This window comes from Furipterus horrens, unplaced genomic scaffold, assembly GCF_987537825.1.
Source record: "Furipterus horrens unplaced genomic scaffold, mFurHor1.1.pri manual_scaffold_15, whole genome shotgun sequence".
In the NCBI taxonomy this organism is placed as follows: domain Eukaryota; kingdom Metazoa; phylum Chordata; class Mammalia; order Chiroptera; family Furipteridae; genus Furipterus; species Furipterus horrens.
The window spans coordinates 10,212,894-10,344,040 of NW_028327185.1; the positions used below are offsets into that span (position 1 = coordinate 10,212,894).

Consider the following 131,147-nt stretch of genomic DNA (forward strand, 5'->3'; position numbering starts at 1 on the left):
ACCACCCCCGCCGCCGACCCCCACCCACAGGCCCTCACCTGCACCAGAGGACTGATACCCCTGGGGGCCGAGGGAAGCTGGCTTCACCCACCCTTGGGACTGGCTGCCGCTTCCCTGCGCCCTCCTGGAAGCCTCTGAATAGTTTGCTGCCACCCCACAACACCTGGCTACCCATCCAAACCCCAGGTGCTGTGGCCGAGGAGCAGGTGTGACGGCAGCGAAGGCCGAGTAGGAATCGGAGGATGGCATGACCAGGAGCGACCCCAAGGCTGAGGTAGATGAAAAGGACGCTGCTCAGAGATGCGGGGCACACCCATGAGCCAGGCCACATCCGAGAACATGATAGGGCAAGTCTGGCTCTGCGTTTCTTCCTGTCACCTGAGCTGGTGACACCCCCTAACCTCTCTCCACTGCATACTGTTCAGGGGCCGCCTGCCAGACACCAGGACAGGGTCTCCTTCATGGAGCACCCCCAGGGCCTTCCAAGACAGGCTGGGCCAGACAGATGAATTAGAAGGACCCGAGGAATGACAGATGGGGTGCAGTAGCCCCCCTTATCCCTGGGAGATAGGTTCCAAGCCCCCCAGTAGGTGCCTGAAGCCACAGATAATACCAAACCCTATATATACATTTTTCCTATAAATATGTACCTATGCTGAAGTTTCATTTATAAATTAGCACAGAAGATTAATAATGTAATAGAAGAGAGCAATTATGCTGTAAGTTACGAGGATGCACTTTCTCACACTATCCTACTGTACTGAACTCACCCCTCTTCTTGTGATGACGTGGATGACACAGGGCCCACATGACGAGGTGACGGGAGGTGCACACGCTGGACAAAAGGATTCTTCCTGGGAGGTTCGGAGCCGGACAGCGCAGGACCAGGAGAGAGCTCATCCGCCTACTCAGAAAGCATGCAATTTAAGTTACAAATTGTTTACTTCTGGAATTTTCCACTTAATATTTTTGGACTGCAGTTGACCGTGGGTAACTGAAACCAAGGACAGTGAAACCGTGGGTGGCGGGGGGGGGGGGGGTACTTCGGTATGGAGGAAAATTGTACACGATCGTATCAGCTGAGTCAACACTTCCTCTTTGGAATCTGTCCTCGGGCACCAACGACACGTGGCAGGGTGTCTTATGCACACGGTGCCCACTGCGCGCCGGTACAGGGGCTCTGGTCGGTCAGAGCCGTCCCTGCTCACAGTGATTACATCAGGATTACACACAGGGCCCAGGTCAGTTGGAGTACGTGAGGTTTTATTCACCATTCACAGAGGTGAGCCACAGCGGGATGGGGTCCCACAGCCCCTCCAGCGGACAGTAACCCCAGCACCGCTAGGAGTGTCCTTAAAAGTGGGACAGTTCCTATGGAAATTGAGCACAGGCAGAGGCTACGACCCAGCAATTCTGTTCCCGTTAGGCACCAGGAAGAACGCATCCATCTGTTCCCCAGAGACATACCCAGAGAATATTCAGAGGACTAGTCGCCGTAACAGAAACCAGTATGAGAGTGGCCACGCTACCGCTATGCACACCATAGGTGAATCTCACGTGTCATGTTGAGGGGAAGAAGCCAGACACACACAAAGCAACGTGCCACTTCCATAAAGTATAAAAACAGCCAAAAAACATCCAAGGGGTACGAAGTCGGGCAAGTGTTTACCCTGAGGGTGGACAGGGGCTGGAAGGGAACATGAAGGGGTTTTGGGGGTCACACCCATGTCATTTCTGGATCTGGTCACACGCATGTACTTGTGTGTTGTCATCAGCCATGAACGCATATGCACTTACAGATTCTATGTCTTTGACTTCAGTTAAAAGTTGAGAACACCATGGGGTGGGGACTCAAGACCTGAGAGCAGCCCTTTCCTGGGACAATCTGTCCTGGGAGGCGACCACCTGCATCTCACTGGGGCAGGTCAGGCCGCACGGGCGGGTGGGGGGGCCCTGTCTCCGCTGGCTGTGACAGGACCTGCCTGCAGGGTCCCAGCATCCCAGCCTCAGGAGCAGCAGCAGGAGTCACAATTCCAGCTCCAGCTTTTCACGTGAAGTTTTGTTTGGGGTCGGGTGACGATGACTATAAACGTCCAGGAATAACAGGAAACACTACCAGGTGACGCTGAAAGCTTTGAAGAACAGACCTGTTGTGCCCCTGCCTCCCACCAGGAGCGGCTTTAGGAGATTAACATCGGTCCAGTGCCACACGCACCTCAGCCTTTGCTGAGATGGCTGCTGTGGCCAGGGAGAGATGCCAGTGCTTCTTTGCACCCAGTTCACAGAGAAGAGCCTTGAACTTCACCTACATGACCTTGCCCAGATCATGCAGCAGCCAATGAGGTCAAGTGAGGCTGTCTATAGAGTTCTATGATACTGGATGTCACTGTCAGCCTGGCCCATCTGAGGTGGGGACCCTCAGGGGCTGCAGTGGGGTGTCCCTCAGCTCGCAAAACCCACGAAGCTAAAGCTGGAATGACTTCCAAAACCCCAAACACCGTTATTTCCAGCTGAGAACAGCAGCACTGAACACCCGCGCCAGAGCTCAGGGCGCACTCCGCCCAAGCTGCCTCCACTTGCACACAGCACCCAGCGGCCCCAATGGCCAAGGCAGCAGCTCAGATATCAGATCCCACAACAATCAGCTCCACGAGAGGCTCTTGCTTGGAACTGAAGGGTCTGGCAAATCTTCCTATCGTCTATCAGAGAATAACCTCTTGGCTGCAGGTGACGGGACTGAGCCCCAAATGCGCATCAGAGAATACAGGAGGCCGAGGGGAGGGCAAGATTTCAATGGCGAAGTCCACTCTCCCACAGCAACTTTCCTACAACCTTGGGGGCTTCTGAATATTCAAAAAGGGGAGGAGCGGTAAAGAAATTCAGCTTCCCTGTGCAGAAATGAAAGTGGGGCCATGACATGCTTACATCCTAACCAGCAAGCTTCTTACAAACCAGACTCACAGATGTTCCTAGGTGATGGGCACCCAGCTCTAAAGAAACCCACTGAGGCCAGGATGGGGACAAAAAAGGACACAGAGGCTAAGTTACCTGCACCTCCAGGCTTCGAACACACCAATGCTCACGCCATTAAGTGATTTTGCCGGGTTACCTCCCCTGGATCACAAACTAAATGCATTGACACTAAATGGCACAGGGTACGTGGTAGGGCCAGAGGGCAGCGGAGGGTGTGTGCACACTTGTCCCACAGGCTGCTCACCGAGTCTGGCCTTGGCCTTGGATGGCTCCTGCAAAGACAAACTGTTCCACAGATACTTATAGGTGAAGAGCAGCTTTCATGGGATGGACACAGATGACTTGACACCCTCCTCGGTGATGGGTTGAATGCAGAAAAACGCCTGTTCAAAGCTCTTCAAGTTTTCAGAACTAAGCATATTTTAAGGTCAGGATCACAATCACGTATGTGGAACACAACTCGTTTTCATGTCATACCTTTGGTGAATTAAGAGCAACCGATACAATAAAAACAAGTCTCCTTTGAATGAAGTATTTCATCTTTTTATTTCAAAAGAAGAAAGGATACCAAGTAGCAGAAGAAGGAAGCAGTTAAAACCAGCAAAGCTGAAGAGTAGGAAAGAAGTAGAAAGGGAGCCACGGGTCAGATTTCAATGATATGGTTGCTTAATGCAAACACAGGGGTCTAATGCTGCGAACCTAAGTCACATTAGGTCCGATGACTCCAGCAGGCCCGCCGATCCATCAGTGACAGGGCAAGGCCCCCTTTCTGCTGAGCCTTAACTTTACACATTCTGGACATGTCATGCATACAGGTCACACTTCATGGTTACATGGAATTGCATGCAGTTCACACAGATAATCATTTTGAAGGCACTGTTTGTGCAGCACAGGCTGCTACTATCTGGCAAGTCCTTCCTACATTGTCCTGTGTGTCCTCTTTTTATTTATCCCCGTTTGAAACTGGTGCAAACCCCAGGTGCCTCTAATCCTACCCACCCCGCCAAGCATGTTTTTAAAAAGATTTTATTTATTTTTAGAGAGAGGGGAAGGGAGGGAGAGAAAGAAACATCGATGAGAGAGAAAAACATTCATCAGTTGCCTCTCTTTCACGCCCTGACCGGGGAGAGAACCCCGCAACCCAGGCATGTGCCCTGACCAGGAATCGAACCTGCAACCTTTCAGTTTGTCGGATGACACCCAACCAACTGAGCCACCCTGGCCGGGGTCCTGCCAAGCATGTTGGTTTCACGTCTCAGCCTTTCTTCCCCTTCCCCTTCCCCTTCTCAAAGGGAGATGGCAAGCCTAGAAGATAATGTTTCCTGACAACAAGATCCGTTTTTATTTGGATTTACAAATGATCTGGGTCCAGCAGTAATTTACAATTCATTGCTTCAAATAAACGAGTTGCTACCTGTTTCCTTACCTCCTGAAATGCAGCAAGGCCGTAACTCAGGGATTCCGTAAGGTACACGAGGTTCCGTGTGCACGTTACATAATTTCTGACTACAATACAACCTTGTATATATCTACATCAACCTTGACTTTAACTCTGGAAGTGTTACTGCCGACCATGTCGCTTCAAGACTCGTGGCCTGCACACATTTCCGGGTTAAACAAAGGAAAAGCTCTGCACAATCTTTTCAGGACACAAATGCACATTTCTAGTTTTAGAATCTGTGGCCAAGTAAGTAATATTTGAACTGTAAGAAATTCGCCTTTACATTTCATCTGTGGTGCTATTCCACTCTATGCTTTTCCATCCGCTTGGTACGTCTGCAAAGGAAAATGGGTTAACGTTCTCCATCTCATCAAGGACACAGCGCACGCTGCTCCCTCACCTGAAAGGATCCCTCGCTCCTCAAAATACAAAGCCAGCGGCACTGAACAGCTTTCCTGGCATTCACTCACTCTCACACCGACTCCCCAAAGGGTCAGCAGAAAACCCAACAGAACTGCTTTGTGCTCGGGTCAAGGAAAAGGTCTGAAACCTCCTCCCAGAGGCGAGGCCACAGAGCCTCAAACCTGAACTTGCAAGGGGTCGCCCTCTGCCTGCTATGCTCAGAGCACCCACAGGACGGCCCTCACCCACCCCCCTCTCTCCTGGCTAGACCAGAGCCTCGCTGTGTTTCTGTAATTACAGGCTGTGGGAGGCTTCCCCAGCCGTAACAAGCGAATCAAAAAAAGACTTTCTATGAAAATATGTAAATACTATCATTGACTATTACGGAGTATTTTGCATCAACTACAGATGTCTCAAGATAGAATTCTCTTTCTGGCTCATTCGCTTCTGTTAGAAACACTTCCTTTTCTCCGCAGAGGAAAAACCACACACATTATGAAAGGCGTATCTTATTGCTAACAAAAAGAATTCCAAAGCACACTCACCCACCAAGAACTGGAGTGAAAGACACCCACAAAACAGAACTCATCTTTTATCGCCCCCAATGTGCCAGTTGGCCTCTGACTTCGCAACAATTATCTTTGTCTTCTGAGCAAGTCACTACTCAAATGGCACAGAAGAGCCATCTGGTCAAGAAATTGCTGTGACCGTCTTTTGATTAAAATAAAGTACCGGGGAGGAATGACAACTCACACGTAGTAAGTAGGGCAGAGCACGGAGGGTAATACTGCCTTTTTACTCTCAAGGATGGAGTGATAAAATCAACACCATCACGGCAGGTTCAAGGGCAGGAAAACCACTCGAGGGCCTTCCTTCCTCCTCAGAAAAAGACGGGCTGCACTCCATCCAGCTCTGGAGGGTCCACAAACCTACAAAGAGCTCCTGGACCAGAAAGTGTCCCAAGGACTTCCTTGTCAGGGAAGCTCTCAGAACTGGAACACGGGCCTCATGTCTCATGTGCTCATGTCATATTGTCAGTCTTTCTGAATGGCCGAGTGAGCCTCCAGGTTGAAGACCACAGAGAGGGGAGAAGGCAGTGAGCCAGCCCCGTCACCCCGTCCGTGAAAGCTCATGAAAGCTCATAAACGACGTGGAGGAAACTGGCCCCCCTGCACCACACCTTCTCACTCCCTACTGACCTCGGAATCGTCGTTCTGTTGATTTCTCCTTGAATGTGGTTAAGATTTTAAAATCATTAAAATCAGAGAACCAAACTCAGGCCCTTTTCCCTTCTCTTGGGTCAAAAAAGAATAAACCAACCAGTAGTCACATCGAATGAAAGACCCCGAGCTGGGGACAGCTGAAATGCTCTGCTGGTTAAGCCGGGGGGTCCCAGCCCAGTGAGAGGCCCTCAATCCCACTCACCCAAGGGAGGGACGGGACAGCAAAACAGGAGGGACGAAAGGGTGGCCACGTCTAAGGGCGAAGAGCATATTAAACAGAAATCGTTTGACCATCCCTTACTTTCAGAAACAGGCTCTTCTATGTGAAGACAGAAATATTATCCCTCCAAATTCAGTTAGCAATGGAATCGTAAAATGATAACAATGGAAACCACATTGTAAATTCCTGGCGCAGGTCTTGCTAATAATGAATTTTAAAAACGATGCCAGATTGTAATACGGCTTTCTCCTGAGTTATCTCAACAATCCCAGTACTGAACTAGCTGAGGTCTCCGAAAATCCCTCCGATGCGACTCCCTTGCCCGACTGGGCCGCGGTTCGGTTCGGCTGTCAGACGGGGTTTGCAATCCGTTACACGGGGAGTTAGCCCACCAGCAGGAACGACAAATCGCACCAAGTTTGAGGGTCCAGGGGGACTCAGAAACAGTGACTACCTAATGCCACGTAGGCAGGACCCACCAATTTCACACCCAGGCACAACCTGGTGGCGACCGTGAAAATCCGAAGGTGATACTTCTCACCTAAAATGTCAATGAAGTCCACTCAAAAACATTTTTTTTAATGCCTTTGCTCTTTAAAAAGCGGACTTGAGGCCCTGTGGATGTGACCAAGAGAATCACATTTTTAAAATGCCTTCTGTGGCACATTTTTTTTCATGAGGCTACAAAAGCATGTTTTAAATGTAAACCAAAAATCACTGTTTCTGTTTCTATAAATTTGAATGGAAGCTTTTGGACCTGACAGAGTACTGAATACCAATCAATGTAACTTTCTTTTCTTCCAAGAGCCATTTTCTGCACCTTTGAAACCAAATGCACCCTTCTTCTCTAGATATCCAAAGCCTTGGAGGAAGCCAAACCCACTCCTAACATCACTCACTGCCTGTATCAGTGATTTCTTTTTTAACAGTTATTGATTCGCCAAGATCTAAATAAAGCTTCCTACATGACTCATAGAAATGATTTTTTCTTCTTCATGTATTTTAAATATTCTGTTATCTGCTGCTAACAAAATCATTCTTGGAATCAAAGGGGAGTAAGTTAAATCAAATTCATAACATCACAAACCATGAGGTTGTCATTTGTATGTAGACTTAATGAAATTGACGTAAATTTAGTCCTTGAAGGAAATATATAAGCTTTTAAAATAATTTTTATTACAATGAAGAGCTGTATTCTCTCAGAACTTTCTAGATGAGTTTTCTAACTACTAGGGGTTAGTCATAAGCCTGTAAAAAGTGGGGTAAAGGGGAGACAGCTTTCTGGTTCCTCTCAGCTGCCTCCCTCTGGCCCCGATTTCCTCCCTCACTGGGAAGCCCCGAGGTCTGACACCCGAGGCTTCCAGAGGGGCTTCTGCACTCAGTATCTCTGAGTGTTTAACACGCTTCACGAATGTGGGGCACCACCATGGACTCTGATCTTTCGGTTCAAACACTGCACTGAATTTTGAGCTTTGTTTATTATTCTCTATGTTAAATTAATCAGCAGGTACTGAAGGCTCACAACATGCTTTAAAGGATGCTAACATTTCAGTTTAGAACATATGTGCAACGGACAACATCTATAATAACTGAAATTAATTTCATTTTCTCAATTTTCACTACTGATCTCTTTTTCATATTTAACAGAAATAACCAATACATGGGGCAGTAATTCTTTTAACATCCTAAATTATTATGACCAAGTCATTCGCTTACCCTCTCACAAGGATTTTACTTTATTTAAAAAAACAAACTATTTAGATAGATAAATCACAGAGCTCATACTTAGGCAGTTTATCTTCTTACCAAAATGCTCAATTTGCCTCGTATCTGAATCCCCGTTGGTATTCAACAAAGGATTTATGTTCAATGTCACTTACGTTAATGCTGAATAGCCCTAACGATCCTAAAATTAACTGTATTAGCATTTTTATTTTCTAATCAATTTTAGACTTTTCAAATGGAAGGTTTTACTTTTCCAGTATTGTTAACATATATAAAAATCTCAATTCTCAAAAGTTATCTTGAGACAATATGAAGAGAACCAAATCCACAGCCTACCTGGGTGTTGGGGACAATGAAAACATGCATGAGACCCCTCAACGGTACGTGACTCGCAAAAATGGCCTTTCTTGATGGATTACCAACTTTAGGTCTAGTCAAACGTGCTTATACGAAAAAGAAAACTATTCTTCGAAGTAAATGTTCTCCATTATGTCCTCATGTAGCCAAAAGTACTTAAGATTGCTTACACATACTTCAAGTTTTGACTTCAAAAGCATCTAAATATAAATATTAAATGGCTTTTCAGCAGAAAGTCAGAGGTATTAAGCATCACTAATTTCCATATTCTCTTGGGGTACCTTTCACATTCCTTAGAGCTTTCAAGAGAGGTACAGACACAAATTTATTTATTAAAAACAAAAATGGTGCTATCAGGATTAGGTTTGGAGTTCAGAAGTGAATCCTATAACAAATGTCCTTAGAAAAGTGGATTTTTAAATAGCTACATAAAGGAATTAAGAGCTCCTAGAGGATTCTCTCACTCAGCATGCTTGATATGGTGTCATTTTTATGCTTTTAATCGAGAGAATTTAAAGGGTAAGTTATGGTAGCTGCAAAAAGGAATTATAGAGGTCCTGCAGCATATCTGTGTAAACTGTGCTTCAAAGGATGACACTCCTTACAATTTAAAGGCCAGTTCTTCACAATGGCACAGAAAACATGTTCAAATTCAGGAGACACAGAAGTTGTAGCCAGGCAAATTTAAAAGGTTACCACCGGTTACTTAATTCATTCTTGAATGGGGAGTGACTTTTAGTTTGCAGACAAACATTCTATTTCTATATAAAGGAAGCGAGAACCTGAGACAGGAGAGAAAACACAGCTGGTATTTTCAGAGCTGTGGACTGTTCATGGCTACAAACACCAAGGAAAGAGGACACCTGCTCCATGAGATGTGGGAAGGATGAGGGAGGGGAACCTGGGTCTGCTAAAGGAAGAAAGACAAGATGGTTGTACTTCTGATGAAGTCACTGGGCTTGTGAAATGGAACTCAGAACTAATACTGTACAGGAGCGATTTCAAGAAACGGGCATGATGTTTAAACAGACACCATAGATACACAGATTTCACTACATTTAAACTTCAGTACTTGGTAAGGCTCTTGACCACACAGTGTCCTCAGCCCCGCAAACTGTATAAAGGAAAAGTTTAACCGTGTAAATGAGTTTAAGTATCTGACTATGTTGTTGGACAAAATGGAGTAAAATTAAACGTTTCTCATTCTCTTGACTGTAAGAGTAAGAACACCGTGTCAAGCGGGGCCGTGAGAAAATAAGAACAAACAGGGAACAGCCAACAGTTATTTCAAACAAAAAGCAGATATATTACATGTATTCCCTTTGTACACAGTCCTTAGTATTTATGACTTTTATGAAATCTTTAAAGGATAGTGACGTGATATGTAAACTTTAAGTAGTGAAGTCATGGACTCTAAAAAGTGATTTTTCACATTCGATATAACTTCCTTTAGAACCGACAGATTTGTTTAGAAGATGATCTAAGTGTCACAAACAAGCAACATATACATACTGCAATTTTTATTTCAATCGCACGAATGGCGTTAGCGTGTAGGAAATGTAAATGAAACAGTGCGGTCAAAATGGCCAAGAAACAAAAACTCGAAAAAGGAAGTAGAACCTAACACACAAGAAATTTGACATTCATTAGTGTTTCATCTTCAGTTGTGTTTCATCTTCAGTTTTGATTGACACTTGATGCTTGCAAATTTCAAAACAAACTCTGAGATCAGGATGACTATTCCGAAGAGATTTCAGCACCAGCACTAATAAGATTTGTACATTCAGTTGGTTTGCAGTTGACTTGTTAGCCATTTACATAGTGTATAGTACAGGTTTGTCACAGGTCCGGTCACAGTGTTGAGGACAGAAGTACCTTCCTGCAATCAGAAAGGATCCCCGCAACTGCCTAAGACGGCCAATGTAGAAGAGCGTGAAACCGTCATCACAATGGGGTTCCAACACAGTCTGGGTGAAGGAAAGTAACTTAAGCTTCTGTTTCTCGTTTTAATTACTGAAATCTCTAACAGCGACCACTGTCACAGTGGACAGCAGACGTGGACAGTAATTCAATCAAACACTTTGGAAAGAACACATTTTTTTTAGCAATCTGGGGTAATGCAAAATGATGGAAAACATAACATATTCAACACTGGTTCTTTTCTGTCATTTACACAGACATCATGTTAGTATTAGACCAAGGCACAAAACGTTCAGTGCATAAACCAGTTTCTTTTTAAGATCTAGCCTTTTATTGGAGTCTTCTATCTTACTTCGGACCCCTGTAACCAGAGTCCTCTACCCTACTACAGACTATTGAACTTAAACCAACCAAATCAAAAGTTACTTCTGACCAGACTTATAGGGAACACAAACGTTTATATCATGAGTGTTTACATAACCAAAAGGACAATAATAAAGATGGAAACGCCTCCTATTTCTTTTAGAAAACAGTACTTTATAAGCTTGCTGCATCTTTAAATTGCCTTTACTACTACTGTAGGCAACGAATAACTGATAGAAAAAGAACCATAGGCTTGAATTATGAGAGCTTATCCATCACAGATTACTCTACAAATGAAGTTTCTACAGAAACAGTAACTATTGTAACAAGGAAAAAAAAATCCCCTCCTTCAAACCTCTCTGCCGTGATAATGCAGCAAATAGGGAGCATTTAGAAAACTATGCCATCAACAAGCTCTGGCTTATGAATGGAGATGTATGAAATCTAGAAGGCAAATGAAAACTGATTACTTCTTCAAAATTTTAGTAAAACTTCTGATAACCAAAGATTTCAAAGCAAATATGGCACATAACAACTCAAGCATGAATCAAGATGGAGAGCCTGGAGAATTTTGACTTACTAAATATTAAAAAAAAAAAAAAAATCTATCATTGCAACAGACAGGATTTCTCCCCTATATTTTAATCTTACAAACTTCAAAGAAAAGGGAGTGGGTTACATACACACACGTGTGCACACAAACATGTGTGCACACAGTGTTAAGAGTATCTAATTCCTTGTTCCCACCACCCAAGTCTCACTTTATTTATTAAAAGGAAACTATACAGAATGCCTCACTGGTTTCCCCTTACCAAATGATTTCCGTGACCTTAATCGCCGCCATCTTTGTCAGTTCTTGTAACTCAACATAACGAAACTCAAAAGCAGCTTCGCGGCCAGGAGCGTGTCTCTGAACACCTGTAACCTGCAGGGCACCTACGTAACTCTAACTGCCTAATTCAAGGATTGGGCTGTTGAGTGGGGAAGATATACTTCATGTGAAGCTCAGACTCATGTTTCAGACCACTGAAATTACTGAAGTTCAAATACAAATAGCTGAAGACATGATGTAAAAGATTAAATACTTGGTTCTGTTAACATATTTACCAATTAAAGTCACAAAATAGTCCTCGTTATTTTTCATGCAGGTAATTGAGGAAAAAAAGATAGTGCAGAAATTAGCTTTAAATAAAAAATTATTCCTTCCCTCCCTCCCACTTCCCGATATGCTACAAAATGTTTTCCCTGGGACTAGGCCTTGAAAAGACCACTACATATTACTGTGACATGCATTACTGTCTGCAATTAAAAAAGCTACTTTTGTGGTGGTTGTAATTACATTATAAAAATGTCCACATGCATAAATCTAAAAAAGGTTGAAAACCTACAGCAAATCTACCATATATGGTTTTACATTTAACCACTGGTTTGCGTTATGTAGGAGTCATAGATTTGGTAAAGCATTGTAACAATTTAGGAAGGCATCTAAATCTTTAAATTCTGGACGAATTTTATGTTTTAATCTACAAAATTGCATGAAGGCTAACTCGAGAGACTTCCTATCATTCCTAAAATTCCTCAAGCTGGACAAATCATTTTTAGGACGCTTTCTTATAAATATCACCCTTTGAAAGCACGTAACGATCCCATTTGTTCCACATTTGATGATCTTAACCTACACAGGGCTCATCTCAATTTCATGGGATCATATGATAGGAAGACAAACCTGAGAGAAACAGTTACAATACAATCGCATAGCTCGCTGAATCCTTCATCAGCACTCTCTGAAAAAAAACTACTTAAGCCTTTCTTCTCTTTTATTTTAGCAATGTATTGTGGAAAATGTGAGATTTTTATCTTGACATGAAAATATTTCAACGCACGGTGATCTTGCCTCACGGGCTTAGTATTTTCTGCATAATTGTTCCGGGAACTCTTTCTTCCGCGACTCTGCCATCCTGTTGAAAAGGTCAGAACACAGCAGCAAACCAGGAGGGAAGTAGCTGATCACCAGAGTAATAACGTCTGAAGGCTTTCAAAGCATGTGGTGCTTCCCTCCTTCCGACTGTCTCCGTCTCTTACAGCTCACAAAGTGTAGGGGTCTCCACAGCTGTTGTTTGTAGGTGTTTTTTCCTTTCTCCAGAATCAAGTCCTACCCCCTCCTTAGTTTGTTTTCTATGCAGTATTTGACTTGCTCAGTTCCTGCCTGATGGCTGGGTAGGAAAAGGGAAAGGATTCAATAAATTTAATAAAATAAAATAAATGAGTGACTCAATATTAAGAAATTTTAATGACTGTTCAAACTCACAGTAGTAGAAGACACACTGATTTTGCATGTTTCATTGCACAGATCTTTTAATTTTCTTACTATAAAAATGGTACTAATTTCCAGGTGTGCATGTGTATTTATTCTCTCCCTTTTGTACACCAAATGGAAACACTTACGTTGTGGGCTCAAGAACAAGAGGGCCGTGTGGTGGAATGGGCGAGCAGAGGTAACCCGGAGAAAGACTTGTTCACCTCACTTCCCAGCCATTACTCCTCGGCAACTACAACAGGGATCACGTTTATCCCTATTTTTATGTCCATTATATGAAGGAGAGAGGGCTCCTCCGACATGCCAAGGAAAGGGCAGGCATACTAGGGAAAAGTATTTGTTTTATGCCCTCAAGTAATAAACTGGCTATTTCTTTATTTGCCATTTTCTTCATCTTTTTCTTTTATCCTCACCCAGCAGCATGCTACTGATTTTAGAGAGAGGGAGAGAAACATCAATGTGAGAGAGACACATCCATTGGCTGTCTCTTGTACACACCCTGACCTGACCGGGGACGCAACCCGCAGCCTACATATGTACCTATGTGCTGTGACCAGAATAGAACCCACCGCCCTTCGCTTTCTGGGATGACACTCCAACCAACTGACCAACACAAACCAGCGCTATCTGCGTTTTCTTAACATGTGCTATTCTTAAACACTATAGGAGTACCAAATTTGTTTAGACACTTACCATCGATGAGCTCTTCTTTTAGCTTTGTTAATTCTTTTCTCATTTCATCTAAAATGTCCTAAAATATTAGAGAAAAACATGAGAAATACAGGGGAAAAAATTACTACCAAAAAGACTCTTACCCGTATAAAATTTAAAGACTGTATAAAATATGACGTATGGTTTTTGTTTCCAGAGTCATGATGTATGTTTTAGAAGACTAGCCTGGGTCAATTTTAAGTTTTCCTTTCCCAATCTCTGCTTATTCCAGCCTAGCAAGACATGAAACAGATGCTTTCTAAAACTAAAACAATTACTCTGCCACGCAGTGAAAGGTATGATTCAGATCAGCTCCAGAAAAGATAAGAGCTCAGCTTTTAATCTGGTCTCCTGGGAGCAGTCTGAGGCTGACGCACAAAGACACATGAAAGAGGAAGCCAAGGAGCCTGGACGAGGAGCTCCGGGCAAATCTGTCGTCTGGTCTGAAACACAGGGACTCTTGAGGAACTGCCACAGCTGCCAGACTGTTTCCAGGAATCCAGGGTTCCCTGGAGAGCCCTCGGGGGCTGCCCTCGCATGGAGATGAAGGTGGAAGGGACCCTGCTGGACCTGCCCAGTCCCACCATCAGGCAGGCCCCAGACGCACGTAGCTGGTGAGCACTGGAGGTGGCTGGTCTGAAATGAGACGCATTCTAAATGATTTCAAAGGTTGAGTATGAAGAAAATAGTGTATAGTAACTCATTAGTTAATTTTAAAGTATTGTTTACAGATTGAAATACTATTTTGAAATTTTACATCTTTCCCTATACTTATTTAATGTGTCTACTAGACATTTTAAAATTCTTACGTGGCCTGTATTACATGCCCATTTTACAGTGATGCTCTGGACCCTCCTTCCTCCATGAAAACCAGGCCACCTTTATATATTTTGCAAAATTTCTACTTACAAGTTCAATTTGAAATAATGGACACCCCCACCCTCAACCCACTTAAAAAAAAAAAAAGATCAGGAACTCTGTAATGTGAAAGCTACAGACACAATGACAAGGGAACACAATTTTAACAGTGAAAATAACAGCTACCCTCAGGAAGGATTAGTTTTGAATTATGTGACTTTAATATTGCACACACCTCAGGTAAAATTAAATTGTTCTGTGTTTAAGATTCATTTTTTTTAAAGGTTTTCCTGTTTAAAATAAGGTTGAAAACTATCAAGTAATTCCTCCATTTTACCAATGAGAAAACTGAGGCACAGAAATTATTACTGGGACTAACAGATATCCTTATTCAAATTAACCTGAAAATCAGTACTAAAATCACTGTCACTCTTCAGCTAGCCAAGAACTTACCATAAAGTGCGTGCAAGTGCTCTGTTTTAAAACATTTTTCAAGAAAACAAAGGCGTATTTAATACACAGGAAAACAAGAGCTTTATCAATCATCACATGCTTCCTTTTCAAATTATGTAACTCTATTTACCTTTCCAAAAAGTCTGCAGTACAGAAACTAGATTAATCTGAAATTATTGTTAGGATTTCGTGCTTTAACCCCCGTTTAATTCTGAACTCATTACTGCAACGTCATTGCCTCTTTGAGCCCCACTCACACATTTGCTGGCATTTGAAAAAAGGAGTGACAGAAGGGGGAGAAAGCGGGTCTGAAGAAAGACCTGCGTTCTAACGCTAACTCAGCGCTTTCTCGGCTGCAGGACTGAGGACACCGGGCTTCTCTGAACCTTACGTGGGCGGAATTTGAGTATAAACACCACAGGACAGGACTACTATGAGGACTCGGAGATGCGTTATGCTAAGAACCTGGCATATGCCTGGCGCTAGGTCTGCCAGAGAGCGGGTCCCCGCTACTAGAGTGATCATCAGTATCATCATTTTCCGAGGCCACCCTGCAGCGCAGAGCAATAAGACAGAGATGACATTTCTCATCGCAGACCCTAATCTCTACTGAGGTCCGCAAAGCTGACGGTCGCTTTACTGAGAATCACTGCTGGCCATTTTGAATCTTTTTGATGCTACCTATTTTTTTGTTTTATTATTTTATTTCTTCTAGGAATAGTTTAAAGGTCCACACAGTTTCATCATCTACTTACTCCTTCCACTGTTCCCTGAGTACGTACGTATTAAATATAATGTGTATGTATCCAAAATATGGACAATATCTTTTTTTAAATAAAGGTGAGATAACTTCCTATTGTTTGGTTACCTGTGTGTTCCACCTAACTCGGGAATGTGTTCACAAGTCCCTGTTAAACACCCTCTCAATCATGACTCCTTCATAGCTGCAGAGCCCTCCTTCATGTTACACATTTATACACTTCTATGATCATTTCTTAGCATAAACTCTTAGAAGTGATGAGTTCAAAGTGATGGGTTCAAAGCTAAGACATTTATTTTTAAGGCTTCTGATTTATTTTCCCAAACTGTTTCCTAGAAAGCAGAAATATACGAGTGCCTGTTTTCCTCACATTCTCAATAAAACCAGGTTTGCTGGGTCCGTCTGGCCAGTGTTAAGTGAAAAGTGGGGGCCCGCTTCCCCTTTTAAACAAATATACAACAGGCACGTACATTTAAAACTTATACTAGACCATTAAACCATGGCCCACACCCTCCCCCACGGCTGAAACCTTCTGCAAACCCACTGAACCAAACATGAGATGAAAAAACAGTATCCTACTAATGCCACTGTTTAATTTATAGACAAAACTCTTAACCCTACATGCTTTTCAAGTACATTTATGATATGATCTGTCCAATAAATGCGCGCAAGATGTTTCTAGAAGCAGGAGCAAGGGTCGGCTGTCGCGCAGCGTCGCGCACCCACCTGCTTCAGCCGGTCGTAGTCCAGGCCCTCCGTCTGGACCCCGTTGGCACTAGGCTGCGACGAGGGCGCAGATTTTGGTCTGTACAAACAAAATGTCCAGGACAGGTAAACAACACTTGGGAAATTGAAAGAGTTCACAAATAACTGCAAATTACCAACCCAGCAGCAGATTTCAGTACATTACTTAAAACACACTGTGTTGAAAACTGTCAGAGCTGTCGGGCTGGTTCGAACATAACACGGGGAAGTGTTTTAATTTTTTTCAGTTTCCTCAGAATTTTCAGTTATTTGTAAAGAAGTTAGAAAAAGGTGCCAAGATGATGAGACTTCTTCCGGAAAGAGTAGAAGGCAGTGTTCTTTGGGCACAAGGCAGGTCACTGGGTAATGTGTGACATGTTGACCGAGACAGAGACAAAGGCCAGCTGCAGCACCTGAGGCCCAAGTGACACAATCTTGTTTTCTCCTTCTTTTGAAATTGTACATGATCTACCAAATAGCTGACAAACCAGTGGGAGGGAAAAGATAAAAACAAATATTTTGGCCCTGGCTGCCGTGGCTCAATGGATTGAGCGTCGGCCTGCGAGCCAAGTGTCACTGGTTCGATTCCCAGTCAGGGCACATGACTAGGTTGCACGTCAGGACCCCAGTTGGGGGCACGTGAGAGGCAACCACACAGTGATGTTTCTCTCCCTCTCTTTCTCCTTTCCCATCTGTCTAAAAATAAACAAACAAAAAAATAAATAAATAGAAATATTGTACTCTAATATGAATCAATTCTCAATTCCTACACCTTGGTTTGCGGGGTGGGAAAACTTTCAGCCAGCACAATGTCTATGTATATTTTTTATTCCATTTCAAACATTTTAAAAGAAAAAGAAAAAAGTTGGAAAAATGATTACTAAGTTAGAAGTATATTCACAACCAATTGGCTCTGCGGCCATTCCCCGATGAAGCTTCATGGAGACGTCATCTGAACGGTGTGTTCTGGCTAACACCCCCATAAACTCATTTTGCTTTGTTTTGTTTTTTAAAAAGGAAATGCCACACAGAAGCTGATCGTCAATGACTGTACTTCGAAAAGTTTAGCTTCTATTATAATTTTCACATCAAGAAATAAATTTTCAGGATTAGGTATATTTTAAGCAACAGTTTCAATATCAAATAAGTCAGTCATGGCTCCCTCTCCAATTCTGGCAATAAGAGAAAATACTAAGGGGAAAACCCACTGGTTTAGTACTGTAGGGCCACAAACCAACGCAGAGTACCAATGTTAAGCAATCTGAACCAAGACTCAACAGGTATTAATAACTTTTAAAAAGTTATAACCGCATTAATTCCTATAAGGCATCTTACACCTCAAACCCATAGGCATTGTTTGCAAAGATGAAATATTGAGTGAATTTGCTTTAACATCAAACATATGACTGCTTAACAGGTTGTGAAGAAAGTCAGCTATCTGCATATGCTACATGACCCAGGACAATAACTTTCAGAAAATCCCCTTCAATAAGCACGGACGTAGACACTGTGGGGGTGAGAAGATTTATATGGTGTATCTCCTCTCCCCATGTGAGGATACACTTCTTTTTCCTTCGCTGAGACTACTCAGTGCCATCGTCACTTCAGATGTACTGAGGTCCAGAGCACGCCAGTCACGGTGCTCTATGTAGAGTCTGGTCTAATAAAATATCCTGAAGGTCGACACACTGTGCATTTCATTTGCCCACGCTCTCTAGTTCTGCTCTCCAGAAGTAAGTCATCAATTACTGTGCTTTTCTTTTACTTTTCACATTTGAGTGTGACAACCAGCTGAATATTTTCTCCTAAGTTATAGAATGAATACCCTTAAATTTACATGAATAACTACCATCTGCTACTTAACCACGCAGTATGCTATCACTATATCCATATTGACTAAACAATGCAAGAAGTTATTATTGTTATAAAATAAACAATTGTGGAAGCATGCAATTTTTAAAAAACTGAATTCATGCTAACATGCAGTCCATCACCACCACCACCACCACCACCACCACCACCACCACCACCACCACCATCATCACCACCACCACCACCACCACCACCACCACCACCACCACCATGATAATTAACTACAGGGGGGAACTTTTCATACTGAAGGAAAGAAGTAATCACCACTTTTAAAAAAAGGTTTATCAACAACATTGTCCCAGGAGGCACTACCTGTGGAAGCAGCAAGATAACTGAGAAGACTTACAACAGAAAATCTCACTGTTAAATGCTATTTTTCTATCTACTAGCAAATTTCCTAAATAAGTCTTTTGGTCGTAAAAATTAAATCACCTCAATAAAAGGGGGGGCAGAAAAACCTATTTCACTATTGTGATAAAAACATTTTATGCTGATTTACCTGAAAAAAGTAATGTATTAAGTATTTTAATCATCAATGGCATGAAAATAACTTTAGCTAAATAACACTTTGGCCAAAAAGAGTCCAAAAAGAGTCTGATTTCAGAACTCCTTACTCAGGCTGTGAAAACCCCCTCCATATACTGTAATACTTAGTTCATGTTCCCAGGAGACTTGATATAGATTTTTAAAAACAGACATGTATAACTTGGGTAGATCTCAGTTATTTCTAATTTTATGGGTTTTCACCATAATTGATGACAAAATATGAGGTTTTCTCAGAGGTTTTTATTACCTTATAATGAGTGTGTTGCCTCTAGGTAACTGTACTACAATATTTATGTCCCTAGTCTGCCAAATTAATTCTCAATATAGCATAAGCATTTGAGGATTTTTTTTTTTAATTGCCATCTTTTCAATGAAGAAATATACATGGTTCACACCTTAAGTCTTCTTAACTTAAAAAGTGGACTCATCCTAGAAAACAAATAATCTGTTCAGGACCTTAGACAATAGGTTGTTAAAGATACTCAACTTACAACAAAGTATCTAGAAAAGAGATTTCCCTCAAAGAATAACTTGTCCACAACTGCGGTTATAATACTGTCCCATGTCCCAGTATCAAACGGTAGGATCTTGTATTCCACTTGTTAAAAGCCTTGTCCCATACTTCTAAGCTACAAACAGCCTCGATACATGTGGCCTCAGATTCCCATTCTAGTGTTTCTGATATGTTTACCATTTATACTTATCCTAATCCAACTATAAAGCGAGGGTGGGGAAACGAATACCATTAATTTTTCTAATTTAAGTCTCTTAGAATTTTTAAACTGTTCTAGATAAAGCTAAACATGAACGAGTCAATCTTCCTAAATATCTTCCTTGTGGTGATTACCAATCCATGTAGAAAAAGCTCAGCCCGAGCCTGAACATGTTATTAAAAGTCTCAAATCACAAAGTCACATCAGGATGATACCTGGGTAATGAATCATAGGACCTGTTGTCAAAAACAATCTGATTTCTCCTTGGAGAATCCCGTCTATGAAGGGGAAAAGCCATTTAAAGGGGTATACGATAAAACTTTAAAAATATTTCTCATTATGTTATTATTTTATAGGTTTTTTATCTTAGCAAACGAAATAAGAATGAAAGGAGTCCATTATCCTTAAAATAAGTTTTCCAACAAAATAGAAGGTATGTGGAGACTAATTATAATTATGTGAGGATACTATTTACTTAATCACAGAGGATTTTTTTTAATCATTATTTTTATAGATGGTAGACACAGTGAAATCTTCAGCACAAAGATTCAGCAACTGTCAAAACACATAAAAGACATTTCTATTAGCGTGAATATAAAGCTATACACTCTCAACTAAAAGCACAGTGAAAATCACTGTAGCCTGAAGTGTACAAAATTAACTCTTCTCAGGAGGCACACAAAGCACATTTTTTTCCACCCTGAATACAAGAACTGTAAGCTCTTACTAAAAACCAGGGTAAGAAATCACAAACTTTCCAACTTTTATCCCAATCATAGTTTTAAAAGTTTTAACTACAACGGTCTTGCTTTTACTATACTATCTGGCATCTTCCCTTAATAAAGACAGCACAAGGCGCCATCTCCTGTGTATTATTACAGGATATTAACCCAGTCTACCATTAACATAATTACAGCATGGATATTCGGAAGAGAAATGGGTGTTTTCACTACCACACAAGGATAAGGCATACTTAAATAAAAACATAAAATGGCCAATGTACTTGCTTCCAGAGGAACAGGGGAGACAACTTAGGAAGAAAAGAATACAGTTCTTATCCTTTAAACGTATTTTTAAAATCACTTATGGTTTAAAAGTGCTTTCAGTGAAATTTTAAGGCATACATCACACGTATTGGTGGTGGTTGGATCAAATCTATCAAAAAATGTATGAGTGGTCAGGAAATAATCAGACGTTTCAAAATTTCTGTTTTAGGAAAGAAAAGAAAACCATCTACGAGTTGGACCATGATTACAATGCACTACTTGATAATAAGAACCAATATTCCCTTAATCTGTATAAAAATGCCTTTTAAATGGTGGCCTTCAGAACACTTATTAAAATTCCTTTAGAAGTCTGAAAAATCTTTCAAGAAATAGTTTTTCCTTCACTAAACGAACCCAAACACATCAAGGAGCATCATCCATTTGGACAAGCTCTTCCTATCCCTTCTCAGATACTTTTGCCAGGAATTCAGGTGTAGCTGAAGGTTAGCTCACGATGGAATTCCTACCAATGAAGCAGGGATGAAGAGTAGTGGCAAAGAGGAGAAAAGAGTTCTTCCCCACAATTTACACCTCCCATGGACAAACGGTACGTCCTAGTCCTGTTCCCTGACATGTACATGGGTAAACGAGGCGTCCTAATGTGCTGCTGAAGAAAGGCTGTAACAACTCCTAGACACACATTCAAAGACGATGTCAATTAGGCATCGCAGAAACATATAAACAGGCAATTTTGCTACTCTCCTGAAAACATGTGTCCACCAAAAGAAATTCCTGCATTTTCCTCTAAAATCAAATACATTCATCTTTCAGTCACCTTAGGAACTGGAAGCATCTACACATTCAAAAAGGCCTGGTTTCTTTGGGGTGTTGAGATAACAGTGTCCTCAGCAAACCCTGTCTGCCACCAGGACAAGCACACAGAAACAAACGCAACCTTAGGCTCAGGCTGATGTGGGACAGATCTGTGACAATAGGAGGTCCATCCCCTGTACTTTTCTTTATCAGAATTCTGTAAGCAGAGTCAAATGTGCACTTTATGAGGCAAAAATAAGGCAAATGGCTCAGAAAGAAAAGGCAAAAAAACTTCTTTAGTCTCTAGGATAAATAGCTTTTGTTTCTGGGAGTTCTTTAAATTGTCTCATAAGTTTCATCTATGTTCAAAACCTGTGATATAAATTTAGTTATGAAATTAAGTATGCCCAGCTAAGGGATACTTGAATTTCCTTGACCACAGACACATGGCCCACTTGGAGAAACATGGATTAGCTGGTCTTGCCTCTGGGCACCATCTTTGTTGACTTGATTATAATTAGAAGTTTGAACTGAGAGCAAAAATCTTTCTACTTTACAAATTCAAAATTTTATTTTGCTCTCTCGTAAACACTGTAGTCTTTTCCCTCCAGCTGCTTTTCAGTTTAAAACATAAGCTTCTTTCAAAAATTACATTTACAAAAATACAGGATATCATTCAGACTAATGGGAAAACATGACTATATTATGTATTGTAATATTATCGTTCCGTGTTAAATTTCTTGAGAGTGAGAATTCTATTGAGGTTACATAGGAGAATGTCCTGGTTCTTAGGAAGAAACTCAAAAAGTATTCAGGCTAAAGCAACAAATATTCGCAAATTGCCTTCCAACTATTCAGAGGGGGGAAAAAAGTGAGAATGCGTAGGTAAGAGTTCAAGTCAATGTGGCAAAATGTTAATAACTGGTATGTTCAGGTGATGGGTAGATGGGTGTTCACTGTACTATTCTTTCAACTTTGCTGTAATTTTTAATCACTCAAAATAAAAAAACTGGGAGGGATAAAAGCTTCCTAAATTGCAGACAGCCTGGCTGGTAATAAGCACGGGGCACTACTAAAAACTCAAAGCAGCACAGTGCTTGTCTAACTGCAGTAGGAACACAGGTGTCCATTTCTTTTTTAGATAAAAATGTCATATAAAATGTAGAAAAAATATTGATACCTCGAGATAATAGGTGACTTGCTGCCATTCATTGTATTTGTTCTTTCCCAGGGTTTTCTTGTTGGTTCTTTAAAAATAAAGAGCATAAGTTACTAAATATCCTACACGCTCTCAGAGTTATTGTAAAACAAATAATAAAATACGAAATGCCATTATACGGGTTACTGTAGTAATATAGGTAAATAAGAAAAAATTAATTTCAATTCTGAACTTTATTAAAATCCATAAGGGTTCTAATTTGAACAACTTTAGACCTTAAAATGAGAAAAACAGGTAAGGGTGACAAGCTTCCCTGGGATATATTTAGATCGTTAAATCTAAAATACTGTAATTTGATGATCCAAATGATCCTCTAATTTTAAGAGCAAGTAATATACAATAATACATATGTAAAATTTTTAAAAAAGAAAGAAAAGGGAATAAAATAGAATACTGTCATTCTATACACTGGATGGAAAGAAGTTTCTCTAATAAAGGTAGGATAATCAGAATAAGAGTAGGATGTTTTTAAGTAGTTTGAATGAAATAGCATAAATTATTTTAAATTAAGAGAGAGTGTAAGTTTATTAGACTGAAACAGTATAGCTATACTATTTTAAACTATTTTTAATGCTACAAGTAAAATGCAAAGTAAAATCTTTAATGTGTTCATAAACTCTGATATTTAATCTAAAGTCAAAGTCCTCTTAGAAAAAAAATTCATACAACTTAAAATAAATTTCAGAATCATGCAATTCTGCTGTACTTCCTTGATTCTCCAAGTCAAGTTTATTTTGTTAATATTCTAAGTAATATAGCCTGTGCCCAAGAACTCTCAATGTTAAAAATGTCACTAAATTCAAGAATGTTTCCCGAAAGTTTTAAAAATTTTTTCCCTTACAAATCAGAAGCTTTATTTCCTTGATGATCACTATTAGCTCTACGGATGGTTAAAATGAAAACCTTCTTAATCTGAGAATGTTTTGAAAGAGACAATGCGACCTAGCATGCTCAATCTTTACCTTTAAAAATCAATTATTAAAAATACTTCCTTTTCCAGTCAGGGCACATGACTATGTTGCACATCAGGTCCCCAGTTGGGGGCGCAAGTGAGATGCAACCACACATTGATGTTTCTCTCCCTCTCTTTCTCATTCCCCCTCTCTCTAAATATAAAATAAATAAACAAACAAATAAATTATTTAAAAAAAAACAAACTTCCCTTTCATCTGCTGATGTATTTTGCTTGTTTTACTGAATAACTTCAAATCATCATCAATGATACACAGAAAATGTGTAAACATTATGATTTCAAAGAAAGATTCATCAGAGAAAAACGTGGGTGTTAATGAGTCTCCCAATATCAAAAAGAAATAACAGCTGCTTCTGGGATACCAGACAGCAGAGGAAAAAAGTCAATGCTTTCAAGTGGGAACAAAAACTCTTAACATTTATAGGCCAAGCAGTCACTTGATCCAAACATGGGGAAATGGGGAGTATTACTATATAGAGTAAGTTTATAAAAGGTAAAATACATCTCTCGAACTTACCAGGTGTAGCTGTTGAAGAGGCCTTAGAAGTCATGGGCTCTGGATCTTCCTAAATACACAGAAGTAAGTATTAATGATATGACAGATCTATTGTACAATTAGTGTTTATACTTGCATTTCCAATATTCTGCCTGCCGTTGCCCACTGTTTCGTCCAACCATCTTAGACTTCTTCCTTCTCTTACCTTCCCAGCATTCCCCCTCCTGTACCCCACACCTCCTTTCCTCAAGAACTGAGAACTACACTAGCCAATGTTATCAGGCCGGACGTAAGGGACAGGTGTGAGGAATGGCATCACAGAAGGCCCGATGGAGCAGAAAAAATAATCCTACTATTTGTTAAACACCCATCTAGAGAGCAGATAAAACAGAGATCCTAAGAGGGAAAACCAAGACAAAAACCAAAAAAACCTAGTGAAAGGTCATTCACTCATGTAACGATAGACTTAAGTAGAGAATTAAATTCTATAAGCCTGAATTTAGGGCTTTCCCCACAACTCCACATACTCAACCATTTTACGATGAATGTCATTAAAAATTATAAATATATGTGAAGAGTAAAAAAATAAGCAATTATAAATTCAGATTCAGTTCAAACCGATCTTTGACATGGTTTCCTGAGTGAGCTATGCTGGAGCCTCACACTTCCAGGCGTGTAGACCGTCTTCATTAACTTACATTTCTGTCCTCTTTTTGTTCTGTTTCTATTGTTGATCCCTTTTCGGCAATTCTTCTCCTAAAAAGAAGGTAAATCGGATTAAAAACTCATCTAACTCAGTATAAAAACTACTCCAAAGGGAAGAGCTGCGTCTAGTTAAATTATATTTCAGATGAAACTAAGACAAGGCTCTGAACACGCCCACAGACTCTCCCACTTACCTCCTGGCCAGCAGGGCACTCATTTCTTCCATTAAACCACTACCCGCTAAAGGAAGGGGTCCATTTCCACGACCCGTGTCCGTTTTGGATGAGGCCGAGTTCACACCAATGGTGTTGCCCCCGCTTGGGAAAGAGGCATCCTCCATCTTAATGAAACATACATACATAATAAACTCCTATGGCAAACAATACTGTGTTTATTATTATACTACATTCAAAACAGAAGACTGTATCAGCATTAATTTCAATAAAAACCTCTGTTTTAAAACTTCTTAAGCACCAGTGCGGGGAATAGCACTGGCCTCATTATACAGCAATAGAAGTTTCCTCAAAGTCAACATCACCAATAATGGGGAAAACTATATCCCATAGTCTTGTGTGTGATACACTGAAAAGGACACATTACTTTGGTGGTGAAAAATGCATAACCTGCTCCCAAAATGCATAACCTGAATCTTATCCTCAGGAAACACCAGATAAACCAAACTGAAGGATGAGCTACAAAATAATGGTTTTGCAGTCTTCAGAAATGTCAGTATCATGAAAGACTGAGGAATTGTTATAGATAAAAGCACACTGAAGGATACTACAAACTAAATATAATGAGTGATCTTGGACTAGAAAAAATTGCCATAAAAGACATTATTGGACAATAAGTGAAATTTGAATAGATTTATAGATTGTAATATTCTATCAATAACATTTCCTGATTTTGGAAGTTACACTGTGATCATGTAGGTGAATGTCCCTGGTCTTACAAAATACACAATGAAGTATTTCGGAAAATAGGGGCTTGGTTTCTATGACTTACTATTGATTCAGACAAAAGAAAAGTATGTATGTGTTTATGTAGAAGGAAACATACGCAGAGAAAAAAGAATAAAGGAAATACAGTAAAAATATTAACTGGTGAGTCTGCTTGTTGGATTGACAGAAATTATATTATTCTTGTACCTTTTCCCTAAATTTCAATCTTTCATTTTTAAAAAATCTTTTCAATTAAAAAAAAATTTCAATGAAGTTATTAACGTAAGATCCATAAAATTAGAGCGCAATAAATTCAGTACTTTAGATATTAAGAAAGAAATGCATTTACCCGTGACACTTTTCTAAGTTTTGCTCCAGCAATTGCAGCCGCCAGTCCAGTTAAGGGACGATTGTCTTCTGAAACGGATCCCCCAAAAAATCCAGATGCAGGGAGGGGAGGAGCAGGAGGCGGGGGAGGAGGGGGTACCTGGTTAGGAAGAGGGGGTGGAGGAGGGGGAGGGGGAGGCCCTGAGGACGGAAGTGGGGGAGGAGGAGGAGGGGGTCCTGGGGGAGGAGGAAGCACTCCTAGAGCCTGGGCAGGACCTGGTGGAAGTGGAGGAGGGGGTGGAGGTGCCGGTGGTCCCAAGACAACGCCTGAGAGAAAGAAATGTTAAACGAGACCATCAACAACAGAGCAAAATGACCGTCCCTTATGTGGAACTGCAGGTAGAACATCATGCTAAATTTAATGGATGACTGAAACATTTACTACATATTAACGAGTTTGATTTACTATACTGTTGAAAGTCTAGGTCAGTATTAAACATACTAAAATGTAAAACCAAAGTGTACAACTACTTAACTTTAATGTCAGAGCTTCATTAAACAGAACTATGCAACAGACCATTTAATTAGAATTTCTTTTTTGTTTGTGGGGATTTGGTAAATAAACAAAATAAGTGCTCATGAAATTTCGAAGGGAGGTAGTATCCCTGAAAAAACAAACCAGTGTACCTGATGGTAGTTAGTACTACTTGAAATAACAAACCCCCAAAAATCTGTGTAAACCCTAACTGTTGAGAGAATAAATTCTACAATAGTGAAAGCATGCATTTTTTTGCTTTGAGACAGCCAAAGGGGCTGGACCGAGGACATCAAGGACGGTGGGTCCCAGGCATCAACATGTCAAATCATAATACATCGCATTCCAACATGTAGTGAGAATGGGAATGACTGAGCTTAAGGAATCTGCTGGTATGAAGTAAAGCTCCAAATAACTACCCACAACCATTAAATGGCACAGAAGCTGAAGCACAGAGGTGTTTTCAGGCTAGAAGACGGGGTAAGAGGAAAATGGCCCACTCTTCTACAATCGCAAAGAGAGTGAAGAACTTAATATCAGAAAACTCGACTAGTAGGTGCTTCCTTCCTTTAGGCTTAAAAGGGGCATTTTAGGACAAATAAAATTTGCACAGTGGGGGGTACCATCTTTTTGAAACCGCCACCTTTGAGCAGTCACACAAGAAGCGTCTAGAACACAGGGCTGCCAGTCTCCCAGGAGTTGCCAGAGCCCTAGGTTCACAGCAGGCAGGCCGTCTGACCCGATCAGGCTAATCAGTGTGCCTCCCTTGTCCCCATTACAGCCACAGTGATACTGAATTAGGATTCTGGCTCAATGTGTAAGCAAATCTGAGAAGTCAACAAGAAAAAGGTATACATAGCAATAATGAGACTTATCTTGAGCAATGAGATTTTTAAAAAGAGGCGTGTTTAAATCCAGATTATAAATCACTATTTCTTTGTAAGCACCAAAGAGGGTTGCTAAGCATCTTCTTATTTACTTACAGAGCCAGGTCCTTCTCTACTTGCAAATAATCCATACTGAGAAGTACGTTACCATGACAGCAAGGTTGCGGCAACCAGGCAGGACGGGGGGCCTAACTACAGAAGATGCTCTCCCCCCTCTGCTAGCTCTCTGGCCCACTACTTCCTGCCATTCTGGACCTCGGGGCCCTTTGGGGCCGATGACAAGCCCGCCACCCTCTCCACCCCTGCTGCAGAGTCTGGCGGCTCCGCAGGGCTCGGGGAGCCCCACCCTGGACGTCCAATACGGGGCGCTCAGCACAGGAAAGAAAGGCCAGAAGGGAACTGGGGCCAGGCCTGGAACGGCTGCCGAGGAGACTCCACGTGAGACATGGCGTGAGGACAGCTGGCACTAAACCTCTCTCTACAGACCTGAAAGGGAGACGAGCTGCGCGTGTGTTTACGGTGGAGCTCGAGTATGCCAGGCGCTATTTTCTCGGTGAAATTTAAAGGAAATGTACTAAGGAAGCCTTCAAACATGGAAAACGCCTCCAACGGGGACCCCGCCGAAGGTACCAGGACCCAGTGCCCTGCGGAAATGCCTCCTACTGACCCTCCACATGCAGGGAATGCGACAGAAAGGAAAACCGCTCTGACTTGGTGAATCCGAAAAAAACACGGTGCTGTGGCCTACAGACGTCCGAACCACCCTCCCGCTCCTCTGGGCGATCCCGGAGGGCGCACGGGCCGTCTCAGGGGCCGGCTGGGGCGCAGCAGGGAAGCCTTACCCGGTGGGGCTGGAGTCTCGGCCGGCTGAGAGGCTGCCTGCAAGCCCGGCTCAGAAGCAGGGGAGTCTCCCAGCACAGAGTTTAGAGGAGGCTCCGCAGAGGCAGGGGCAGCTGCAGAGGGAGAAGGGAGAACACTAGGCTTGGATGAGGGAGTTGAGGCAACAGGGGCGCTCGGAGGAGGAGAAGCTGGAGGTCCACAGTGTGACAGTGGCACGAGGGGAGGCGGTGGCGGCGGCGGCGGCGGTGGCGGCGGCGGCGCTGGCCCTGAGGTAGGCGGTGGAGACACTGGATACGCGACAGGGTCCCGCAGCCCGTCGGGGGCTGTCGGTGACGGAGGCATTTGGGACACAGGAGAAGAAACACAGACAGGGAGGACAGGCCTCGGGCCGGCCGCTTTGCCGGGGGGGCTGCTAATCATTACAGGAGGGGACGGCGGGAGGGGCGAGAAGCTGGCAGGGGCCCAGGCACAGGGCTTCGCGGCGGGAGGCTGCGGAGAGGGTGTGTTCACGGGAGAAGAAGGCCGAGAGCTTTTGTTCAGAGGGCGAGGCACGGCAGCGCAGTGGGGGAGGACCGGGTGGAAGGCGGACCCTAAGGAGGCTGCGAAACGTGTCGCTGAGTGTCGCAGTGGTGGTGTGGGGGGTGTGGAAGGAGGTGGCAGGGCGGTCACTGCAGCGTAATCGGCAGTGGCCTCTGACACCGGAGCGGAGATGACTTTAGCGTGTGATGGAGGAGGTGCCGCAGCAGGCTGGCCACCGGCGCCCTCGGGCAGTGGAGCGCTATACAGGGAGCTGTCGGAAGGTGGCGCTGGGCAGAGGTGGGAAGCGGCAGCAAAGGACAGGGTGGAAAAGGAGAGAGAAAAAGGGAGCCAGTAAAGCCACAAAACCAGCACTCAGACAAATGTATAAAAGTAGACTACAGTTAGTACAGAGAATCAGGCACGTGTGCAAACAACTGCCTCCTCCCGAGAACCTGTCACTCATAAACACGCATCTCTGAGATCCGGAAGAGGTTGGAGTAAGTTTTCTTTCTCTCTAACCGGGAGATTGATCAATTCAACTGATTGGCTTATCCTTTACAAGAAAAAACACAGTACTTGTAGTCTTAATTTTCCTCACTTAGTCCACCAAAAGTACGTTAAGATGATACGAATCAGGGCCACAAACAGAAGAATAAGTTTAGCTGTTTTTTAAAAAACAACAAAGAGCTAAACTAGCAGAGGTTTATTATAAAGGACTACGAGCCCCCTATTCAATGCTTATTTGTGGAAAAGTTTTGTTTTGTTGGCTATAACCCCCTCCCCCAAATAAGTAGGGAGGTAGTGGCAAAAAATTAACTCAAACAACCAACCAGTCAACCAATGTTTAACCAGCTGACACTGAGACTTTTCATATAGGCCATAAGGAATAAAAACGAATTCTTAAATCTATGATAAATGTTAATTTCAATCAATGTCAAAAGACCTCAAACTTTCAGTCCTATCTTAATTTGTAGGTCTTTCAATAAATTCCATCCTTGAGTGATTTTCACACTACTAAAAAATATATTGAAATAACTAGTCAGTTTTAGGATATCTTTCACCTACTGTTTTTAATACCTCCTTCAAAACTTAGGGATACCATCAGGCAAATAAATGTCCTGCTGAATGGCATTATAATATTACAGTATTCAAAACAATTTAAGCAACCTCAAAAGGGAAATATAGTCAAGTTCGTCCAATATAAAAAATTTCATAAAAACACTGATACTTTAGAGCCAGTTTATAGGGAGTTAGAATTCCAGAATAAAAATTTCCAAGAGCTTTCTTTAAGTCTCCAAGCAATAAAAATACAGAGAGAAATAAAAAGAAAATGTTAATGTAGCAATTGCTGCTTTATGAACTTTTTCCTAATTTCCGATTGTACTGCTTAATCCCAAGGATCTCAAGTGTGAAATATCTAATATATGACTCCACCAAAGACCATCCATCACCCAAGCTCGGATACCAAGACCACGAAATAACACGTACAGTTCTTACCAGTGTTGGGTATTCTCCGCTCTCGCTCCCATTCCAGCTGCTCCCTTTCTAGCTGTTCCTGGCGCTCCCTCTCTTGTCGCTCCCGCTCCAGTCTCTCCAGTCTCTCCCGCTCCAGGCGGTCCTGCCGCTCCCGTTCTTGTCTCTCTCTCTCCAGCTGCTCCTGTTCCAGGCGCTCCCTCTCCAGCCTTTCTCTCTCCTGCCTTTCCCGCTCCAGCTCCTTCTGTCGCTGCTGTTCTTGAAGTTGCCTACAATTTTAAAAAATATATTTTAAAATACGCATCTCTGGCTACTCATCATGACAAAATCTGTTTCTTTCCCAAGAAAACCCATGTGGAGCTCACTGCTGATTCAAATACAAAGCCATGTAGATAGAGCAGGCAATCAACACCTCTCCCCACGTGAAGAAAGGCTACTCTGGGTGGCGTTGACTTACCAGTTTCATATAAACGAAAACAATTTCTCTTACTACTAAGACTGCTGCAGCACATTACACTAATGTCTCTTTAAAAAAAATAAAGGTTAGCCTTTTAAAACAGATTTTATTCATTTATTTTTAGAGAGGGGGAACAGAGGGAGGAAGAGAAGGAGAGAAACATTGATGCATGAGAAACATCCAGTCGGCTGCCTCTCACATGCACCCCAACCGGGGACGGGACCCACAAACCAGGCACAAGCCCTGACTGGAATTTGAACCAGCGTCCTTTTGCTTTGCAGGATAGCGTCCAACCAACTAAGGCACACCAGTCAGGGCACACTGTCTCATTTTATTCGGTACTTTTCATGAATAAAATGTTGCAGATAAATGGATTTTCCAAATAACTGAACACATCACTTTAATGACTAAGGCATTATGTTAATCACTCAATAAAAATTACAAATTTTAATTTACTTCCTAAAACATGACACCAAATCTTCAGTGTACAAGTAATTCATTATCATTTTAGAAAATACAATAGCTGATCACAGGAATAGCTTGAACAAAGTTTCCTAAGTGGAAAAAAAAAAAAATCCACAGTTAAGTAAAAAGAAAAGAAATAAAGTTAAGGCACCTTAAGTCTCATACCCAGAGGGAACTATCATTAACATTCTGGCATTCACACTTGCAGACTTTTCTTTCTGTAAAAGTAGACGTATAAACTTTAAAAACAAATGAGAAAGAACAATATTTAGCTATCATTCTCAAATCTGTTTTCTTCTCTCCCATTTAATATACTATTAAAGGTATTCTAAGGCACTAAGTATAGTTTTGCATCTTTATTTTTCGCAACTGCATAGCATTCTATTATTTACCTGTCCGTGGTTCAAGCAGTCGCTGATAGCCAGATTATCAAGTCTAATATCATTACTACTACTGACTGAATAAACGTTTCACCTTCATTCCCCTTTGAATCCTTTTCTAACTGCATCTCAAGGATCATTACTCACACATTATTTGCTAGGTGAAAAGATGTTAGGTTTCATTTTGTTATGTGGCTTTTAATCTTCATGTAGAAATCTAGCAGTATTCCTTTCTGTGATCTGCCTTGGATACCCTTCTTAGGTGACCCTCTCACATCAACACTTTCTTTTTTTACTTTCATTTTTTTCCAAAGAAATCCGTAGTTCATCTGAAGTTCATCATGGGTGGGAGAAGGGAAGCAGTACTCTACCTCACACACCGTTTCCTGAACAGCTGACAACCCCCATTTAAGATGGTACCCCTCTATATATGTGTGTGCTGACTGCGTCTGAACTTCCAGAATGTTTTGGTTCATAGGTCTGTCTGTCTAGAAGGGCACCACCATCTTGATCCTTTGATATCTGATAGGTTCGTATTTTAATATCTAGTAAAGCGTGTCCATCCTTACTACTCTCCTTACATTAAAAACCTATGGAGGCCTGTTGCATGTGGCTCTGAAACAGTTTGCTTAGTACCTTCCATACACATATGTAAAAGAGCAACAAAATGTCCCCAAGTCCCCATCTGGACCTAAACGATATTCTTGCTTATAAAAGTTAACTCTCCAAAAAATAAAGGATAAAAAGTTATCCTCATCAGCACTGTGAGGAATATTAAGTGAGGTAATGCCTTAAAACCCCTTTAGGAAGTATCTGGAACATAAGACCATTTGATAAATGTGAGCTATAATAATAATGATTGAGAAATTTCAAACTGGGACTTGCCCTGGCCTGGCTAGGAAACTGGCCATGTTTGGCTTACAGGTGGAGCTAAATGATAGAATGGATATGATAACTTTCATTCCTCCCAGCAGTATCAATAAACCAGTAAGCCCTTCCCAGTAATCCCTCCCCTCCATGCTTCCTAAACTGACTCTAAAACCCAAGGAAAAGCCCATTTGACCAGTAAATTAATCCCACTTCTCTCACAAAAACACAAAGCCTCTCTCTGGCCAAGACACCATACTTCACAATAACTGCCAGAGGAAACCTACGGTAGTGCTTATTATAAGCAGCAGTTGTTTAGTATTTTTAGGATCCAGCACTGACTTCATTATGCATTTGGTTAACCACTAGCTACAAGTTTCTGAGGGATGACGGTATCACCGCAAGGCTGAGGGCAAGAAATTAGGTGTACTCAGAAGAATGCTTTTAAAAATAAACCAGACAGAAAAAGTCAGTTATTATTATTTATAATAACCTGCATCTAATGAACAAACTCAGCTAGGTCTTATATTAAAATGAAAACCCCTAACTTGTGTTAAAAAAAATTAGAGCATTTAAAATGTAATACTCTAAGCAATCTAGTGGGTCCAAAAGGCAAATGATACCCACATCTCTCTAACTAGAATATATCTGAATGCAGAAGCTCAGGAAAAGTGCTTCGCTTTAGGTTACTTTAGTAGCTGCACCAAGAAATCAGTAATGACAAGATCCAAGTTACTAGCTCGTCTGACATCTCTGTGCCACCTTTTATGTTTTTGTTTTATTAAAATAATATAAGCACACAGTTTTTAAAGCTTGTAACAAAACCAGTAGTTCATTCCCCCAACCCTCCCACCCATTTTCAACACATCAAAGACAATTACTGTCAACTCTTTGGTTGTTTATGTTTTAACTTTAGACATTATGTACTGACTTTCTAATAAAATATGTCTTTGCCAACTCTCTCACCACACATAAAGTCTTCCCAGCCATCATGGGAGAACATTGATTTCTGCCGATTAAATCAACATTCAGAGGTTGTTGTACATGGGACAATGTAAATACTATTCACAGCTGGGTCACCTAGTATTCTAAGGCTGCATCCCATTTCTTACTCAACTCCTTAGTTTTCTTCCCCCCAAGTTAGTGCCTGCTTCTTTAAGCAATACAATGCTTTTAACACAAAAAAGTTGAAGTCACAGGTAGAAGGAGGACAGGCATGAGTTACTCGCGAATCTGAAATAATTATGCATGATGGCATTTACAACGAAGGGTGTCCTGACTTGAGAAGGCTGTTCCGTAATGTCTTCATAGTCTAGGGTTTTCAGTCTGTAAAGACAGACTGTTTGCTGATGAACAAACACAATGGCAGAGATTTTCAAGTCACTGACAGTCGCTGAGGTATGCAGCTCAGACAGCTGCAGGAGATCCTGCTAATTTAATATTTTCTTGATTCAAGGGTAAGAAAGAAGTGTTGTGAGTCCTAGCTAATTTTTAGCCTGCTCACTAAAAAAGATGCACATCTAACTATATTTCCCACGGCAGTGTTGTCAAACAGAAAATTTCAGGTTTATAAATCTTTGGTAGCTATCCCCCCCCTAAACTGGATGGTATATGAACTTTCTGACTTTCATGTCCTCTGAAGCAAAAATTTGTATAAACTTTTATGGGGCAGTTTACAAAGGTATGAAACCCTGCTTTTTCTTAGAAACATCACTGCCAACTCACAGACTGGAAATGAATGTGATTCCCCATCCTGGAGCTCTGTCTGCAACAGCCTGTCCTCTTCACTCACCAATGCAGCTGTTCGTATGGAAAGTAATGGAACTCCATCCCTGTGTCTGCCCCACCCTGGAGAATCATCTGAAGACTTTCTGGAATACAAGAGCCCTATTTCTGAACTATGGAAAAATTCTGGAAGACTACTTTTTCTTTGAAGTGAGGATATTCATTTAAAAATAATTTAAAATACATATCTTTTCTCAGAAACGATTATAGTGCTAATGACCAAAATTATAGCCAAGAACACTTAAAAAATAGTATCAGAAATAGTTACCCCATCACCAAAACATCTTTCTCCAAAAAGATGAAGAAATGTACAAAGCGCTGGCCAACGAGATTAGTGGCTTCTGCATATACTCAAACACATATTTCGTTTACGCTGACTCAAAGACTGATGTTTGAAAGCAAGCAAAATATAAATAACAACATTTAAAACTCTCTTTCATTCAGCCTTACCTATAATGAAGTGTTAGGGAAATAAAGTGATTTAAATTTTGACATAATGAAAGTAGGAGGGCAGACTCAGAAGGATGTTCTGGGTTGACAACAGTCAATAACACTCTGATATTACTGACGTTTGCCAGAAAATAAAACGGAATAAATATGTTTGGATCATATAACGTGGGCATTTCACATCTCTATTAGTAAACAAATGACGATGGATAAAACTAACAGTATAATTAGGCTTTAACATTAGAGAGCCCCAGAGACAGGGGACAACACTCACAAGAGAAGGCGGCCGACGTCTGGCCCATCCGGCCTCTGCAGGCTAACCTGAGGTCTGTACACCTTCATGGCTGGTTCCCTGCTTCTCCACGGGGTTTGTTACTCCCCTTTTATAACATCCAGGTAGTAGTGGTGATTTGCAAGCTATTTATAGATATTAACTAAATTGAGTTCTATGTTGAGACTAACAGAGGACTGACTCATGTTTCTCAGAATATGTTTTTTCATCACAGTAGGCCAAGGAAGCCAAACATTAATGAGTAGGAATCAAAAACCAATATTAGAAATGATACACATATGACAAAAACTAAACTATATTACCATCATGTGACTAATGTAAAGGTATTAGACTAGTAAGATTTAACATCGAGAGTAAATGTTTAATCAACTCAATCTTACTTTCATTAAAAATAAAAAAGTTAAACTTATAAAATGTTGTATATACGAGGAGAGACCCCTCCCAAAAAAAATCAGAATTATTTTCTGAAAGGCAGACCCCTTGTAGTACAGCCTTCCCCCACTAGGTGAGTGTCCTAGGAACCTGTCTGTAACAGTGTACCAGCTGGTGGTATTGTGAGAGGCTGTGTTCAGCTTCAGTGAATTTTCTGAAGACGTTTTCAACGCGTTTGCCAATTTCATGATGGGTGACTGACAAGCGCACCTGCCCACACCACGCTGTGTGTTCAGCAGTTTTTGACCAAAAGCAGCTTGACCCACTTGCCTCACCCTCCCCATTCACCCGATCTCTCTCCAAGAGACTTTTTTTTGTTTGTTTCCCCGGATGAAATAAGTCCCCAAAGGGAATCATTTTGCCCGTGTGGAAGAGGTGAAACAAAGAACAGCAGAAGCCCTAAAAGGCATCAAAATCCACGAGTTCAAAAACTGTTTTGAGCTGTGGGGAAAAAAATGTCTCAATAGGTGTATCACACCAAATGGCAAGTGCTTTGAAAGTGACTGAAGTTTAAACATATAAAAATAAATATGCAAATTTTTTATAAATAAGTTTTATAAAATTTTATAAGAAGAGACACTAGAGTATGGAAAGGAAGGTAGAAAACTTAAACTAGAAGTGAACAGCATATCCAGCAGGTTTGTGGAGACACAAAGCAAATGGTGAAGAATAGAGATGAAATTAATACTGAAAGAGAAAGAAACTGGTTTGGAGGGTCTACCTAAAAGGAAGAAGAGCCTGCATGACTATGGAAAGAAAATAATTTAACAATCTGTACCAACGTTTCAGAAACTTGGATTTCACGCTTCAAAATGGCTAAGTTAAAGTCTTCCACTAAACAAGTATAAACAGCATCTCCACATTTCAGACCCTTCAGTACCTACTTATAGACAAACAGAAAAACCTCAAGTCTGGATGAGCACTGTTAGGGCTGGCAATTCAACTGGAGAAAAAATATCTAACAATGATGAAGAATTCACTCAATACTCATTTCCAACTATCAGCGGGTGATGCCAGTTCTTGGCCGCCCTCTGTGCAGTGGGTCACCCATCTGTGTGACCCCTAGCAAGCCAGCAGTCCCTCGATGGTCCGTTTCTATCCTGAATTGTCCTGGCCTCTAGCAACTCTGACTCAGATTACTTGTTGCCCACTCCATACTTACCCAAATTATGTGTTATGTTTTGGGTTTTTCCTGGTTCTTCCTAGTTTTCTATAAAGTTGTTAGTCCCAATAATACTGTGATCATTTTTTATTAATTACTTTCCTCTCTGTGTGTGTGTGTGTGTGTGTGTGTGTGTGTGTGTGTGTGTATGATATCATTACAGTTTCTAAGTGGAATTCTGGTATGTTTAAAACTCTCAATATGCAACTGAAATTATTCTTTTAAGCTTTCCTTATTTCTACAGAAACTTTGGTTAAAAAAAAAAAAAAAAGCAGAAAAACCCCATCATTTTGGGAGATCCTGGAGGGCTTTCCTCAAGAGATAAGTAGTTTTACAGCAAAGCAGCAGACACGGAACCATGGCAAGAGATTCCTTTGACTGTTTGTCAGGGAAACACGATACATGCATTAAGACAGCATAGAGAATATGAGGACTGTTTCAAATATAAGCTCCAAATCAAAGGTCACAGGAAGAAATGCTGGCTTGTCATCCAACTAATGCTTCTCAACTGGAAAAGTCCATCTATACAACAGGTATCAATTCTGCAGAACCGGGTGACGTACTAGTGATAGGTCTGAAACATCCCCCCCAAACTTTCATTTGTTTAAAATGGGACGCCTGGTTTGACTGGCTCAATTGTAGTTACCAAATACACCCGAATTTTTGGAAACAATTTTGTTACGAAGTAGCTTATTATGCAGAGGTTCTGCTAATTCAGAAAAATTACCCCTAAATGAGTCCGTATTTTAATTTCAAATATATTTATAAACTGCGCTGGCATAATGAAGATGTTATTGATCTCAGCCAGCAGTCCTGTCATAAACAGAATGGTTTCATATTCCATTACTACACCCAATGGTAATATCTCAAGATCAATGCCTTATACAAAAGGCTAGCACTATTTCAACTTTCTAGTTAAGGTACTCATGTGAAAATCATAACAATCATAGATTAATTTATAACTACAATAAAAACAAGATTCCTTGAAGTACAAAGACATTTTATGCTGTTTAAAATATTTAAATATACATGAGTATGATTTTTACCAAAAAGAAAGCAGACATGAAATTTTATTAACATCTTTTGTCCACCAGAACAACAATCAGCTCATTTATTAATGCTGATTCTAAAACTTAATAAGATAACAACAAAAGTTCTGAATTTCAAATGGCTAACAAGACAATCTACTTTCAATGTTAGGATGTTCATAGTTTGGTCTTCCAACAGTGGAATGAAAAAGAATAAACAATAACTAGTAAATTTACCTTCTTTGAATTTCCAATTCTTCTTGTGATGGGCCATTCTGAACTTGGGCAGGTAGTTGTGAGTTTTGTCTAGGCAATGTTGGCCCTAAAAAGGGAGGAAAACATTACAGATGAACATTATTTCGGTATTTAGCTGGCGAGAGATAAAAAACCATGAGAAAAACATAAAACCATCACATATTTACAGATGTATCTTCTTTTTGTTTAGCAAAATAAAATAGAAGCTTTACATGACACACAGCAAATGAAAGACGGCAACGTAATACTGTCATCATCCCCAAAGGCTTACTTGGAACAAATGGAAACAACAATAAAGGAAAAAATAAACATTTATATATGAAGAACTTGAGTAAAACAAGTGTTCAATAAGCATCCGGAGAGGCACCTAAGCCTGACATTTTCTAAGACAATGAGACATTCTCTTTGGGGCACTTATTCATGGAGTGGGGAGGGAGAACTTAAAATGAAAAATCAGAATTCAAAAACTCACCTAAATAGAACACTGGAAATGAAAAACAGGAGAGAGAGAGAGCATGAGAACCTTATTACTGGACTGATGGATGCTAATACATTTATCAAATTCGCTCAATTTGAGCTGCCATTCTCATTTCATGGCCTGGCACTGTCAGCACTGGTGAGAACAAACTTCTGCTAAACTTAATATATAATTAACCTACTCATCTGAATTTTTAATGTAACAGAGGTAATCTTAACTTTTCATCTGAGGTTTAAAAAAAAAACCTGCATTCAAATCAACATGGTTCTGTCACAAGAAACTAATGACCGTCCATTCCCACACATCATGTACAAGGTAGAGCTATTTTTAGCATCTGATAAAGAATGCCACTAAATTAGGGACATTTTAATGTCACTGTCTATAAAAATTAAATGTGTCACAGATTGAGATAAATACTGGACCTAATTATACAAAGCCTAGGGTTACAATAGAACAGTCGTGAAATCTAATCCAGTGAACAAGAGAATAAAGACACAGTTATCTTCCACGCTTGGAGAGAAATACACATATCTGGGAATTCTAGTATGCTAGCAAATGTCCCAGCACATATCTTAAAAGTGTTTCATAGACCACTAGGATAAAAATTTTAAGAAATAAATGCTTCTAAAGCAAATTCTTGTAATCTATGAAGCAACTACATAAAGTATTTTATACTAGTGGAGTAGACTTTACAACCAGAAGGTGGGGGGTCATTTAAATGTAACACAGAACTGGTTATCCCAAGTGTAGGAAGACAAATTAAGGAACAACTGCAGTGACATATTCCATCGGATTTCCCAAGAGTCTGCTATGTTGAGAACCACAAAATATATTAATCCCATGTAATCAGTAACAAAAAAACTATTGAAATTAAAATTATACACTTAAATGTTTGCATAAATGAAAATATATAACTTGTCTAATGAACAGAATGAAATTCCTTCCTTCTTTAGAAAATTAATATAACAATGTAAAAATACTGTAGTACACTAATGTTTAATACTTTACAGGGAAAAGATGCCTCTTCTTTTTTGGCAGAAGGGGTCCATACAAGGTAGGAGGTTAAATTTGAGGAAATGTAAATTTGGGGGAAATATTGTATATATCCAGAATCATATTTATCCAAAAATATTAAGTGGGCAACTCACAAGGCTATTTTGGTTTAACTGTTTTTATAAAATAATGTTAATGTATGTAAGTGGAAACCTCAGGCTGCTCAGATAATTAAACAGCTGGATGTCGATAGGTTAGACTTTTCTGGTATCCACCTCAAATAAGAAGGCAATCATACCACTATATCTAGGGCAGACATTACATCTCAAGATCATATTAATATAAACTCACCAATTAAAATCTAGCAATATAAGTTTTAACTCAAATATATAAATTCAAGAAAAAGATGTCAAAGTGTCAAGTTAATTCTACTGGTTTTAGTAAACAGGTATTTTTAGAAAAAACTAACAAAAGTTGATATAATTCACAATAGAATCGGAATGAGAGAAAGTCTCTTAGCTACTCACAGAAACTGTTTTAGTGGGTTTTTTTTTTAAGTTAAAAGTTTACTACAATTTATTCATGAAGCTGAGAAGCATAGATCGTTTTAAAATGGGGGTGAGGTGGGGGTATTTGATCCAAAAACAACTCTTAAAATTCTTTCTACACAGCTCTTTGTGACAATGGGCTATTTGTCTTTCCACAGACATTCTTTAAACAGGGGGCAGGGGAGGGGAAGCGTTCCCCTTGGCGTTTTCTCACGTCTATTATATATTTAATCTGGTTGTTGTGTCTGTTTCTTCTTCATCAATACTGTCAAGTCACAATAATGAGCACTCTGAAGTAGTGCACTTAAAAATAATATAAACATACCAGAAGCATTATATAAAAGAGTTCTAGATAAATTATGAACTTCAGGTACACAATTACATCTTTTCTTCTTGGCAAGCATTCTGCTGGGTTAGACAATTGGTAAGTTATACCAGAGGCACCACACACAGCATGAAGCAGCAACTGAGATCGGGCAAGGTTGGCAGCTGCCGCCGTATTTTCTGGAATAGAACTATTACTTCACACAGGCATATTCCTAGATGATTATCTGTGTTCTTTCCTAACCAGTGGGCAAATGACAATAGTTTATGAGCATCATGGGGTGGTTAACAGTTCTCTTTTGGAAAAAAAGAGAACAAACAAGTAAACCTGCTTTCTTCCTACTATCTTATCGTAAAGAACAGCAGCTATCTGAGGATTAGCTTGGTTAGTTTTCTCTGTTTAATTACCACAGCCAAAGACAATGGTTAATCTTAATTGTCCTTGCCAGAATTCATATGGCCAAGTATGTGAATTACAGTTTCTAATAAAGAAAATATGTCCATGTTGCTGAAATGGTACCCTACAAATGACAGAGAGTCAGAACAAAATCTCTCTAAACCAGGAATGAATGGCAATTCGGTCTTGACTTCAATATTGAGTTTTGGCTAAAGCACATTTTACTTACTGTAACATTTTAATTTTCACAAATACAGTTTCATACTTAGCCACAGACTATTTAAAAACACAGGACCAAAAAGACATATAGGTGTTATTATACACAATACAATCAAATTTAAACTCAGCAATGTGGTAATTAAATTGTTTGTACAATTCAAGATAAGAATGGGGGAAATCTGCTTTTTAACACATAATTTTACAACTTAAAAAATTTACTTCTATTAAGGCCAAATCAATCTTCTCTCCTCAATTAGGCCAAGTGTACCTATCATTCTGCAGGTGGAACTCAACATATTCAGTAGCAAGTATAGGGCATCAAGTAGGTTTCCAAAAAGATCTCCAGAGTCCTAACAACACAAATACGAATAATAAATCATGGCTGGTTCAGAAGAAAGACTGGAAGAATCCCCAAGAGGAGGCAGAACATTCAGAATTAAAAGTTACTGATGAAACACTTAATCTGCAATGACTAATTGTGGATTCTGGGGAGGAAGGGGATTTAAGACGAGCCGAACTCTAGGCTCACCGCTACCACTGCGTGACCTGGAGAATCGTTAAAATAAAACAAGTACACTAGAATGTTCATTTTTGAAAATTTATAACACACACTTTTTTGCCTAACCCAGCAAGTACATAAATTTTAAAATAATTTTCTTTATAATAAACAATATCAGTAATACTGAAGAGTCACATCAAAGTGTGAGTCATGTGGATAAAACACAAATACACAGCTGAACTGTTTATATAAAACTTTAGCAGTATATCATTTTATAATTTTATCTCTCATTAAAAAAATATGGCCAGGTATACAGGAACCAAAAAAGGGTATATATATGAGTTATAAAAAAAAAAAAACAACTAAAATGCACTAAGATTTGAAAGTTACTTTCTAAACATGGGTTTTCAAAACAGAAAATTTGAGACTCAAATAAGGACCAGAAAAATTCAGAAATGGTGAGTGCGTGCGTGTGTGTGCGTGCAGATATACCCCTGTATAAGGATGCGGCTATGCATATATCTAACTAACTGGAGTTTGGGGTGGCTAAGTGGCATATTTGGTTTGCCACACAAACAATACATACATGTACACACTTGTGTATATAAGTGTGAAAGAAAACACTCTATAAAGCCTAAATTCACCCCTCAGCCACAGATACATAAACTACTGACAAGAAGAGGCTGGTGATCAGAAATCAACCTTTAAAGCAAGAAATGGCATACATCTGCCCAGCAACATGTACACCTACAAATTAATTCAAGTTAAGCAAAAGCTCCCTTCTAAGAAGGCACATTTACATTCCCCAAATCACAGTGAGATGGATTCTCCCCCTTAAATTCCAAATTAAAAGACTGCTCTCCAACAAAAGTTAAAAACAAAAACGAACAAAAAAAACCTCTTTCATTCGTGTTAAAAGAAGCAAAAGAAAATTATTTTTAAGATGCTAATTCTAACTAAATCCTCAGACGCCAACTCAAAAGCTGACCAAATACCTACATGAACCACAACAAATATCACAACATAAAACAGTAGCTTGCTCTAGATCCCAAGTACCACAAAACCAGACTATGGCCTAAGGAAACAAAAGTTATGGAAATGTGCAAGTAGTATGTACCACAGCTTGAAAAAGGAATGTAAACATAATATTGCTTACCACAGAAAATACATCGCAAATTAGTGCTGTCCTGGGTAGCAGTAACCTTGCTCTGGGCTGCAACAGACACCTTGGTGTTAGAAGCTTCAAAGGACAGTGGGGCCATCTGAAGAACGTCACATAAACTAAAAGGTGCTTTGAACGGTTCACAATGTATTTATACATACTTCCTATCTAAATCCTCCTTCTAGAAGCTCTGTAATTTCATAAAAATGTATCCTCTTTAACATTAGCTTTAAATATTGCTAGGTGTAATCTTATTTGTGGAAAAACCCTGTAAGCCACAGCTCAAATGATGCTCTTACAGCTTATTTCCTGAGTTATACAATCAGAGAGTGCAATCGATTTCTGTATTACAATTATATGCTGAAAAAAGTAAATAATGCTGAGGTACAGGAAGTCAAAATCTATGGCCATTAGAGTTAACTTCTTGATATCTACCCCCTTTTAGTACTGCTCACACAGGAGAATTTGCAGCTGAAAAAAAAATTAGGGGAAATGCTTAGGATTAACTTAACAAGAGAAATACTCATTTCTACTAGTTCAAAAAGACCAAAGCCATTTTAAACCGTCTATAGCAATTAAAGTATTTTATAGTCAATGCTGTAAAATATGAATATCTTCATCAGGTTTTCACGCTGAAAAACAGCAAAACTATTCATTGTTTTACCAAGCCACACTGTCCCTTTTTTCCTCAATATATGTACACATATTTGACAAATTATCTTATTAAAATGTGTGACCACATCAAATAATCATTTAATATTTAGGCTATCTATATTAAAATTTACCTTAGGCATTAATGAAGTGAATTCTTTTTTATGAGACAAAACTCAATGAGAAGAAGTGATAACTTATGAAAAGGAAAGGGCTTTTATAAAATTAGGGTAACATTCAAAATTGGGACAGAAAAAAATTAATTTTTTTGTATTACATTAGTGACATTCAAAATTTTTACATCAATAATTTTCTATAAAAACCTCAAGAAATCCTTTTCAGCACAAGAAATATTTTCTTTTTCCATTGGCATTAACCAGAAATAATGAACAGTTTAGAAATATATCCACTTCCACTTAAAAAGGATTACATAAAGGCAAACAAGACAGTATTTTAGATTTCCTCTACAACTGTATTCTTCAAATAATATGTTATGCTAACTAGTTTGCATAAAATCAGAACCAAACCAATGTATATTTAAAGGATGCACATCTGAAAATGGTAATAAATCTTAAAATTCAAGATTTACTATAGTCCAATAAAGTATAAATCTTGTTTTAAAAGTATTATATTCAGCAGATATTTTTAAACACAAAGATTGGTAAATGGCCTCTTTGCTAAGGACTTCCAACCATCCAATCTATTATTAAAGCTGCATGCACAATATTTACAGTAATGAAATTAAAAAGACCACAGGCATACATATAAAAAGTCTACCAAGCTAATTAGATCATTCCAAAGGAGAAACAATTTAGAAATTTTTTAATAATTATAATTTAGGTTTAAACTTTAAAAAACAGTCTTACCAATGACTGTAAATGACTTTATAAAGCCTTTATTAAATAAACATGCCTAGTCTCCAGGTTTTACCCTTCAGTTCCGTTAATTCAAATGGGGGGGGGGAGCAGAAGGCAAATATAAACACTTACAGGAAAAACCTGAGAAATTATCTCGTCTCTGACAACAAAGAAACGACCACGATCCATTACCAATCATTTTGGCAGAAAGTCACCTGACAATTGTCAGAATGCAGGTAAACCATTATTGCTGCATGAGACAAAACATTTTTAACCAAAAACTCCCAATCTTGTCCCAGTCAGTTGAAAGTATTATGTACCATTCTTACACCTGGTTTCTTTAAGCACCTTCCTTCTACTGACTTTTACTTCTTACCATCATGTAAAAAAAAACAACACCGATCTAAATTCTGATACGGTTGCTTGAATTCTACTGCAGTTTGCATTTCCCAAAGATACTAAATTATTCATTCCGTCATATGCATACAGCTAGCAGCATTTCCTGCTAATACTGATGCTATTAACTCTTTGTTCACTCAGCCAGGGTAGAAGGTAGACAGAATATGGGAAAGAACATTCCTGGTCCAGATTGAATAAATTCAGCAAAGTGCTGGCTACAGCCTAATTATTTTCAGTACAAGCTTCGCTAGTCCCTAGACCTCACACTTTACCTATGAAAGGCTATTTCTCTTTAAGTTAGCCATATTAAAATAGGCTTAGGACCAGAATAAATTAGGATGGGTTCTAAAGAAAAGCATGAAGTGAGGAGGTTATGTATCAAAAAAGCAAAATTTAACATTCATTTAGGCTTAAGGAGAAGAAAAATGGCCACTGCTCTCAGCTCCTCTAACCTTAAAATAGTCTCGTCATGGTGTTCATTTATTTCTAATGGAGTCTGTAAAACGGCTATTCCTCAGGCTTCTCCCCCTGCCTTTTAACATTCTTTACCATTAACTGTTTTCTATGAGCAGGGAAAGGCAGAAACCTTGGGTAACATATTAGTAGCAGGAAGAGAAGGCCATTTAGATTTGATCAGCATTACTATATTTTATTGCTACATATAATTACCATAGTATGCCCTTAGCCTTCATGTTTCAAACATCAGAGGTTTCCACTATTAGCAGTTAGTCCCAAGGCAATTTGTAACACGGACCCATCTCAGCATTTTTTCGGAGGATTAAATGAGGTGATGTTTGCCCAAAGCTGGTTATAATTTGATTTGCACTCTACAGAGCCGGTCTGTTCAGTGAGCAGAGCATCAGCGTCCAAATTAGCAGCGTTCACGCTTTTTAACGGTCAGTAAGGGCCCCCAGGTAGCCCCTCGTGGTTGCATTTAGGAGAGAGAGGAAAGCAAACGTGCTGTGTTTGTTCCAAGGCAGCTGGAGAAAGACACTGCAGTGGGGTGGCTGCCTGCGCCTCAGAAGACAGGCACTAGGGGCAAGTGAATTGGGGCACTCACTCAGGAACACAGCATGGAGGTTCCTCCAAAAAGCAAAATAGGACCCCCACCTGATCTAGCAATCCCGCTTCCGGGTGCATAAGCAAAGGAAATGAAAACAGAATCTCAGAGATACCTGCACCCCCATGTTCACTGCAGCATTATCCACAGTAGTCAAGGCAGTGAAACAACCTAAGCGCCCAGCACCGGATGAACGATACAGGAGACACGGAGGACCCGGGGCGGGTAACCGTACAGGGTTTCTTTTCGGTGTGATGAAATGTCCAAAAATTACCTGTGGTGATAACTGCACAACCCTGTGAATATACGAAAGGCCCCTGAATTGTGCACTTGGAATGTGTGAACTGCGTGGATGTGGAGTAAGGCTCGTGAAGCTGCTAAGGGGGAAAAGGGGCTGTGTTCTTCAGCTCAGCCCTGACTACAACACAGCACTGCAAAATGCCTGAATGCCTGTCACTTCTCCACTACGGAAAATATGGAAGGTAATTACCTCTGGGTGGTGGGATTTTAGGGAACTTTACTGTCTTCATTCTGCTTTTCTGTACTGCTTACATTTTTATAATAAGCACAATCAGAAAAAAGAAAAGCTTATTTTCACTTGAAAAACAAAGTGCTGTGCTGGAAATTAGAGTTCTTGTCAGGCAGCGCCCTCACTGGCTCTAGTTTCTGACAAGAGAACTGAATGTGAACAACGAAGAAAAGTGACTCCACTGATAATACCAACGTGACCCGAGCGCCTGCAAGGGCCGCAGAGCAGAGCGGGGAGCTGGACGCGCTCCCCAAACGCGGGAGCCGGCCCGGGAAGGCGCGCGGCAGGCCCTGCCACCAGGCTGGTTTTTCAGCGGGAATCAGAACCAAAGGCATGGCTTAGGTCATGACTCTGAATACATCTCCATTCAGGACGGTTCATCGAAAACCAGGGCTGTCCTAGTTAAACGGGGACAGCTGTCTGCGTCTCCATGGGAACCCCAGTGCCCTTGCTCTTCTCCTTTCTCTGCACCCTAACTCCTGACACTTCATCGGCTAAACCAAGAAGCAGCTTCTATCTCTAAAACGGCAATGTCCAAATGTACTTCTTACAATTCAAAAGTATATAAAATTTTATAATAAAATGTTTTTTTTTTAATAGTTCTGTTGAAAACATAAAAAATTTAAACTGGGTTTGTTTACTTCACATGGAGTTTATTAAAGTTACATGAAGTCAAGTTATTGGTGTGGGCTGTCAGCAAGAGCATAAAAATAAATCTGTTCTACAAACTAAGCATCGTTAACTTCAGTCTCTGAAATGTAATTATATCCCTAACAATATGTATTTTCTTTTACTACTCTTTAAAAATATATACGTTCTCAGAATTAGTAGGTCGTAATTTTGGCATGCAAATTCAAACACGATGGGATGTTGTTTAGAGGAAACATCAGTATAGTCAGACAAAGAAAATGAAAAAGGCCACCACCTAAGTTGCCAAACATAAGAAACTTTAAATTAGGAATGTCATGTTCCCACTCTTAAGACTCAATAAAGTACACTTCTTTTTCAGGAAATCTATGCATAAAATACTTCTTGCCATATTTGAAAAGATATTTTTAGTATTTTAGTTCAGTCTGTAGGCTTGTATTACTGCACGTTTGTTAGACATTTTCCACGTTAAATCTTGGTCTTTTACTTACTCTCCCTCTAAAAATGAAAGATACAAAGGTAACGGCAATTCACTGTTATATAAAAACAAAGCAAAACAAAACAAAACGGGAGAGGAAAAAGAAAACTTCAATACCAGCAAGAGCCCAGAAGGAAACCCATTATAAAACCCCAATACCAACTGGTAGAGACTCAGGGACTTTCCAATTTATCGTGTGGCTGCTAAATCATTACTTTATATTAATCTATTTAGATCAGCAGTCTGCTTCACTAGACTTCAAGTGAGCATAGAGCTTGGCATATCATAGGCAATGAATACATTTCTTAAAACTAAATTGGAGTTTTACAGAATTAACGCAACTTAGACGGAACTCATTAAAGGTATATCATGTGCTGGCTGTAGACAAAGTAGCTTTACATTTATCAATCCCCCTAAATAATGCAAATGGAGAATAAATATAAGAATGAATGGCTCTGTATAATTTTATAATAAAGGGGCAGAAAAAAAACACAAGGTCAGAAACATTTAAACAGAAGTTAAGAAAATAAAACTGTCCTGCTAAAGAAAACAGCCTTTATGTCGATGGGAAAGTGCAGGTTCCACACAGCCAAATTCAGTGTAATGTCAAGAAATAACCCAGATTACCTATATCTGAAGTTTTTAATGGACTGTGAAGTTGGGATCCCACAAGTTTCCAGGAAAAAAATTAACTCCTAAAAAAAAAGCAAGAAAGAGCTCTGATCCAAAGTCAATTCTCAAGAGTGCAGAAATCCAGGCAAAAGCAAGTTCTTTACCCAAGCCTTCTGACCTAGGGCACCAGAAAGCACAGCACAAGAGCAACATTAAAGCGGGGCAGGGGGTGGGGGTATCTTTAGAGCGGCAATCTGGCTGTATCTCCTCTGGAAACAACATTATACTACGCTTGCTTTTAAGCAAGTCGAGACTCTAAGCCGGCTGCTGGGCTCATATACCATCACTCTTTGCAGAAAAATAAAATGCACAAAAAATACTGGTGGAAAAGTTTTAAATAACACTTGTTTAAATTCATACTTTAATGAATAAAAGGATAAGTTCTGGCAGAGAAATAACTGCTGAGCCTATTGACAATGTGGAAATATCACAGAGTCCTGAAAACCCAGCTGTTGTCTGGGATGTGACACTTGAAACTAAGATTGTACTATCTAAACTGAGGCAAAAGTACCTACTTCAGAGGGAAAAAATGTAATTCAAGCTGATTTACCAAAAGAACCGTATCACTCTGGGGCAGAAAATAGGTATGGCTTCCTAAGAACAAAATTCTAGAAATTCAAACATCTGTTCATGTAAATAATACTATATGTTACTACAGCTGCATTAAACAGACTCAGGGGCTGTTTATATATCACATCTTGGTCCAGTTAATAGGATTGTATGCAACATTCAATATGTGTGTGTGTGTCTTCTGGCCTTCAGCAGAGACACTTTGAATAATTTGATCTTTTTTGAACATAAAATCTGCTAGTGTCACTACATTAGCATTGTCACTAACTCTGGTTCTGCCAAATTCCTTATACAGTCCAGAAATGGATAGTTTAAAGTGTTTTGATAACAGTTCCATAGCGGTGAAAAGAGGAACAAACAGTGCAAGGACCCGGATGCAGGAGAGGGTGTCTACTTAACACAGAGTCAGAAAGGACCAGCTCATGCAGGAGCCAGAAGTCACGTGGAGGAGTCTGTCCTTTATTCTGTGAGCGATAGAAAGCCATTGGGAGATTATCTGATACACACACACACAACAGTAGGTATGCAAAACTCCACCCTGCCACCTGCTAGTATAGGGTCCGTCCCAAAGAGACTAGAGTCCCATTCCCTGGGAATTAATGTCACTCATCTAGTCAGTATCTTCCAATTGGCTTAAGGAAATTTTTAGATCAACGCGCACCAGTGAGTCTTAATCTGTGTTTAGTATAGTATGACCACAGTGAAGATCCAGTCAGTATTTGCCCAGGAAACTCCAAAAGAAAAATGTGTTTCTTCCTATATGAATGGCACTGTCGCTGCCAAATACCCCTGTAAGTTTCCAGGAGCCACTTGCTTCCTAGCATGAGTCACCTCTGATATTGCACAAGTCCACGGAAATAGCAGGTCTACCACAGAAGAATTATTTTTAGTAGCTTTACATGAGTAGTGTGCTATTTCTCCTTATTCCACTTCCTAATTTCCACCTTGTGCCATTTATGGTACTTATACTGTCTATACATTTTTGATGTCTTATTTTCTCTACATAATTAACAGAGCCTTAAGATCAACAATTCCGAATTATTCATCTTTGTTTCTCTCACAGCATGGAAGATAGTACCTTATTAGGAGTACAAATAATTCAGTTCACTGTGGCTTTTCTTCTTTTAGATTATGAGCCCATCTCGCTCTTAGGGATTTTTTAATGGATTTTATAAAACATTGTCACAGCATTCTTTACATATGAAATACTGACATCAAAGATACCACTACTTAATACCATCTTCAAAAGTCTGATGAGAATTTTTGTCTTGCCTAGATCATAAACCAGAAATGCCCAAAGTTAATTCAGGGGCACATGGTCTTTGCTCAATGTACACAGGGACGGCCCATCACACTTAGCCTCGTAGCTGCCTTTTCAAAGCACCACTAGCTTCCTAAGTACGGCTTTGTTCACGTTATTCCACTGGCTCAAAACCTTACACTCTACCTCTGCGGCCCATAGCTCTTTGCTGTATCTGTCTTAGTTCCCCTACAACAGAAGGATCATTCAGGGCAGGACTTCACCCTAATTTCCCCTTGCATAGAGAGGGACTCAAATGATACAGAAATCAATGAATTTTCTTGGGGAAAAAAGAAACATAACTAAATATGTCTTTAATGAGCAGTAAAGACAAAAAAAGAAGTCAGAAAAAAATTTCTCTACCACTTTTTATTTCTCTGCATAAATTAATCCACACAGAATTTTCTGTGTACTTTTAAACATTAACATCCAGAAATAACATTTTATGGGTTGGTAATTCTAATGTCTTTATCACATTTAATTTCCATAATGATATCCTAACATGGGTATTCTTGTGACCACATTTTACACACAAGGAAACAGTTTAGAGAAGGCAACCTGCTTCCAGGGGAGAAACAAGACTGGAGTCTTGACTCCGATTTTAAGTTCTTTCCACTGAATCACAATAAAGACCTTAATTTTACTACAAAACATAAAACAATACTAAGTGGAAGTTTGTCCCTTTCCTACTTTCTCACCCTAAACTGACTTCCCTGAAAAGCCTTCTAAAATACGCTTTGAAGATCTTGAATTGAAAGGCAGAAAAACAGAATAAAACGGCTTGAAGGTCGCAAGACCCAACCCCAGGTGTGCCTTCCTTTCTAGGCAGACCCAGCTTGAAGAAGTCCCATCTCTCCATGTCAGTCTTCCCCACATTACTGGGAAGATGGTGAGTTTATAAATGAGGAAGACAGCGGAAGCGGGACGTATGGGAGTGAAGCACCTGCAAAAAGACGGTCCCACCCCCACCCCAAAACCTGTTTAAAAATGTTACTTCCCCAGGAAGATTAGTTGACTTAGGAAAGCTCAAAGCGCAAGACGCTGTCCAAGGTTACCTTGGGGTTCTTTTGTGATACAATTTCACACGATTTTCTTGTTATGTGTTTTTATGTATTACAAGTATTAACGAAGGGCCGCAAATGTGCTACCTCTAGAATCAAAGGTGTTATGTCTGCCCAGTATTCCCATTCTCTTCCTCTCCACCTCTGGCTAGTGCAACCATCTTCACCAGTGGCCCAAAGTGACACATCTCATCTCCTCCTCCTGGCCTGTCTACCACATCTCCCTGAAATATGGAAAGAGGATGCATTGTACAACTAGATCTGGGTACAAATGCCAGTTATGCCAGCTTCGCTGTGGGCCCTCAGACACATCCTATGACCTTCTGTAAGCCTGAATCACATCTCTAAAACAAAGACAATACCGCCAATAATGTACAGTTGTTATAAAGATCATCGGTAATATATGAGCCCAGTTAGGAACTGGCATGCAGAAGATACTCACACCTCAGAAGTGTTTTAACGACTAAATGAGAAGGCCTAGAGCAACAGCTTGACAGGTATAGTAGGCCCTAAATAAAAGTTTGTCATGTCCTCTTTGCTGTTTTTTTAAAATACATATACTCTATTTGAGGGAAAGGGAAGGAGGAAGGGAGTCAGAGAAACACCTGGGGACCTGGCCCGAAACCCAGGCATGGGCCCTGACCTGGAGCAGGACTGGTGACCTTTCAGTTCACAAGAGGGTGCCCAACCAACTGAGCCACACCAGTCAGGGCCTCTTCACTCTGTTCCTTTCCTCTTACACTGTGTCATTTCAGGCCTCATCTTCCTCACCAATATTATTGCCACGCTGTCCTAAATTGATCTCCATCCTCACCAATCCCATTACAACTGGTCTAAAGCACAAACCTGATTAATTACATCAAGCATTTATTTACCACCCTTCAATGACTGGACCGCTAACCAACGTAACAGGCACGCTGCTCAGCAATAATGCAAGGTCCTGCCCAGCCTGCTCAGCCTTCCCAGCCTTGTTTCTTAGGATTTCTCTCTCCCTGAAAATATTCTCACACCCAAGCCCCTCCATAGTCCCACTGTTGCTTCCCAACTGCTCCACGCTCTCATGCCTCCACGCCTACCCAGAATGTTCTGGAGGCCTACTCATTCTTCAAAACATAGTTCACCTAGCATCTGCTCTGCAGAAATTGCCTTCACCCTAGAATTTTCTTCAGTATTCCAAAGGCCTTTCGGCACCCTCATTCACAACATTTCGTGAACCGTGTTCTAATTCTGCTGACCTTGTTTCTAGTGGCTCCAGCCCAGCTGAGACATCCCGGAAGGCAAAGAACAGGCCACCTCATCATGCTCGTACGACTCCCAGTGCCCAGCACAGCACCCGTGCTCAAAACATGTCTGATGGTTTCTTTGCTGTAACCTTGACATTGCTCTCATGAATACTGGCAATCTGTGACGGACATAAGGTATTTCTAGAAACTTTTCGGGATTTTTAAAAAATCCAACTGACTTCAAAAAGATATCTCAAAAAGATTAAAAAAATGCTGAGATAAAATTTATTCAAATGCTCATATTAGAAGGTATATCAGGCCAAATTATCAGTAAGGAAAAAATGAATGGACTCTCAATATTTATATTTATTTATACAACCTAAAGAAGATTTCAAATATCAGGGTATCTTTGACTATGTTCTCATTTTCAATAGATATTTTTTTTAAATTTAGCAAAAGCGGTTTTACCAATGGCAAAACATTAAGGTTTTCCTCTCACAAAGGCATACTTAATCTTGGTTGAGCAGAACACAGCAGTAGAGCAATCTTACTACCTATGCATATGATTTTCCTTTTTAAAAATACATTTAAAAACTATTTTCTATTTTCAAATGACTTAAACCTTGCTCAAAATTCACCTCCGACAATCATCACAAGGACTGACTTTTAACTATTCTCTACAAGATTGCTATACAAGCACTTGGTAAATAATCCAGAAGTCCAAAATTATCAGTCTGAAGAATGCGTTTTCAATGCACTTGTTTAAAATCCAGTCCATCTCCGTTAGGCAATGGAAAGAGATAAACTGTAGTATTTGGGAAAAAAGGAAGACCACTATTTCAACTCTTTCTCAAAAATGTTACAGCACGTGATTTGTGTTTTTTAAATTCCCAATATAACTCACTGTATTTAACAGCTTCTGTGCTTTCCAGTATATTAGATAATTGCATACCAAGTTAAAACAAAATTAAGGAAAACAGTTTTGCCACCCACCTTTCCCCTAAGAAATGGAAATATTGAACACAGACAGAGCACCTTGTCAGGGTTAGCATGAGGAACTCAAAAGAAAGCTATTTTTTCTCAATTTTAAAACATTGGTTTGAAAATTTAAAAGACTTACGGAGCAAGGGAGACAGGAAGGGAGAATTGTGCAATTATTGGTTTTGGTAAAAAAAATATAGGTTAGTAATTTTCAAATCCTGCCCTGGAGAACCATGTATGTGCCTCAGTAGCTGTGGGGCTCCCGAGTCCCCACATTCATTAGAGAAGCATGTGTGCATGTGTGTGTGTGTGTGTGTGTGTGTGTGTGTGTGTTTATGCATTGTGTTTCTGAAAAAAACACTGTTTAAACAAAGGTGTCCATGACTTTAGAAAGTCTGAAAATCACTAAGGATTCACTGATATTCAACGGATAATACTGATGTTAACACCTAAGAAAATAGTAAACAGAAGCATGATTATGAGAAAATTGTCTTTTAAAGTGGTAAAGCATTAAGTAAGAAAGACTAATGTCTGTAGTTGCTTTACCTTTATGAATACAATTCTTTTGCTTCTGGTCAGAGATTCATTGGGTATGCTGTTTATTTAGGGAGGGGACACACAAGGTAACCTTTTTCAACTTGGTTTTGGCAAAAAAAAACACTGGGTGGTTTTACCAAGAAATTGGCTGTGAACCCAAAAGAAGCAGCTGTGAAATGGAAAGACATGTTCAAGATGAGAGGTGACATTATTGGGCATGTTTGTTTAGGTGGATGGCAGAGGGCCTACAGAATAAGCCCAGGAGAGGGTACCTGCCTATCCTACTTCGGCGGAGATTTACAGAAAAAAATTAAGTCCTTCCCCAAGAACACTTCTGCTTCTTAGCATCTACCTCTTCCCATGACTCCACTTCCAAACCAATGAATAGCATAAAAAATCAGAAATTAGTGAAGCTACAGTAATTTATGAAAAGTCATTTCCTAAATAAATCGGACTATGAAAAACACCAATCACTTTACATGCTTTGTTTTCTCTGATGAAAAGGCTTTAGGCCCAAAAGCCTCTTTGCCATTGACTTCAGCTGTGATGCAAGCAGATGGCAAGGATGGACCGACTTCTTCCCCCTTCTCTCTGTCCGTGGCCTGCGGGATTACAGGCTGAGGTTGTGAGAGAGAAGAGAATAAAGTTTCCGAATCATCTAAGAAGGATCTACTAAACTTCTTTGCCTTTCCAAAATGCTTGGGTCAGTGATGGCCATTTTCTCACTTGCCAAACTTTCTATAATCTAGAAATTAGAGACCATAATTGAGTCTCTCCACATTAGGACTCATTAATATTTCAAAAGATCAAGAGCAGAAAAACAAAACACCATGAATTAGCATTGCATTTTGAAAGCAAACTATGACTATACACTGATAAAAAGCAATGCTTTCCATTTGGTTAAAAAAAATTGATGACAAGATAACAACAATAATTTTAACTTTAAATTAGTAACTTTTAGCTACTAATATTAGTAAATACTCTTTTGAAGATTTAGAAATTAAAATTCTAGTTTGTTCCAAACATGGGGAAGCGATATATGATCGTCATACATACACTGTCTAAACTTTGGTCTTTTAATTATCCTTAAATTAATATGTAGTTGACCCATTTAATAAGATATTAAGAACCATAATTCCAGTTTCTTTCCTACAATAAAACTATGGTGAAATAAAAGCAATTCTATACCTACAACAGAATGCTGATAAGGTCAGTACAGTGACTCAGACAATGTACTTACAAGATTGGACACATGCAGACTTTCCTATGCTATTTTCTGGACTTACTGACAAACCAGGAGTAGTTCCAGTGGTTTATTTTCTCAAAAGAGATAAGATATGAAAGCTATGTGCAAATTATTTATACAGATATTAATTTCCTTAAAGGAGATCTAATGCAAACCACCTTCAGGCATCATATTTAGTTTCCAACAAGATTCCAAAACGTCTTCTTGCTCTGATTCACATTTGAAATAAACTAAAACATGGCGATGTTTCTAACCTTTTTACAATACAGGGAGGAATAAATAAAATTTAATGTATCTGTAATGGGTTCTGAAGTTCTATACCTTCAACAAAATATCAAGTCTTAATCTGACTATTTAAGTCCTTTCTCTTGAAATATATAAATTTTGCTTATAAAACGTTTATATCATATGGACCACTAGTAAATACATGGCAAAGTCAAGAATGATCACATTTGCATTGTTTTATATATAAACTTATTTTCTGATTACAAAAATCTACCTCCCCAAAGAGATAACAATATGTTGGTGTATTTCTTGTTTTTTAAACAAAAATAGAGCTCATCTCTGACATATACACCGTCTTAAATTCTGGGTTAAGTGAAATTATTTCTACATAGCTGTCTAACATGCATGTCGGAGAGACGGAAGTCGCAGCTTATACCACCTGAGGGCATGCCTAAATTTAGTCTTGAAATTACATTTAGAATCAAATTTTTATCTCCTAGGATGAAGGAGACCTACTCCTACTTGAGGTTCAGGCCTCAGTAGTGGCTTACAAAACATGTTTCAGAAACCATGTGTTTCTCACAAAATCTGAGATGAAGACGAATGTGCGTAACTTCCATCCACTGCATATTCTCTGGGCCTCATATCCTTGCAACAAAAGTTGGGGTTCTAGAGCAGGAAGAACAGAACTAAATGGCTTCCAATGAGAGTGTTTAAAAGTTATTAATGAACCAATCTCATACGACTCTCCGGATGCACTACATGTTTACATCAACAAATAAAAGCTCACATTTCTCTAGAGAATAAGAGATATTCAAGAATCACTTTAAATACATAAACGACTTAACAGCTGGTCAGAAAAGATTTTTTTAGCTCATACATGGCACTTCAGTTCAAGAGCACAAGTCAGCCACAGGCACCTTACCTGTCTCCTGTGAATTCAGCACTTCTAACGCGTGCATCATGGCACTTGCAAAGACATTGGCATCCTCTTTGCTGCCAAAGTTGAGACCATACACCTGTCTAGCATCTCGCCATTGGTGGAAGGTCTGTGTAGCTTGATTGTACTTCAACCCTTTAGGAATGGCACAATTTATCACCACCTGAAAGACAATAATTCTTTGTAAAGTCAAGCTAATAACTAACAAAACCAACAAAGTCAACAAACCCTGACTGAACAGATAGTCATTCATTCAAACCTATTCCAGGCACACCTTGGCAAAAAAGTGGTTAAAACAATTGTCCGGGGTAAAATCAGTCCACAGAAATAACAGTCTGATGGAAAATCTATATCCTTCATAAATATGTTTTAACATGTCTATGAAAGTATGATAAAATCACAAAGTGTATAAAACTTAAGCATGTACCCTGGCCAGGTGGCTCAGCTGGGTGGAGCACCATCCCATATATCAAAAGGCCGCGGGTTCCATTCCTGGTCAGGGCACATACCAAGGCTGCAGGTTCAATCCCTGGTCAGGGCACACGCAGGAAGCAACCAATCGAAGTTTCTCTCTCAAATGGCCGTTCCTCTTTCTTCCCCTCCCCTGCCCTGCCCTCTAAAATCAATAAACATATCCTCTTGTAAGAATTGTTTTTTAAAAAACTTTTTTTTAATTATAGGCATGTATCTCAGTGAACATTCCCATGTAGCCAAACTCCTGATCAAGAAATAGGATGTCATTCTTCTATGTGTATTTTAAACCCCATAAAGCACTATCTTTAGTTTTATACACTTAATGACACCGACAATCAATGTGGATACTGTCTCTTGCTTTTTATTCCTTCTATCCTCTTCAAGCTTCTGCTGGGCCCATTTTTAATCTGGACAAATTTCTTCCAACGCAGATCTGGTGATAAATTCTCTCCATTTTTGGCTGTCAGAAAATATCTGAATTTCACCTTCATCTTTTAAGGTATGGAAATTTAAGTGGTTGTTCATTCTCTGGCATCCCTCTAAAGTCCATTGCCACCTAGCTCTGGCTGTTTCTATTAAGACATCAGATGACACCTGCTTGTTCTACTTCAGAGTCGTCTTATTTTCAATGATTGCTCAAAAGTTTTACCTCGGTATTTAGTTTACAGTGGTTTTAACACAATAAATTTATGCAGGGTTTTCTTTGTATTTTTCCCACTCAAGGTTTATAGAATTTCTAAACTGATATTTTCATCACTTTTGAAAATCTTTGTTCATTATCTTTTTAATTATTATTCTGCCCCACTCTCCCCTCTCCTCTGGGACGCTAATTATACACACAGTACACTTTTTTACTCTATTCCCTATGTCTCTTAAGCTCTTTTTATATTACATTTTTCTGTCAAAATATCTTAGCTTCAGTGTGAATATTTTTTTCTGACATACATATGTTCCAGTTTACTAATTCTTTTTAGCTGTTTCTAAATTGTTATAAAACTCATCTCTGAATTGTTAATAGCAGTTACTTCATTTTTTAATTCTTAAATTCCCACATGGTTCTTTTTTTCAAGTATCCAGCTCTCAGCCGAAATTCTCAATCTTGCCGTATATCTCCTTAAATAAATTAAGCAGAGTTATTTTAAAGTCACTTTCTGATCGTTCCATTAACTAGATTCCCAGTGGATCTGTTCTATTGCTATTCCTCTTTTTTCCCCGTATGCCTAGGTATTCGGATTGAGTGCCAGACACTGTGTATGGCCAAACCTGAGGACATTTTGAGACCTATGATGATGTGATATTTTTTGCCAGTGAGAATTCCTATTTGCTTCTGACAAACAGCTAGGAAAATTATCAGTCTTAAATCATCTTAATTCAAAAGCAACTGAAATAAATGAGGCTGGCCTCCAAGAGTGGGATTTCTAGGCCCCAAATCACAGGCTAGGCAATGACCAACCCTCCCTCATTAGCACGGCCTGACTTTCCATTCCGCTCTACTAGTTCCATGACTCTCTCCAAAATCTGCTTCGTTTCTCAGTCTCCTCTTTCAAAAGTGGCACATGCCTCTAATAAACACAGGTCCAAAGCTGGGTTCACGACTGTGGTTCTTTCTTTCAGATCATAACAACTTACTCTTCAGTAGGGCAGCTTCTGTGTTAATACTTTCTATTTATTTTTAGTATTTCCTCCTGCTTCCTTCTGAAGCTCATTTTATGTCATTAAGATCTGTCCATCGAAGGGCAGCTGAGACGGCCCACAGGTTTCTATATATAATAATTTGTCACTCAGTCGAAGTACTGTCTTACTTCCTAAACACTTTCCAATCTTCATAATGATTTCATCCTAGTGTCATGAATCACTTAGAAGTGTTTTCAAATTTCCATACATTTTAAAAACACTCCATTTGTCAAAAGCTGGAAGTCATAGGATAGTTTACTTCTCTTATGAATACAAATTTCAGTGTTTCATTGAGAAATTGCCTTACTTATAGAGACATCTTTCTAAATATTTTTAAATATTCATTTTCTTTTTTGCCAACATTTAGACAGTTTTAGAATTGTTCTTCAGTACTATCTAAAGACTATTTTGATTACAGTTTTAAACCTCTACTGCCTTTTACTGAATACACCAAGTCCTTTCGTAATACAAGATGACTTTAAGAATTTAACAGAACCTTACCTGATGGTCCTGAATCTTCCTGCCCACCACTCTGAAGGTGTTGTTGCCTGTGTGGTGATAGATATGAACTCTGCTGAACCCAGTTGAGCCACCAGCTGGCACCCACTTCTTATTGGCATCATCATAAACCATCACAGCAGCTCTTGCCTGACAGATACTCTGTTCACTGTTTAAAAAAAGAAAGCAAAGTTGACATATTTAAAATATGCTAAGTTGCCCACATAGCCATATAAGTCAGTGACAGAGATAGCCAACCTAGCAGTCAGTCACAATCAGTGCTTCAGCGGGTACGAGAAACAACAGTGGACAAGACAGAAGCTTCCTGCCTCATGGGAACGGTTCAATGGATTAAAAAATAAAGTGTAATGAAGGACCATGAGGAGGAGATCGGGATCCATGAACACACAAGCAACACACACACAAACATGTTTTCTTCTGAATCTGCATATCTAACACACTCATTAAACTGAATACAAGTACGGGTACAGGTGAATCATCGTTTGTTTAATCGTGTGTTATGTTTATAGCATCGGTGACCTGTTTGTGAATCCCTCTTTACTGAAAATCATCTTCATCATCAGGCTTGCTTCAAGATCTATACAGCAAATTCTGACAAGCTTATCTGCCCCTTAAGATATGGAGTGGTCACTAGCAGTCGATGGATGGCAATGTGACTCAGTCCTCGATTCCCCTTGGGCAAGATAACATCCTATGTTTCAAATTTCTTCATTTAAAAATGAAAAAGTAAAATGAGATGCTTTTAAGGAGCCCTCTAAATTTTAATGCTAACCTTCACAGGTAAATGTTTTTTAAAAAGAACAAGTCCAATATAATGTCTTTAAATCTCAGCTTCATCTCAATTATTTGTTACCAAGTGAGGCTGAGAATCGTGAACAAAGAAAATGCGAGCTCACCTTAATTTCATATTAAGCACTAACTTCATCATTCAAAAATTCTCCGCCATCGGCGAAAAAAGACATTTGAATTTTACTTTATTTCATAGCGTATTTTACTTTTAAAAAATTAAATACGAAAGGTAAGTAACAGAAGAAAACAGGTACATTAACTCTAATGCTATTAACCCAATTAATTCACTCCCCACATAGGAGACTTATCTGATGTTTAAGCCCCAGTTAAGGCAGACGCTCCAACGCAGCTCTCCAACCGCATATTTAATGAAAGCTTTGCTCATTCCAACCTACGCTAGCCTCAAAGACCTTACACAGTAACTCATGGGGGCTCTTCCCCAACGCCCTCAGAGAGTCACTTCCACAACCTCTTCCCGTACCCACACTTCTGCCCCGTCTCTCAACACTGCATGTACGCATTTTATTCGACTTCCCGAGTGACCTGACCTAAGACGGCCATTGGAGACATAAGAGGTCACAGCACTGAGAGGTAACACTGCTTCCGAGCAGTGGGGTGGTACTTGTTCCTCATGTTCCATTAGAGAAATTTTATAAACACGTGTATAATATTTGTGCAGCACAAACACTGAAATCAACCCAGTGACAGTCTAAATTTTTATGCTGCACTGAAACTTTTTGGTAAAATAGTTCTGGGAATAAAGACAAGCCAATGACTGTAGCTTCGATTATTTTGTAAAGCCCAATTAAAAAGCGTTTGTCGGCACAACAGTTGACATCTCTTTGTCACTCGCAAGAGAAACACTGAAGTGACAACGTTCACAAAACCCTACAGAAGAGGACACGAGATAAGGTAAGCAAAGTGCCTCTTCCAGCACACAATCCAGGATACAAATTTGCTACTAACTAACTGTAAGTCGCAATTCAATGAGCAAATCTGTAAATTAAAAGAAGAACAGCATTTTCTAGCTTTCAAAAATTATTATTTTTGGACATACAATATGATTCCCATGGTTCAAGAAATAATGTTTCTTCAAGGAGGTCCCAACGGGATCACACAAGCTAGGGAACAGAAAACCCCAATTTTGTAAATTAGGTCATTCCATGCCTCAAAAAAGGACAAAAAAAGTTTTCAAAAAATATACAAAAAATCCAAAACCAGGGCAGTCAGATATATTGTCCCAATTTCTTCTTCCACTTCTTCTTCCCCCACTGCTCTACAGTCGGTACCTGGAGACATTCCAAAGATTGAAGCACACAGTTAATTTAATCGACAGTTTCTAAATGGTGCTTATCATACAAACCTCTAGTCAACAATCAAATGTCTGGTCACTTCAACTTCCCTGGGAAAGCTATAACCACTGAAACAAAGACATCTGCAAGGGAACGTATCAAAGTACTGTAGTCAACGAAGGCCAAAAATGCAAAAATAGTAGTAGATTTGTTTTCTAATGAAGATGAAAAGAAATGTTCAAACTGGATATTAAGAATACAAATGTGACCTCCCGTCAAGATGGCGGCACAGGTAAACAGGGCTCGCCTCCTCACACAACCACATCAAAATGACCACTAAAATATAGAACCACCATCATTGAAAACCATCAGAAGTCGAGTGGAATGGAAGTCTGACAACTACAGAATTAAAGAAGCTACATTCATCCAGAATGGTAGGAGGAGCACAGACATGAAATGGGCTTCTCCAACACCCACGTGTGATGCGTAAAAATTCGGGAGGGCTATCTCAGGAGTGAGGAGTCACAGACCCACACCAGCCCCCCAGCCCAGGGCTCCAGTGACAGGAAGATAAGTTCCCTTAACTTCTGGCTGCAAAAACCAGCAGGGATCAAGTCGGTGGTAGTAATTTCTGGACTCCCAAGCAGTTCCCCACTTCAAGTCCCAGGCAGTTCCCCTTAAAGAACCCACGGAAGGACTTACTCAGCCTCGCTCCCTCTGAGCTCCAGCACGGGGGTGGCAGCTTGAAAGGCACCGGTGGCACACAGGGAGGAACTGAAGTGTCTGGCATCAAGGTGAGCACTGGGGGACAGCTTTCTCCCAGACAGACAGGCGGGCAGAGGCCAATGAGCCTTCACTGAGCCCTCCCTGCACACAGCCACAGAGCCACCTGGCTGGTGCCATACCTGAGACTCCATCAGCCTGGCCAACACTGTTTGCCCCACCCTGGAGATCCCTGAGACTCCATCCCACCTGATTTACGGGCCCACCCAAACTGTGCACCATGACTTTAGATATGAACGGCTGGTCTTGGCTCACAATTCACAGCTTCCTAAATCCTATCAAAGAAGCAACAGTGGGCCTCAGTAAGCCCCTAGCCCCCGTACCTCTTGCTAAGTGGCAGAGTTCAAAACACTGGTTATAAGGATGCTCAAGGAACTTAGTGAGGACCTCAACAGCATAAAACAGATCCAGTCAGAAACAAAGGATTCACTAATTGAAACAAAGAACAATTTACAGGGAAACAACAGTCACATGGATGAAACCAAGAATCATATCAATGATTTGGAACATAAAGAAGCAAAAACAACCAAACAGAACAAGAAGAAGAAAAAAGAAAGCAAAAAACTAGGACAATGTAAGGAGCCTGTGGGACAACTTCAAGCATTCCAACATTCGTATCATAGGGGTACCAGAAAGAGAAGAGAAAGAGCAAGAAACTGGAAATCTATTTGAAAAAAAAATGAAAAGAAAACATCTCTACTTTGGTGAAGGAAACAGACATGAAAGTCCAGGAAGCACAGAGAGTCCCAAACAAGATGGATGCAGAGTCCCACTCCAAGACACATCATGATTAAAACGCCAAAGGTTAAAGATAAAGAGAGAATGTTAAAAGCGGCAAGAGAAACGCAGTTAGTTACCTACAGGGAAGTTCCCATAAGACTGTCAGCTGATTTCTCAAAAGAAACTTTACAGACTAGAAAGGATTGGCAAGAAATATTCAAAGTTATGAAAAGCAGTAAACTACAGCCAAGATTACTCTGCCCAACAAAGATACCATTTAGGATCAAAGGACAGATAAAGAGCTTCCCAGAGAAGAAAAAAACCAAAGGAGTTCATCATCACCAAACCATTATTACATGAAATGTTAAAAGGGAGTTATTTAAGAAAAAGAAGTTCAAAACTATCAACAATAAAATGGCAATAAACACATATTTGTCAACAATTGAATCTAAAAATCAAACTAAGCAAACAAGAAGAACAAGACAGAATCATGGATATGGAGAGCGTTTTGATGACTGTCAGGAGGGGGTGGGGGGGATGGGTGAAGAGATGAGGGGATTAAGAAGCACAAATAGGTAGTTACAGAACAGCCATAGGAATGTAAAGTCCAGAATGGGTAATGGAGTAGCCAAAGAACTCATACGCATGACCCATGGACATGAACATGGTGGGGGCTTAACTGAGGGGGCAAAGGGGGAAAAAATCAGGATGACTGTAATAGCATAATCAATAAAATATAATTTTAAAAAAGAATACAGGGGAAAAGGGGACAACTGTAATTGAAAAACCAAAATAAAAAAATTTAAAAAAAAAAAAAAAAAGAATACAAATCTAACTCTGAACAAAGCCAAGGAGCACGAGGAAGAGCGAAGGTTAGAGAGAAGAAAAACTAAGGCGTGGGTAAGAGCTGCAGTGCTGTTGGGAAAGCATGTGGCAAGCTGAGAAGGAAGAGGTTAAGCCCAAATAAGTCGGCAGTCCTAGAAGACACCAGGCACTCAGAGAAGCCACATCAAGGGCCAGCCAGGAAGAGATGGCACCGCCCATGGGAGTCCTGAGTGACAAATTCAAGTCAAGTCTTCCCATTCCTTTCCACAACGTCTGAGGACCTTTCTTACTAGAGACAGGCATCCTGTGGTATAAAAAATATCGGTCTTTGTCCCGGTTCCTGGCACAGAGCTCCTCAAAGAAGCCCTGGCATCTCTAGAGCAGGAAGAGAGTTTTTGGTGTGCTAATGAGATGACCCCAGGTTTCAGGACAGAGGCCCATGGCCAGAAATACTAAGCCATGATTAGAGGGTTGAAATTTTCAGTACCACCCCACCCCCACCTCTGGGGAGGGTAGAAGGGCCAGAAATTGAGTTCACTCACCAATGGCCAATGAGTTCACCAATCATGCCTATGTCAAGAATCCTGCATACAAACACCCAAGCAGCCCGCTGCGGGGCGCTGGGTGGGCGGCATGCCCACAATGGGCATGGAAACTGTGCCCACGCCACACCTTGCCCTACGCACCTCTTCCCTTTGGCTGTGGCTGAGTTACGTCCTTTATAATAAATTAGTAACAGTAAGTAAAGTACTTTCCTAAGTTCAGGGAGTCAATCTAGTGAATTCTCAAACCTGAAGGGGGACCCGTGGAACCCCTGAGTTTGTAGTCAGCAGGACATAAGTGAAGTACTCCATTGGCAGCCGGCGTCTGAAGTGGGGACAGTCTTGTGGGATTGAGCCCTTAGCCTGTGGCATCTGTGCTAACTCCAGTGTCACAAGTGAATTCAACTGATGGACACCCAGATGGTGTCAAAGACATAATTGGTTGTGACATGATAAGAAAACCACTCAATACACCAACTCCCATTACAAGGTGTGCACAAACAAGCCAGTGGCTACCCTGTTTTGGATTTCGGACTCATGAAGTTCAAGGACAAACCGGATGAATCCATGCAGAAGGCTGACACTATTGTGGCCTACTTGCCAGGTAGGAGACTGGGGGTATGGGCGGGATCACCATGACTTAATAAAATGAGGATATGCTGGAACTTAAACATCCCACAAGGAAGACAACGTACTGTCATATACTATAAATGCCATAACTAGCTTTGTATACAATTCTCCTCATATTGTCTTTTTTTTTCCATTTCTCTTTCGTGCAGTGAAACACTTACAAGGGCCTGCTTTAAAGTGTGCCTGGCCCAGGCCGCAACAGAACTGCCTACACAGCTGTGTGTACACAGGCAAGAGAGCAGTGGGAGAGAGGGCTCGGAAGTTCTACCGACAGGAATGTCCAGCCTTCTCTTGGAGGATTTTTAGCTGAAAAAGTCAACAAATGAGTTTCTGAAACTGTACACATCTGTGCGGTTTTTCAGGGACAGTAACAAGGAAGGAAGGCAAGATTTAACAACCATAGCTACTGAAGTCAAAAAGGAAAAGAGTGAAGATCTAAACAAGCACAGCAAAAAAAAACCCACTAATTTTATACGTCTTACATGACCGTTTTCTCTGCGTTATAACAAGCCTCAAAATGAACACTGATCAAAGCCTTCAACATCCTGAGTCAGCAGAGGAACTGCAAAAGATTAAATCAGTAAACTACTCAGTTATAGTTTTGGGGAGATCAGGCACTAAACTGGTTGTAAACATCAATTTCACTTTGTGACCCAAGGCAGTTGGTATATATAATTGATACCGTTTTTCTTTCGGATGTTAACTTTTGTATTTGAAAATAAAATGTGGCATTAGAAGGCTAGAGATAGCCGATTTTCTTTTTAAGTATAAAAACCATGATACTACATTACCATTCTGTGGCTCTGTCAAGTAATCCATTCCTGAACATAGTCAAACTTTCCCAACAGTTGTATATGACGGCAGAGATGGCTGCCAAACCCTGTCCTCACAGGTACTAGCGAATGAAAAGCTTCCTGGTATTTAAGCAAATGAAGGATGGCTTGACTCTTTATTAAGATTACAACAAAGCCAAGTCTTTGCCAATAGCAACTTTCTTTCGAAGACGCCACTCATTAATCACTACTTGTCAAAGAAAGCACGACCATGACAGTGCCTAGCACATAGCAGACAATATTTAAATGCTTGTTCAGTACAGAATTTCATCTAACGAAATCCTGCTTATCAAGCGAGACCTGGATCAAATTCCATCTCTGTGGAGTGCTTCTGGGGTCCCCAGAGCCAGAATCCACTGCACCCTCCTGAGCTCTCACAGCATCTGTTAATCTTTTCACAAGGATGGCCCTCTGAGGGATAATGTCTGAGCCACAGGAAGGAGTGGGCACTTCACTCCAAACACACTGGGAAGCCCCTCAAGGGCTTTAAGCAGAACATGACTTACATTTTTAAAAGATGGCTCAAGCTACTACGTAGACAGAGAAGGGATTCAGGAAGATGGCGCAGAAATCAAGAATGGAAGCAGGGAGACCAGTACAAGATGCACGTAAGGGGACCCTGGAGCCTGACTAGACACACAGGACAGGGAAGCGTGCCGACTTGCTAGTAAACAGAGAGGAGACAACCAAAGACAGGAGGGAAGTTATGGATGTCCCCTAGCATTTTACAGATACAGTAGTCCCTCTCTATATCATGGTTCACTTATCACGGCCTCACTGTATCGAGGGATTTTTAAAAATATTATATTTAATTATTTATCGCGGATTTTTCGTTATATCGTGGGATTTTGCGGTACTGTATACGTATGTTGTTAAAGTTACATAGGTTTAAAAGTGTAGAATAAATGTAAGGTTCCTACTTCGCAGAGGCGTCTAGAACATAATACCCGTGGTAAGGGAATACTGTATATAAAAGGGGGTAATCTAGAGCAGAATGCCATATTCAGAACGCTTTGCATATGTCTAAGTTCTCTCTCCACCTGAAAGAAACCAAAGCTGAATCTTCGGAGATAAAAGATGGGCATAGTTTAGAAAATAAAAATAGTGTGGAGTCTGCGATCCAAAGGGTTGCCGGTTCGATTCCCAGTGAGGACACATGCCTGGGGTGCAGGTCAGGTCCCCAATTGGGGGCACATGAGAGGCAGCCATACATTGGATGTTTCTCTCCCTCTCTTTCTCCCTCCCTTCCCCCTCTCTAAAAATAAATTTTTTAAAATATTTTTAAAAAATAGTGTGGGATTCTCATTACCAGGCTAACATAAAAACTTTACAGAAGAAGGATACGGAACTGGCAGGTAATATTATAAAGTAGGCTAAAATATTTAAAGGTATATGTCATTTTTAAGGACACCAAACTTTTAACTAGTTCAATTAACCAACCATCATAATCAGCACAGATCACATTAGATACTGGGCTTCTTCTCCAGTGTACATTTATGAAATACTAAATAGTTTTCTCCTTTCATATTCCATCAAAAAGGAAAACTTGCTAAGAATGGGGGGGGAGCTGCTTGCTAGGAACAACCGGGTGTTGTCATGGCTCCCTGACTGCAGGATACAGGAAAACACTATGAGCGCCCCTGACCAAGAGCAGGCACAAATAATGTCTTTTCTGCAAGGCAAGAAAACCATCTGGGAGGCAGCAGCTCTGAAGAAGCAGAGGCAAAATTTCCCATCAGGACCACACGGTTCCGTATCATTCATGTTTCTAAGAAATACGAAAGGTTAAAAACAAAAAAGGTACAAAGAGCAATGTCACTACTAAGCTCTTTATCCCATAACACCTATATTCATGTGCAAGGTACCAATGCCCTCTAGCAGAATACTGATCCTCAGTAACCTTAGATAATAATCAATACATCTTAAGGCAGATAGCATGTCTCAGAAAACAAATCTGCTGGGTTATCCTAGAGAATGAAAAAAACCTCTTAAATTGCTAGGCTAATAAGTGGGAAAAGGACCCTAAAGTAGGAGCTTACTACATGCAGTCATGTGTTTAGGAATAATTGAGAGGAATCTTTTTTTTTTTTTTTAATAAATCTTTGTGGTACTATTTGGCTTTAATTATGAATACTTCTTCCTTGAATAAACATGGCCAAAAAAAAAAAAAAAAAAAAAGAACTGCCTCTGCCAACAATAAACCTGGAGAGAGAAATAATAAAGAAAATGAAAAGGCACAATTTCAATATACTTAGAACCACAAGAGAGAAAAGACAACTAGTGGGAGATGTATGAGTTTGTGGAGACAAAAGAAATGAAATCATATTGGGCAGGAAATAAAAAGAGATATTAAGAAACTAGTAAGACTGAAAATATCTTGGATGAGGACCTGCCTCAACTGTGCTACTCTGGCTGGGCACACACCGGAGAGGGCCTGCTGCTGAGGAGCAGAGATAAATCCAAGCCCCCCTGCCTTTCCTGGGATACAGAAGGCTAACAAAAATAAAATAAACACTTTTTTTTAAAATTAAAATCAACTGTTTCAGGAGACTACACTCTACAAGTATCCATACATAAATATTTTCGGAGCCTATGCTTCAAAGTATTACTTAACTGAACGCACAAAAGTCATAGTCAATGAGAAAAATGTATTAATGAGTTACTACCTCTAGTATTAGTATAGACTGACATATCCCCAGTTAGTTATAGTCATGAAGAATTCAAATCTCTTCACATTATGAAAGAACTAAAACCCAGACAATTAAGTGACGTAAGTAATTAATTATGGAGCCTGTGCTATAATGGTAATAATATTAATAATAAAAACAAATACTAATATGAAAACCAAGTGCCATACACTTTGTGCTTTGTCTTTACTAATTCATTTATTTATTCAACAACCTTATTTGGTGGATACTTACTAATATCCCCAATTTTACAGATAGTAAGTGGAGACAAATATACCAATGAAACAACAGTCCAGAAATAAAATGATACATATATGGACAACTGATTTTTACAAAGATACAAAGGCTTATTAGTACAGAAAAGATAGTCTTTTCAATAAATGGTACTGGAACAATTAAATATGCACAAAGATAAACATGACTCAACCCATACCTTACACCATATACAAGATTAAGACATATCATGCTTAAACATAAAAGCTAGACTTGTAAAACTTTTAGAAGGAAACATACAAGAATAACTTGATGAGCTCAGGGTAGGCAAAGGTTTCGGCAATAATTATAGAAGAAAAAAATGGACAAGTTGAAATTTTCTTCCATTAAAAAACACCTTTAAGAAAATGCATATGTATGGTATATGAATTACATCTCAAGAAAGCTGTTACAGAAAGGAAGGAAAGCCAGGAGAAAAGGAATGTACAGGCAAGACAGAGATGAGAAAAAATATTTGCAAAACATAAATCCAACATACATCCAGGATGTATTTCTAAAACTCCTGCAACTAAATAAATAAAAGACAGGCAACCAATAAAACATTGGGCAAATAATTTCAACAGACATCACAAAACATGATACATAAACAGCTGGTAAAGCCATGTAACAGTGCTATTCAATATTAATCATCAGGGAAATACAAATTAAAAATCACAATGAGATGCTGCTACATACCCACCAGAATGGCTATGATCTGGGGCGACAGGTAATTCCCACACACTGTTGGTGGGAGTGCCTAAAATGGTTCAACGGCTTGGAAAGATACTGCTTTTTACAGAACTAAATATACCCTCTGACCCTTTCATTCCAATGCTCAGTAGTGCCACAGTGTGGAAGCAGCCCAGGTACCCATCAGTAGACTACATAAACAATCGTTCATACAATGGTATATTACTGATCAAGACAAACAACTGATACATACAAGAACACAGATGAATAGCAAAAACATTATGCCGTGAGGAAGCATCACAGGAGTATGTATTTTAGGATGCCTAGGTGAAGTTCGGAAACAGGAAATCCCAATGGACGGTGGAAATAAATCAGAACGGCTTTTTGTCTGTGAGGGAGAGGCTGAAAGTGAAGATGACACGGAAAGGGGCTTCAGGGGACTTTGCCATCGCCCTGGAATGTTCTGTATCTGGAAAGACGTTTTAGGTTACGCAGGTGTGTGCATCTGGCAAAAGCCACGCAATGGTCTGGGCATGTCACTGTACATATTTTACCTCAAAAGGAATAAAAATGGTATACTGAGCCCTAGTTAGGAAATAGTGCGCTGATGACTCTAACTTTATTTTTTTGAAATGCATCAAAATAAGTAAATTATATATGGTTAGACAGCTATGTGATAAAGCAATTATGGTAAATGTTAATGTGGAATCAAGATGGTGAGTATGCAGATTTTCACTGAACAGATAACTGTTCTGTACGTTTTAAATTTTTCATAGTCAGCTGTTGGGGGTGGGGTGGAGAGGTAAATTCACCAAGTATTCATTCCTGTACAGCCTTCTCTACAAAGGAGCTAATTATTCACAGACCTTATGCCCACGACAAAAATTATGTAAATGAGTACATTTTCGCAGCTTCATTAATAAAAAGGAAAGACAAAAGACTGGCATGTTTTATTTCTCCATATTCACTCCAATCAGAACTCCAAAAACTTTCAACTGAATGGGTTGAGAAACAATGTGTAGATGAAAATAACCCAGACCCGCCCACTGCCGCCGCCACGGCTTTACATCAGGACCCAACTAACAGTTTGCAACTAATACCTGTTAAAAAGTGCCAGAAAATTCTTTACAGCCCATTCTGGTCTCCTAAGCCCCAAACCAACACAGACAGGTGTCTAAATTCCTACCTAAATTTCACAAATCTGTTTACCTCTGAAGCCCTACCTGCTCCTCCCTCCCTCTTTCCCATCCCAGGGGAAGGGTACCGAATACTGGAGTCAGATTTGAGTGTATTTAAATCCCAACTCTCTCGTTTTCATACATATTCATGAGGCCTTACGCAATTGCTATTCAGCCTCCTTAAGCCTCAGTTTCCTCACTCCTGAGGGGAATAATAATAGTACCTACCTCATAGAATAGAACCACGTACATAAAGCACTTAAAAGCATTTGGCACTCAATGTTAACCATCACTAGTACTGGCAACAGCATTTCGGTCAATGAGGAAAGCAAATAAACGGGGTTCCGGAATCACACGTGAGCGCGATACTACCAAACAACTACCATGCACCCTTAACCTCTGGTGTGTTGACAAACAAACCTGCAGAGCCGTGTGGCGTGCGTGGAACCATCCTTTGATCAATACAAGCATCAGAACTTCCCGCTCTGCCAGCCCGATGTGGGAGGACGAGCTTGACCATCTTCCTGTCACCTGCATGCCCCATGGGGCTTCCTTCATTTCCCCTTGTCCCTGCGTCCTCGTTTTACCTGGTGGCTGTTACAGGCTACAGTGGTTATTTAAGGAACTGGGAATTCATAGCGGCCTTGAAATGACCCAAGTATCCTGCTGCAAATGGCTGTCGCTCAGCACATCTCCAGCTTCTAACTTCTTGTTTCAATTTAACTGCTACTGCATGCGACTTAATATTTGCTAAATTTGTTCATTTTTAATATTTGAATTAAAAGTCAACTTAAAGTAAGGTATATATGAATACGGATATTCAGGTACATTGGACACTTAGTCAAACTAAGTTTATTGCAAACTGATGCTTCTCATGCTTTAAAATAATCGCTTGAGGAAAGCCTGGTTTTCCTATTATCTTAACAAAACCCTTAATTTTCCAAGAGTATTTCTTGGACATTCATGGCTTCAGACCACATATTTATAGTTTGGCAACTGCAGTCAACATTCAACAGCTGCCAACTCTTGCTCAAAACTACTTTATAAGTTGTGAAATTCTGTCCTGAAAACCAGTCCGTCCCCTACAGCTGGGCAAGCATACTTCTCTCCTCTTTTTCCATATATAGTTCTTCCAACCAGGCAAGGAATTCAGCCCCTGAATGTGACATACCAGATCCCCCTCGGCACAAATCAGCTACATCAAACAAGGTCTGCATACTTTAAGTTCTGAGGACCAGACTATGGTGACTACCATAACACAGAAATTCCAGGAAAAGTATTTGAAGATTTTAGAAGATGGCACACAGACCCTGAGTGCACATACCCTAAAAAGAAGCTCAGGAACCCCGAAGAGCCCACAACAAACAGACTTCCTGGAAGTTACATGTTTCATTATTAAAATTTAATGTGTATTTTGCAATTCATTCCGTGGCCTCCCCCAAAATGGCTCAAGAACATTGATGCTCCAGGTAGATACACCACGTTTGCCTTATAGTCTCTGTACACAGCACACCACAGTATGTCTCTGATGGGGTCAACAGGGGCTCCAGTGCTGTGAGAGAGCAGGTACCAGAGAGTGAAGTGCTCCAAGAGGAAGCCTGAATTTCAAAGTGAACACCAAAGCTTCAGACAGGCACTGGGAGGTGGAGATACGTGTACAGAGCTGGAAAGTTGGCCATCACGCGATTGTCACAGACAAGGGAATAAACGTGACGAAAGCTAAGAGGGACCTAGGAATCACGAGCATGTGATGTTTTGTCCACACACGTGGGCAGTGTGTTGAGAAGGTAATTGTAGCACAGCGCAATCAAAGAGAACTACTGGCCGTAATCTGAAAAACAGCAGCCCGCTTTTATCATTCGTTCTCAGCCGAATACAAACTTCACGACATCCAAGAGATTTTGGAAGTCCTTGTCCTGTACTTCTACAAAATGTTCAGGGAAGGCATAATGGTAGTTACTCCATTTTTTTAAAGCTGCTTGACTACAGAAGGCCTTAGTGCTGTGATTGTCTAATATTATCAACAAAGTGGAGTTATTAGCAAATCAATGGTGGCTTGCAGAAAAGACTATTTGCCTGGAAGAAACCAGACGAATGGCCCTTAAGAGGACACCTACTATTCTTACATGCTATCAGCTGTAAAAATTCTCTTTTCAATCTACCTGAAGAAGCTGGAATGAGTGTGCACTCAATAAAAGTTCAGGTGAGGCTAGAAATGCAGAAGTATTACATTGCTTCTCTGGCCCATTTGCTAGATTCGAAGTTCAAGGGTAGGTGTTCATTAATGGTTGTAAAAAGTGATAAACACATGCAATCATTTTAATGTTTCTAATGTGAGTGAGGACATCGTCAAGCAGTGCACCACTACCCGTTTCTGGGACTGCTTAATGACATTACCTCATTATAATCTACGTCATCTGGTCGTTCCCACTGGGCCAACGGTCTGTCTTCTCTCCACCCGTTTAATCATGCTGTTTCTGGACGTTCACGGAGAAAGCCTCCTTTGCCTCACTGTCTTAATTGTTTCTGCTGTCAGTAACCCACAGCCCTCCTCTGAGCCGTCTTTTCGAACTGGCGTCTTCCCACACCACCCCCATGAAGGCCTGCAAGCACCACAGGACTCCTGGTAGGCTCCTACCCCAGTGCGGTTCTTACTGTGGTATGACAATTTGTCTAGCGGACAGTGCACATCCTAGCGGAGAGAACTGTATCACCTCTACCTACAGTGTTAACACCTGAATGTCAAATGAGCAAATGAATGGCAAGGCCCAGCACAAAATGTGGACAACCACTATTTAATCTTTTTTTTTTTTAAGAGGTCACTTCCCACAGAAATAGTATGCAGTGTTGTACTGCAAGTCAATAGGGAAATTCCTCTTACTCTATAGATATCTTTGCTAAATGTACAAAATACTTTACAGAAAGCTTTCCTAAAAGCATAATCAGTGAAGGCTAGAAACTATGTATGTACTGATTCGATATGGTTGAGGGAAAATAGGCATATAAAAACCTCAACACGTATAGTGTCAGATCTATTTAATTGAAGCTTGGAAACAATTCAATCTTAAAACTACCAAATTGATCAGGCCACAAAGATTCAAACTAAATATTTCTACTAGTCAATTAATTTTAATCAGATGAAGTTCAAAACCAGAGCTGATTTAATGAAATGTATCTTGGCATGAATAAGTCGTTCACACTCTAATTTCTAACAAAATGAAGAGAAAATACTCCCTGCTTTCCAACAGAAAACCTAAGCCGGTCTCCTAATCATGACATGTACTTTGTCATGACAAAGAGGTACCCAAAACACGGCAGGACCACTCGGGACATTCTAAAGTACGATGTTTATACCCATATCCTCAGTGTTAATCTTTTATTTGTGTAGCAGCTGACTATCAGCTGGCACAAGACCTAAATCATGATCCCGTTTCTCAAAGTAATGCACATACATCGCCAAGCAACAGCTGCGGTAATTTTTATAGTATATCTAAAAATATAAAGGTCAAAACATTAGGTGAATTTTATCTAACAGGAGGAACACAACTGAACAAAATATATTCAACTCAATTCATAGTAAAGGAGCAATTTAAGCAGAAGGCAATATTCAAAATGGTGAGTACTGCAATTCACAACAATAAAAATGCTTATGGGCTGCATTTTAATTTTGTAAGTGTCCTCTTCTTTTCGAGATATGTAAGACCTGCAACTGCACTTCAAGTATTTTTATTATTTTTATTTCCCTGCTGCTAAAGAGGACACTCTTTTTGGCTAAAAATTTAGAAACCAGTTTTCTCAATATCTTGACATAGTTCTATGCCCTCCCACAATTTTAATCGGGATTTTTCTGAAGCGGCTTATTTTGTCTTTCCTTGGCTGACCTCATAAGCCAGTTAGTTGCAAAAGGCTCGTGCTGTCTTTTAATACACTGTCCCAGAAGTCCCGCTGCTAGTGAGACAGACAGCTGTGTCTACCACAAAACTCCCCAATGAAAAACCCAATTTTCAGATACTTTCTCCCTGTATAATGACAATCACAATAGGGACACATATTGCACTTAGGCTAAGCCCTACCAGGCAAACCCCGTGACTGATCCCTTTGTAAGTAAAACCTGGCACTGGATCAGCAAAGAGTCTGAGGGACTAAAGTTGAGTTCAGCCCTCTTTCGTCTTCAGCTTCCTGATCTCTAAAATAACAGGCTTCCTGAAACTACTACCTAAGTCAGAGTACAACACTAGACAGCCAAGGTGAAGCTAGGCAGCTTCAGATTAAGGCAGGGAGTTGGGTGGTAACTGCCTTTAAAAAGTACTTTTACAGAAAGTTTATTTATATTCACCAAACAGCACTTAAATAACACAACAAAAAGACTATGAATATTTTTCTTCACTTATTAAGCCTGAAAAGAGTGGTTTAGCTTACATATATTGCTCTGAATCAGTTGTAAAAGTTTCCAGAAATTCTGACTTATTTGATCTAGGCACACAGTTGAAAATGTGGTCTTAGAGACTAGCCATTTCATTTCAAAAGCCACTAAATAAAAGCATCGTAATCAGTTGGGGGAGATGTACCTTGGGCAGCAGCAGAGGGTTAAAAAGTATTGTTTCTCTTGTTCTTGGATAGGTTATTCCTCACACACAACTGCCACCTTAAGACTCTGCTCTTTCACCAGGTAGTCAAATGAAAATTAAAACCTAACATCTGACCAGTGATATAAAAATGCTAAAGAAGTTCAACCCGTGCCCTCAGCTGTTAGTTGCACAGCTTCTGCCATTCGGGTGAGAGGTCTGGGACACAAGACCTAATGACACCCCATTCTCATCTCTCCCCTCCTTTCACCAACATGCTTGAAAAAAGACTGTAAGTGCTCTCCAGTCAGGTACTGGGCACCATTCCTACACGCAGGACATATACCAATGGCACCTGATTATTCAAAATGAGGACTCCACCATGTAAGTCATTTTCCCCGAGTTAAAAATAACTAAATAATTTACCCAACATTTAAAATTACATGTGGAACTTTTTGAAACCTAAACTATATGTATAGGTAAAACTTCTTTTAACTACACGTATAGTTCTTTAGTACTGTTCAAGACACATGCTGAAAAGCTAGTTTATTACTACTTAACCCCTGAAGTTATTTAAGATATGGTAATTTGCAGCATCTATAAAAGTATTTTTAATTATAATATTAATACTGTAAATTAGAGAAAATTGGGGAAAGTATAGCTTCAAATATAACCTTGCATTTCTTTCTCCAAAATTGCAGTTCTATGAATCTTTAAATTTAACACTAGTTTTGAGCTTCAGTTTCAAAAAGGAAAGGAATTGCTATGTTTATTCTTCCACGGCCTCAGAATGTACAGAGACATTCATTACAGGCATGACTCACATTTATTTTCAAAGCAAAACGGAGGGGGAAGTTTCACAGTTTTAAGGGGTCTACCTTATTCGACTACAAAACAATGTAAAACTTTTTGTATGTACGGTTTATTCCTGTCAGAATCTTCAAATTAGCAAAAACTTGTATCTATGTCAAAATATCTCTAGTAATAATACACTCGGTTAAAATAACAACACTGTTATTCTACTAAATAAACTCAGAAGCTTAAAAACAGGTCTTTTTTAGTAGCAGGTATAAAAAGCAGAATTCCTTGTCTCTTTCCTTTTGGAAAAAAACAATCTCTTAGGGGTATTCCAGGCGCTTTTACCATTTTTGGTCAGTGAAGTTGGACAAATGAAGCTAACGGGGAAAATAAGGACTTAATCTAAAAGGGGGTAAATAAATAAGTGGAGAAATATGCACTAAATGACTATTAAAGGAGTCCAAACTGAGTGACTTAGCCGCTAGAGATAAATATCAATATTTTAAAATTATGTTCATGAAGCACTGGAATATATTAATAATAGTATTTAAAAGACCAAACAGTACAAATCCTCATTTTTATTCCCAATAAAAGCAGCTAATATTTGTAAATGGTAAAAAATAAAAAAATAAAAAGCCAAGATCTGAAAATAAGCATACCTCCAACTGTATAAGGAAGGTCTAAGAGTAAGATCACCAGACTACTGCACACTCACTTCAGTCAACACCAACGAGATGCTCCACTGGGGCCGTGAAGGGTTAAACAGTTTATACCCAACAGGGATGAGGGCAGCATACAGTATTAATTTCTCACGGGGCTTATGAAAGATAATCTCACAACAGAAAAACAACTCCAAAAACATGAACTAAGAACAATCAGGTAAGCTCTGAAATTCTGAAATGCAAATAGGAAATATCAAGTTACAATCTCAAACAAACACAACTTGTAAACAGCATAACATTATTTGTAAAAGACAGTAAGAACATGACAAAGCTTAAAACATGGAAAACAAAGTGCTGCCCCTGCCTTTTAAACTGTCCTGCTATACCCAGAAAAAGTACTATTAATGATAGCTAAACAAGTAGTGGGTGTATTATAATCTAACTTAAAAATAACTGGATACAAGATCTTAGCTTTTAAATTGTATTGAAGAGCGAGAGAGAGAGAGAGAGAGAGAGAGAGAGAGAGAGAGAGAGAGGGATGGATGAAGGAAGGGAGGGAGGGAGGCGGGAGGGAGGGAGGGGAGGGAGGGAAAAGGAAGAGAGGGGAGGGGAGGGTCACCAATTTTTCTTAGTATTTAGCCAAGCAAGATCTAACAGGTAAAGTGCGTTTAGATCAAACAGTTGTGTGCCCTGCCTGCTTTAACTCTTCCAACAATCAAGACACGCGGAGGGTGCGCACGCTTTGTAGCGTGACCAGGTACACGCAAAACTTGAGCACTGTCATGAGCATGAATCAGTTGGCGAAAACTAAGGGTGATTTACGATAGGAATCCCTCTTAAATATGGTGTGTTATATCCTGTACTGTTTTAAAACTACTATCACAAAATTACACAAGAAAGCAACTAAATAGAGGCATTCAAGAAATCATTTTAAGACTAACTACAATTAGCTGGAAATCTATACTCTATCTTGAAATGAAAAATAGTAAATACTGTTTTAAATGAACACTTCCTTCCTATCACATGCTGAGGAGGCTTCTAGTGGGAGGATTAAGAATGAAAAGAAAAAAGAAAAAAAAAAAGGCACTGCATCAAGGATTCTACCCCCACAGCTATTATTAAGTAAGTACCTTATCATCACTGACGGCTAACCTTCTGTGGTACTTACTTCGTGGTATCATTGGATAGGAGCTTTAGGACCACTGTCTAACTGAATTCTTGCAATAACCATGAAACAGGTACTGTTGTTATATTTTGCAGACAAGGAAACTGAGAAGTTAAAGACCCTGCCTAAGGTCGCAAAGGCACTCAGCCATAAAACCAGGGTTCAGACCTGAGCAACCTGAGCCCAGAATCGTTCTCTTAACTACCTACCGAGTGTGTGTGTACTTGGTCTTTTTGGTTTCAATTTCTTCATCCTGGAAATGAAAGGTTCTAGTCTCTTTAGTTTCATTACCAAATGGGAAAACAAAACAGAGTTTTCAACTTTTAAGCAAGACAAATCTAGAAGGAATGGAAAAGAGATCTTTAAAGCTAGGAAGAACACAAACGCCCAATATAAAAATGAACAAACCAAAAAATCATTTGGAGAAGACAGATAAAGTTATGAAAAAATGCTGAAGCTCACTATCCACAGAAATATAAGTTAAAAACAAGATACCAGAGTGGGGAAAGTTCAGTGACAAACAGCATTTAAGGGCATTAGTTTTTGAAATGCAGACATCCACTAATTCAGACTACGTGTCTGTAGGATTCACGTAAGGAAATCAGTAAGTGTATGATGTATGATAAGGATGTTAAACCACTGTGAAGTTAAAAATAAATTTGTGATTTTTATAATCATTATAGAAATACTGGGGACACTCAAAAATCTGATAACAAAACAAAACAATGTCAGTCCCCAGGTCACAAAATATTCTCATTTTTGGAAATTTTCAGATCTCAAAACTCTCGATACAGCAATCACTTTCTAAACTTAAAAGGGAAAACTCTTAAAACTTCTCTATGTCCAAAACAGAATAAAATTAAAAGGAAAAATGTCAACCAGCACAGCAGAGGAAATGTTTTCACTGAAGACAACACTGCAAAACTATGAGAACCAAAGCCAGTACAACCACTGCAAAAGCTGAATTCAGCCCGCACGCACGAGCAAGAAAAAAGCAAATACTAGGATGTTCGTGACACTGTAATATCCCAAAACTACAAAACAGTCCAAATGATCATCCACAGCAGAGTGGATTTTAAAAGCTAGTGTATTTCACACAATGAAATGAAATGAATGATCTGAACGGCACAAACCATATGTTAAGCTAAAGCAGCCAGACACAGGCTATATACTCGATGATTCTATTTCTGTGAGTACGAAAGCAGGCACAACTAACCCAGGCTGTTACAAAGCACACAGTGGTGACCTGCTGGGAGCGGCTGGGACTGTAAGAGGGCAATAAGGGGAGCTGGGTGCTGGATGCTTCATCTGGATGCTGGTTACAAGGGTCTTCTGAGTTCGTCAAAATCGAGTTGAACATTTATGGGCACTTCTCTGTACCTATTGTACATGTTACCCCTCAAAATGCCCTGGCTGGTTTGGCTCAGTGCATGGGCAACAGCAGACCCTCCATATCACCCTGCCCAGGCTCTGTAGCTTCATCGCAAGATGTCGATTCAACACGGGAGGAGACAGATACCGTGTCACTCCCGAGTCGGACTGCACAGCCATTCTCGGCGGTGCAGATAGACTCTTAAGAAGCTACACCATCGTCTCTCGAGGCTCAGATTGAGCGTCGGCCTGCGAGCTAAGTGTCGCTGGTTCGATCTTCCAGTCAGGGCACATCAGAGAAGGAAAACTCTGACTCCAAAAAACCTCCGCTGCCTTGCGGCATACCTCTTCAGGGGAAAGGCTAAGGGAGTAAACCCCGACAGAAAATCCGGAGCCGGAGTCCCTAAGGCGGTTTGACGTTGTAGTCAACACTGGCAACTCCTGCGGCGCACCTGAAGCCAAGCTGTATTGACTCCGTCTTTCCCTTGGATCCTTCAGCTGCGAAGAGAGGGGGGGGTCTGCTGCATGGGCAACAGCAGACCCTCCATATCACCCTGCCCAGGCTCTGTAGCTTCATCGCAAGATGTCGATTCAACACGGGAGGAGACAGATACCGTGTCACTCCCGAGTCGGACTGCACAGCCATTCTCGGCGGTGCAGATAGACTCTTAAGAAGCTACACCATCGTCTCTCGAGGCTCTGTAGCTTCAGCTTCACTGGAGAGTGCAGATAGACTCTTAAGAAGCTACACCATCGTCTCTCGAGACGGACGGCTGCCGACCCCTCAAAAAAGTTTCAGGTAAAGAAAGGGAATGCTCAACCCGTCCACAAGCGCATGAAAAGATGGTCACCATCATCAGTCATCAGGGAAATGCAAATCCAAAACCACCATGAGACACCACTTCACACCCACTGGAGCAGACATAAGAAAAACCAAAACCAGAACACGGAAGGAACACGTGTAAAATGGTGCAGCTGCTGTGGAAACCAATTTGACGGGTCCTCAGTGAGTTACACAGAACTATCCCGTGACCCAGCAATCCCAGCCCTTGCTGCAGGGCCGAAGAAACTGAAAACAGGCCTTCAAACAAATACTTACACATACATGTTCATTCATACCAACTCTGTTCATAATAGATTGAACGTGGAAACAACCCAAGTGTCCATCTGGACAGATGAATGGAGAATCAAAATATAGTATACCCAAGCACATACCGAACAATGGAATAAAAAAGAACAAAGCTGTAAAAAGAAATGACGTCCCGACACTTGCTAAGACATGGATAAACCTTAAAGCCTTAGCTAAATGAAAAGAAGCCAGACATGCTCCATGATTCCATTTATATGAAATGCCCAGAATAGGCAAATCCATAAAGTCAGAATGCAGATTACTAGTTGCCAGGGGCTGGGAGAGGAATAGACGTGATTGCTTAATAGGTACAGGGCTTCTGTTTGGGGTGATAAAAAGTTCTGAAACCACACAGTGGTAACAGCCACACAACATACTGAGAGTACCGAATGTCACTGAATCGCACTGTGTAAATTTTATGTTCTACGTACTGGACCACGATGACTTTTTTTTTTTTTCAAAAAAAGATACTGTAACACTTAAAATACAGGCCAGGATACAGGAAACACTCTCTAAACACTGGTAACTGGAACATAAACTAAAAACAACCCATTATGCAAAGTATTTTAGTAATAAATAATAAATAATTCATATCTTTGCCCCAGTTCATATTTCTCCTTCCGAGAACCAACCCTAAGAAACAAAAAAAGCTTTAGGTCCAAAAAAGGAAGAGAAGGGAGGGAGGGATGAATCTAAATGCCAAACTATTGGGGAATGGGTTTGAGTAAATCATGATCTATTTACAAAACTAATTATGCTGAAACTAAAAATACTTACTAAAGGCATTCATTATGAAATGAGGGAATGTTTCTATTATGAAGCAAATGTGATCAAAGCAGAGATGAAGTCTATAAACAGAAACCAAACTATGCAACAACAAAAAACGACGCAAAGTACATTTATTACGGGTTGACTGCGGACACCTTCTTTGCTTTCCAAAGCCTCCGGTCCCTTGAACAAAGCCAGCTCCCCCTCCTCGCAGGCCCCGGGACCTGCCGCACCTTCCCTTTGGAATGCTCTCCCTCCTGACGTCCGCGTGACTCTCTCCTCATCTTTCAGGCCAACTCCACCTTCACCCCCTAGGAAGGGCCTTCCCTGACCACGCAAATCACGTCGGGCCTTGGGGTGCGTGCTCTCCCCATTCCCACCACACATTTACCTTCTTCTTTGCACTTAGCGCGTCCCCTGAGCAACTGACGCACTCCTTAGTTGGTGCGTCTTTCTCCTCTGTCCCCTACTGGCACGCAGGCCGGCCCCCCAGGTACAGCACCTCTTGCCCTGTTTGTCTGCGTATCCCCAAGCCAGGGGACTGTGCCCGGTAGTAATAAATATTTTGAAGGTAATCAATAAATACTAGTTGATGGATTAACTTGTTCCATCTAGTTTTCCACGCTCTGTCATTTTGTCTATAATAGGCGTATACTATTTTTATATTTTTTATAAATATAAAATTACTTCAATAGACAAATATCACTCATCTAGCCAAAGAAAATGTGTAACTTTGCTGGATATTCCCTAAAGACCGGGCAGGGGTCTGATTCGCAGTTATAACAACAAAAATAACTAATTTTAAATACTTCCTAATAAAAGCTCCAGTGTACTTGATAACAGATTTTATCTATTTCAGAAGATAAGAGACTGTCTCAGATTTCTGATTCCAAAAGGTACTTCATAACCTTTCCCCCAATACCAGTCCTACCTCCATTCCACCCCAATGCCTTTATCCTTAAATGCAAACCCTTTGAGTAATATTTTAACAGAATCACCTCTAAGGCATGAGAATTGTTTCAGAACTCACTGGAGACAATATGCCAATATTAAATACTGTTGAGACAAAAATTAATTTTACTCACGTAAGTGAAATTCAAATAAAAATACACTAGAAAAGCAGCTAACTACGTTTATTCTTCTGTTGATCTGTGGTTGAAATGCCGTTATACAAGAACATAACTATATATAATATTTATAACTATATTTAGTTATCCCTTTCTGAAGAGAAGAACTAGCTGATATGTTCAGAATCAAAAGAGGGAGCATTCAAAATTTACTGTCATTAAGTTTCTACTAGTGACTGGAACACTGAGCCCATGCACTGAAGCAAAGTTTGAAGATGCCCAGCTGAAGAGCTAAAACTCTGCTGAGCTCAGGCCAACAAATGTAACCTTGGACATCAGAATGAGAGAACATTTACACCTGTCATTCTATAGTTAGATGAAATCTGCCAGTCCACTGACAGGTGTGCCATCGATTCTAAATGTGAATATAAGTTCTACTTACAATGATAGAACTAAACTAAATATACAAATATACCTCCAAATCTTGTACTTCAGCCTTCTAGGCTCAAAGACACCACAAAAGACCTTCTAAATAAAAATAGTGGTCTAGATAACACAAAAGACTAGCTTTACTGATTGAGAGCTTGTAGGCCAAGCCTAAACAGAGACTGGGGGTATTAAAACCCTGTCTCAGGACTTAGACACCTTATCTGATATATAAAAGGTCAGCATATACCCAATTAAAAGCATCCACAGCAGGTTCTTATTTCTGTATTATTAAATAAGCATTTGCTCAGATAATCAAAATGATCTTAACAGAATGATACTAAGTGGGCAATGGTCGTAGGCTGGCAATTAATTTAGCCTCTTCCATAAACTCTTGACATTAGTACCATCAGAACTGATCAGATATATAACTAATGTACCCAACCCCAACCAACTAGTAAGCTTAGGATTCAACCAGGTTAAGTAAATTACACTGTTGCTTCTAAAGGTTGTTAGAATTTAAGTTCCAACACAAAATACGGGTAAATCGTGTTTGATACTGCCACCCAATCAGAAGGCATCTTAAAACTCTCCCAAACGATTCGATATTATACAGCTGATTTTTTAACTCGAACATTCTGCCACCACCAACTTGCAATGACATTCTGGGCAAAAACTAAGGCAAGGAAGAAGCAACGGTTGCAATTTGCTCCTAGCAACTATCAAATCTCTTTCATGGAAGCTCCCTGAAAGAGGAAGGTGATCAGTAGAAACATTACCAGCCAGAGCTGAGTGAGCGTAACTGGACTGAGCAGGAAAACACTTATCCTTGAGGCACAGGAATGTAATTTCCGGAGCCAGGGGGCAGATTTCCACTACATATTGACTAGCACCTAGTCCCCAAACAGCCTCCTTTCCCATCCAAACACACCCCCAGAGGAAAATGATGGACCCCCAAGCCATCCAGCCTTCGCAACAACCAACCTGTCCGATAACTGGGGAGAAAGAAAAGGTGGACCGCAGGCCAATACCCCTAAAAACTGCAATCACCAGCAGCTCTCATGGGAGGCCTACCCATTTCCCTTTAAAAGGAACAGCCATCCAATTCTAAACTGGCCACAGGGGCTGCTTTTAATCAACATGGGGTTCCTCTCCCTGCCCTCTCTCTGCCTTCTAAGAGAGGACAAGTATAGCACAGAACTAAGGGGACGATCGTCACCCCTGTTCCCACTGCCACGTCTGCGTCCTCATTCACTAATAAGCAGTCCGCTGACCCTAGACAAGTGCTCAGGACTCTCTCTATTCATTCAATCAGTTAGTCCACGAAGATTTATTGAGCACATACTAAATGTCAACCACTATTCTATCTCGTTTTCCTCGGAATCACAGATGAATCCTCAGTGATTTCTGCACAAAAACTCAATTTAGGAAGTTTTATGTTCTACTTTCAACACGGAAATGGAAAAGAAAGGCACCTCTGTATCTGAGGCTTTCTGTTTTTTCTACTTTTATACCAGCAACTACTGGGCAACTCCTCAGGAAAAAAAAAAGATACAAAGACCTCCAAAGAATTCTGTCCTTGTGCTAAACTGTATTTTATTACAGAGCAGGTAAAGGAGGAAAAAAATAAATAAATACACGCACACAGTATTCCCTCACTTATCGTGGGTATTACGTTCTAGACAACCCTCCCACCGTGATAGGTGAAAATCCACGAAGTAGGAACCTTACATTTATTTTAGTATTTATATACATTTTAAGGCTTTATAAACCCTTCCCCCACACTTGTAAACCGTTCCCAGTCCCTTATTAACCTTTTCCACACTTTTATAAACACTACTTATGTCCTTAAACACATTCTACACTCTTAAACCTACGTAACTTTAACATATGTATACAGTACTGCAAATTCCCACAGTAGAGCGAAAAATTCGCAATAATTAAATATAATATTTTTTAAAATCCCGCGACACCGTGAGGCCGCAATAGGTGAACCGCGATAGAGAGAGACTGCCGTGCTGTGTATGAGTCAAGACTGCTGAGGAGCTTGCTGGACCAGTGAAGGGAGACGAGGCCTATTATCCCTGCCCACAGCAGAAAGGCAGAAGGTTAAGGAAGCCCCAGCACCCCCAAAATGGTATGCCCTAGATCTTCGAGATGCCCAGCCAACATCAGTTCATCTCCCAAAACAGCATTTGTCAGACTTTTGAGGTCAGTGATAAATACAGTGAACATGCTACAACCCGCTACAGACACAACTCCGCAGACTCCTGAAACATTTCACGGAACACTACCTGCGGTTGCCATGTGCAATGCGTTCTGACATGTTCCATTCATTTTCCAATTTTAGTAAACGCTGTTGGAAACCCACAGTTTGAAGAATACCACCACAAAACACTCCTCTTTGCGCTCTTCCCTTCCCACTCCCTAGTCTGATTTTGGGGACAGAAGAGAGGATGCCTATTAGAGAGAAGACCCATCAGAACCTTCACACTTAAAGAGAATCTCTATTCCCAAAGCAGATGAGGCAGCAACACTGGAGGGACTCATCAATCTTGGCTGTCCCACCTTTAGACTCTGAACAGATGGTCCCAGATAAATGTTTTTAAGACACATCTATCAAGTCAATTTTGTAGTCCCAAGTAAATGGCAGGCATCAAAAATGTCTGGTGATAATTAAGGCATATTAAATCACCACTATCTGATGGTTTTTTACCTCTAAAAAAAAGCATATTTCATATCATTTAACCTCGTAGTGCAATACATACTTCAAGGACACAGATACATTAAATTGCAGGAGCTTGAGGACCTAATCAGCCCTCACAAGAACACAGTGTCCACAGAAAAGACACGTACTAAACTCCTACCAAACAAAAGCTGGGACTCTCTGAAATCACGGTGTGATGTGCTCTGGTATCTGCGAATGCTTTTCAGTGTAATTATTACGGGTGTCTCCTCTTAACCATCAGAAAAGTGTCCTTCTTTACCATGTCACTTGGGGTGCCTGGTTCATTCTTGTTTTCACACTATCGCCCAATCTGGAGCCTCGGTCTCTGCCTGCTGCTTTTATTGGCCCTGTCTAATGTTCTAAAAGCCTGTTCAGTTCAAACCAACGAATCATGAGCTCCTTAATGGTGGAGCCAATCTTTTTTAATCTTTGAAAACCCACTTCTTTGCAGAGTCTTGTACCAGCAAACAATAAAGTGTGTCCTAAATTAAAACAAATCTCCTCCAGAAAATCCTTGGCCCATTTCCACCTGCCTAAAACCTTCCCTCAAAGAGTGACCATGCTCTCGGCCCACCTGCCACCGGAGTCCAGACCACCCAGCAGCGGTTCACACCTCGTGGTCCTTCATCTCCCACGACGGAGCCCTTACTCTATCAGTGCTGCTTTCCCCAGAAAAAACCTTCCCAAACATTTCTTCGTATTCCTACCAATAACATAAACTCGCCCAGACACCATTCTCATTACACTTATCACCCTCTACCCGCTCAGTGTGGACATGAGGATCTCTCCTTAAACCTACTCTTGGCTTTATGCTCAGTGAAGCAAGTCAGAGAGAGACAAATACGGGAGGATCTAAAAGAGCCACACTCACAGAAGCAGAGGACAGAATGGTGGTCGCCAGGAGCTGGGGAGTGAGGGAAACAGGGAGACGTTGGTCAAGGGGTACGAAGTTCCGCTATAAGCTGAGTGAGTTCTGGGGCACTAATGTCCAGCATGGTGACGAGAATTAACAGTATTGTCTTATAAACTTGAAAGGCGTTAACAGAGCAGATCTTAAATATCCTCACCACACACAGAAAAAAGAAAATACGTGAGGGGATGGAGGTGTTACCTAGCCTTATTGCGGTCATTTCACAGTACAGACACGTCTCACATCAGCACATGGCACACCTGAAACTTACATGTTTTAGGCCGACAATCTCCATAAAGCTAGATAAAAAGAAATGTGCGTATGTAAAAATAAACAAACCTACCTCTTCATCAACCACAAAGACTATTTTACATGTAGACCAAGAGGAGGATCCTGTCACTCCACCTACCAAATTCATTGGTTTTTTTCCCTAAAATTCGAACTTTCGCCCTATGCTACATGGGCCTTTAACAACTGAACATATCCCAGCGAGGCAGCCTCGTGCCCCACACACCTCAGCCCACAGCCTCGGGCCCACTGGAAGCGAAGCGTGAGGCTGGGGTGTTTCGGGAACTGGAGTTATTCGCTGTGGAAGAGAGGGGACCGTTCAGAACCACTTATGCTTTTTTCATTCCCTCCTCGTCTCCTTCTTCAAATCTCTTACTTCAGAAGCAGTGGAAAATCTGTTTCTACCCCCAACATGAAACATTCTGTGCACTGTCATGTCAGATGTGTAAAGGCGGTGTTTTTAACATGTCATCGGTCAACTCTTGAAAAAATCTTGTCTGTTATTCAGACCACGTAATGACATGGAAAACTCTTCATGATAGTGTGTTAAATTAAAAAGCACACAAAGGTTATGCAGATAAGTGCTAGGGTTTATGGTAACTGTCTTTTTTCCCTATATTCCAGATTTTTGTTGACATGCTTTTAATGTTGAATTGGAGGTGGTGGATATGCTCACTAACTTGATTGTGGTGATGACTTCATCAGTACATGCATGTCAAAATTTATCCAACTATACACTTTAAAGATATGATTTACTATGTGTCAGTTATACCTCAATGAAGCTGTTAAAATGTTTAAGTTGTATTAAATGTTAGCAAAACGATGGCAGAATGACGTAACTACAGAGTAAGGATAGCTAACAGGAAAAGGCTGGGGGGTGAGGGAGCACAGAAAGTAACCTACTCCTTAAAGTAACTCAGAGGGTGAATTTCAAAAGGAAAAAACCATAAACAATCAAAAAGAAAAGAAAAAGATACGATTCTAAAGAGAAATCCCAAACACACATACCAAGTTTACAGAAGCCTTCTCTACTTGAAGTAAACAAACTGGCAAGTTAAGATTTTAGAAGTAGCCGATCTTTTTGTGTTCCAAAAAAGTCTGGATTACACTAAAACCCCAAAGAAAAGAAGCCAAGAACTTTTCAAGACATCAGAGTTCTTACCATGGATTTAAGAGATCTCTAAAAAATAGGCTTAGAGAAAGGAACAGGATAAAACAAAGACTTTTTTTTCCTATTCGTTTTTAGAGATATATGATGTTTCTTGTGCTTAGATTTTAGTTTCCCTGTTTTTTGTATTTTATCTATAATTAGCAAAGTAAATTGTTCCTTTCCACTTTTTTTAACTATTTTTTCCGACTGTTCTTTTCAATAAAATAATTCCCAAAAGGCTCTCAGGTGAATCCTTCTGTATTGGTTAGCTATTCTAAAAATCACCTATATTAACCTGGTGACTGAGAAAAGAAGAAAGGAAATAACTAACGAGTCTTCTTATCAGTAATAAAAACATACAAAATTTCACCTGTAAATCCAAAGTACAATGATCCTTCCATTAACAAGTGTCCTGGAAAATAAAGGAACTTCATGGGTTTCCATCATATAATGGTTAGCACTCTGGACTCTGAAATGTTAAATGTTAAAACCTTCATAATTTGATGGAGGTTAGACCATCTATCCTCGACAATGAATAAATAAATGCTCTGTTTTCCTCAACATGAGATGTTTTCTTAACATCTTAACTGCAGGGGGCAAAGAGGCCAAGATTAAAGTGCCCTAAAGGGGACAGACCCAGGATCCTGATACTTGTGATGCCCATCAAAGGGTCCATTCTTCCCAGGCCATTCTGCTTGGTCTATGCATCACCACATCACCAACAAGGGGGAGAGCTAAGAAGTGCCTCCTGACCTGGTGGGAAGTGACGTGGCTCCTCCCTTAACCTGACGTCTGATGGTGGAGTACGATGGTCAACAACATGGACGTGGAACATGCTAACACGGACTCCCAGTCCCCCTCCTCTCATCCATGACCCAGTCCCGAAAAGCATGTGAAAGAAGAAGAGCTGACTGAGCAACAGTCTTAATTTTAACATGAGTTTTCATTCTGAGTCAGATTAGAAGTCCCTAGTCAGGAGATGAATGTTTAGTTTTAAAACTGACATAAGCAATCACTTTGAGAAAGATGAAATAAATATAAAATACAGGTAAAATTAATTTGCTAGCTCTCACATCAAATTCTAGTTTTCTTGGCTTCTCCAAAGCAATATTTAGTAGACAGAAGTGATTTTTTAATTGCTCAGACTTCATGATAAACAAAATGTTACCTCACCAACTGTCCTTAAAGTTTTCTGTGTATAAAATTGAACTACAGACTGTTACTATACAGGAAAGGATGGTTAGAGTAAGCCACATTCCTCAACAAGCTCTACAATCCTGTAAATCTAACAGATCGCTAAGTATTAATCTAGTTTTTCCATCGTAAGACTTCACCTTTAGGACGTGCACGCTGTATTTTTATATACAGTGTAATTTTGTCATTCTCCTTTGCTGTTGGCTATAGTAATACAGGTTGCCAAGATTCCTTCTCTCACTTTAGAGGTGCTCATTCTCCACTACCCATTGGTGCGCGTCACAGTACCCCCCCCTCACTGAAGAAGGGACAATGACCCGAGCAGGGCTTGTCGCCTATCTTAATCCAGGATTACCCCACCTGAAGATCATAGAAAACATTCTGTGACAAATTACAGAAGCTGGAACAATGGGAAGCTGGGGAAACCATGAAGAAAGACCGCAGACAAAGACTAAAGCCAGGCAGAGGTAGGACAGAGGAACTGCTAGTCTGTCACTGTCCCTGACACCAGCTGCGGCCGCCCTGGGCCCAGGAGCTCTCACTGTGGTTCTGTGAGCTGTACTGTGGTCCTCCTTAAGCCACCTTCAGATCCTGTCAGTGTCAACAAAATCACCTTGTCAGATACAAAGACAGCTAGCTTAAAAGTACAAACAGGATCCCGTCCCACTGGGCCTGAAGAATGACCACCTTTGGAATACCCCATGACTGATACATTTATCTCAATTGTTACTAACATTTCTTTTCTTCTACTTTTTTACAGTCAAATGCATACAGTGCTCTACAAAATCAATGATATTGACAAAATTAAACTGTTGAGTAGGAAGTGGTACCATCCTACAGTAGTAGTTCAAGTGTTGGTCAGGTGACATGCAAAATACTAAACTGAGAGAAAGAAATGATATTTAATGGTAGAGGTATATGGCATATGAAAGATCACTTAAGGGAAATCCTTTAATAATAGTTTTTGAACTCAGAAGGAAATAGGTTAAGTTTTCTTGCGGCCTACCAAAAGAACAACGATGGGATCTAAAGCTTACAGAATGAGAGCGGAAGACATCTTTTTCAATAGTACAAGTCTTATATTGATATTACTTATAATTTAGCTCCTTATGTTATTTTTATAGTTGAAAATCTGAGGAAAAATTGTCGCTGAAAAAGTTACCCATTTATCAGCAACTATACATTTGTATGAACACATTTGTACTACACACTCTGGTTTGGAAACATGACTATTTAAGGTGCCTCTTAGTTACATCGGATGAAGTAAGTTGTCGGCATATTATCTGGAGCTCACGAGAAAGCCAGCCAGACATTCAAATCTGGGAAATCAGCAGCACACGGTGGTAAAGCCCCGGCGCTGGATAAGAAGGTGGAGGGAAGGACCAATAGGTGCAGCCAACGGGATAAGAAGGAGAGCCAACGGAGCCTGAAATCACCGAGTCCAACTGGTTCAAGGCCAGGACGGCACACTGTGCTGGATGCTCGTGGGAGGCCACATCGTCATCAGTTCTCAGCAGTGCTTTCCCTGGGCCTTTCTTCTATTTGGCGGGGGAAAGTTCTATCAGCACTTAATACTTCTGAATTCTATAACCAGTTTTTAGGGAAAAGCCATGTGCCTCCAGAGTTGTTAATGATCTGCCAGCTGAAGAAGCAGCAGTGACTCCGGCCCCACGTGAGAAGCAGCCCCTGGACAAGGTAGCTACTGAAACCTGACATTTCGGCTGTCTCCGCCCACCACACAGAGCCCGCTGGCAGGGTGAGGGAGGGAGCCGGGCCTCTTCGGCCCCAGCGTCCAAGGGAGATGTCATTTAAAACACACACTACTTTGTCCCATACACCATGCCGCTTATCAAAAAAACTAAGAGGGCTGAAGAGCAGAAAAAGTCACTTCATGCATCCAAGAGACATTAAATGAAACCTTACCTGGGTAGTGACTGCATCAAAACAGACCTTAAAAAGCACAATTATAATTCTAGGTGTAACTCGGGCTAAAAGTCCAGCAGAGCCATCAGTCAATTCTTCTTAGATTGAAAGGTTAATATCAAAACATTCTCTGCTGCTACTGGTTGTGGTGAAATAGACACTCCAAGTATTTGCTAGCTGGCATGAAAACTGGTACAACACTTTTGGAAAGCATTTGGCAATATGATTCAAGAGCTTTTAAAACTGTTTCTATTTTTTTCAGAGATCTAATACTATTTCGGGAAATCCAAAGAAATTAGTCTGCAATTAGGAGGGGAAAAAACCCTTTGGGTTCATGAAAGCATTACTCATTATACAAAATCACTTTAAACCATGTAAATAGCCATTTAAAAGAAAATAGGTAAATTACAGTGAAATATGCAACTAATAAAATTCTAAGCAGTTTTTTAAAAGCGGAGAAAATGCAAAACATATCATGTGAACAAGTCAAAGAATGCACAGGATATAATCAAATGCATATATACATACACAAAAATAAAAGGAGGAAATATTTTTTTTAAGATGGTGCAACTGTGAAGATAAGTGAAAGGCAAACTGACTATAGAGTTACTGTGGCCGCACAAGACAGGAACATATAAATTCAGGGAAGACCGAGGTCCAGGGTTCTCAAGGGAGAAGATCTACCTGAAGAGAGGGGCGGAGGGGCTGTTTAGTTAAAGATGGGAATAGAGATGCAGTGCCTAGCAGAAAGAAAGCCGAGTTTGCAAGCAAAAAAACACCCTTTGCATCAGCTGCAAGTTCAAATGACACCTTGTACTGTTGTTTCTCCCTTTCGTTCCTGCTTACTGCTCTTTATTCTCGATTGTCAATACGACAATTAACTCCAAATTGTCCATGGAAAAGAAGAGCATGAATTTAGAATATACTAAGCAGATGATCCAATGCCAATTGGCTTCAGCCTTCCGATGGCATCCCATTACAACTTTCTAATAACAATGTACCTTCCTATACATTTCTATTAAACTACCAGAAAATAATTCGCATTCTCTGTACCCTCTACTGGAAGGATGAGCATGGAAAATGGCCCAGAAACAAACTGAAAAAGGGAGTTAAATCCTTTCTATACGATGAACTACAATGCACAGCATTTCATATACAATTAACCATAATATATAATATAAACTGTATCTTTTTAAAATATTTAGAAAAATGTCTAAAATATTGCAGGAATTTATGGTCCAACTAAATTCATTAAAAGTTCAAAACACAGTGAAAGTATGTCACCTTTACTTAACAAAGCTACAAGACGTAATAATTTTTAAATCACTGCTCTTACCACTAAACAGAAGAAGTAATTCCAAAAGAGAGCAATACGACATAGTGATTCCACCCGTGTGGCAGCTCTGTGTTCCTTTCAGTCTTCTCGTGTGGAACAGAACGCAAGTACTTACCTTATGAGAGTGTTATGAAGGTTGAATGAGTTAGTTTATCTAAAGGATTTAGAAGATGCCCTGGTCTAAGTAACTAAATCATGTGAAAGGTTACTCCACCCTGGAGATGAACAGAGATGATGTTGGCACAACGATGTTAACGTCCTTAATGCCACGGAACTGGGCACTTACGAATGGTTAAAATGGTAACTTTTATATTATGTACGTCACCCACTTGCTATTAAAACATTTTAAGTTCTCCCAGGAGAAAGTGAATTGTCAAATTCCACACAAGATTTTATATAAAAATAATCTGCATCAATTAAGGAATACTGGATCCATACTTTGCTAAATAAACTTCAAAAATATGTTGTTCTCTGATGTTCAACTTATTTAACTTGACTTTTCAAACAAAAAGTTGACTGGAAGTTGGCAGTATCACCCCTCTTACAATAACAAAATAAAATTAGTGCTCTAACCTGAAACAACTTGGAAACAGATCTATAAAACCCTTTCTCTGAACACAAGCATTTTAGGGTACCTTCTACGCGAGAACAGAAAGGCCTTACAGACCTCAAGTGTGACCCATTACAAAAAGCAACAAAAATCTTTAAATGCCTGTTTTAAAATAAAACCTTCAAAATAGCTCCAAACCACTTCTCTCTGATTACCAAATGAGCATGTGGTGCACAGAGCCACAGAATACCAATTCCCTATACCCTACACTGACTGACAATGTTTGTTGCATAGCAACAGGATTCTGCAGCCTGAAACAGCACAGAACTCCTTTTCTTGATTTGCCAAGGCCACGATTAACCCCATCAAGGCTAAGAAAATAGGCAAAAACAAATTTGCATATTCTAAAATTTCTAAAACTGTAAAGTCACAAGCGCAAATCCCAGCCTATTTACAACTTGAAGTTATCCATTCTGCCTTCACTCTCAATGCTGCTTTATGTACTAGCAAAACGCTACTACTCATATTTGGGACACATTTCTTTTAAAAGCGTCATCTTCAAGAGCTGGTTTTTACAGAATCCTACATAATAGCATAACACATCTTTTGTTTCATAATTCCAAAAAGAAATAATTTAATCCTGTCAGCTCATTTTCTAAAAATCATAATTTATAGGCAACAGCTATAATTTCCTAATCATGAAAATTTGCTCCCACTTAAAATTTATTTGAACTATTTTGATGGATTGCTTATATAGGTAACTAATAACATTTCAGAAAACTTTTTTTGTTTTGTTTTTTAAACAAAAATCTACTTTATCTAAAGAACAACAAGAAAAAAAGTTTGCAGTGATTCTTGCCATAGCTTTAAATACTTCCATTGTTTGGGGATTTCCCCCTTTCTTTTGAGAAAATCAAAAGGTTGCCAAGCCCCACCTAAGAAATAGATTATTAACTACAGAGAAAATCTACTTACAATAGTGGTTCTCAACCTCCTGGAAGATGAGAAGGCCCTTTAAATCCATTCATTTCTAACACATGTTGTCTGAGAAAATGTGATTTAAACACACTTTGAATTTACTAGCTTTGAAATTAACCTGTACATTACCATAACAGCAGGTACATACATATACTTGAAATGTAACACATACGAAGACTGGCATCTTTGGATTAAAGACAAAGCGTGATGAACACAGGGGTTCAAGTACTCTTTAACACAAACCCACAGCTGGCCCCAGAGCCCACACACTGGAAGTTATCAGTCTACCAGAAAAGTTCAAATCATTGGAAGACGTAGGGTAAAGCACTTACAGGTATGCAAGTGAGACAATGCTGGGTTCAGGTCCAGGTTCCATCACTCACTAGCCTCGTATTCTCCAGCAGCAAGGGCATTAATGAGGATGATACCTAGCCTGCAGAGCAGCTGTAAGGGTTAGAAGAATAGTGTATAGAAGTATGCAGCACATTAAGTTTCATTCATTCACCTGTCACCCCAAGCCTTATACAATCCAGCCCCATCTGCAGCACTTCCCGTTCCTTCCTATACGGACTCCAAGATGAGCGCTGAGACAGCATTGGATGCGACCTTAAGATGGAAAATGACATCTGAGAAGCAGCACTGAAAGGGAAAACAATTAGAGGCCATAATAAAGTATCAAGACCAAGGTCTCTGGACTTAGGCAGGACTCGATTTGAACCTCAGCCGTCAGTTACCAACCATGTGACTTTCGCCAAGTCACTTAAGCCTTGCTTTCCCCCAAGTCAAAGCAACAATGACACCAATTTCATGGTTCATCCTAATCCACTAACTGGAAAAACTTACATGGATGCCCTTCGCAATTTAGCCGGCCTGTCTGAATGAGCAACAATAGCTATTATTTATCAAATATCTACTTACTTTACATAAATAGAGAATATTAAAAGTTGTCATATGTAATTGGTTAGTCCTCTAGGTATGTACCCAGTGTGACCAAAGGTTACCCAAAGATTAGCCTCAGAGACACTGTGGTCTACAGCCAGGGACTTGAGCCCTGTGCCAGGCATGCGCTGGATCTTCAGGTATCGGGCCCTCTGGATCAAGTGAGGAACATCTATCGGCTCTTTGGGACACAAAAGTTAATCGGGAAAATACCTTAAAGAACAAAGAGTTAAGTATATTTTAAATACTTGCATGAAACTAACAATGAAATACAACAATTTCTTTGAAAGTAGTTTTGTTTTGTTTTTCATTTCACTTATGTTAAAATTCGAAACTGATGTATTTTTTTTTTTATCTTCAGGTAACTTAAAAATGGGCTTTTATTAACTGATTTTTCAGGGTAGATTCTCTTTTCTGAAACGCTATTTATAAATTATGGCTGGGTTACCAGGCTAACGTCTAAGTAACCAAACATATGTCTTCTGTAATAAAAGCAGGAAAGAACGCAAGTGTCATTTTTTTTCATCTCCACATAAAACATTTAATGTTTTAAATATACTGAACATACACTTGGTTGTCACTACTAGGGGGGGAATGCTAGGGGTGAGCTACCACCAGCATCTAGTGAGGCGAGGCCAGAGATACTAAACACCCTACAAGGCACAGGCCAGCCTCACAACACAGAATTATCTGTCCCCAAATATCAATAGTGCCAAGGCTGAGAAACTCAGATGTAGAGGTAGGCATTCATATTTCAGGGATGGGGTGGGGGGGACCACAATATTATATAAACTCTCTTTCAAAAGAACCAGGAATATCCACTTTTCCCAGCATCACTGTTTGGAAATAGTATCCTTTCCCCATTTAACAGTCTTGGCATCCTTGTCAAAAATCAAGTGACCACACACATGAGTGTTTACTTCTGGGTTCTCTATTTTGTCCCATTGGTCTCTAGGGCTATACTTACGCCACTACCACACTCTTATGATTACTGTAGCTTTGTAATAAGTTTTGAAATCAGAAAGTGTGAGTCCTCCAGCTCTGTTCTTTTTTAAGATTATTTTGGCTATTTGGAGTCCCTTCAGATTCCCTATGAATTTTAGAATGAGTTCTTCTATTTCTAAAAAGAAAAAGAAAAGAAAAGAAAGAAACGCCATTGGGATTCTGATAAAGATTGTACTGAATGTGTACATCACTTATCAAGTTTTCCAATCGATGAACACAAAAGATCTTTTCATTTATTTAGGTTTTCTTTAATTTATTTCAATAAGATTTTATAATTTGCAATATACAAGTCTTTCACCTCGGTTAAATTTATTCCTAGGTGTTTTATTCTTTAAAATGCCTAAAAACAGAAAAGAAGCCTTTCAGATTAAAAGTTAAAGAGAAAAGGCAAAAGAACATTCAGGAGCTAGAACTTCATTTCCATAAATCCATAAATCCTCTCAATGCATTACGGCAAACTGCAGATCAAGGCAATGGGTTATTAATTCCATTGTGTAGAGAAAGAAATTGAAATCTGGGACAGCCAGTAAATAGCAGAACAACTCTGGAACCAATCATGATTCTATTAAACTTGACCGTCTCTGCCCAAAATGAAAAAACACCTTGAAAAACTTTCATGTCCAGAGAAATACAAAAAGGATGGTACTAAGAGGGATTCCCCTTCAAGGAGATGACTTGAACGAAATAATAGACAAATAGAACAAAATGCTTTTCTAAAGCAATACAAAATAGCACTGGCAGTCTGCCATGTTATATACACACTAGAGAAAATTTTAAATATTTGCAGATGACACTATTTAGCAAGGAATCCAACAAAAACAGATGAAATAGTCTCTACCCTCATGACAGCATGTACCGCTCTTCACAGCTCTAATGAACTAATGCCTCTCCCTCCAACTAAACTGTAAGCTTAAGGGAACAGCTCGTGTCTATGCATGTTGTTACTTTTTTGTAAGTGGTCTTGAGGATTTATCTTATTGGGCCATTTTACTAATTTTGGAATCACAAAGCAAAAAGGATAATACCAGAAGTAAGCCCTGATAAGAAGTTTGGTCTTAATTCTAAAAGCAATGGGAAGCCCCTGAAGTGTTTCTGTCATGAGATGAGCTGATCAAATCTGATTTTCAGAAAGACTGGACTGCTGCATAAATTAACAGACTGCCTGGTGTAACAGATCAATGCAATCAATTAGAGAATCCAGAACACATATGTAAAAATGTAACACAAAGGACAAAATAGGCTCAGGGGTCTGAACATGACTCATTGCCAGACTCCCATAAATTGCCAGGTTGCCCAGGGAAGCGAAAGTAATCCTAAAACCAAAATACCCACTAATGAATTAAACAATTATAAAAATTAGTCCCTATCAAACGTCCCCCTGAAGGTAGCATTAGCCTCTATTAGTCCATTTTACCTTTACCCTGTCAGTCAACGACCAACAGCTATATCAGTTACAAAGCAACACAGCGTAAATATCTGCAAAGAGAAAATGGAAGCTTCCCAAAAATGCAGGCCTTTATGAAGTTACTGAAAACGAAGAGAACTGTTTCCAACCACTGGCAACGCCACTGACAAAAATGAAGGTTTGAGAGGGACACTGATTAGGGAGAAACATCAGGGCACTTAATGGGATGGTGAGCATGTTCTGTCTCCTGACCTGGGGCTGGCTACACAGATGTGTATATATAGTAGTTCATCAAGCTGTGTGTACACTTATGAACTACACACTCAGCTGTATGTAAATTATACTTTCAAGGGAAAAGAAAAGGAACTCAAGAAGGGAATGGTCCTTGTTCCTCAAAGAATTACTGGGTCTAAACGTGAGGCCTCAAAATCCCGCACCCTGCTTGCTACCGGCGTGAAGATGAAGTGGACAATAAAGACAGAAGCACACCTGGGTTCCCAAAGACATCAGAGAGCCCCCGAACCTAGGAGGCCGCTCCTCTGGACTTCAGTTACATGTACGAGATGGGAAATTTGCTCAGTGTGTACGCACTTTGAGTCTGCTGCTTGCAGCTGAAAACAGTCCACCATACAGCCAGTGAAGACTTGGGGAAGGTAGCAAAGATGAGATAAGAGGCCAGAAGACACTAATCTCAACAGAACATCTAAGTAAAGCCCTTGGGCCTTACTAACAAAGCCCTAAACCTTTCGGCAGAAATACCTTTCTATAGAATCATACTGGAAAAGGCCATCATAATGTGAAAGATGTAGTTTCATGCCATCTTACAATTTTGTAAGAAAAATGAGGGAAAAAAAGCAACAACACTTGATTCATTCTTCCATTTGAAAATTAAACACATAGTTGCAATCATAACAGGAATGTTTTCATGATTTTGTTGCATTTTTTCAAGATTAAACCACTTTTTCAAAATAAAGCCATTTCTCCCCACCCCTGCTATCTGTGAAATGTTGCTCCTCTTCTAGGTCAATTCATTCTACACAACTTTGTTCTTGTACTAATTGTTTTCAGAAAATAAAGAGCCTTTATATGATGAAATCACAAAGAAAAATAAATTATTTGCTTATACATCAACATTTAGAAAATTCAAAGATACACCTCAGGTCACACACGTTGCCCATTATAGCAAGACCGGGTGACAGCCGGGGCTCAGGAACCACTGTTTCTGGCTGGTGGTCCTGCGGCAAGTCATTCAACCCTCTGTGACTCAGTTTCCTCACATAGTACATGGGCATACCAACACTTCCTCCTTACATGCTGTTAGGAGTGTCAAATGGTTGATATGTCAAGTATTCCAGGCAACAAGAACTCAAGTAACTTATCTATTCTACTTCAAAATCTAAGAAAACTGAGGAATATAAATGCCAGCATTGGAATTAACTTCAGTAACAAAAGAAAAACTTTTTAAAATACAAGCACATACACTTTAAGTGAAAATAACACAAAGAAAAGTGAGAACAGATGGACTTACAGTAAAAATGCTAAAAGTTTAATTTCTACAGAGATAAGGACATTTTAAAAGTGCTATATCAAACTTATTAAACTAGAAAGGAATGTGTTCCTACACTTTACTAAAGATGATATTAAAAATCTGAATATATGGAGAGAAAAAAGAATGGAAAACTCAGTATTATAACAGGGTCATTCCTTTTCCAGCTACGTACTGTATATTACTCCATTAGTTCAACACAATTCTAGTTAAAACTCCAAGAGGTTGGGGTGTAATTTCTTTTTTATTTCATCTTTACTTGTTCTAGTTGATAAAAATTACTCTAAAACTAACCTAAAAGAATATATTAAATGAAATAGCAAATAATGTTTTGAAAAATAAGAAAACCAACAGTAACTTCCCTTACTGGATGTTAAAAAATTATAGTCAAGAGTAATGAAAAGAGTGAGGTATTAGCACAGAATTAGGTAACTAATGAGTCCAGCAACAGAACTCAGTGTAGGAATTCAGTATACACTGAATACTGGATTTCAAATCAATGGGAAAGATGGATTACTGGACAAATGACTATTTGATCTTAAAATACTAACCTCCCATCTTATACCAAAATAAAATTCAAGTGGCTTAAATTGAAACATAAACAAAACCACAAAATTAACAGACGCAAATGCAAGCAAATACATATATAATTTTACATTGGAGAAAGCATGGCACCAAACGCAGAGCTGTACAGATTAAAGACGGACAGATTTGATATGAAATTTTAAAACTTCTATACCCAATAAACAAGTGACAAATTTCGAAGATAACGTGGCAGACTTTACTTCATGCCCCAGTGAACGGCACCTCTCCGTATGTCCTTGTGTAGCTCCTCCCACACTGACCACGGGACTGGCTTTAGCCAAGAAGACATAAAGGGTCAGTGGCAGACAGAGGCTTGATAAGAGCTTGCGCAGTGAGGCATGATCTCATGGTAGGCGGCTATTACTAAGTAAGAGACAGACAGAAAGACACACCACATGTACGGAATGAAGGAACAAAACCATGTGTGAGTCCAGGTGAGACCAGCAGAACTGCTCCAACCAACTCATACATGTTTTACTAGGTTGAAGTGGTCTGTTATACTGCAATAGATACCTGAGACAATATATCTGTACTTACTTATTAAATACATTATAAATCATTACAAGAAAAACTAAACATCCCATTGGGACAACAGACAAAGCACATAAGCGGATGACTCAGACAAAAATAAAAATGGCCAATAAACACAGGAAGAAATGTTCAACTCCACTAGTAATCAAAGAAATACAAATTAAATCAACAAGTTAACACTTTTTGCCTATCAGACTGGCAAAGATTAAAAAGGCTAATAATGCCTGGAGTTGGCCAGAATGTGGGGAAACTGGCATTCTCATCTACGGTTGCTAATTGGGTAATGAGTTTCAAAAACTATAAAATTCCCACCCTGGCTGGTGTGGCTCAGTGGATTGAGCACCGGTCTGCAAACCAAAGGGTTACCAATTCAATTCCCAGTCAGGGCACATGCAGACCACGTCCCCAGTTGGGAGCGCATGAGAGGCAACCACACATTGATGTTTCTCTTCCTTTCTTCTTCCCTTCTCCTCTCTCTAAAAATAAGTAAATAAAATCTTTTTAAAAAAAAAAAGAAAAAGAAAAACCTATAACACTCCCTTTGGTCTGGTAATTTCATTTTTTATTCACTCAAATACTTATTGTGTACTCACAGAGGCCTGAGCTCAGAACTAGGAATACAGCCAGATCGGACAGGACCTTAATAATTTTGGTTTTATTATTAATTTGGGCTTTATTCTAAGAGCACTAAGATGCCATTGGAGGCTTTAGCACGGGAATAACAGCATCTGATTTCCACGTTAAGATCATGGGACATGGAGGACAAGACGCAAAAGAGGGGTCACTAACTGTTCAGGGTGACTATGCCTGGACTTCAGCGGGGCACTGATGTGGAGACAAGCAGACGGAGGTCGGCCTGACAGAACCTGCTGATAAAGTCAGAGAAAGGGAAAAACGAACGCTACTTGATTTTCCTTCCAGGAACTGATCCTAAAACATATGTGCAGATATAAAATATCAGCTATCTGCACAAAGGCATATACTCAAAGATGTTCAAATAGCAGTGTTTCTATAACAAAAATAATATGTAAAAAGCTAAGTATCGCTACAAGATTAAGTTTATCCAAAGCATAGTGAAAATACTATGCAGTTACTTAAAATTATACAGAGCTGTATTTAGAGACAAGAATTAGGAGGAAAGGGGCCAATTACAAAATAATGTGATATAATTTCACCTTTACATGGTATGATCTCACTTTTATTTAAAATATACTCATATCCACATACAAGGACATTTATGGGTGCATATATGCATTATAAAAACACCTAGAAAGCTATACATCAAAATTTCAAAAATTCTCAATGGCTTGATTTAACATCTTTATACTTTCCATACTTTCTAAAATTCATGCAAAACCTCTACTGCTTTATAATGGAAGGAAAAAAGTAATAGAAAAAAAAATTTTTTTAAAGAGCTGACATTTATTTAGACAACAGTAATTGGTTCGCTTTCTTAAAACACTGCAAATAAAACGATTAAAGAGACTATAAAGAAATACAAATAACTAGGTTTTAAACGAGAGCCTGTAATTCATAAACCTTAAATTGTTAAAAACTGAAAAGCCACAATTTCGCTTGCAATACTAGCCTGAGATGAGATGAGCATTTGGGAGAGGAGAGGAAGGGGCATCAGGTTGCAGAGCAAACTAAACACTAAATACAACCAATATTTAATTAATCATTATAAAACCTGCACAGAAAGCTCCCTGCACTGCACCATAAAACAAGCAGTTTGGACTCCGCTGAGATCTGACCTACAGAGCCATTCACTTTATTTCACTTATGCCTCCGGTTTCTTTAGGAAGCTGCTTCCCTACCAAGTTGACACAGAAAATGCAGGGACCAAAAAAAGGAGAGTGAGGACCTGGGAAGCACAGTCAAAGGTAGCCACCCAGACTTCATCTCGTCAGATGTACCATCAGCCAAGGGCACGTGTTCGGGAGGCCGTGCCCACAGGGGAAGTTGCTCAGTCCATTTCAAAATGTCATCAAAGCTACTTCATGCCCCAAAGACAAAACCTTCTTGGTATTCGACATTACGGAATCTCACCACTCAGATTCAAGTTTTCTCAAGATCCTGCTGGACTTGCTTCATCGGTACCGGGGCTCCCAGGGAGAGGACTGCTACCTGAACACAAAGACGGGGCTCCCGAACGTCCAGGTCCCTCAAAGGCAGCGCTAGCAACGCATCCGCTCCGGCGCTCCCTTCTGCCGGGCTCGCCACAGAGACAAGCCCAGGGGTGCTGTCTTCAGCCTCTCTTCTTTAGAAAACACCAAGATGTCCATTTAAAATACTAATCCAAAGTAAGAAAAGTGTCGGAAACAATGCAAAGCATACGAGACCCTCTTCTGATGTCATGCATTCTAGTGAGTAAGGGAAAATAAGAACCCAAGGATCAGGGAGTGGGAGTTGAGATAATATCCACATACCTTAAAACTCACCACTTCCAAGTATCACATTCTGTGGGTTTTAGTACAGCCACCACTGTTAAATTCCAGGACATTTTCATCACCCCAGAAAGAAACCCCATATATATCCATAACAACATTCACTTCCCATTCCTCCTTCACTCTCCCCAGACCCTGGCAACCGCTGATCTACCTTCTGTCTCTCTATACAGATCTGCCTATTCTGGACATTTCATATCAATGGAATCATACAATATAAGGCCTTTTGTGTCCGACTTCCTCCACTTTGCATGTTTTCATCCATGTTGTAGCATGTATCAATACCTGATTTCTTCTGATGATCAAATATTATTCCATTATAGGGACAGACCACAGTTTGATTCTCTATTTATCAGTCTACAGACATTTGGGTTGTGTCCATTTTTTGGCTATAATAAATAACGCTGCCATAAACATTTGTGAACAAATTTATGTGTGGACACGTGTTTTCATCTCTCCGGAGTCCATACCTAGGAGTGGGACTGCTGGGTCATACAGTAACTCTGTGTTTCAGTTTCTGAGGAACTGCCAAACTGGCTCCAAAGCAGCTGTACCATTTTCCATGGTTCTTTATATTCTTAACATAAACTTAAGGGACGTCAGACTTGCACAGAAGTAGGGGATTTACTCTCATCAAGCCCTTTTTATGTGCAATGTGTTATGCCAGGGTTTGATATAATTTCTGATTTAATTTTCCCAAGTCCATAATGCAAAAATTACAACCATTTTACAGAAGGAATTCAGATCTAAAAAACTATAACCTACTCAAAAATCAATTAGAAAATGTCAAAATAGGGTTCAAATTCAGGTTGACTTCAAAGCCTGTACTCATGACCCTCCACCATGCAACCTCTATACTTAAGATATACACACACTGCTTCACACCAAAAACATTCTTTGGAAAAGTTACATGCTAATGAAATTTATTAGAATCATTCTAAAACAGAAGCTTTTCCATGTACAGAAATTGCTAGAAAATATGAGATCTCTCATGTAAATCTACAACCTCATTTATCTGCAAATCACCCAAGCAGATTAGCTTTTTCCCTCAAAGCTGTATGCACTGACCAAAAAGTCTGGCTACTTCTGCTACGGACTGAGATGTGGCCCCCCACCCCATTCAGATGTTGGAGCTGTATGCCTCCATGTGACTTCATATGGAGATAGAGCTTCCAGGGCTCACGTGCTCTCTTGCTCTCTCTCTCCGCCCCCCCCCAACCCCTCCCTGCCGTTCTGGCAGGATGATCTCAGACTACCAGCTTCCAGACCTTTGAAAAAATAAGTTTCTGTGGCTTAAGCCAGCCAAATCTACAGTATTTTGTGATGGCACCTGAGGCTGACTAATACAATGTCCTTCATGAGTATCACAAACTATCCAAGTTAACATTCATAGCAGCTTTATTTACAACTGCAAAAAAACGGGGGGAAAGAATTGGTTATAAGACTCAAAATAAGCAGGCATTAAATGGAGTAAAAATAAGCTAAACCAACAGACATGCATAAACTTTCTGCTCAAAAATATTTCTAAGTCCCATGATCAAAAAGACTAAAAAACAGAATGACGGCCCTTCTATTGTACTGATTCAGGGTTCAGTGAAAAAGTGAGGGAAACATGGCACCCTCCAAAGGGCTTCGGAGTTACAGAAACCTGAATGGGACTCTTTCTGGCCACTCCTGAGCTTTGTGTTTGAGTAAGAGACAAACTCTACACCTATCCCTGTGGCCAGGATGCTGTTTCTGCTTGTTTGCTTGAATTAAACAACTTTATTAGCATTTACTATATGCCAAATACTACCTTACACCCCAAAGTACACAGTACAGCTTCTAGAACGCGACAGGTACTCCCAAAATAGTGGTTGCTATTGTTAGTGAGCACATTCTGGAAAAAAACACTCCAGTCGATGTCAACAATTTACACGAGCACCCACTCATTTGCCAAATATTTTGCTGGCACCATGAATACAAAAACGAACTCCCTGCCCTCAAAGTGCTTACAATGAAGAGGGACGGACAGACCCAAGTAACTATAAAACAATATAACAAATGCTATAGCAAAACATACGCAGCGTTTACAGAACACTCAGCATAGCTGGGAGGTAGATAACCACGGACTTCCATTCAAGTCCATCCATTGATTTCAGAAATAAGAAAGGGGGAGGGGGGGCAACCACTAAGTATCCTCTTTCTCCCCACAACCACATAAAAATTCGAATCACGTGTTTCCAAATACTTCTTACACTCATGATGAAGACTGCGTGTTTTACAAGTTACACGATCAGGCCAGATTTAAGCTGCGTGTAGGATAAGTACCCGAAACCATCAGCCAGCCAGTATGTAATTTCTCCTATACCAGCCAAAGCGGGCCTAATTATTCTGCTCATTCCAGCATCTGAAGCCTTGAAGACAGGATAAACTTTGGTAAATTTTCTCCATTAATCCACACTCATTCAAGATTTATTCACTTAATAAATACCTACAATGCAAAACAATGCCTACATGGCAAGGCAATGACAACATTACAAAATACAAATTGGGCTCCCACCCCTAAAATAAACCTCTGTGGGAAAATCATACATCCAACAGCCAAGAGTATAAATGAAGACCCATGGGAACCAGACACTACTATGCTCTCCCAGCTATCTCACTTGACACAACTATTCTGTAAAACAGTGGCATTAGCTCCATTTTTACCAGTTCGCTCAATTAACAAGCCAGCATATAAAACCTGGACCTTCTGAGCCTTGCTTGTACCACACTCTGAAATGTGTATTTTGCATTTATCACTACCATAAATGAAGGTAACAAAATCACAATGAGTATTTCAAAGACTCTAAAAATACCCAAGAGAGGAAACGGAAATGATCAATTTCCTCACCTAAAAATGCAGAAGGCTGCACGAGGTCACAGATAACTGCATTCCAGGAAACACTCTCCAGTGCCACACTCTGGGACCCAGGTCCCAGTCATACATTACTAATCATGGCACTCTTTCCCACCAAGCCCAGAAATGCATCTACAATGTCAACGTGGCAGGTAGTACCATCGGAGTAAGTAAACAAAATGTAACCTACCTGCCACCCTTGAATTAGATAAAGCCCAGAAAGGTGAATCAAACTACCTAAAAGTTTTATATAATTAAGCCTCAAAAATAAGAGGAGTAACATAACTGTATAATGCTTAAAGTATACAAAGCACCTAGTAAAAGAATTAGCCCCATTTTTACACATTTTAAACTATGAATCAGTGAAATAATGTGAATAGCTCAAGGTCATCCATCTAGTAAGTGGCTTGAACTTTTTTGCATGGGAAAGTCACAGAGCAATGAGTGGCATCCTGGACTATTTAATACAGACCCAAGAATGTAAATCCAAAATCTTCTGAGCTCTTCTTAGCCACTAGGCTACATGCAACTATTTTAGATCAGATAAGCTCCTCTTTCTATTTAAAAAAAACAAACAAGCAAACAAAAGAAAAACAGTGAGTAACTAACCACTTAGTTTTAAAAAATGCAATCTTTTAAAAGGCATCCACTATAATACTATTACATGTGTATACCTACCTCAATCACAAACCTTTTGAAACATTAAATAAATGAAAAATAAGAACAGAACCAAAAAAGTCAAATGTTACACTAAAAGTACAAGTTTGGAGGATCTTGACTCTTTCATAGAATTTTGTATATGAAATGCACTTTCTCATTTTCTTAAACTCTCATCTTTAAGCAAAATATTAAGAAGCAATTTTGTACACTGCTTTTAACTTGTGTACAATGCCTTTAAGATTGTTTCAGGAACATAAAGTATTATTCTGTTCCCTTCTGTACAGGAATTACTACACTACATCACAGCAGGCATGCTATGCCTAAAATTAAAGTCATGTAAGGGATCTTATCCCAAATACTTAAACAGCAACATATTCAACATCTCCTCTCTTCAGAATTCTGACCAACTTCAAGTTGGAAATTCCTACTCCGGAATTCCTATTCTGGATGGCCTTTAAAACAACAGAACTACTCCTTAATATAACTGTTTAAAGTAGACTCAACTTAATAGTATAACATTTATGTCCTACAGTACTTGGAAGCATCACTGAGACTAAATCAAATATTAATCTAACCTGAAAAGCCCTATCGTAAGGCACCAAAATACCCCCAAGCTTTCTGCAACCAGCACAAGAACCTTTTACCCCAAATCAGACCATCGTACTTGTTCAGGTCTCCAAGGAACTGTGCACACACAAGCTGCACACGCCACCTACCACAGAATCCAATGCCTTCCAACGTGAAAAGCTGATCCTCTTTTCTGCTCTTAAATTATTCAAAATTAGCCTACAAAGAATTACTGTAGACCGCTTGAACAAACTTTTCGGACCTGTGTACCATGTTCTATATTTATGCTACTGGAAAGCATCAGTGTGGTTTCTCCCTCTCTACATTTAATAAGGAGTAGAGCAGAAAAAGAGCTTAAAAAAAAACACAGGTTATTTTTTCTTAGAAAAGGCACTTTTAAGTGAAGACATAATTTCTCTGTGACAGATTTACTACAACACAGGATAGAGATCATACCTCACTGAATACCCAAAACTTGAACTTTTTATTTTTCTTTTTTTTTTTGGTTCGCAACCTCCGAATCAGAATACTTTACCATCATTTTATTTAAAAATATCCCAGTATCACTGTTTTCCATTGCTTAGTGTGGAAAGAAGTTAACCCAAAATTTGGAAAAAACACTGATGGTTTCTGGTCTGCAAGACCCCTACGGCATTAAATCTGAAAGGAGAAATCAACAATATACAATATTACGAGACATAACATCACATATGTTATATTAGTGTTTCTGAGTTTTCAATGACAATAATTTGATAAAGAACCATGCTCAAACCCATGGCTCCAGTTTTTCAAGCCACAGTTTACAAAGATTATGTTTTTGGTTCGCATGTCATAATCACATTTTAAACCGATTCATTACCTTTGAAAATAACTCGTGTGAAAAATCACGAAGAGCAAGGAAGGGGTCACTTAGGGACACAGCCATTTAACACAATTTTTAAGGCCACCACAATAAAAAGCTGTAACTTGGAATCAGAGAAAAACATTAATTCAAATTCACAGTAAACTGAAGTACACAGCTATAACACCAAAAAAAAGAAAAAAAGAAAAAATTTTAATAAAATGGGAAAAGTCTTCAGCCGTGATAGAAAAAGAAACCAGAAAACTAAAGTTTAAAGGGTAAACTACTTAAATTGAGAAAGAATTCCAAGGACATGACATGTTCTTGCCAAAGCAAAGGAATTTGTAGATTATATCATGCAAACCTCACTGTATTACATTATAAAGGTCTTGGCCACCGCTGGCCATGAATCTTTAACACAAAGGAGATTCAAATCCAAAAGAGCTGGAAGCCTCTCTCTTTCAGGACGCAGACAGGGAGTAATTTACTTTATCCACAACTGTTTACCCTAAAGGGGAGGCCTATGAGGATGATAACGCAGAATGGATCAGCCTTCCGTCCAGCAAGTCCCATTTCTCACCGAGTCCTGCACCAATCCGAAAAGAGGTTAAGGACACATGACAGGCTGGGGCACGGCGAAGGAACCTCCAATGAATGACCCCCCACACCGCGGTGGATCCCCTTACACAACTGGAGAGGCGAAAAAGAAAAATGTCACACCGGAGGTTCCATCGCAGCAATTAAACAACTCGATTACGACCATACGCTCGATTCTTGTCTTGGGGGCTGAAAATATTGAGTTTGTTTTATTGATTACACGGGGGGTGGGGGTGGGGGGGACACACACCAGCTGGTGCAATGCAACACAGGCTGCTACCGAGGGAAGGAGAGAAAAGGGTTTTGCAAACGAACCCCTCCCCGCCCCCGCTCACACACCCCAAACAACTAACTTATCCCGGCCTCTCGCTGCCCTCCCCTTATTGAACCTAATACATGCTTTCCCTTCCCTCCCCGTCGGGAAAATTCCCCTTTCCAAGGAGCTCCTTCCCCTACCGCTACCGGAGCACTTTATACCCGCAGGGATTTCAGGTCTCTCAAACTTTGCCTCCTTTTTTTAATTATACACGAGAGCCGTGCCGTGAAAGTGCACGGGGTCTTCGCAGCGATACGGGGAGATACCTGCTCCCGAGCGCCACGCGCGCCGCGGTCCTCCAACCCCTCCCCAGCTCCCGGGCTGGCCGGCAGGGGCTGGGGGGGAGCGAGCCGGGCGCAAATTAAACGCAGGAAGGGAAATCCTGGGCGAAAGACCAGCGTGCGGGGGAAAACCGGAGACCGCCTCGAAAAGAGACCCTCCCCCCGACCCCCACAATATGACGGGTTGGGAAGGGTTGCAAGAAAGAAAGAGAAAACGAGAAGGGACAAAAGGGAGTGGGGGAGAGGAGACTAGAGACCCGAGAGCCGCGCCGGGAAGGCGGGGTCCGGGGACAGCGGGGTCGCAGCTCCCGCGGCACAATGGCCCCGGCCCCCGCCCCGCGCGCCCCGCGCGCCCCTCACCTCATGGTGCCGGCGGCGCCGAGGCTTCCCCAGCAGCCCGGAGACGCGGGAGGCGCCGAGCCCAGGGGGTCCGTCCTCCAGGGGCGGGGACGCAGCTGGGAGACGCGAGACCAGCGGCCGGCAGCTTCCTGGGGCGCCCAGGGGGCTACACCATCTCCGCGCACAAAGCCGAGGCGGCGGTCCCGAGTGTGAGCGGAGAGGACGAAAGAAAGGCTGCGGGGGGGCGGAGAGGCCGAGCGGTCCCGGGGCCGCCGCAGCCTCCCTCCTGCTTCGCCGCCGCCGCCTCCGGGAGCTTCCTCGGCCGCCCTCCCAGAGGTGCCCGCCGGGGCCGCGCGCCTGGCAGCCGCTCCCCAGGCCCGCGCCGCCGCCCAGGCCGCGTGCAACCGGCAGCTGCGGCAGTCGCAGGAGAGTCGGGATCGCCGCCGCTAGGAGCCGGGGAGGAGGCGGGGCGCGCGGCGGAGGAACACGCAGGCGCCGCCCTCCTCCCCTCCTTCCCCGGGGGCGGTGCGGGGGGGGGGGGGGCGGGGGCCGGGCGCTTCCCACCCCCTGCGGGTCGGGCCCCCGCCGGACTGCGGAGAGCCGGAGAAGCCGGGGGGTGGGGGCCAGGAGTGTGCCCGGTGACGTCGGGGTGGTCAGACTCTTTGTTGCTTCCCCACCGCGCTCCCCTCAGCCCCCTGGGATTGGGGCTGTCCCCCCACCTCCGGGGCTGTCCTTAGCCATCGGCCCCCTCCCGCCACCTGGTGCTCCCCCGAGGCTGGGAGAGCTCCCGGGCCTCCCCTGCAGCCGGGTCGCAGAGACTGAGGCGCCGGGACCTCCTGGGTGGGGGACCTCTGGGCACCCGCGTGGAAAGCTGGGAGGCGGCGACCGAGAAGCGTGACTGGGCGCCTGGCCGGGCCGGGAGACTCCGTCTTTGTCGCGGCCGGGGGCCGTCGCGCAGGGCTGGTCCTCAGCTCGCCCTGTTGCTATATCAGGACCGGGACGGCGAGTCGGTGGGCATCCCGGCCAGCCCACGGTGCCGCTGTTCCCAGCCATTCCTCTGGGATGGGGGTGGGGGCGTGTAAATGTAAAATATGGTCATCATGGTTCGCTTCTCTCCTTGTCTTCCCGAGGACTCCCTGCGTGCTGTAACGATTTAACGAGCCGAAAAGCACACTATGTATAGGAATGACTTCATCCCCAAATGAACACAGCCAACTCGCGGGGAAACGCAGTGGCAGGGAGACGCGCGGCCCCGCAGGCGCGGAAGAGACGCGGCAGTGAAACCCCTTTCTACCGTCATTAGCGAAAAGGGAATTCCAGCCGGGGGGCGGGGAGGGATGTGAACCAACGACAGCTTCAAATGTTCAGTCATTCGTATTTTGTGTGGAAATCACCTCCTTTAAAAAAGATGTAAAATGCTGGCAAAGCAAACTCATTTAAAGTCAAATGGAGGGCAGGGGGGTGGAGGGTGTCTAGGAAGTCAGAATGTACAATTGCGGGAGTTTTTCAGTATCCAAAAGCAAATCCAATAATCCAAATTTTAAACTGGACAAATTGCAGGCCTCTCATCATACTGAGAAGGGAAGGGGCTGTATTTTCTATTAAAAAAACGACTAGAATGGTAGAGTTCTGTTGCTACTGGGTTTGTATTACTAGAGGATCTAATCCAAAATGGAGGACCTGCCATGACTCCAGGAAATCTGTTCAAAAGTTTTGGTGCTTTGTTTTCAGATGGAGGTACAGTTCAAATTATAGCTTTGACAGATGAGATCATTTATACTTCCAAAAGGAAAATGAGCAAGTTATAGTCGTACTTGGTCAATGCCCGGCTTGTCTATAATAGAACTGTGTGGCCCAGTTTTAACTATAAAAAGCTTCCTGGTTTCAGATTCAATACCGAGTTATTTTCTTTTTGGAACCTGCGGCCCCAAACCAGCAGCCTTATAGAAGCAGTGACCTGGAGCTATGGTGCAGGACCAGGGTGGCCTCAGGTACTAAAAAACTCAGTGCCTCTGCTTAGATTCAAGAACACTAATTTCCACCCACGGGTCTAATTGCAGCTTACCATCACTGTGAGTATCTGATTCAAGGATCTCCAAGCATTGGGAAGAAAACACCCTTGCCAATCAAATGTCCTTGTTGCCATATTACAGGTAGAGACAAAGAAACACAGAGCTCTGGAAGTGGATGTGTTAGTACAATAGGCACGATTAAAAATCATAACTACTGTGAGGTTCGTTGTCTTCTCAGAAATACTATAATTTGTGTAATTAAAACACATGCACCTCAAATATTGTTCTCCAAATTAACCAAAAAACATCGCTTCTCTGTCTTTTGGCTAAGATCAAGTGCAAATTAACCAAAGATCATTTGCTGTGGAGGCTTTTTTCTTGGAAAAGTAATAAGACATATGGAACCATCTTGGAAAAGTATTAATGAGACAGAGTCAACCACAAAGAATTCTCACCAATTTGCCTTAGTCCATTCATAGCAATACAGTAAATTCAGCAAAGCTTATGTTTCAGGGAAAAGTCTTACAAAGGGCCAAAAGGGGTGGAGATTTTGCTGTAATGACTCCAACTATCTCCTGCCAGAGACAAGAGGCAAGGATAAAAATTCCTTACAGATGACTCCATAACCTACTTCTCATTGGTGAAAGTTAATCCATCCTGCGCTAAATAAGTGATATATCACATCATCTTTATCCTAACAGCAAATGTTCCAGTGGTATGGGTACCAAATTAAGCAATCCACATGGGAAGTGCTGTTCTTATGTTCTATGTTTATTAAAAATGTACCAGCCAAGAATTTTGGCTGCCTACAACCATTTCCATCCTTTTGGATGGCGGCCCGCCAGCTCACAAGTTGGTCATACCATTGCCTTTGAATTTAGATATTGCAATGGGTGGCCTGACCTCCAAAGTTCCTTCTGTGGAAGGGCAATTTGTTGGCTGTGACAAAATGTTATTATTTGGTTTAACCATGTGTTCATATTTGGTTTAACCATCAAAGAGGTCAAGAGGGAAACCTGAGTAAGGAAATCATAGACTAATTCTGGTCACAAAGGAAACTTTATGGAACGTGTTACCATATAGAATAAAAGGATTTTAGAGATGGGAGAAATCTTAAGTCCAACCCAGTCATTCAGAAAAGGAAAGTGAGGCCCAGGGAGGTTAATTAAATTGCCGACAGTCACACAGTCCTTTTGTGGTAGAACTGGAACCTGACGCCAGAATTTCCAGTTATTGGTCCATTGTTCTCTCTACCACCTCATACTACCTTCTTATGGCATAAGTAAGAATGGACTAAGGCAGTAAAAATTGAAGCTGACTCTCTTCTCATAAACCGTCTTTAAATAATTCGCTGAGATTATGTTGGCTTGGTGAAAGTCATTTGAACTCCTCTCTCAAAGGAGTTGCCCGGTCTGAAGCCCAATGCCTGGCCCTCGTGTTCATAAGGGGAAGGAATGACTAAATGAATGAGTGAGTGAATGGCTGCTCTCATCTAAGACGAAGAGGAAACTATTCATCAAAAGAAATAGACTCTCTTCTTAACACTAAGTATATGGATCTCAACTTTATGTCACGGAACAACACCTCAGCTTAACCCAGAAATGGAACCCCCCACGTCTTCTGTATAGACAGCCATTGCAGTGTGCACCCCAGCGTAAGATGAAATGAAACATGCTTGTGTTGAAGAGGGTTTTGCTTCAGGAGTATTGTCAGTCTGGCTCTGAGGATTCTCTCAGAACATGCTCTGTTTAAATTCGTCTGATAGCATCAGTGTGGGTTTGGCCTCCATTTATGGGCATGCGGAGGGTGTATGACTAATGGTACTCAGCAGTCAGAAAAATCATTGCTAAGGATTGTAGGCACAGTCTCCCATCACCCAAAATAGGGTTCTCCCTTGAAAAATTACTTAAGGCTGGGTGAGGAAGAAACAAGGTCGCTTGCAGTTTGCTCATTTTCTACTTATATGTAACAGTATTGTGTTTTCTTTGTTGGTAATTAGTGTAATTTTGTTTGTCTCCCCAAGAATAGAAAAAAAAAATCATGTCGAACATGATATTCCAGTAGGATTCAAGATATTTTTATTACTCATCTTCCAGCTTTAGCTTCCCATCTATAATCTCGGTTCTAAAATATTATCAGGAGACAAAGACATTAGTGGAAACTATTTGCCTCTCTGCCATTTGCATTTTTCTTTCATTTCTCATTTTTCTCCCTTCCAAATTAGGATTTATCCAGTTAATTTCTTTTCCTCTTCCCCAGAGTCTTTTTTCTTAGTGCTACACTGTTTAAATTTTGCAGAAGATTCCTAAAACCTGCACAGTATTGGAGTGACATGAACTGATAGAGGCTATAGTCTATGAAACACAGTGCACTGTTTCCACAAAATTCAGCCATGGCTGCCATATAAAGAATATGGCAGGTGGGCTTCATTTCTAGATACCAATCAAATCATGGTACGTTAGAAATTAGATTGAAAAGAAGAATCACCATAATCTAATTCGAAACTCCTATCTCGTATAAAATCTAGCTGGAATCTTGGGAAGAAAAATGGGTGGTTGCCATCCTTCCTGCATTGAATTGATTTACTTGTCTCATTTCCTGTAATCAAACTGGAGAACACCAGTCAGTTATCTTATGGAAATTATGATCGGGCGACAGCTGACCTTGAAGTATTTCCTCAAAGGAGATCAGGAGAAAAGATAATAAAGTTAATTTTGAGGGTAATCACACTAGAGAAGAAATGCGCTAGCATGTATCCGGTCTAAAATTAATTCATACTGCTCAACACCATACCTTTTGTAGCTGTTGGCCCACCTTTCAGTTAAGTTTCAAAACTCGATAAAAATCCCAGTTATCTTTCTCTTTGAAAGTCTTGCTAAGCATGGTGAAATGGCCACATTCTCATTTGAGAAGTTATCTTTGAATCTTCATTTTCTGGGTTTAATGTCAAAATTCAATCTCTAGTCAAGTCTTAGTAAAGTTGAAAGGAAAGTCGCAATTATCAGAAAAATAATCTTATGTGTCATTGATCATAATACTGTCATCTGGCCTCCAAACATTTTAATAGCCTTTACTTATTTATCATTCGTGCCAACTTATGATGAAGAAAAATGGCGATGTTGTAAATACCCTATTTAGTCATAAATGAATTGAAATGAAAATCAAAAATTAAGGCAATTAAGGTCAGAATTTGGTCTCATTCCCATCTCCTCTCTGCACAGTAGTCATACCTCTTTAGATGGAAGCCAACACAGACAGGCTTTGCATTTGAGAAAAGTGGTGTTTTTGAGACACAGGAATGTAAGACATGAGTGCAGCTGACGTAACTAGCCAATAATGATATTTGCTAACCTTCTAGGCACTTACGTACCCTACCCCAGTGAATCCTCACAACATTCCTAGGAAGTGAGTACCATTATAGTCATCCTGGCCATACAGGTAGCTCATGAAGGTGAGGGACAGAAAAGTTAAGAGAGTCGTTGCCCAAAGCCACACAAGCCAGTAAATGAGAAAGGCAGAAAGACCAGTTCCCCAAGTCACACTTAAACTCTGCACTGGGTGGCCTTTTCCATTCCACTTCACTTCCTCTGATTAAAAAAAAAGAAGAAGAAGAAAGAAAGAAGGAAAGAAAATAATAAGAAAATAAGGTCCACTTGGGAAATGGAACTAGCAGAGTTGGAAACAAAACAAAATGCTCTGGAGTCACTTCACCCCAGATTCTGCCCCCATTGGCCACAGCCAGAGCTATACAAATAAACCCCTCCCTTAGGCAGAGATTTGTATCTCCAGTGCAAGAGTGCCTTGTACAATGTAGGGACTCAATAAATGACTTAAATGAGTCACCAAGTTAGGGGTCATCCAATTACTGGAATTTTTTCCAGAGTAATCGCGCTACTGAGAAGTGACCAATGATAATTGTAATTCACTCATTCACCACTCCTTAGACTTACATATCCCAGACACAAACTAGGAGAGGTAAAGTGAACCAAAACTCATATAGAAATGCTTGGAGTATATTGGCTAACATGTCAGGTTGAATACAGGGCAATAAACAAAACTTAAGCCAAGCCTAAGTGTGTTTTTAAAGATGTGTTAGAGAAGCGTCTACATTCTCCTTAATATTCTAGTTAGTACCAGAGAGACTAGGTAGAGAATACCATGTTTCCCAGGGGACTCCATTGTTGCTATTTTGAGCTTTGGTTGATTGCAAAGCAATTGGGCATAAAAGTCTTAGTCTAGGATAAAATTTACCAAAATCTTTGAAAAGGAGTCATCTGTTTCTTCATTTATCTTCCTGTGAAAGATTTTTTAGGACCTAAGTACTCAGTGAAACTTTTCTCATATAGTTATAACATTTCAGGGAAAGGCCTGAATACAACCATCTTATCTTAGCTTCCCATTCAGGTTTTCTTGTCTCACTCAGGGGGCATTTATAGCTGTCAACTATGTCATAATTAATTTTTCTTTAAATACTTCCTGCTTTGTGTGTTTTTTAAACAATGTTATCTTCACTGAGCATCTTATTCTACTTGATTTTATTCAGTGTCTCTCATTTGTAAATGATACTTCCCTTCAAAACTTCAGTCTAGTCTTTTCCTTCTTATTTTTTACTTTATTTTCTCTCTTATTACTAATAAGATGGTGATACTGCTTTGCTTTATTTGAGTTATTTTTGTCTTCAGGCCTCTGTTGAGTATCAAGTCTGGTTTGGCATTCTTTTCCTGCTGAATGATGCCCAAATTAAGTTAAGGAACAATTCCCAAGAAAGCTGGTCTGTGGTTCTTCACGTTCTTTTCGTATCCCAAGCACTGGACAGTCTGTTTAATGTTGAGAGTTCATCGTTTATGTCAAGGTTGATTCAATAGGTTCTCTCCAGAGCCATTCTTTTCTAAGACTGGATGGTGGGGTACAATTAGGGAAGGAAGAGTTAAAGCAGTCTAGGTGGTGAGCATAAAGTTATTGACTAGGGGCAATTTGCTCTCTCTGTTAACGTCTGCTCATTTGGCATCAATCCAGAGAATACAAGGCACCTCTTTTTTTTTTTTTTTTTTTTTTTTCTTTTTTCCTTTTCGTTGCTCTGCCTGGGTGGTTTTTAGTTTCTTGTTTTTTCTACCTTGCTTTCCAAATCACTGATGCGATCCTGTGCTTCATCTAACCTACTGTTTATTCCTTCCAGTGTATTATTTATTTCAAGATATTGCATTCTTTAGTTCTGACTGGTTCTTTTTTATAGTTTCTATGGCTTTTTTCATGCTGTGGAGCATCCTTATAATCATTGCTTTGTAGATTGTAAGCAAGGGTTCTAGACCGTCCAACCCCAGCTGAGTTGATCCAGATCAAAATAACTGCCCAGTCAACCCACAGAATCATGAGAAATAATGGTTAATGTTTTAAGGTCACTAAAGATAGGAGGTAGTTTCTTATTCAGCCAAATTAATTGGTACACCAATTCTCTTCAAGAACTTTCCAGTCTTTGAGGAGAGCAATGGCTGTTGCACTGAGGGGAAAATCTGTACCCGAAGCTCTGGCTCCAGTTGAAGGATGTTGACTTTTGCCCAGGTTCTCATATCAAGGGATGATCTGAAGACTTCTTGAAGTCTGTGTGCCTTGATGTACCACAGCTTCTCACTGATTGGTTGGTGAATATGCTTTGGAATTCTTCCAGAAGAGGACAGGAAATGCAAGATTGGGAAGGATGGAAACAATGATGAAGAGATGACCTTTCAGGACACCAAATTACATGCAGGTAAGACAGAAGCTCTTGAGGTCATGAGCAAGAACTGTAAGCTGGATGACCTAGAGTTTTGTTTCCCTCTCTGCTTATTTTCCCTTTGTTAGCCATGAATCTTTAGTAAAGTCTTGTTCGAATGCTCCAAACTTATCTCTGGATATTAAAAGAAAGATCTTTGTCCATGTTTCAAGTTCATGTTTCTACGCACCTCTCTGAGGCCATCAGTTTGGTGGCAGAGGAAGACCTGAGGAAGATACTCCTCCTAACCCCCAATACTCTTAGGAGTCAGCTCTTACTCAGCTGCAATCAGCAAAGTTCTCAGTGAGGGACCTTGTCTGTATGTCATGGCTAAGAAGCCAGGCATGAGTTAGCATAAAACCCATATTTCTCTGTAATTTGGAAAAAAAATTAAAGAACACCAAGGTCATGCCTCAGAAGAGTTCAAGAAGGTCATTTCTCTCAAGGAGGGAAGAGGAGAGGAAGCAGATATTCCTGGAGATCTCTGAGCAATATTTTAGGTCTTGGCCTCCAGACTAACTAGGCAGCGGTCCAGTGGGGTAACTGCAGTAAAGATGGAGTTTATCGGAGATGTGACAAGGCTACAAGAAGGAAACTCAGAGCCCAGACACTCAGGTCTGAATGAACGGGGACAACTGCATCAGGAAGAGGGAAGAATCAGAGCTAATGGGAGGGGGAGGGGAAGCCCTTTACAAATACCAGGGTGCAGTGGTTTTAAAGGGGTCCTGAAAACCAACTAGACTGCATAGTAGTATATAAATGGCCTCACTGGAGGACCCCTCTTTTTTTTTTTCATTAGGGTCCCAAATGACCCTCTGCTGCCCTGGAAAGGTTGATTGTGTTGTGGTCCTTACGAGAGACCTATATTAATGACTCCTCCTTAAACGGCGTAATGGACAGAAAGCCAACTTGAACTAGGGAAATTATTTCTCATATAATGAAAGCTCAGGGAAGGCAGGGATGACCAACATCTCAAATGGACAAGACTCTTTCTCTGTCTTGCATTTTTACCTCTTAGAGGATTAGCTTCTTTTCTCAGATTGGCTTCTTCACACAGCTGTCCCCACAGCTGCCAGCAGCTCCTGGCTCACCCCTTAACTTGGCCACCAGCGAGGGACGTGGTCTATCCCAGTAAACTCTGGGAGGGGACAATGGAGAGAAGCTAGGATGGCATTTGGGCCGTATGACCTGACCCAAACACGGCCAGGGGATGAAGGATTTGAATTGATCTAGCTTGGGTCTCACACCCAGTCTGAGAACCCTCCCGGAACTATACATGAGAAGGAGGGAAGAGAGGCTTCTCACAAAAAGGGAGTGAATTTTCCCTGAAGATGGAGAGAAGACAGTTCCAGATTCTTCTGGCTTCCTTAACATGGTTTACTGCTTCCCAGTGGGTCATTCCTTTAAGGAGTCAGATGATTAAGAATAGAGAAACGTCTAAATAATGGCATAGGGGCTATGGACCAAGTTGTGGGCAATGTCTCTTTGGGTTTTTTTTCCCACTGTATCTTCATCTATATTTTACTTTTCAACATTTCTTTCCCCCTGAATGTATAATCAAAATTGTGGAAATGAGAATAAAAATGAAAATACAAAGGAATAAAGAAAAATTTTAAACCAGCAATATTAAAGATAACCCAATTATTTTATTAAGCCTAAATACATATATAGAGCAGAGGTGCACTTAAAACATAGAAAATATAAAAATGACCTTTTGAATGGGTGAAAGGTGGTACATGAATCCTTAAATTATTTCAAATTTGAGTGGAGTTTGTTAATACCCCTAGCTGAGTTGCCTTTTGCTAACATGTGGAACTAGGGCTCCATATCATACTGGTTACTGATTTTTACCATGTAAGTCTCTCCCTTTGGTTGGCTAGATAGAGTGGGAGATTCTTTCTATATTTGTTTCTGTCTGTGTCTATTTGGATTGTATTAAGACATCAATTCATAATTAAATATAACCAAAGGAGAAGACTGTAAAATCACATCAACTACCATGTTTTTTAGTTTATTTCATTTACCATCTACGTTCAATTTATTATTTTTTGAATGAAATTTACACTGATAATTTGCATAGAAGAAAATGCATCCACTTTAAGTGCACTTTATTTCAATCCGTTTTGGCAAATTTATCTACCCATGTGACCAGCATCGCAATCAAAGTACAGAACAAGCCCATCATCCTACAAAGTTCCCTGTGGCCCTTGCTTGTCAATCCTTCCCTCACCCTCAGCCCCAGGCAACCACGGGTCTGTTTTGCGTCAGTATAGATTAGATTTGTCTTTTCTGGAATGTCACATGAATGTAATTACGCAATAGCTACCCTTCTCTCACTCAGCCTAATGTATTTGCAACTCCTCCCTGTTGTTATGTGTATCAGGACATCACTCCTTTTTATTGCCGGGCAGTATTCTATGCTATGGATACACCTCAGTTTGTTTAAATTCGTCTGTTCATTCACCTGTTGATAGACATTTGGGTTTCCAGTTACATATCGCTGGTATTAACTTTCATGTCCGAGTCTTTGTGTGGACATATGTTTTCATTTCTCTTGCGTGAATAATTAGATCTGGAAAGGCTTCATCATATGGTTAGGGTATATTTAACTTGATAGAGAAGTGCTAAGTTCTTTTCTATAATTGTTCTAACCGCTTACATTTCACCAGCAGGGCCGTTTGCTCCACATCCTTGCCAACACTTACTGTGCTCAGCCCTTTTTAATTTTAACCCTTCTGGTGGAGATGTAGTGCTCTCCCGGTGTCATAGCCACGGCGTATACCTAGCGGGTATGCAGTGTTTTATCTCATATGGTACCTCATATTTCAATGCTTTTATTTTGCATTTATTCCCTGAATGGCTAATGATGTTGACTATCTTTTCATATGCCTATTGGCCATCCGTGTATCTTCTTTGTTCCTCATTATTGCTCCCATGGCATGTTTAGGCTCTCGTCATCTCCTGTTTAGAATATAAATTTCTAACTAATTTCCAGTGTAAACCAAAGTCTAGCTATATCCTAACCCTCCTTATAAGCTTTCCCTATTCTCTCAGAATAAAGTTTACAGTCCTAACAGGTGTGGCTCAGTGGACTGGGCATCGTCCTGCCAACTGAAGGGTCACCGGTTCGATTCCCAGTCAGGGACCATGCCTGGGTTGCAGGCCAGGTCCCCATTTGGGAGCGCAAGAGGCAATCAATTGATGTTTCTCTTACACATTGATGTTTCTCTCCTGCCCTTTCTCCCTCCCTTCACCTCTCTCTAAAAATTAATAAACAAAACCTTTTTTTATAAAGAAAGAATAAAGTTTACATTTCTTAGCGTGACATTCAAAGCTTTTACTTGTTTAGCCACAGGAGATTTTTAAGATCCATTTCCTACTGTTTTTCTTCCCTACCTTTTCTCCCCTGACCCTCTTACCCTCAATGCACACTCGCCACTTACACTCTTGACCATTCCCTAACCCTAGATTTATTCTTTGAAATCCCGTACAATAGAGCATTTCAGCATATTCCAAAACTGGATGATAGATCAAGTGGTGGTCAGCAGAAAACGCGGGCTTACCATTGACTTGGATGCTTTGAGGGACAGCCTCTTACTCACTATGAAGTGATAAGATGAAAACAGTAGGACTTTTCTCCACTAACTTCGCTGGCAGTCGTGCTAAAGAAGAATTGCACCATTTCAATCTAAACCTACAATAGAGTAGCAAGAGCACATTCTCGTGTTTTCCTGTAAGTTTGTGTCTTTATGTTTCTGTACGTCATGTTTTTCCCTTAGTTTCCAGTTTGAGGAAAGACAGAAGGAAGAGAATGCGAATACTTAGGAAAATACAGCCTTCGATTTATCTGTGTAGTCACAATTAAAGCACCCTAGAAATTATTACTTAAACTGTAACTTGTAGAATGTATAATCTTTAAAAAGTTGGTTACTCGAGTATATAAAGTTAAAATATAGATAATGAAGAAATGTTTCCAAATGGGATGTGACAAATGTCATTTTAAATAATGCAAAGTATCTATCATGTTTTTTGACCTATAAATCCAGAGATTTCTTCTCCACATAACTAAACGAGAAAAAGTTAGAAATTGGAGCAGTCTATGACAGCTTCTTCATTTCTCCCCAGTATTATAGCATTTGTTAACTGGAATAGCCAGAGCCAAATCCACAAATTAGATTTCAAATTTAGTAAGTTTAGTAAATCATTTGTAAGACTCAAAATACACAAAGCTACAGCAGCAACAATATCCTTCCTAAGCATTCAGATGGATCACAAGTGCACTGCCAACATTGATTAATTACTCTATTAAAAGACACACATGAAGACATGACCCCCGAGGTCTGACAATGGCAAAATAGTATTGGGATTATTGTTAACTGTCAATTAACCCCAAAGCAAAAGCTGCTATGGAATTACATAGCAATTAATAGTTTTCCAGGACATCTTCATATTTTTTAGAAGTTTTTGTCCAAATTAGGGATTTATCTTCCTGATAGTTTGAATGCTGCATTAAAGTGGCCCATTCTGCACAGCTCTTCCCATATGTAACAGATCAATATTTCTGCCATTAAAAAAAAAAAAACAAAAACTGAGCAGAAACCTAGAACCCTTTTAAAAAATTAAAAACAGAAGTATTACATGATCCAGCAATTCCACTTCTGGGTATATACCCCAAAGAATTGAAAACATGTATTTAAGAGATATTTGCATACCCGTGTTCACAGCAATATTGTTCACGATCGCCAAAAAGGTAGAAGCAACCCAAATGTCCATCCACAGATAATGGATGTACAAAAGGTGGTCTGTACATACAGTGAAATATTATTCGGCCTTTAAAAGGGAGGCACTTTGGACTCATGCTTCAACATGAACTTTGAGGATATAATGTTAAGTGAAAGAAGCCAAGTCACAAAAGGTCAAAGATTGTATGATTCCCCTTACACATACATGGTACCTAGAGTAGTCAAACACAGAGAGACAGAAAGTGGAAGGTGGTTGCCAGGCTCTGGGGGAAGGAGGAAATGGGGTGTTATTGTTTAGTGGGTGTAGAGTTTCAGTTTTGCAACATGAAAAGAGTTCAGAAGATACAGTGGCAATGGTTGCTCAACCATGTCAATTTACCTAAGATAATTAAGATGGAAAAGTTTGTGTTATGTGCATTAAAAAGAATAATACAAGTGAGTCATTTGTGTTGTTTTAGAGAATCAATATGCAAAAGCTCAAGCACTTAATTCATAGGCAGACTCAGGCTATTGCTGAAAATGTTTTCAGTCCTATTTGTTAAGCAATTGTGAGAAGGCCGGCGTTCTGGTTCCCCGGCCCTATACAAATTCAAGTCATGGAACATCAGGGAGTTTCAATAACAAGGACCCAAAGCCGCAACCTGGGAATTAATGAGAACACATTGAGAAAGTTATACAAACAACAAGTCTTCAAACGTTGTCTTTTGGCTTCTTGAAGAAGCTTCAGTCACCTGGAAAATTCACCGATATTCACCAACACGGAGAAGTTCATTCTCCTCCCCGTTTTAGAGAAGGGAGGTGTTATTGGTCTACATACTTGTAGTCATATGAGTAACCCCCCTCCCCGCCAAGGCCAGCCTGACCGGTGCTGTGGTTACAGTCTCTAGGGTAAAGCTTCACTTATTAAGGCAGGCTTCGGGGCTTCCTCCCCAGGCAGGTGCCTCTGCACTCCAGATCTCACCTCTGACCTGTGACACACCTGTCACCCCTCCCGCAACACCCTGACCTGTCTGAAGGGCAGAAGGGTGCGACCATAGCACTGGGTTCCTTCTCCCGGGCAGCACCGGCTCTCCTTGAGGAGGAAAGTCATGGACACGTTGAGATCACACACTTGCACTCAGCCGTGACATTGACAGGGAATCCTATCCTTTATCCTTTCCGTCCACCTGGGCCACAGATCATTAACCATGTTCCTCGCATAGTATTTTAAGAAGTGCTGAGAGAGAGCGAGAGGAGGGAGAAGAGGGAGGGGGTGAGAGAGAGAGAGAGAATGAATGAGAGAATGTCAAGGTGTACTTCAATAAGGCTTATAAATTTTTGGAAAGTTCTGGTCAAACTGAGAAGCAGTTGATTCTTTCAGTCAGCCTGTGGACAGCTGTCCTAGGAGATACCTCTGAAACCCTCACCCCTTTTCGTCAGAGCCGCTTTGCCTTCATCAGTTTTAAATTGAGTACATGTTTTGTTGTAAACTTGTAAACAAAAATACAAACGTGTTTCTGCTTAAAAATAGGTAAGATGGTAAATTTTATGTTATGTATATTTTGCCACCATAAAAAACGTAACATCTGTTAGTGGAAAGTTTAGGGATCCCTACTGACCCTTTTTTTTTCAAAAGGTCTAACTCATGGCCAATTCAGATTCTCTGACCAGAGCGTTAGAAGTCAAGGACAAGTACTTACTGGTTCTCCAGAATACCCTGTTTTGTTCCACTGATTATACAGGACTGGCTTAGCCAGTCAATTACATCTTTACTTCTCACCCACAAATCAACAGGAATTACGAGCGAAGAGGTAGGATTTGGCCATCCAGTGAGAGTATAATTGCACGAGTAACCTGAGCTCCAGCGAATACGCTTAGAAATTCAGGAAACAGCTAGCTACTTTTTTTCACTCCTTATAAAATGTCTACGTTTTCAAAGTTCTCAGGTGTCTTTGAACTTTTTCCCAAAAGTATGGTACACTTTACTACAGATCCATCTATAAATTAATTTGTCTTCACAGGCAAATAACCCCCCAGATTTTGTTATCTGAACCACCTCATACGTTGGGCTGCATAACTAGAAATGGAGACAAATATTTGACTTAATTATAATGTTGGTCCCACACCCCTAACCTTGTTCGAAGGGGAGGTTGCCTTGCTAGGCGGAATGACTTCTTAACAATGAGCCATTCATTCACTTGTGATCGCACCAGAAGGAGAGAATTACCAGTTCGTCAACGTAGCTTTTTTAAAGCAAGAAATTAGCCTTTTGGGGGTGACGGAGGCGGGGAACAGGTAGGGGAGAAGGAAATTGGATCTAAATTAATTCAACCTGGGCCACCCAGGACCTAAAAGACGATTCTGAATTGAGGTCTTTTATCTGCGTTCTAAACCAGTAGCTCTATTCCTGTCTTTAGTAAATGGCCATCTCACTGGACAGAGCTTATCCTAATGGAGACCATGATCTGCACAGCAGAAGGAGCAAAAGCTGAGTGAGCCCAGTGACCTTCTGCCCTCTCTGTCTTCAAGCCATGGCGGAAGCAGGAGCAGAGGTGATGAAAGAGGAGAACACCCACAATCCCCTTCAAAAGACAGTTCTTCCTCCAGAATTGTTCATCTGGGCTAAATTCTCTTTAAAATAAAACAACTCTGTTGAGGGAACTCTCGTAACAAGGAAAAATTTATAATGTTACATAGAGTTATTAACCAAAATTAGCCATGGGTCTTAAGGTAGGAAGAAATGAGTTTTGGGATAACAGTGAGAGACAGTTCTGGCAGAGGGCCAGGTTGAAAGGAGCATTGACCTTGGGAGAAAGATCCCTGATGGAGAACAGCAGCAAGATGAGCCTCATACTGTGCCCACAAAAGAGGGACTGGGCAGACACCAGCCGCCAACTCAAGCACTTCACCCACATTGTATGGGTTGAGGGCAGAAACCATCTCCCCATTGCCACACAGTTCAGACACAAGGACCAAATGCCCTACTGTCTACATAAGCATGACTTCATTATTCCAGCGTGTTTATCAGAACTGCTGTACTATTATTCCAGGAGGCACTTTGACAGGCAAATAACCCGACTGTTCATTACAGGAACTTCCAGCACTTTCAATAGAAAGTATCAATAGTTTATGCCCCCAAACTCTTCAAAACCCTGTTTCAAAATCCTTGCCTTGCTCTTCCCACCATTACAGGACAATCTTTACCCATCGTACTCAAGCCTCCAGATTGAAAGACCGGCCTTAATCCCATCTTGAAACTCTCAATAAATTCTAGCACAGCGTTTTCTCCTCTGTGACCCTACCAGTGCCCAGCAGAGATGGTGTTCTTCCTTCCTGCAGTCAGCAATAACCTTAGCTTTGTCTTCTCAGTGGGTTGTGTTATTTAGGGATCCAGAAATTGACATGCTAACATGCACACTACATTAGAAGCTTCATTGATAATCACTAGTCACTTTAATGGATGAAAATATAATACTTTACATAGTAACCTAGTGTTTTTCAATTTACAAAACACTTTCTCATGTATTGCATTATTTCATTGGGCCTGTTACCACTATGAGAGCTAAGGAGGGTAAATATTGGTATCACGATCATTTCACACATGAGAATACAAGCCCAAGGAGAGGGAATGATTTATTTGAGGTCAGCAGCCAATTCTTTTCTTTTTCTATCTTCACCTGAGGACTTTTTTTATTGCTTTTAGAGAGAGCAAGAAAGGGAGAGAAACATCAATGTGAGAGAGAAACATCAACTGGTTGCCTTCTGTACACACCCGGACTGGTGATTGTATGTGCCTGGATCAGGAATTGAACCCGCAACCTTTGGTTACTGGATAACGCTCCAACCAACCAAGCCACACTGGCTAGAGCTTACACAGCCAATTAAAGGATGAAGAATCTTTATTCCGAATCTCCTGGTTTCAAATGTTGACTGTTTACCTACAGAGGTCATAATTACAAAAGTTAGCACTTAAATAGGCGTTAAAGCACTTCACTGAATCTTAAAGAACCAAGCGTGTTCGTTTGCTAGGACTACTGTAACAAAGCGCCACAAACTGGGTGGCTTGGGACAACGGGAATCATCGTCTTATCGTTCTGGAGACCAAGCCCAAAATCAAGGGGTCAGTAGGGCCGATTCCTTCTGAGGGCTGTGAGGGGGAGCAGTCCTTGGTCTCTGCTGCACCACTGCCGTCTGCCTTCGTCCTCACATGGTGTCCTCCCTGTGCGCAGTCTGTGTCCAGAATTCTCCTTTTTATGAGGACACCAGCCATATGGCAGGAAGGGCCCACCGTCGTCCAGTGTGACTTCAACTTAACAGATTACATCTGCTGGGGGTTAACACACAAATTTTGAGGGGGAGCAATTTCAACCCATAACACAAAGGTATGAAAGCTTGTTCCAGCTGTGCAAGCGCAACCATTCGTAACTGATGCTTTTATTCCTGTAGGTCCTCAGGCCTAGGGATGGTTTCTAAGACAGTCAAGTTTGCCTCAGTGTGATGACGCCGCCTTAGGGTAGATACGTTTCCTGGGTTGCTCTGTGGCTAATTGTACCTTATCCTCGGTAATGAGTAACCATGAATAGTTCATGAATGATTGAGTCCCATGCGCGCCTGCAAGCCATTGCATGTGCTCAGTGTGACGGAAACATTCATTTCAATTGCATTTGAAGGGCAAAAGCAGCAGATGAATTGTGACCTGCGTGCACTAGACAGCCTGGCCCAGTCTGGCTCGTGTGCTCCCACTGGTAAAAATGGGTCTGCGCAAAAACACGGTTTGAAGAAAATAATCTGTTTTCGTCAAGAAAAGTTGCCAGAGAACACGGTCTGTTTTGAGTTGGGTGAATTTGTTCTGGAAACCTTTTCTGCTTCAACATTCAAAGGCTGATCCCAGGAGAAAACATTATACTCCTCAACAAGGGTCTTGTCTGATTCACTTACCAACTATGAAAATAAGTGCTGATCTGTGTCATCCATGCTTTAAAACAACCAGTGAGGGTTGTTCTTTCGCTTCTTCTTCTGTTCAGTCCATTTTTTTGGTTGGTTTTGATGGAAATCTCTGTTTTTGAGGGCAAAGAATATATTTGCTTACTGGAAACAGATGTCTTGTGAATCAGTGGATTAGACACTTGTATGGCTTTATTGATTTTTATTTTCTACTTATATTAATTTATAGTTATATTAATTTTTATAACATATAAGCTATATTAGAAAGATATACTTACATTTATATTGATTTTATGGCTATATTGGTTTTGTGTAATATTGTACATATTCAGATATTACATACAGGTATACATATGTGGGACCTATCTGTAAATTATCAACCATAATAATAAAATAAATACATGTGAAACCCAACCCAACTTAAGAACCAGAATATTATCAGTAATTTTCCCCTTTCCTTCCCTTCAGGGATATCCTAAATTTGGTATTTCTTTACTTTAAAAAATAAATTTTTCCATGTATGTACTATGTGGTGTTGTTTTGTTTTGTGGCTTGGGGGCTTAATAAAAATAACATAGCATACGTAGTCTTCTCTGCCCGGCTCTCGTCTCTCACTGTTATGTTTCTGAGAGTTACCTGTATTGTTGCGTGTACCTATCACTCATTCTTCTTCTTTGCTGTGTAATAGTCCATTGTGTGAATGCTCTGAAGTTTATTTACCTGTCTTCATGGCAATGAACATTTGCGTTATCTGCAGTCTTTTGCTTTTGTGAATAATGACTATTCTACATGTCTCTTGGCACTTATGTCAAAAAGTTACTCTAGGAAACTGGCTTTTCAAACTTTGAAAAGAATATAATATTTCATGTAATATATACTACAATAAATGTATCTTACATGTACAATAAAAATTCGACATTGCAATGCATACACAGATGGGAGCATATACACATATAAAATAATTGCTGAAACAAAACTTATCCTTACTATAATGTCCTCTAGTTTTTCTACTCTACTGTATTCTATTTTGTTTGTTTAAAATGTTGGTTGTGCCCTGGATGGTGTGGCTCAGTGGACTGAGTGCTGGCCTGCAAACCAAAAGGTCGCCGGTATGATTCCCAGTCAGAGTACATGCCTGGGCTGGGGGCCAGGTCCCCAGTCGGGGGCGTGTGAGAGGCAACCACACATTGATATTTCTCTCCCTCTCTTTCTCCCTCCCTTCCTCTCTCAATAAATAAATAAAGTCTTTTAAGAAAAAAATGTTGGTTATGTACCACATTGGTTTTACGAGTCACTAACAGATCCATGTTTGAAAAAACCTGATGGAGAATATATACCAAGGAGTGACACCACTAAGTTCTAGTTATAGACATATTCAGCTTTACAACAAAATGCCAAATTGTTCCCTGAAGTGAAAGAATTCCAGTAGTTTTACATCTTCTCCCACACTTGGAATTGCCAGAAGTCTTAAGTCTTGCTAAGCTGGTAGGTGTAAAAGTGTAGCTCACTGTGGTCTGCACTTGCAATTTCCTGGGGAATAATGCCTTGGCTACCTTTTTGATTATTTATTGACCTTCTCTGCGAAATGTCTATTCATATCCTTTGTCCATTTTTCTGTTGTGTTTTTAAAACAAAGCACTCACTGAACAATTTGCATCCCATTCTATGGCGGTTTGCTCCTTTACCCAGGATTCAGATGGGAAGGTCACTGCATCTGGGACAGATTGGGAGTCAAGGCCCTTGCTCTGCCCTGAGGGGGGTGTAAGAAGAAAATGGATGCTTACTCCCAAAGCCTCTGTGTACCGCGAGGTCCAGGGCCTCCTTTTTTCCTTTCTTGAATGTGTAATAGCTGTTGAAGACAATCTGGGGAGTGTCGGTCCCTTCTCACTGTCACTGCCTGAGGAACAGTAGCCCACCTGTCCCCCCCCCCCCGCCCCCATCCCATACCACCCCAGTGGAACACCTTGTCCCTCTGGCATTGGGTTATGGGCTCCTGCACATTCCAGAGGCTTCTTTTGATGTCATCCCTGATTTAATCTTGAGTTGAAATTCTGGATCTTTTACGTAGTTCTCTCTTCCTTGGAATTTCAGCCAGAAAATCACTCTTTGCTGCTGGTGGTAATAATGTGCTCTCACCAGGGAGCCCCCAGGCCACGTGGCGCTGTCCTGCGCCATCTCTGGGTCAGAGGGGACCTTGTCTCAGGACGGCTTTTGTAGCAGTGCAGTCCGTGAAACCACTTCATAAAGCGGATGATATTTTTCTGTTGTAACCATGTTATCACCGGGGTTTGTGCTGTTACCTAAATAAACCATCAATATAGCCACCCCAACATCATAAAGACAAAAATCAAATAATGTACAAGCCTCTGAAATAATCACGTTATGACCCAGAAAATGAGTCAAGCTCATATCTGCCACTTCCATGACCTGGAGCATGACTTGATTTTTGTGAGGTGCATAGTGGTCCTACTTTGGTTTTGATGTTATTACCCTTCGTTCGTAGCTTTGGGCCCCGCATCCCATAACTTGGGGATTCTCAAATTATGTCTCTTGGAGCCCTGCTGTTCTGAGGGAAAACTTTCGAGCTAACATCAAACCTCTTGTGGGCCAGCTTCTCAGATGCCAAGACAACAAGACTGAGGAGGATGAACGGGTGGCCAGAGCTCTGGGCCCTCTTCTCTGTTTCAGCCACAGTGACCCTTTTGCCTTCTTTTTTACAAATAGAATCCCATATAAGAATTCATTTCTATAAATACAACTTCTTTTCTTCAAGTTCGAAAACCACTGAAGCAGCTCACCTGGAAGCAAAGGTCCTCAGAAGAGTGGGCTGTAAAAATGGCTCAGAACACTGAGCCCAGGTGACTTGTCCGAGGTCACAGTGATCATAGTGACAAAGCTCGTTCTAGAATCCAGATACCCCTGAAGCTCAAAGAGCAAGGCCACGCAGGTGTTTGCTGGCGGCTTACTTTCCTTCCCATGGACACACAGCTGCTAGCGACGACACCTTTGCTTCTTTCTCCTTCCCACGACATTTCCAATGGCTGGTCAAGAATCCACAATTCCCCCTGCTGCAGTCTCCTGATTCCTTCTTGTGGCAGACTGTGGTTGTCTCCCCAAATCTGTACTCCCCTTCTTCTACAGCAATGGAGTTTCAGCCCCCAGCTCCTGCCGGAGGCTTCACTTCCTGGCCACCGCATCCCTTGGTTCAATATGGCTACAAGATGATGTTATCACCAGTGGACCATGAGCACCAGCAACGTGTATGAGTCCCACATCACCTGCTTCAAAAGAAACCACTTACCAGGACTCCCCTTTCACTCCTCCACTCTCCCAGAAGCGGAGCACGCACGTGGTGGTGACCCTCCACCCCGCATGCAGACAAGGACAACCCCATGGGAAGGAAGAGCAGCTGAAGGACTGAGTGAAGCTCAGCAGCTCCACCAGCCCCAGGTCAAATGCCACCTAAGTGGTCTGCAGTCCTCTTCTGTAACCGAGTCAGCAAATCCAAGAAATTTGGAGTCGAGAGGAGTCTCAGGGCATTGAAACGTGCTCTAGGAGTTGGGTAAGAAGACACTTCCGGGTTTCCGAAACCATGAGGTTACAGGGAGTTGCAATGTGAGTGAGACAGAGAAGGTACATTGCTGTGGCCAGGGCTTCCCTCCCGGTGGGAGTTGCAGCAGCTGACGTGGGGTGTAGAATGGGCAGTAGGAGGGGCCCCGGCAGCAGGAAGCAACCAGCTTAGGTCCTCTAGCGAGGCTGAGATCTCTTCTTTGGGGGCCCTTATCCTGGGTCAATCTCCTCTGCTTATATAGAAGGAAACTGAGCCCAAGTGACTTGGCCAAGGACACACAATAATTTAGTGGCAAAACTGGGACTAGAATCCAGCTATCCTGGAAGGTTACGCTACATCAACGCACCCCGACAAAACGCTGGGTCCCATTTACACTACAGTAGGAGTCAGCCCTGCTTGTATAGAAATGAATAGTTGCGGCTCTAATCTTGGCTTCTTGTCTGTTCTCGTGCCACTGTTCAGATTCCTGCTTTCCTTCCAAAGTCACTGCCCTCATCTGCACGACCACCCTCTCCATCCTCTGTCACCCTCTCCAGTTCCCCTTCCCTTACTTAGCAGACCCAGCTTTCTGTGTGATCCTGCTCCTCGGCTTCTTTTCTCTCTGTACCCAGTCTTGGCACAGCATGGAAACAGAGAGGGGGCAGGAACCCTTCGATGTCAGCCCATACGATGCCAAGACAAACAGGACAGGACTCTTGGAAGTACAAACTTACAGCAGCCAGGAATAAACGAGTGACCGGTCAAAGGCTCGGTATCTGAAGAAGACCATGACTCCCCTGCAGACACTTGGAGCCAGATCCTCACAATGAATGGCTATGGGGAGGGGACGAAATTCTCAGAAGAGGGCATATGCTCCACTCTTCATATATTCTTCCTGTCAACACCTTTCTGGTTGAAAAGAAATAAGAAAGCTGTACTTGAGTTTCACTCTGGTGCTTTGGAAGATCAAGCAGGAATCTCACATTCTTTCATTGCCTTCCATATTTCTTTCCCTCCTCCCCTTTCCTTTTTCTTTTTGAATTCAGATCACTTAGCAGACAAGGGTCATAGCTAAAAATAAATCCGCACTCTCCTGAGCTACCTATGATGCCATTTACTGTATTCTTAGGTCTCCAGAGTCAACACGGCAGACACACGGGCACGCACGTACATGCCCACGTGCAAAATAAAACCACAGTTCGCAAGCAGCTTCCGGGAGCTTGCAGTGTTGCTATGGCAGGTGGATGGACTTTTCCAGGGGCTGTTCACTCACATTGCTGCTGTCCTTCCGTGTCACCTTTCATCTAGGCGTCTTAGCTGGGTCTGTAGCCAGGCCCTGACTCTCACACCTCCCCGAGGAGGTAAGGACTAGTAACTACATTTTTAATGGCAGCAAACTGAGGCCCAACAACATGAGGCCATGGACTGAGTGACTGGGGAAGTTTCCAGACACATTAGAAAGAAAATTTATTTTGTGGGAAAAAGAAAAACCAGGAACACATACTTTCATCTGCTTTTCTTTTGCCAGACACCAAAAGACGATCAACATACAGAGGGTTAAATAAATTCGGTGGGTGAAATACATTCAGTGGTGTCGGCTCAGGACAGAACATATTGGGAATGAATAATAGAAAAACAGAGCTCTCACTAAGTTTCATAACTCCAGCAAACTTGTGGATTTGGGTTAACCGAGTCTGGAATTCCAGAACTCAAGTTACCCGAGTGTGGCCAGCCAGGGGAATTTGTTTGGTTGGATGGGAAACCTCCAATGTCAGCATTCACGTCCACCTGTACCCAACATTATCGCCCACCATGTAAGTAACTTTCTTTCCATTCTGTGCTCAGAGGGAGCCCGGAGCCTGGATGGAACAGAGGAGGAAAAAGTCCGGGACTCAATGTGGCCACCGGTGGAGAAAACTGACTGCCTTCATTCTCAATCAGCTCCAGATGCCAGGCACTAAAAGACGCTGGACACCTCAGGCTGGACGCACTGCAAAGCATGACCATATCGTGCATTTGTACTTGATCCATAAGCTGCCACGAGCCCCCAGCTGGCTGTGTTAAAATGCTCTATCTCCCCAGTGAGCTGGAAGTCCCTCGAGGGCAGGGACTCCCTTACGTTTCTTCTGCAGCTTCCACGGTGCACTGTGTCATTATCCTGTCAGGGTTCAGTCGGGTAAGCAGAACCTCTGTAAGTGTCACAGGACATGTTAGGCAATTGTGGGAAGAGCTGGGGAACTGGGGTTGCCAATGGGGAATTGGAGAATCAGACGCTAACTGGTTAGGCCCATCTGAAGCACCAGTGTGAACGGACCAATCAAGTCTGCCAAGGAACATGGGTGGCCAGGCACGTGCAGTTGCTGGCGTGGGACTGTGGAAGCAGAGCTGGTAGAGAAGTCCACGGGAGGAACCGTTGCCCTTGCGACTGGCGGCGGACCTGGCGTCACTGGTGGTCA

General features: G+C 40.7%; 1 protein-coding gene across 5 annotated transcripts; it reads right to left on the bottom strand.

Moving 5' to 3' along the window:
- Window positions 1-12,729: 12,729 nt before the first annotated feature.
- On the bottom strand, window positions 12,730-108,145 carry ENAH (ENAH actin regulator). Of its 5 annotated transcripts, none has more exons than XM_090263192.1 (16): window positions 107,737-108,145; window positions 93,108-93,219; window positions 58,529-58,694; window positions 55,865-56,042; window positions 37,865-37,949; window positions 30,337-30,581; window positions 28,323-28,433; window positions 26,081-26,385; window positions 24,985-25,130; window positions 24,784-24,841; window positions 24,107-24,155; window positions 22,578-22,644; window positions 19,814-19,876; window positions 16,450-16,528; window positions 13,635-13,692; window positions 12,730-12,837 (listed from the first exon to the last, which is right to left on the bottom strand). In XM_090263192.1, the coding sequence occupies exons 2-16, from the start codon at window positions 93,149-93,151 to the stop codon at window positions 12,800-12,802; spliced, it is 1,692 nt and encodes a 563-aa protein (XP_090119318.1). In that variant the 5' UTR covers window positions 93,152-93,219; window positions 107,737-108,145; the 3' UTR covers window positions 12,730-12,799. The 5 variants fall into 5 exon arrangements, with proteins under 5 accessions (XP_090119318.1, XP_090119315.1, XP_090119316.1 ...); XM_090263189.1 differs by having other exon boundaries at window positions 28,323-29,126; XM_090263190.1 differs by lacking the exon at window positions 93,108-93,219 and having other exon boundaries at window positions 28,323-29,126.
- Between the last annotated feature and the right edge of the window lie 23,002 nt (window positions 108,146-131,147).

Coding starts and splice junctions, on each gene's coding strand:
- ENAH (XM_090263189.1), bottom strand. CDS start 93,151: ATGGAACCTGGACCTGAACCCAGCATTGTCTCACTTGCATACCT. Junction 25,131..26,080: donor AACTTAGAAAAGTGTCACGG/GTAAATGCATTT, acceptor TGTTTCATTAAG/ATGGAGGATGCCTCTTTCCC. Junction 13,693..16,449: donor ACTACGACCGGCTGAAGCAG/GTGGGTGCGCGA, acceptor CTAATATTTTAG/GACATTTTAGATGAAATGAG.